This window comes from Magallana gigas, chromosome 4, assembly GCF_963853765.1.
Source record: "Magallana gigas chromosome 4, xbMagGiga1.1, whole genome shotgun sequence".
In the NCBI taxonomy this organism is placed as follows: Eukaryota; Metazoa; Mollusca; class Bivalvia; order Ostreida; family Ostreidae; genus Magallana; species Magallana gigas.
In genome coordinates, this window is record NC_088856.1 from 15,048,557 (window position 1) to 15,154,922 (window position 106,366).

Sequence of the window (106,366 nt, forward strand, 5' to 3'; positions counted from 1 at the left end):
TGTGATAGAAAAATAATGTATTTCGTACATGTATGTGGAGGCGTTTTGTTGAATTAAATTCAAAATTGATGAGAACATGTTTCGAAATCCTTTGTTACTCGTAGTTTTTACTTCCAATTAGCAGAATGATAGCAATTTTAATTTACAGTATACATCGAATAAAATTCTACATATACACTAAGCAATTTTGACCTACAGTTTACATCGAATAAAATTTGACATAAACTGATTCATTTACAAAGAGCTCTATGTTTTGTGAATGTTTTGTGAATGTTAAATAAAGCAATTTTGATTTACACTTTACATCGAATATCATTCTAGATAAACACTAAGTTAATGTATTGATGATTGCTTTCATTATTTATATGAATGTATAACTTAAATAAGTTAAATCATAATAGAAAGGTACTCACCGCTGAGGTATAAAACATCTGGCTTAGAAATAAATATTTCTTTGTGTGCGTTTTAGTAGGGAGGCCTAACTAAACAGTACATATGTTGACCCTAAGTAGATTGTTATCTTTTTGCCTTTTACAAAACAAGAGGTTCCCGGATGTGATCACATGTATCTTTTTTCCCGTCTGTTCTTTCTCTTACCAGATCAGAAGTAAGTAAAATAGATGATCATATGAAAGTAGTGTATACACTTTGTCGCTCAAAACAAATTGTCCGGTAGCTAATACAGTAAAGCATGAAATGATACAATTATTAACAACCTTTAAATTTAATAATAAACAAAAATGTAATTGTTAAATTTGACTTTAGTATTGTTGTTCTTTGGTTATCCACTAGCTATGAATTTCAGCGAAACTTACATTGATTGCTACAAACAATCAAAGTACTGAAGTACTGAAAGCCGGGCTCTTTTGGTGTGTCTTTATGCATATTGTGTAGTAAAGACTGAAAATCTCTCTCTCTCTCTCTCTCTCTCTCTCTCTCTCTCTCTCTCTCTCTCTCTCTCATGCTTTTAAAGTCGGCAAAGCATTAGAGAGCGACCCAATTTTGTAAGCGGCTATAAACAAAAAATATGTCTGGTAGAAGTTAAAAAGTTCAACAGTTGCTGCCTTGAATTTTGCAACAAGCATTATATATTCAATCCCCATTTCTTCATCGTGCAGCAAAGTAGTTCATGAAAATTCATGCGCATTGTATGTGTCCAAAATGATTAGTAATGTTTTAAAAACACGTTATTAATAAGAAAACTAAAAAAGATAAATAATTCATTCGAAATTTTAAGAAAGAAACAAAATGCCAACACTTTTGACAAAACGTGGCTCTTTGTGTAACTATTTGGTATAGCGGAAGCTTTACCTTGACGCTGTTTGGTTTTTTGTTTACTTTTGAAGTTGTGTTATTTATAGTAACATTGGCGATTTGCCTGCCTATAGCCAGGACTCTGCTTTCAGCAGAGCCCGGCTAAAAACACATTGGAAATCAAACAGAATTTCAATTTTCCAGATTGTTACATGTAGAGAACATTTTGGCATTAAAGATGAAATAATACACAAAAAAAATTTTCAACAGATTAAACAACACATCCTGGATGTTCACAGTAATTGTTTTACACGGAAAAATAAAAAACAAACGGATTACAACAAGAAGAACGAATTTTTACCTTTTTATTCGATTCAGCGAAGTCAACACATTTTAAAGTCAAAGAATAATATGAAATTCATTTTTACTACTGCCTTTTTTGTTCTATCATTTTAAGCATCTATAGTTTCCCTTTTTACAACTTCATACAAAGAATATCTATGATTCATGTAAGGAAACAAATGTAGTGCACACATTAAAAACATCAAGACGTTATAAATTTGAACTTACCTCTAGTGCAAATTATGATTTCAATTGTACTTTAATTTTTGTCTTTGGAATAAAGTTTAGCATGTAAATTATTGGCATACATCTGCGCAGGGGCACTATAAAAGTAGCTAAGACAGCCAATTCCTTCTGTTCAAACTTGATTTCATTTTTGCTTAGTTTTAATTTCGCTGATTACAGAAAATACTCAAACGCAAGAATTGTAACACTTGTTTTTAAGCAATGAGGTTAGCTATAAAAATTACAACATGAATAAGATTCTTCCTTCATCTATAGTACTGGAAGTTCGATTAGATTACATTGTATAATTATCGTATATAACGTCATCTTATTTCTCATAAAAGGATACGTCTCTAGGAAGGAAGGAACGTGGACATCAGTCCTTGTAAAGTCATAGCCAAGGGTTCTTACATCCTTCTCAAATTGATTTCTGTAATTTCTTGCACTCATACAATTCCCCTATCAATGAAAATAACATTGATAAACAGTGGAGTTCTGTCAAAGTCGTTATTATTTCCAATGATGATAGCAAGAATGGACACTCGAAAAATATAAATCATATAACGTTGCATGAAGTATGAAGTGAACAACAAATGTAAATCATTATTGATAATATTTCTACGATATAAAATGCAAATCACAGACAAAACATATAAGTTATCCGCATCGGAAGGCTCATAAATTGCAAAGAGGCGGGTGGAAGTGCCCTCCATCAAGACTATTTTTTTGAAAAAAAATTCCAATTAAAAAGTTTTTCTATAAAGTATTAACGCTGATTTGGTTAAATCAACAAGTATTTTTCTTACAGGTCAACGATTTTCTTCGTCATTACTTCCAGTAGTTTCAACACTAGAGATACACATGTAAAACATTTTTACCTCATTAAGATTAAATTTCGTTTTATTTAACAATCAATGATAATAAATGAAAAACTCACCCTTGCTAAGTATTTTCCACCAATTTTTAAAATCTTCATTGAAAATTCCAATATAGTACAGCTTGTTTCAAACGGATATTCGAAACCTAAAACCGATGAATAACGAATTTCATATAAATTATTTAATATCGAGAAGTCTACACAAGTCACTGAACAACTTTAGTATAATTCAAGGGTGGTTTCGTTGAATATACATCAATATACTGATTGTAAAACTTTTTGTGTTTACCAATCAAAACGGTTTTGCAAAATAATGCAATCATTAACAAAGTCGCGCTTAAACACGATTATAATGTTTATGACTCTAATTTTAGTTATTTGATAGTTTCATTAAGTGCTTGAATAGATGCAAAAGTATTTGCAATGAGTTTATCCCACACATAGCACACTTTCCATATTTTTACTAGCCCTTTCACTAAATTAATCATAATAACACAACATCTTACATTTTCCCAATGTCTTTACATACATTTAGTCCAACCATGGAAGCTTATAAATAGTGTTTATTAAAACTATACGTAGAACCATATACATGTATCTTATTGATGTTTCTTCTTCACTCACCGTATTTATCTTTGTCTACTGAAAATTCTGTGAGATCATTAATGACGTAATCATACTTGGTTCCTGACGTCAAAGCTTCTTTGAGCTCAAGAATACAATCACATATCTTGATCTGAAGCAAAATAAAAGCAAAAGAGGCTGTCATTATCTACCCCTCTATATAAGAAATCGCTAGAATAATTCCTAATAAAGATATAATTTGTCTACTGGAAAAGTCTTTCTCAGTTTTTTCTCTCTCTCAAAAAACACGTTTCTATTCATGACTACAGTTTTTAATATTATGAGAAAATGTATACATTCTTTCGTCATCTACATTTATTTGTATAATCATTTAAAATAATTGCACATGCCTTATAGTTTGCACCTTCCCATTTTTCAAGAGTATCCCCGCACACCTTTTTCATATGTTTACTGCAAGCTTTTATAACTTCTTCATCTATCTACAATAAAAGATTAAAATAATTTCAGATGCATTGATCACAACTAATTTAACTGTTTATGTTTTTTTTTTTCATTTTAGTGGATAGCAAATATATTCTTTGTACTGATAATTTATGCTATGGTTTTCCTAACTCAAAAACAGTTTATAAATTAAAGTTCTTACTTTCATTTTAGTTTGACTCTTACTTCCGCCATGAGAACATAAGCTGGTGACATTTTTAGAAGTTCGTGTAGGATTCCCCCGTCTCCACCACCCAATATCAGAATGGTTTTATCTTGAAATTCATTTCTTCCTAATCCCAGCAGAGTTTCTGTGTAAACCAAGTCGCTTTCACCAAGCACTGAAAGAGTTTCAAACAATGCATTAAATATTATTTTGAGACTGGCATTATCTGACTAACATATCATTTTTTTCTGAGTAGATTTTACAAGTGTTAGGTTGATTTTAAAATCGTGTAATTTCTGCGCTATGACAAATAACCAAGATATCTACCATGCAGTCTAACTGATATCATTATCGAGAAGTAGAACATTTCCGAATTCTCTAGATTTTGCAATCTTGATATTCTGCCATTTGCTGTCCGTCTCGAACACGATCTCTTCATAGTCCGTTTCAAACAACCGTTCATCACCTGTCTGACCATATGTCCATGTGATACCAGGTCCTCTTCTGATTGGGACACTTAAACTATAGGTATACAGAAATTAGGTAAATAGGCATTTCTGCGCTGTTAATTGATATTTTTTCTATAATTTTTTTTGCCAATAAAAAAATGAATTATTCAATTATTATGTAGTATTTACTTTGCAAAAAAGAAGAAATATAGATTGTGGTATATTACAGTAGTATTTATGAATAAACGTAAAGCCCTCTTCTGATTACTCTGAAAATAAAAAAGCATAGAAGTTGTTCGCCTGAGTAAAATTGTCTGCTGGATACTAGTATTCAAATCACTCATAATTCACTTACATTGTATAAATCACTTACATTTTTTTTTCAACATTTAAAAAGATATATTTTCTATTTTTTCAAATTATTGTTTCATGTCCTAATGTAGGAATCAAACGGTCTTTATAAAAAGAATGCTAATATACACTAGTATCACCGTACCTTAATTTTTAATGGAGAGAACCAATAAATATTAATTGTGCCGTCTGCTTAATGTATGTTCATTATATATCAAGAACGAACGCCTCAATTTGCAGATGTAAAAGTGATAAACTTTAAAAATCCAGAGCAATATTTATACTAATATAGTATTGCAATACTGTAAAGTACTGTTAAATTGTATGCTATGGCAATGTATGTAATGTATACGCCAATAAACTACTACTACTACGAAAAGTGAAAAACCGTGATGACAAACACAGAAAAGATATTTTTACAGACTACTTGAATGACAGACAAGCAAATTTAAAAATTACATGTATAAATCATACGAAAAAAAAGAAAAACAGAAAAGACAACCAACCACCAGAACAATCAAACAAAGAAACTATTAAAAAACAAAAATAAGCGAAAACAGAAAAAACAACAAAACAAAAATATCATTTTATAATTTCTTTTAACCCAGCTTACATTTTGGCATTTTCAGTGATGAGTTCAATGGTTATTAGGCCCATTTATGAATTAATGATGATCGGATGAATTATATATGTTTAAATTTGTCAGTAGATGGAACGTTTCTCCATTCATTTCCAGTCCTAGGTTTAAATGTTGTTTCCTTTTTTACAATTATCGGAGATTCAAGGAAGCTAATATGGGAATTGGCCTTATTTTTATGTATTCAATTTAGGCTTTGAACATTGAATGTAAATTGATTTTTCCTTTGAAAACGTTTACTAGATTAGCCAGATTCATTAAAATGACTGAGGTTTTAATGATTGAATGAATTTTAATTTATAAGGAATTTAGGATTACATTTAAATCAATTTTAAGATATAAACATATTATCATTAACAGGTGTCACAATGATTTAATGAATGTTGTAAATTTGCTTACCGACGGATAATCATAAAATGCCATAAAAAAAAAATTACCCTGTAATAATTTCATCTTAATGACAAGTATCTTAGGACGTTTAAAGTATCTTTGTAATGAGCACAACATTGTATTCCACACATTTTTATTGCGTGCTTTTTCAAATGTCAATAATCAAAGACTTGTCTGCTCTTCCAAAAAAAAAAAGGTTCCATATTGAGAGTAAAATTATCTTCAGGGATTATCATGGTTGAACAAAAGCTCTAAAGATCAAATTCCATGCATATTTTCTCAGAAATAAAGATGAAATAGAAAATGGAATGTGATGTTGAATGAAATGGATCTTTGAATTTTCAAACTGGTTTTTGGGGCGTTTCCTTTACAGGAAACAATGTGCTCTAATAGAGATCTTCAAAGAAAAGTCATTTTTGTGTATCCAAAAAACGTTATAGATAAATAGGAGTGAATGTCATATAGACAGATTCAGATTTAGGTTGATAAATTCTTTTCAAATGGTACAAAATTTAGAATAAATAATTTATAGATTTATATGATATCGATATATCGACTTTTGTTGCTGCTTATATTCGACGTTTTAATCCTCAAAAGTAATTTGCTCATGTGATTAGTTGAATGAAATGTCATTTTCTTTATAATATCATAAGTTGTCATGTTATTTTTGTATTAATGTTTATGATGAGTTGCATTAAATATTGAATCATTTTTTTTCATCAGATTTTGGGGTATCTTAGGGGGGCTGTTTGCGGTTGGAATCATTCTTATTGCTGTGACCTACATCGTTTGTCGATTCAGGTCTCCTAATAGTTGCAGTAAGTAAAACAAGTTGTGATATTTTTTTTCTTAAATATAAAATTTGGTTACATATTAATATCGCAAATATTGATTTTTCATCAATATTTCCTGAACATCATTATTCACGGATTTAGTGAATGAGTCGATGCACAAAATCAAATGATCATCAAAGCAGACAAAGTGTCAAATATTTCAATGAATAGGATACTTTTCTGTGACATAAGTATTCTCAAAACTTTGTATTTTACAAATTAAATGAAATCTGGTCACCAAAAATATCAATCAAACAACCTAACATAACTCATATTACATATGAACTATTTCTTTTTTTAAACTCTATCTTTATACAATTTTCAGTGAAAGATTATTCAGATGAAGAAATATTTGATGCAAATTCAGTGACATCACAACGACAACGGTCCTCGTTATTTGTGACAAAGTACTTTATGCGAAGAGAAAGTATTTGGAGATTAAAGACTAGAAGAAAATCGCAACTAACTGTGAAAGTGCATGGGACAAATTTAGGTCATGCAAGTACAAGCAAGTTAGCCGTTCGGGTAGAAAATTTATCGAAAACAACCTTAGTGAACAATTGAGTGTTGAAATCTACAAATGGAGGGGGGGGGAGGCTATAAAAATTCTCCTTCATCTCTACCGGAAGTGGTTGATTGAATTATTTTAGTGATACTGATTGATGGTTCTGCACCTTCGTAGTATCTACTCATACATGATTCTCAAATGATTATACATAAACCATGTTGTCTTATTTAGAAATACTAAGTACGTATGAAATTGTTAGAGAGAGAGAGAGAGAGAGAGAGAGAGAGAGAGAGAGAGAGAGAGAGAGAGTCTTTTGAAAGTGACAATACTAAAGGAACGAAAAAAAAATGGTGTACTGCAACAACGGAGCTACTCATTTTTATATATCTGTGTAACTTTTCTTTGCTTATAAGGTAACAGTAACGATCTAAATTGGAAGATAAGTTTACTAAAAAGTGGCAGCGTATCTGTTATCTAGTCATCATAATGTAGAATTCTTTATTCTTTTCATATACATGGGTATCATATCATACCTGTTAATATATTTACAAGCATTGTAAAGGAAGTTGTAACATTTAACTCTCTTGGGATTCATGGTCTCAAAAACGCGGATTATACTGAATGATATGGACACGAGATACATTGTAACTTGTTTATTAATGTGAAATATGTACAATGAAACATTTCAGTGTCAAAATTGTTGTTTACTTACGATTTTTATCTCGGGAGCATCGTTTGATTTAAGAAAGAATTAGCTAAACCGAACAGAATATATACTTTATTTTGATAGATTTCAGAATAATAAAGACATTATAAAATTTTAATTTTAGAATTATAGATATATTTATATATTTTTACTGCAATGTTATTTATTCACATCAAATTATGGACTCCTCCTTCAGATAATCTTTTTTGGAACTTCATAAACACAGTATCTCAAGTTTATGTAAGGAACTTAATTTAGTCTATAGCTATATTTGTCAAACTCAAGACGTTACTCAATTCAGACGCATCAATCTTTTGTCAACATCTTAAAACTTGCTGTATAAGTTATTTTCACCAAACTTTATTTCCTCACACAATCTATACTCTGTCCCGAGCTTTTGCTTCCACCCTTTTTTTGCCTGATATTTCGATAATCATAGACACCATTGTGCTCAAACTACGTGAATCCACTAATATGAAAAATGTCCAGATTATCTGTTTCGAAACGCCCCCTCTAGTGCGTCAGGTTTCAATACACATCCCAAAAAAGAAAGTCTACGGGGATTTAGCATTGCATCAGCCATTATAAAGCCCAGATGATATCGCTGAAAAATTACGCGAGGTATCCCGAATACATCCGAATGGAGAAAAGATGAAAACATTTCCCATTATAAATCTCCGTAAGAATTTTTTTTTTTTATATGTTTTTTATTTTGACATTTTCAATTCACAATTGCATATAAACTTGTCATTGGTATAATAGCAAGTGAAATTACAATTTCAAAAAAAAAAAATTTCTCATTAGCGTCTTATATGTATATAGAAATATGTATGCATATAAATATACAATTAGTGAAAGTTATAGGGGAGAAAGTTCAGAAGAAATTTGTTTTCGTTCCTGTGAACTTTAATGAGTGAAAAATGATAATTGTTCAATGACGATATCTTGGATATATTCCCTTACATCGATTTCAACTGTATTTCTCTCACAGGTATGTGTATTTTTATAAAACATCATAAAAAAGCGATGGAAGCAATAAATTGGAACGGACTATAGAGTTGTTGATTGATTTTCATCATTTTTTTCAAAGACATTTCAAACAAAAAAGATCAAATGCATTTTAGGTAACCTGAGTTTAGTATTGCTATCCGTTTTCGTCCGTCGTCGTGCGTTGTGCTTCGTCTGTCGTGTGTTAACAATTTTACATTTTTAACTTCTTCTTAAAAACTACAAGTCCAATTGTTACCATTTTTGATTATGGTAAGAGGAATCTAATTGTGACATTCATGGCTCTACCACCCCCGGGGCACCACAGATTGGGCCAAATATGCAAAAAAGCCAAATTAAAAAAAAATCTTCTTCTCTTCTCCCACACATATGAGAAAAAAACTGGTTGCATGGTTATAATGTCTATGAAGCCCTCTACTTAAATTTTGAAATTCATGACCCCTTGGGTCAGGGATTCTGGCTTTAGGTTGGAGCCAATATGGCCATATAGTAAAAATGTATTGAATCTTAGAAAATTTTCATCTCTACTCCAATATATATTTGTTAAAAACTAAAAGCATGGTCATGATGTACATGAAGCCCATTATTAAAACAGAGTGAGGGGTTGAAGCTCTAGGATGGGGCCAATATGCCGTATATTTAAATGTATTAAATCTTTAAAAATCGTCTTCTTAACTCCCATATATATTTGTTAAAAACTAAATGCATGATTATAATCTCCATGAAGCCCTCAACCAAATTTTTGAAATCCGTGGCCCCTTGATCAGGGGTTCAGGCTTTAAGGTGGGGCCAATAAGGCCATAAAGTAAAAATGTATTAAATCTTAGAAAATCTTCTTCTTTACTCCCATTTATATTTGTTAAAAACTAAATGTATGATTATAATGTTCATAAAGCCCTCTACCAAAATTGTGAAATTCATGACCCCTGTGTCAGGGGTTCGGGTTCTAGGGTGGGGCCAATATGGCCATATAGTAAAAATGGATTAAATCTTAAAAAATCTTCTTTACTCCAACACATGTGGACAAAAAACTGAATACATGGTTATGATGTCCGCTAACTCATCAACCAAATTTGTGAAATTCATGGCCCCTGGGTCAGGGGTTCAGGACGGGGAGCGGGGGGGGGGGGGGGGGTGGCGGCGCCGGCGCCGGCACTATAGTATTAATGCATATAATGTTAAAAATCTTCTCTATTCTCACACATCTGTATGAAAAACTGATTTCATAATGATGTTTACCAGGAAGTCCTGTACTAAACTTTAAAATTCCATGTCCCCTGGAGTATGGCTTTTGACTCTAGGGCAGGGCCAAAATAGATGTATAGGTGCTAATGCATATAATGTTTAAAAATTATTTCTTTCTCCCATACATCTGAAAGGAAAACTGAATTCATGATTTTGTAGACCAGATCTTTAAGTTTTTCACCAAACTTATAGGTTTCATAGTTCTTTTTAAACGCTTTTAGGCAGGGAGGTGGTCGTCATTACAGATTTATAATTTTTCTACTCCAGAATGAAAACTAATTAAATGCATATATAAGACTCCTCGACAAGTTTGTGTATGGGTTATATGCTACTCAAGTGACCGTTAAGGCCAATTGCCCTCTTGTTCTTGAATACGTGCTGATCTTATACTGTCATCTTGTCATATGGTCTTTTTTTTAAATATTTGATTTATATAAAAAAAACATTAAGAACTTTTCACTTCAGTAGTTTAAATTGCAAAAACGTACCATGAAATTAACTGTACAACTCCTGGTTTACATCATATAAAAAATCTTTACATTGTTTTAGTTATGCTATTATCTTAAACTATAGAAGGATACGTCTCTAGGAAAGAAGGAACGTGAACATCAGTCCTTGTAAAGTCATAGCCAAGGGTTTTAACATCCTCCTCAAATCGGTTGATGTCGTACCTTGCACTAAGACAGTCTCCCTGTATTGATGTATTGATATAGGATTAACATATAACCAGAACAGAATGCAATATGTTGTAATATCAACATTTTTCAGTGTCTTTGTCTTTGATAACACTAAGAATCGGTTTAAAAATATATAGTTCTATAAATTCAAATGACGTATTCTTGGGGCGCAAGCGGGATTTGAAAAATTCAATATCACATAAATGTGTCAATATTCTAATATCTAATCGTACAATTGCTGAAAATCATATAAATATAAGTAATAAGGAATCATTCTATGAATATATGAGGTGATAAAAAAATGATTAAATCTATCATAAAGCCCTTTGGTCTTTATTTGATTTGACCATGCCCCGACCAAAATTATCCCTCATTATATTTCTGGCATGAGTTTTACTAAGCTTCTCAAGTTTAAGATTTCATCGTAACCGTAAGTTACGATGAATATCTGTTTTACCATACTTCTTAACTTTAAGTTACGTCAAAAATATCATCGTAACTTACGACAGCCTATGGGCTACTCTAAGTTAAGAAATTTTCGTATTTTTTTAAATAAATGAATAAAAATGGCCGCCTGCTTATTGTTTATTGAAGTTTTAAGAGAAAATGAAGACAAGACTTTGCGTCGTGAACGCGTTTTCAGAGACAGGAGTCAAGTTCTAGATATGTTGACCTACAGCGAGCTCATTGGGCGATATAGATTTCCAAGGCGAGTTATTCTGCAGCTGACAGACGATGTCAAAGACTTCATACAGCCACAAACTTTGAGGTCGCATGCCATTCCAGCCCACATCCAGGTATTTTTATGGATATGACTTAACAGAGGAAATTCTAAATGAAAATAAACAGAAGCTGGACTTATAAAGCTTCCTATCAATCAAATTCTTACAAAATATTAATATCATAATACATCACACTCATGATATTGATAAAAAAAAATACACTTACTATGTTGGTTATGTTCAAAGAATGATTCCGAATGATATCCTTGCAAACATTTCTATTTGTCCACTATTTTGAAAGAAGGATGAAGAGTAACCAAAAGGGCCACAAATGTATTATTACTTCATCGAGTTGTTCCCCTTTAACCAGATTGTGTGTGATGAACCATACAAATAAAATAAAATTTAAATATTGCCTAAAAGATATATAAAGCATTTTTTGATTTATTGTGTAAAATTTATATCATTTCTTGTTGACAGTCAAGTATGGTTAGAATATATTTCCATACCTATACTAAGCAATATTATAGTTCAAGTATTAATCATAATATAGTAAAATGGTGATCAAGGAAATAAATTAATACATAGTTAAAGAATTAAAGAAATCAAAGGAGAGAGGCTTTTTTGTCATGGACTTTTTTTAGCTAAGTGAATAGACCTATGAAATTGTGTTAAGCCTAATGGGGTAGCCGCGGATATAAATGTATATGACATTTTTATCCGCTACTTGTGTTAATGTCTGGTTAAAAAATTCTGAACCTGCCCCCCCCCCCCCCCAAGCATCAAATAATGTTTTTTATCTTTGAAAAGTCTTTATTTCATTTAATTATTAGTACATGCATTGTAACCGGGTCTTGATGCAGATGACATAATAACACCAAGTTGATTTTATAGGGTTCGATTCCTTTTTCAATAAATTGTAGGAATATATGGTAAATGCAGGAAATCACACTAGAACAACACATACATAAAACATATATAAGCACACAACAAAGACAATACAAACACAAACATCGCACAGACATTGACATAAAACATATATTTACTTAGATCACCTATTAATATTATCAGCAAAGACCGACAATTTGATAATTTATATTTAAACAATAATTCCAAATGATCAGAAATATTTACGGTAATAAATATCAATAAAACTATATACATCAATGACAGAAACATATAGTTACCAATTTATGGAACTGAGTGCAGGTCCTATTTACTGGATCTCATATCATGAATTGATAACCATATTCAGTATACAATGAATATCGTAAATTTACTTTACTCCATTTAATTATATTCCTTTTTTCACTATAACTTCTATTAACTTTGTAACTCATGTGCTGTATTTATTATTTGTGTTAAAATGTTATTCTTCATGCAATCTCTTATGGGAGGAAATAAAGATAGAATAAATGAATGAACAGTCTGAGCAATTTAATGAATAAAACATTTACTTGTAGCTTTTCATGATAATTCATTACAAAGTTACACATACTTTATTATAAACATTCACTCTCACACTCATACTGGTCAAACTTTTTTATTTATCATTTGTTTATATCGTAAACCTATACTTTAGCAATTAATCATTAAAGTTTAAAAGAGAATCACTCTTAATACAGGTCTAAGATTGGAAATTGTTGTAAGTCATACAGTTGACAAGTCACACCCGCCTTCACTCTTCACCAAGTCTTGCAGAATTAATTAAAAAAACCAGATCACAAAAGAAATACTCCCGCCACTGTCAGAGACTCAGAGGTGACCAATACTGATTAATCAAAACGTAGAATAACAAAAACACCTTTATACTTTACTCTATATTTTTTGACCGAACCACTATTTTAAATAGGAGTGTTAAGGTTTAATCACACACAACACACAGTCAGTATTGCAGTGCAGCGCAAAGAGTGAGAGATTGAATGAATGAGTGAATGAATGATATGTGAATCAAAATACCTTAATACTATACAAAACTAAAATTAAAACTAAGTCACACTACTACATTTTATCATTATCTTTTATTCATTTTATTTTATTTACTTTTTTTTTTTTTGCTTGTCGAAGATTTTGAACTAATTTCCATGCTGCCCTCACCCTCTTTTATAAACATACTCAGGTGTGTAATGTCAACAGTACCTTTAAATCATTCCAGGTTCTAACATGCTTGCGTTTCCTGGCTAAAGGAGACTACCTCTCAGAAACAACAGACATTCATGGGATCTCTAAATCATCTGGTTGTCAGGCTGTTCATCGAGTGGTCGATGCTGCCTGCAAAGCTTTGCAGAACATCGAGTTCCCTACAAGGAGGGAACACATTTCCCGTATCAAAGCGTCGTTCTACAAGATTGCTGGGTTCCCAAATGTGATTGGTGCCATCGATGGGACTCAGATACCCATACAAGGCATGGGAACAGATGATGAACATCTGTATGTCTGCAGAAAGGGTTTTCATTCCATAAACGTGCAAGCGGTTGTAGACGCAGATTTAAGGTTTGGATATTAAAACTCTCAATTTATATAAAGATGAATTGCTAATTAAAAGTTTAAACGTTTATATATACACCAAAGAAATACTTATGTTTTTATTGTTCAAATATTAATTGATTTCCAGGTTCACAAATGCCGTCTGCAAATTCCCAGGAGCAACCCATGATGCATTCATTTTGCAAAACAGCTCCTTGCCAAATTTGATTGAAAGCCTTCAGGATGGAGGTTGGCTGATAGGCGATTCGGGTTATCCCCTTAAAGAGTGGCTGATGACTCCTATCAGCAACCCGAGGAGTGGACAAGAAGAGCGGTACAATTCGGCTCACTGTCGTACTAGAAATGCTATTGAAAGGGCATTTGGTGTGCTTAAAGCACGTTTCAGGTACGTCACCTTTTAATCAAAATATCAAATTTAATTCAGATCAGGAAATGGTGTATTGAAAAAAAGGATTTTCTTCTAAAAGAGTGAAAAGCCCAAACCAGACAAATGCACGAAAATAATTGAATGTGCTATGAGGCTACACAACTTGGCCATAAATGAGAGGGTGCCTCTCATGGTAGAAACTGAGGAAGAAGATGATGTCCAGCAACCATTTGCTCCAGTTATCCCCAACAATTGTACTGCAGCAATGCTGAGAGATAGACTTGTACAAAGATTTTGAAGAGGTATTTTGGTTTTAAGTTGCTGCAATTTTCATGTTAAAATTGTTTGGGTAAATTGGAAGTCTTGCTATTCTATTGACCAACAATAAAATGATTTCCAGACTTCGATTAGTCATATATTTGTTGAGACCCTTTTTTGAGGTTCTGATTGAAGCAAAACTACATTATTGTCGCCAAGTACACAAATCGATTTGTTATATATTGCATTGTACAGGAATCTTTATTATGATAAAATTAAAGTTTTGTTTTCACCCATTATATCACAAAGGTTTAAGTACACACAGAATTATTATATTAGCATCTTTAGGTAGCAAAAAAAATTTCTCAGAAATACAGCTCACATTGCTTTAAATGTTACTTTATTATGATGACAGAAGTTAAATAAGTGTACATGGACAATATATATCAATATAAAAAAACTAATACATGTACTAGCATTTTGATATAATAGTAACCAGTTCACAAAACAATCAACATATAACAAGCAGTTTCTAATCTGAAAAACCATTATATTGGATTCTGTAATCAACAATTTTCTCTCCATTTTTAACAATTTATCATCAGAGACTTTCATCAGGACTCCACAACAAGAGGCCAATGGGCCACATCGCTCACCTGAGGAACAATAGGTATGATAAAATCAGCTCAATGGAGTCATAATACAAACTATCTGGACAATATACAATAATTCATGTAAATCCTGTATAAATAAAATCCATTTTCCCCTGGATATTCTTATGTTTATAATCATTAGTCCCTTTTCTAACAGGATGATTTTATAGTCATATCATGTGTTGAGTATTGCAGTTCTCAAAAAGATCCCTAACAATAGTTTATATATGGGATATAAACGTAGAGTAAACTCTCAATCTTCTCGTGAGGCCAAAGAATTGTCCTGGGGCCAAAGTCTTAACAATTATAAAGAATCATCTGGATGATTAGTTTCTGAGAAGATTTTTAAAGATTTACCCTATAAATTCCTTTGTTAAACTTTGACCCCCCCCCCCCATTGTGGCCCCACCCTACCCCTGGGGATCATTATTTTCACAACTTTGAATCTACACTACCTGAGGATGCTTTCACACAAGTTCCAGCTTTCCTGGCTGATTAGTTTCTGAGAAGAAGATTTTTAAAGATTAACTGTGTATATTCCTATGTAAAACGTCGATCTCCCATTGTGGCCCAAACCTACCCCCGGGGGTCATGATTTTCACAAATTTGAATCTTCACTACATAAGGATGCATCCACACAAGTGTCAGCTTTCCTGGCCGATTAGTTTCTGAGAAGAAGATTTTTAAAGATTTACTTTTTATATTCATATGTTAAACTTCGACCCTCCATTGTGGCCCCACCCTATCCCCAGGGGTCATGATTTTCACATCTTTGAATCTACACTACCTGAGGATGCTTCCACACAAGTTCCAGCTTTCCTGGCCGATTAGTTTCTGAGAAGAGGATTTCTAAAGATTTACTCTATATATTCATCTGTTAAACTTCGACGCCCCATTGTGGCCCCATTCTCAGGTGAGCTAAAAAGGTTAAGTTTACAATTCAATAAGTTGGTTTCTGGAAGAACAGATTTTGAAAATTTTCGTAATAAATATTGACAATTTTTTTACTTTTTAAAGCGCTAAGCATAGCTCAGCCCTTTATTGTCGTTAGACTTCAACTTCCGGTGCATCGAATAACTGCTCCCTCTAAGCAAAAGTATACATCATTTAAACTGGTTAGGGAACCAGTTTCAGGGGTTTATGCACATAACTGCACGGGCTATTGTGAATCTAATTTACGGGTTATTGTGAAATTAATGTACGGGGCTTACATACATCATTGCAGGGACTGTCATGCAGTGATGAGGAAATATAGTGCGTATACAGAAGCTGAAATGCTATATACAAATATCTGTTATATACATACAGAAGCTGGGTTAGCGCTTTTCAGTACTATCAGTACTTTGATTTAATCTTTAGCTTTTAAGATCTGTGTACAAACATAGAATTGTTAGCAAATCTCTGTATCTTGCTTATAATTCGAAGCAAGCACTCAAAAATGGTTAGTAAATAGAAATTGTTAACAATTAAACACAAGAAACATGCACTACATGTATAACAAATAAAGAACACAATTTATTTTTTCGAAATGAATCATATATATACATGTATATACCTACATATTTCCGTAAGCGATATCAAACTCTATTTAAACTGAATAAACTAGAGAAAATGCCGAGCATCTCAACAAAAACCTATTGCATTAATCCACCATTACGCAAAAAATAATGCCGAATTACCGATAGAATGAATTGTATATCAGTACTCCTACATCAGATTTTGCTTAATTTGCGCAGGTAAACAGTTAACGTAACTGTTTGATTTACCGAAGTCTCTGTTTGATTTGATACGTAAAAATCACGAAATACAGACGACAGTTTCCAGGTTACAAAGCATAAATAATGAACACGAAACGAAAATCAGAACAAGCTAACATCAACATCATGTGTGAAAACTGTCAACGCATTGAAATATTTAGCCTCAATTTACTTCACAAAATCGGCACGAATATATTTTGCATGTTTCAAAAATTTCCCTTCATACGCGAACTGTTGCACAACAAGCAAATTCATCATAGTCAGATCGACCCTTTTTCGTATAATGTCATGGCTGCTTTAAACAAAGAACCTCGTTTTAGAAGTATGGAATACGAGTCTTGGTAAAATGGGTAAGCAAAACCAGGCCGTGGCAAAATAAAAGCCGGGGCAGATCGGCAATCGTCAATTCCAAATACGCATTATTTTGCAGCAATATTTACAGCAAATAAAAATATACTGGTCCATCAAATATCCTGAAATTTCAATGAGATTGGCAGATTAATAACTGCTTATCTTTTGTTTTGCCCAGGCCAAGTCTTGTCTACCCATTTTACCGTATGCCGAATCCGAGGCTATTAAACTGATTAAAACACGCCTTTCCTTTATTATTATTTTCGTAATAACTCAGATTTGAAACAGAATTAGACCTTAATTTTTGCAATTTATATTTTCCTTCCCATAAGGATAATTCATGCTAAACTACGTTGAATTGGAATCAGTAGTTCTTGAGACGAAGATTTTTAAAAATGCACCCCCCTTTTCTACAGTTTTAAGGTTTTCTCCGCTTTGAATACAGATCGGACTTTTATTTCTGCAATTTATATTCGCCCTCCCATAAGGATGCTTTGTGCCAAATTTGGTTGAAATTGGATAAGCGGTTTTAGAGAAGTTCAAAATGTAAAAAGTTTACAGACGGAGACAGACGGACGGACAGACGGACGGACGGACGGACGGACAGACGGACGACGGACAAAAAGTGATCAGAATAGCTCACTTGAGCTTTCAGCTCAGGTGAGCTAAAAATACAAAGTCTTACAAATTAATAAATGTACCAGCAATTCTTTTTTATTAGCATTAAGATATGTAACTACAGTTTTCCCTATAAATAATATCATGAAATTTCAACAAGAGACCCATAGTTCACATACAGCAGTAATATGAAACATTTTTTGAATATTGTAATGATTTTAAATTACCATAAATTAGAATGTAGCTTAGTAGTTCTTGAGAAGAAGATTTTTATAAAGATTTTACCCAATGATTTTTATGAAGAACTATTTTGAGGGTCATTGTCTTAACAATTTAAAATCTTTACTAAATATAGAAGCTTTGATATAAATATTCTTTAGGAGAAGATATTAACCTACCTTAAGTTTTTTAGTGCATATATTAAGAGAATTCAATTACAGGAGATAACGACAATGACAATGGTTGAGAATTTCCAGACAGGTGCATGGAGTTGCTTATGGATTCAACTGCAATGGTGCTTCTGCGTTGTAGTTCAAGCATTTCTTCAAGAATCTTGATTTTTCTGGATCTGTATGTCTCCAGTTTAGAAATCTTCCCCTCTTCCATAGATAACAGCTGTGATATGTGTACCGGAACTTCATTTTCTTTTAAAGAAAAGTTTTAGAAAGCATGAGAATAGGTTTTCTTTTTTTTAAATGTCAATTCATTCTAACAAAGTCAATAAGGTTTTTTTTCTTTAAGGTTTTATCTACACTAAATAGACTGCTGACATTTAACAAACATTTTTTTTAACTAACCTCCTAGTGTAAGACTTGCATGAGAAAAAATGGCTGTCATGTATATTATTTGTTGAAATCAAACTTAATAAGATATCATTATGACAAAGTAGTTTGATGGACAACTTTTTAGTTGTCTTTAACAATATCACTGACCATATGCCTCCTTAAAGAATTAAAATTCACTTTACAAGGCTCGAATTCATTGTTACCTTTCCTTTGCACCCTTGTCTGTTTTCTTGGCCTTTCTTGACTTTGACTAGACTCGCCTGAAATTAAATTTGTAATACTGTAAAACGAGAAAATATGGCGCACTACAAATTTTAGCGCCTTTGGCGCAACTGCCTCTGAGCGCTAAAATTAATAGTGCGCCAACGATTTTCCAAATGTATTAAATTTCTTCAAGTTGCAAAACAATAACGTCAGTCCATTTTAAGGCAATATAGAAGTGTTCATCTAAATATCAGATGCTGTCGGTTCTGTTTGTTTAAACAATTACTCAGGTAAACGGTATGGGTTATCGGGTATAAGCGCCTAAACATACATTAATTAATTCAGTTTTAATTTTTTTTTTAAATCTCTCATTAGCACCTTGAAAATTGGGCTTCTCCCCATGCCACTTCTATTTAGCGCCTCGAGGTGAAAATGTGATTAAGCGTGGCGATCGTTAACGCTGACAATACATGATTGATCATAATTTCTTTGATCTCTGATTAGTGGATATAAAGATAACAAGACGATACCTATTTTCATGGTAGCATTCAATTTCACTTTTAGTTTCGGGACTCTTCTAGTGTTATCCAAGTCGTCAATTCAAAGTCCGATAACTCAAATTTGTTTACCAACAAAAATTACACATCATCGCCAATAATGGAAGTTTTCATATCTATCTACTGACGATTTACGCCTAAATTTTGGGCGTGATCGTTTATCAAACAAAAACATTATTTGTATCCTTTTTATAAAGAAAAGATGCATGCGCTAAATTATAATTACGCTAATGTACTGGCACTTGCGTTTGCGCTAAAATACGTATGCGCCAAATTTTCTCGTTTTACAGTAATTCAATATCCATTTGTAATGCAATATTACACTTGTATAAACTTGTATAAACTTTTTTTATGCCTTCACAATCATTAGTGATTAAAAACCTATCAATTTGTATAAAGTTATATTATGTTGATATTTTTTGTCTCATGCTATCAAACTTTTGATACAATATTGTTAAATTGTTATTCATTACATTAATTGTGTTGTTTTAAACTTACTCTCAAAATCCATGTCTTTGTATGTGCTGTTGTTGATACTTGTCATTCGTTTGATAGAAAGAATATGATTAATGAAACAAAATTATCAATCGAAAAAATTATGTTCAAAGAAATTATTATATAGTTAATAATATGCATTTCATGAAAATAGATATTCAATTCAATAAGTATATATCAGTTATCTTGTGTGAAGGGATCATCAGATCTAGTACATGTACATACTTGCACATGGGGTTGAAGCAGACTCGCTCAGTTCTGAATTTTCTGATGCTGGAACTTCATGGATAATAATCCCTGCAGGTACCACTGGGGATGGTATACTTTCTACAAAATGATTAATAAGGTTACTTTTTGCTATTAGAAACTGAGACACTTCTTATGATAAACATAATGGTGGATGGTTTGAATAAAAAAACTTGTTTAAAATATTCAACATCAAGAACTATATTATTTTATTTTATGAAAAATTGCATCAACATGAAAAGTTTGTATTACATGTGATTACAGTCTGGGTGTAGTGAGTTACCTTAGGTTAATATCAATGTGAAAATTCATAAATATATATAAAAAGCCAATTTACCACATTCTGCGGTATCAACTCCACCACTGATGCCTTCAAGTGCAAAATCTGATAAAGACTGTAGAACCTTTAAAAAATAGCATACCTTTACTAAAGGAAATGATTTGTTCAAGACAGACAGACAAATATTTTGTAACTTATATTCATAAGAATTTTTTGTTAGTATTTACCAAATTTTCCCAATTTTTGAACATGAAATTTGGGGCTGGTCCTCCTCCTGTCTGTTTCATTGATCTCCTCCTCTCTACTTCCTTTTTTTGTCAGACTTTGCATGTCTGCCCATTTTATCTTCATTTCCTCGGTTGTTCTGTTGACCATTGCAACAGCGTTGACTCTATTAGCATATAAATATTTGCCTTAGGTACTTAAATATATGTTTTTAATATATCAAATTTGTGCAGTTGTAGAGTGTATCTGTGTACACATATACATGTATTTGCACATTGTTTGTGCTTATAGCCTTATAGATAATGAATTTGTGAAAAAAAATGACAAAATGTATCTAAAAAGTTTCAACTCATTTTTTTAATATTTCAAAATCCTGAAACCATCTTAAAAAGTTATATTGCCAGTAATATTGACCTAACCCACAACAGCTGATTGAGTAACTCAGTCAATTTATGGGGCCAATATGTATAATATATATATGAGAAATATTGTTTATTATATCCGTATATGAAAGATATATCAGTATTATATTTAACATTCACATGAGAGAAAAAAAAATCTTAAAATTAAGCTACTGCATTGTTTCTGTATGATGTATATTACTGATAAATGAGAGAGTTATTTTTAACATTGTTAAAGATTTATTATCAAGGACCAAGCAAAATTTATCACTATGATGGGACAGGTACACACAGGCATGGGACAATGACTTTTTTCATAGAAGAAAAGTATGGAACAAAACTTTTTTTTAGCATTTGATAACACCCATGGGACAAACACTTTTTTAAAATGAGTTGCAGTTATCAACTTAAGAATTTTTTTTTTTATTTTAACTTTCTTTATTTTAAAGAAAAAAAATCTATTAAAAAAAAAACTTATTCAAGAGGGAGTTACTCCCCTTGTTATCCAAAACTGTCACTTGTCACCTATAACTTACCTTTAACTCACACTAACATCCTCTGAAACGATATCTTGTCTTAAAATTAGAAAACTTATGCAATTCTGAGAAAAAGTATGCCTCGCATTGCCAATTCCATTGAGGTTTAAGAAAAATATGGCCATTTAAGTGAACCCACCATTTCCACTTTTCCATTATTAACATAGAGTCATAGGGCTCCCTTTAGTTAAACATATTTATTATAATCTTTTTAATATCAATTGTTGTTCAGCCTCCTTTAATAAGAAACCTTATTCAGTACTACACACATTTACATGATAATATCATGATAAAAGCCTCATATCACTTAGAAATACCCTTACATGTATCATCCTCCCCCTATCTTTAGATTTTCATAAAAAGCATCAGTTTGAAATAGTGATAAATAGACCCCTTCACGATAACTGTGGTACTGCTCTCTTGCAGGGCAAAATGATATACTTTGCCAAAATTTCAGTACGTAGAAAATTAAATGACGTAAATAAAACAATTGACGTTATATGTCATATCTAACCAAACTTTGTAATTTTGCCCTGCGAATGAGCAGTACCACAGTTACCGTGAAGGGGTTAATTTTCCCTGGTCCCTAAATAAAACAGAACATAGCCATGAAGATATTTGACATTTTTGAAAAATTATTTCAAAACTGAATCGCAGTAATTAAATCATTTTGTTGAAAAATCTATGAATACAGAAATATTTCCAGAAACTAATTTTATTGTGAATTTCCTCTATTATTTACCTCAGTGATGTTCAGCTTACATCTGATTACTATATCTAACAATTTGCTGTCCTTTAAAAAAGGACTACAATACGTGGACCATTTGCATGTGTTTCCACGAAAACGTGAAAGCCTTACGATTATCAGAGATTCCACCGACTCTAGCCCTCTGCTTTTAACCACTAAATTTGTACGTTGTATTACGAATACATGTATGTATAGCCCTGACTTTTTATCTCAGAATTTAAAGGATTCATATTTCTAAAATAATTATGATCTATCTATGAATGAAGCTTGCATGTATAATATCAGGCATTTGGTGAGTTCTACTATTTGCACACACATTACGATTCGCACTACTTTGTTAACTACGCAGTGACAGCTTTGCGTAAATAAAAAAATTCATATTTTGAAGCATTTTTCTTGAGATTTAAACTTTTATACAGTGACATAATTATTCAATCAGAGTTAAATGCTTAAACAAATTTAATCGGGAAGTTCTCTAGCCTCGCCTACTATAAAAGTAAAGTAAGTTACATGTGTATTCGTAAAACAACAAAACATAGCTAATTATGCTTTTTGATGCATATTGTAGTTTTGGCATAACATCAATTTATTTCATAATACCGCTAGTTCATATCACATGCCAATCATTTCTTTATAAGGAATACTTTGTTTCTGTACTGTTTACCGACAACTTTACAATTACAGCGCCTTTGAACTTATGTGTGCATATGCCACGGAGTCCCGATCCCGATTCAGATAAACGTGTGCTAGCCTGGTTCCCTGAGCTACCCATTACGCACAGGAACCAGGCTAGCTCATGCCCAGGCTGAATTTTCCCCATAGCATCCGGTTTAACCTCGCTTATATATTTTCTGCGTGGACCTCAGGGTCCACGCAAAAATATCCCGACGTCATATGTCAATTTCAGCGTGTGCTAGCCTACTTTATGTAAAGCATACAGTGTTTTCCCCAGAAAATTTTTGATGCATGGGGGGGGGAGTTTGGCAGCGTTGGTGCGCGGTGCAACGGAACAGCGCCCCAGCCAGCGCAAAATCACTGCACGTAATAGTACATGTACTACAAGTTGCGAACTATAATTGATGCATTCTCATGAAATCTACATCAACAAGTATTATTTCATTTTATTTGTAATTCATATATTTATCCTTAATTTTTCTGGTTTTTTCTAGCAAAACTAATAGCATTTTTTTTAAAATAAATTTTTTCAAGAGGCATTTACAAGAAATATAGATTCAAAAAGCAGTTCTAACACCTTCTGTTTTATTCATTTTCCTTTTATATATAGAGGAGTTTACTTTGTGTGTGTGTGTGGGGGGGGGGGGGGAGGGGGGGATGGTTACAAGAAAAAGGCAGAACCATGAAATTACAGCAATCTTGTTTCAACTTATTCTGGACAGTCGACATTTTTTGTTTAAATTTGGGGTTTATATGAAAGTTTCTGGGATAATTTGATAATTTAAATTAAATTAAATTTAGTTACTGTACTATAACTTGGCAGTCAGTCCCTATACATGTGATTCCACACAATCATTTTCAGAGGCATACTTTACTGTACTATACGATGTATCGAGTCATGTGATATCGCTTCCATGTATTACTTGCAGTTAACTGTATTTTTTTTTCTTTATTGGGTACATTTGCTCAAGTTTCCAATATTTTTACGGCAAATAAACAGTTCAAGCATGTCGCAACCAAGCTAACACCATCGAGTGAACATTGTGCTATTTTTAGATCTTGGAAAATCCACAACATTCGATAATGGCGGATTTGTCAAAGAAGGCACATTTCAGTAAAACTAGAAGTAATCACATCTCTAATTATGCATTCATTACCGATTAATAAACTCACTTTCAATATATCTGAATCATAAGCCAAGTCTTTTAACCGTTAACCACGTGTGCCCCCTTGCCGAGATCGATGTCGAAGTAAGCGACGCTCTCTGCGGGTGCAAGCGTTTTTATGAAGATTGAACGGAATAATGACAATTTTACATCTACTTATCACTGTTAAGATGTGAAATAATTAGAAAAAGATATTTTGCTTTATTATATTATATTTATAAAATTCTTTCAAACACTGTCCTCAAATGAATATATTTAATACATTTAGAACAACTGAATAAAAAATGTAATTAGTCTTCAATATCTGTACTCCAGTGTAACAATCATTATATAGTCTTTCATGCATTGGAATTATATGGCAAGATTATGTGAACTTAATTTATATTCTGGGTAGGTCCTATGTAGAGAGAATTGTTTTGTTAAACTTTTAAAACAACCGATATATGGTGCTATAACATTGTCATTGTATGTGCTATCATATCATTTCTAAGGATTTGAGGTCCAATTTTGATACTTTCTCCAAATTACTTACTGGTTAGCGATATCCTGCCACAGTTGATTTTTCCTCTCAGAAGTTATAAAAGCGGAAAACTTCCCCTTTAAAACTCGGAAGTGCGGAGCTACGGCCTCTGCTAAAGCCATTAGCTCCGACTCACCCCAGTTGGGTTTTCTCCGTTTCAACTCTTTCTCCATAGTTGAAAACAGTTTCACAGACGATAAAATGTAAATAGCCGCGAAAACGAAAGTGCCCTCTGCGCTTGCGCAGCGTTCGTAACTACGAATATTCACACCTCCGTTATAAGAGAGTTCCATTACAAAAACTTGCGAACGTTTCGTAAGTTAAGGTTACGAATAAAACTTACGAACACGTTAGTAAAACAGAACATTCTTATCTTAGGTTAAATCTTACGAAGTTCTTAAGTAATAATATTTTTGCGTAAGATAAGAAGCTTAGTAAAACTCATGCCTGAAAAGGATTCCTTATTCCTTAATTCAAGGCATATTTCCAATGATCTTTAAAAATCATTGCAAGAGACTAACCATGATATGTTGCTGCTAAGCCTTTTTATAGTAACTTTTAAGGGTATACATTTTATCTAATATAATTGAAAATATCAATCTCTTATAAATAACATTTAAAGAAAAAAAATGATATTTCAAACAAGGTGACGTCATAATAGACAGTCAGCCAAGGCAAGAACATGTTGATTTTCTTACGGGCGGCGGAATATCACCAAAGACCGTGTGAAGCTGAGGATATTTTGGAAATGAACTTCGCACAAAATTGAATTCGTGAATTCTTTGTTGCTGAGAAAATTACGGCGATCAGTTTTCAATTATATTCCTAAATTTTGGTGTGTTTTATCATATAACAAATAACTGTTCGCGACTTATAAACAAGGTGACGACATAATAGACAGTCAGTCAAGACCAGTAAACAACGGACGCGCAATGCGATGCGTTGCTATCATAAGGGATATAGGGATTTGCGAATTACTGTGAAGTAAAATCAGGTAGAACATCTGACACAGGGCGAAAAACCACCTTTAAGCAAGTCCTTAAAGGTGGCTTAAAGGTGACTTAAAGGAGCTTAAAGGCTATACAACCTTTAAGCCGCCTTTAAGTCACCTTTAAGCAAGTGCTTATAGGTCCTTAATGTCCAAACTTCTTTAAGCTACCTTTAAGCCACCTTTAAGCCACCTTTAAGCATCTTTAAGTGGCATTTACGCTCTCTTTACACTGCCTTTACACTGTCTTTAAGTGGCCTTTAAGTCAATATTGATCAAGCTGAACAATAAAAACATATATTAAATGCAAAAGCTCTTTTATAGAGATGGGAGGGGGTCATCCGAGTGATAATATAATTTCCAAGGAAGGGGGTTCCAGGCGGTTTTAATCGTCGCTCCATTAAACACAGATCGCTATCATCAGCACCGCTCCGATGGACACAGATTGCCGTTATAAAATTCTTTATAATTTTTTGGGGGTTTCAAAATTATTGTAGGGATGAGCGCAGTCTCTGTATCTTAATATGTGCATAAAACTAATTAAAGTATGTTTGTTTCCTATTATAAATTAATCGGTGAAAAAAATTTCTCTCTCTCTCTCTCTCTCTCTCTCTCTCTCTCTCTATCTCTCTCTCTCAGTTCATCTGGTTATTAAACAAAATAAAGATAATGAACCAAAAATGCATGATTTAATTTGTTAATCGGTTTAAGGTTTGTATTTTTTTTTTCAATTTTCATTATTTCTAACTCTAGATCTGCTAGATACATGTTAAAGATGAAAAGACTCTCAGCTGCCTTTGTTATATCGGGCAGGATATTACTGCTTTGTTTGTCTAGACATAGTTTTGTTCGTTTGTGTATATCTAATTAGAGTCTATTGTTTGTCCAACTTAAGAAAACCCCTGGAACTAACACAGAATATACAAGATATACACAACAGTTGTGTCGTGTGCCCAGGTGCATGTTTGTGTATATCTAATTAAAGTCTATTGTTTGTCCAACTTAAGAAAACCCCTGGAACTAACACAGAATATACAAGATATACACAACAGGTGTGTCGTGTGCCCAGGTGCACGTCAGGGTTTCTAAAAGGCGTTGAATCTTAGTATGTACGAGTATACGAAAAGTCTAGTGAATAAAAGTTAATTTACATTTGTAATTCATTTTCAAAGTATTATTTCCTAGCTCTGGGTTTCAAATATGTTACGTCTACAAATTAACGATACATGTATGTAAGAGTAAAATCTTGAGGCTAATTAATTAATGTACCGGTGATCATAAATAGGGGTTGATTATTTAAATATATGTATAAGGGTAAATATGTCAAATATACCTGGCCTGGCACATTATACAATTGTATGTACAAGTCATTTGCAATTGCCACATGCAGTAAATACGTCACCGGTAATTGGTAATTTTGTTTGTTATAGAATTGATAGTTTAAAAATCATGTACATACAATTACATGTAAATATTTAAACATATTGGAACGGCGCCGCGATCATGAAAACCGGGAAATTGCGGGAAATTGAACAAATACCCTAATAGTATCAATGCATTTAATAAAAGAAATGATTTCATTTTCTTTCTTACATTTTTATAGCTATAAATTAGATGAATTACGTATATCTACTCGGTTTAAATTTATTAACTAAGAAAGCCTACTGTAGTGAACCTAACGGTTTCCATTTAGGTATAATATATTTTTGTTCACTGAAGACCAAGTTCCGTATTTCATTCTAAATACATGCATGCATGTAATTTATAAATTAGATATAATTGATTGTTACAAACTGAATGGTTTGTCAAAATCTTTTCAAGTAAACACATTCAATACAGTGATTCAATATCCACTGATATATAGGATATAAAAACGCTTATAAATATGCAAGTTGCCGTGGCGCAGAGGATGTGTGGTGATGCTAGTAAACTAAGGGTCCCGGGTTCAATTCTCACTGCGGCCGTTTTTTTTTTTGAGGTGTTTTTTTTTTCATTTTTCTTTCTAGAACAAAAACCGTTTTAATACCTTTTCTTTCATAAAGTTAATACATTTTGTTGGAAATTAAGCACAATATTGAATTAATTTTTTTTTAATGGCTTAAAGGTGGCTTAAAGGTAGCTTAAAGGTGGCTTAAAGGTGGCTTAAAGAAGTTTGGACATTAAGGACCTATAAGTTGTCCTTAAAGGTGGCTTAAAGGTGGCTTAAAGATAGTCTTTAAGCTGCCTTTAAGCCATCTTTACGCTTTCTTTAAGCCACCTTTAAGCAATACATATAGCTTAAAGGTAGCTTAAAGGTGGCTTAAAGATCGTCTTTAAGCTACCTTTAAACACCTTTAAGCTATCTTTAAGGAGGACTTAAAGATGGTCATTCATCCTGTGTGAATGTTAATATTTTTACGCTTCGCCTTGGGCAATGTTTCGTCCCTCGGGAGCTAATAAAATCAATGTTGCCCTCAACCCCAGTCAATATTTGTAGAATATAAATAATCAGAACTGCATATTTTGCACTGATAACAAATGATGCTGATGGCAATATCTTACATTCCCATTATTATTGTCAATCATGTTAAAGAATTATAGTCACGATTTTAAAAATGTTAGATTTTATTCTTTTAATTATAATATTTTCTTTGCTTACAATGTAAATTCAAGGTTATCCTAATTTGAATTTCAGATCTTCAGTACCAAGTAGGATCCTTGATTATTTATTATAAGATACATGTAAATAAACAAGTATGTTGTGTTATTTTGATGAAACGTGATATTATGATATATATATATATATATATATATATATATATATATATATATATATATATATATATATATATATATATATATATATATATTTATATATATATATATATATATATATATATATAATAAAAGAAAAAAAGCAACACTAACTGCAAAACATAAGCGCTTTCATTGTTAAAAATCTTCAGACGTTTTACAGTCGTTAAAACTATGACGTAATTACGTTACCTAGTGATAACGTCAACAATAATACTATGACGTCATAATGCTTATTGAAGGAAACAATCATAGAATAAAGTTATATAGCCTAATATACAGTAAAACAATGAGAACAATGATAAAAAAAACCATTCAAAAAGTGAAACGATAACTTAAAGACCACCAGACTTCCTCCGATATAACAACCAAAGAAGCGGATTTTTTAACGGATTTTGATTTCCGGGAAAGTGTCTTTTATGGACTTCCTAAGATACATAAGTCTAAAACAATTACCAATGCCATCAAAATGCAAAATAATGCATATATTACTTGTATCAAACCGGACGATCTCAAATTTAGACCTATAGTGGGAGGACCTAACGCTCCAACACAACGACTGAGTCATCTTATGGATATATTACTAAAACCCTTATGCTCAGAAGTAAAAAGTTATGTTCGAGATGATCTTGATTTCCTGAGATATTTACCAGATAAAGTTAACCAAGATGCAAAGTTGGTCACTATGGATGTAACAAATTTGTATACAAACATAACCACAGAACTCGGTATCAATGCCCTCAAATACTGGATCAATAAATATCCACAAAATATCAACAGCCGTTTCAGCAGAGAGTTTATCCTAGAGGCAAGCAGTTTAGACCTTAAAAACAACACATTCTCTTTCAACGGCAAATATTATTTGCAGCTTAAAGGAACGGCTATGGGGACTAAAATGGCCCCTACTTATGCCACCCTCACATTAGGATACCTAGAAGAGAAAATGTATGAAAAAGCTAGACGGCAATTTAACCATCAAACCGCACAAAATATAAAAAATGGATGGAAAAGATATCTTGATGACTGTTTCATCATCTGGAACGAGAGCGACGCCAATTTAACAGTCTTTTTAGATATTGTAAATAATCTGGATCCAAACATTAACTTTACGCTAGATGAAAGTGCGATCTGTGTTCCATTTTTGGATGTGCTCATTTCTAAATGCGGAGAAAATATAACCACCGACATGTATTACAAACCAACAGATACCCATCAGTACCTTCATTTCAGTTCTTGCCATCCGGGCCATACTAAACGCGCAATTCCTTACAACTTAGCAAGGCGAGTATGTACCATAGTTAGCGACAACGAAAAAAGAAATGAACGTTTACATGAATTGAAAGCAAGCCTGATAAAACAATGTTATCCAGTAGGAATCATAGACGATGGTATCAAACAGGCATTAGCACTGAACAGGGAAAATCTTATTAATCCTCCTGAAAATATCACCTCTGATTTAAAGATATTACCACTCGTAACTACGCATAATCCGAATGATATTAATATTATTCCAGTCGTACGTCAACTTAACAACATTTTACAAACTGATGAAAAAATGTCCGAAGTGCTGAAAAAATATAACTTCATCAACAGTAAAAGACAACCCAGGAATCTCCGAAGGATACTTTGCAATTCTTCTTTTCAACGTCAATCTTATTCTGTCAGCAAGTGTAACGATCCCCGCTGTGGAACTTGCCAATACATTAAAGTCGGGAAATCGTTCAAGTTCGGGGACAAGGACTTTATTGTAAATGCGAACATGTCTTGTGCCTCTAAAAATGTTATATACAACATTACGTGTAGCGGATGCAACGAATTCTATATAGGAGAAACTGGAACAACCCTACGCACCCGTATTCGTATACACAAACAACACGTCAATCAACCCGAGTACAGAAAAATTAAACTTAGTGAACATCTTGATATTTGTGGCCACGGACAATTTTCAGTTTTTCCGTTTTATAAACTGTATACTGACAATGCAATTGAACGAAGGGAAAAAGAAAAACATTTTATAAAGTCACTAAAACCTTCGTTAAATAGTTTGATATAGACTGTTTCATCGTCTCTGATTTTGTTTTACTGTATATTAGGCTATATAACTTTATTCTATGATTGTTTCCTTCAATAAGCATTATGACGTCATAGTATTATTGTTGACGTTATCACTAGGTAACGTAATTACGTCATAGTTTTAACGACTGTAAAACGTCTGAAGATTTTTAACAATGAAAGCGCTTATGTTTTGCAGTTAGTGTTGCTTTTTTTCTTTTATTATATTTTTACCGGACACTGAGAAAATACTTTTGTGATTTGGATATATACTTACCAGTGACCGAGATGGCGACACGAAAAGAAAAAGAAAACGTAAACAAGAAGGAAACAAATGACTTTTTGTGTGAAATTTTGAAAAGGATTAATTTCATTGAGGAAAAGATGGAGGAATCAAATGTACTGATGAAGGAATTAATCAAGGTATGTGACAAAAGCTCTAGCCCTTTTGCAAGTGATGAAACGCATGTAAAATCCGTTATGACATCTAGCCTTGACGAGGAACAAATATTGTATCAATCTCCAACTGAAATCATTCAACGAGAAGTAAACGAGCTATCCTTGCAAAAAGAAGCTACCAAAATTAAACAGAAAATGAGGGCAGAATGGTGTAAAAAGTTGAATTCAAGAAAACAATTATATTGGAAACAAATTAACAATTCTAATGATGCTGAACAGTATGAAAAATGGCTAAATCAGGAAAATGCAACTCTTCCGCGGAAATATAGAATTACAAGCATTCGCGGAGAACCTGAAGAACAAACACAAATTAGAGTCAATGTTGCTGTAGAGAGAGTCAAAGGGGAAATAGAATTACTGCGTATGAGGTCAGGTATTTCTAAACAAAAGGTCGCAAACATTGACGAGCAAATGATAGTAGATTTAAAGACAAAAGCAACAGGCAGAGTCTTAGAAATTCTTCTGAGTATGTGGAAATTAGACTGTGAAAAAGAAGAAAAGAAGTCACTGGACCGTTGGCGGTACAAAGAAATTTGGTTATTAGATTACGTAAGGAAATATGGCAATAGTTGCATAAAAGAAAACGCGCCGAAACAAGTCAACAGAAATGAAAACACAAATAAACCAAAACCAACATATCAATCAAAACCCAGCAAACTAAGCTATGCTGAAATCACGTCTAAATCTCAAGATGCTCCTGAAGTGTTGGAAAATAATGCGCAAACTAGCTTGTTTCCACCGCAAATTGCCGATCCTAATAACCGGAGGAATACAAAAAATAACCAACACCATGGGCGAAAATCTCCGTTTGAAAGAAATTCGAATGCCAACAGAAACACATTTTATCAACCACTGATAAGAAAACCAGTAGGAAAAAGACAATTTCCGCAAAACAGATATAATGGCCAAAACAATGGGAATTCTTATCATTCATCCGGGAATTTATTAAGGAGGAATGGAACGACCTACATCGGCGGAAAGGCTAATCATTATTTTTTAGGAGGAGGCAAACCAAGCCAAGGCCAAAGGTATCCGAACAACCGATATCTACAAGGACAGAGGACAGGGCGGAAATAGTAGACCCCAAAGTTATTAACCTGTCAAATAGACCAATGAACGAAGCTGAAATAAACTTACCTTCAAAAGGATTAAAATTTACACCAACGCCAAATGAAAGTAATCCTCAGGATTTAACTACAGACATTAAGGAATATACTAGAAAATTAAGACTAGCCGAATATTTCCATAGTGACGACGACGAAGAAAATATAACTGAAACAAGTCTTGTCAAAAACAAATCTAACTTTAATCCTAAAAAGGGAAGAAATGCTCTCCTAGATACAGTTTGTGATACTCTTGAAAGTCTATCAACTGAAGATAACACCCCTAAAAATAAAAGACAACATAATTTATTAAAATCAGAAGAAAATGCTATCAAATCGTTGCTCAATGATGATTCTATCGTAATCAAAGAGGCGGACAAAGGAGGAGCAGTAGTAGTTATGGACGCAGAGTACTACAAAAATAAAATACTGGAGATGCTTAACAACAACGAGTTTTATTGCGAAATAGCTGAGAACAATGATAAAAAAACCATTCAAAAAGTGAAACGATTACTTAAAGACCACCAGACTTCCTCCGATATAACAACCAAAGAAGCGGATTTTTTAACGGATTTTGATTTCCGGGAAAGTGTCTTTTATGGACTTCCTAAGATACATAAGTCTAAAACAATTACTAATGCCATCAAAATGCAAAATAATGCATATATTACTTGTATCAAACCGGACGATCTCAAATTTAGACCTATAGTGGGAGGACCTAACGCTCCAACACAACGACTGAGTCATCTTATGGATATATTACTAAAACCCTTATGCTCAGAAGTAAAAAGTTATGTTCGAGATGATCTTGATTTCCTGAGATATTTACCAGATAAAGTTAACCAAGATGCAAAGTTGGTCACTATGGATGTAACAAATTTGTATACAAACATAACCACAGAACTCGGTATCAATGCCCTCAAATACTGGATCAATAAATATCCACAAAATATCAACAGCCGTTTCAGCAGAGAGTTTATCCTAGAGGCAAGCAGTTTAGTCCTTAAAAACAACACATTCTCTTTCAACGGCAAATATTATTTGCAGCTTAAAGGAACGGCTATGGGGACTAAAATGGCCCCTACTTATGCCACCCTCACATTAGGATACCTAGAAGAGAAAATGTATGAAAAAGCTAGACGGCAATTTAACCATCAAACCGCACAAAATATAAAAAATGGATGGAAAAGATATCTTGATGACTGTTTCATCATCTGGAACGAGAGCGACGCCAATTTAACAGTCTTTTTAGACATTGTAAATAATCTGGATCCAAACATTAACTTTACGCTAGATGAAAGTGCGATCTGTGTTCCATTTTTGGATGTGCTCATTTCTAAATGCGGAGAAAATATAACCACCGACATGTATTACAAACCAACAGATACCCATCAGTACCTTCATTTCAGTTCTTGCCATCCGGGCCATACTAAACGCGCAATTCCTTACAACTTAGCAAGGCGAGTATGTACCATAGTTAGCAACAACGAAAAAAGAAATGAACGTTTACATGAATTGAAAGCAAGCCTGATAAAACAATGTTATCCAGTAGGAATCATAGACGATGGTATCAAACAGGCATTAGCACTGAACAGGGAAAATCTTATTAATCCTCCTGAAAATAACACCTCTGATTTAAAGATATTACCACTCGTAACTACGCATAATCCGAATGATATTAATATTATTCCAGTCGTACGTCAACTTAACAACATTCTACAAACTGATGAAAAAATGTCCGAAGTGTTGAAAAAATATAACTTCATCAACAGTAAAAGACAACCTAGGAATCTCCGAAGGATACTTTACAATTCTTCTTTTCAACGTCAATCTTATTCTGTCAGCAAGTGTAACGATCCCCGCTGTGGAACTTGCCAATACATTAAAGTCGGGAAATCGTTCAAGTTCGGGGACAAGGACTTTATTGTTAATGCGAACATGTCTTGTGCCTCTAAAAATGTTATATACAACATTACGTGTAGCGGATGCAACGAATTCTATATAGGAGAAACTGGAACAACCCTACGCACCCGTATTCGTATACACAAACAACACGTCAATCAACCCGAGTACAGAAAAATTAAACTTAGTGAACATCTTGATATTTGTGGCCACGGACAATTTTCAGTTTTTCCGTTTTATAAACTGTATACTGACAATGCAAATGAACGAAGGGAAAAAGAAAAACATTTTATAAAGTCACTAAAACCTTCGTTAAATAGTTTGATATAGACTGTTTCATCGTCTCTGATTTTGTTTTACTGTATATTAGGCTATATAACTTTATTCTATGATTGTTTCCTTCAATAAGCATTATGACGTCATAGTATTATTGTTGACGTTATCACTAGGTAACGTAATTACGTCATAGTTTTAACGACTGTTAAACGTCTGAAGATTTTTAACAATGAAAGCGCTTATGTTTTGCAGTTAGTGTTGCTTTTTTTCTTTTATTATATTTTTATCGGACACTGAGAAAATACTTTTGTGATTTGGATATATATATATATAGAAGAAGAGCCCGGTAGGGCGAAAGCGCTATAGATAAAAGTTGTTTGAGCATTGGACTTATTTTTTGTGTTTATTCATCCCCGGTACCAAGAAAAAGGATTTATTGAAAATATATATAAATATATATATATATATATATATATATATATATATATATATATATATATATATATATATACACATATATATTTTAGAATTTGTTTACAAAAAGTGATACTAATATTATTTCTAAATTCATTATGAAAACATATATATAGTGTTTGTAATTGTATTTATTTTAGTATGGTATTATGTATTCATCGAATTTTAATTTTAAAAAAAAACCTACACACACATACATTACACATTATAAATAAGTGGAAATTGTATTTTGTGTGTAAAATCTGATTTCAATTTTTTTTAACTTAAATAATAGATGTCAGAGTAATTCAACTTTTTAAACTTTAAACATAGGAATATTAAAGCTTAAGTTAAAAATAATCTGCTCATACGATGACTATGAACAATCATAATGCGATAAAACATAATTGAATTTGAATAATGATTTACTTTGGACCAATCTTTATGTTTTTAAAGTTTACTTATTTGTCACGTTCATAATTAAAAGATCTTACCCTTGCTAAATATTTTCCACCGCATTTCAAAATCTTCATGGAAAGCTCCAACACCTTAGAACTTGTTTTAAACTGATGATCAAAGCCTGAAAATATTGAAGAATAGTTTGCATGTTCAGTTCTAAAAATAACAGACAAATTGTTTCCACATGGTTTCCATTTGTTTCTAATATTTTGCAAAATACAACCGGCTATTTTCAAATTTAATTATTATATCTCAAAAAAGATTGATCACGCCACCTGTCGTTACAGTTATTTAGTGTTCTCGTATAATGAATTATATACCCCATACTTAATAATTTTTAATTAGGGTTTCATTGGGTAGAAGATAATTATATTTTCTCATTACAAGAAAAATGAATAAACGCAGGTGCCTTTGGTAAAGACAGAAAGATCATCACTATTATAATAACTTTACGTCTTCAGATGTGATTGTAAAAGATGACAATTAAACATGAACTATTAAGTATATTGAGATTCGCACAGTTATTTCTAAATTGAAACTGGTACAATGTCTATGTATATTATCAATAATCTTAATAAATTACAGGTTTTACTCGCTGTGTTTTTCGCTGTCCACAATATCTTCCGTGAGGTCGTTAATGACATAATCATATGCTGTTCCTGTATTAAGGGCCTCCTTGAGCTCAAGAACACAATCACATATTTTTATCTGTTATAAGTAAAAATTCCATAAAAATAAACCCGTGAGTTTGTATGAACTCATCTTTCACCAAACTTGTCGCTTCTAGTTAAAACACACACACACACATGCGCACGCCAAAGTACCCACTTACAGCAGATGCAGCAGCATCAATAAACAATTAAAAAATTAATTATAGGAAAGACCAGTACAATCTTCACTCGGAAAAAAATAATTTGCAACAAGGTAGATTGGCTTTATAAAATACATGCATTCATTTTGTTTCCAGTATGTTTGTTTTTTCTCATCATTTTTCACTGTATGTATTTGAGACACATCGCTTTCATTATGACTATCACTTTAAATAATCAAAGTACTGAAGTACTGACGGGAGTTGATTTTATCGATTATCATTTATTTAAAAATCAACGTATCTTGCGTGGCAAGTAGTTTCTAGTCTGTATTTAAATTACGCACTTTTTTATAATATGAATTTTAATTAGACTTTTCAGACAAGAATTTAAAGAAAGCCCATGTGAATCATGTTGTGTAATATTTAAAGATAGATTTCAACTACTAGTATGTATTAGTTATGGAAACAATTCTAAAAATTGTTGTATGGATCCAAGCACTATTGATATCGAACTCTAATCTCGTTTAACTAAACGCTCGGCTGTCTCCGTTAATATCCGACAAGCAAGAGAGCCTCCTCTCTGCTTGTCGCAGATTTACGGAGACAGCCGAGCGTCTGGTTGAACGAGACTATATTAACTCTGGCGTAGGAATACATGAGACTACAAAAATATCTAAATTGTTCGTAGTATATTAAATTTGACTATTTTCAAAGTGTTTATAGATAAGTTTCCTTGAAAAACAATGCTTCAGCATACATTACATCGAATTGTTTCTATTATATTCAAGAACTAAGACTTGTCAGCGGTGTTGATTTGTGATTAGGTCCAAACACTGTTTCACTTTCGGTTTGCCAGAGTGACTGCATAGGAGAGTTGATTAAAACCAACTCCCAAAAAAATGACGGACATGAGGTTTGTATCCGTAATATTGTGCATAGACTTCTTCTTGCGTTTCAAGAAGTTTCATATACCTTAAAGTTTGCGCCATCCAGTTTTTCGAGAGTTTTCCCACAAACACGTTTCATATGTTTATTGCAAGCTTTGATAACTTTTTCGTCTATCTACAATTAATTTACAAAATTGGCTAAATGCCGTTCACATTTTCATTGCATTCAAAATTTTGGATTTTATCTCATAACGTTTATCATGTAAATTATGCGTTACCTTTCTTTATCACATTGTAAAATTATTATAAAAAACCTTACTTCCGCCATGAGAACATAAGCGGGTGACATTTTGAGAAGCTCGTGAAGGACCCCGCCGTCTCCACCACCCAATATCAGTACGGTTTTATCCTTGAATTCATTTCTTCCCATTCCCAGTAGAGTTTCTGTGTAAACCAAGTCACTTTCACCAAGCACTGAAAGAGAGGCACGACACTTAGTTATTTTGCTAGGAAAGTTACTGTTAAAGTATAGCAATTCTTAAAACAAGAGGCCAACGGGCCACATCGCTCACCTGAGGACCAAAAGGTATGATAAAATCAGCTTAATGGAGTCATAATACAAACTATCTGGACAATGTACAATGATACATGTAGATCCTGTATTAATAAAATCCATTTTTCCCTGGATATTCTTATGTTTATAATCATTAGTCCCTTTTCTAACAGGATGATTTTATAGTCATATTATATGTTGAGTATTGCAGTTCTCAAAAAGATCCTTAACAATAGTTTATATATAGGATATCAACGTACATCAAACTCTGAACCTTCTCGTGAGGCCAAAGAATTGTCCTGGGGCCGAAGTCTTAACAATTATGAAGAATCATCTGGCTGATTAGTTTCTGAGAAGATTTTTAAAGATTTACCCTATATATTCCTTTCATAAACTTTGACACCCCATTGTGGCCCCACCCTACCCCTGGGGATAATGATTTTCACAACTTTGAATCTACACTACCTGGGGATGCTTTCACACAAGTTTCAGCATTCCTGGCTAATTAGTTTTTGAGAAGAAGATTTTTAAAGATTTACTCTGTTTATTCCTGTGTAAAACATCGACCTCCCATTGTGGTCCAAACCTACCCCCAGGGGTCATGATTTTCACAACTTTGAATCTACACTACCTGAGGATGGTTCCACACAAGTGTCGGCTTTCCTGGCTAATTAGTTTCAGAGAAGATTTTTAAAGATTTACTCTATATTATCATATGTTAAACTTCGACCCCCCATTGTGGCCCCCAACAACCTACAGGGGTTATTATTTTCACAACTTTGAATCTACACTACCTGAGAATGCTTCCACACAAGTTTCAGCTTTGCCGGCTGATTAGTTTCTGAGAAGAACATTTTTAAAGATTTACTCTATATATTCCTATGTTAAACTTCGATCCCCTATTGTTGCCCCATCCTACACCCGTGGGTCATGATTTTCACAACTTTAAATTTACACTACATGAGGATGCATCCACACAAGTGTCAGCTTTCCTGGCTGATTAGTTTCTGAGAAGAAGATTTTTAAAGATTTAACTTATATATTTCTATGTAAAACTTCGACCCACCATTGTGACCCCACCCTACCCCCGGGGGTCATGATTTTCACATCTTTAAATTTACACTACCTGAGGATGATTTCACACAAGTTTCAGCTTTCCTGGCTGATTAGTTTCTGAGAAGAAGATTTTTAAAGATTTACTGTATATATTCCTATGTAAAACATCGAAAAACCATTGTGGCCCCATCCTACAACCGGGGGTCATGATTTTCACAACTTTGAATCTACACTACCTGAGGATGGTTCCACACAAGTGTCAGCTTTCCTGGTCGATTGATTTCTGAGAAGAACATTTTTAAAGATTTACTTTATGTATTCATATGTTAAGTTTCGATCCCCCATTGTGGCCCCATCCTATCCCCGGGGGTCATGATTTTCACAACTTTGAATCTACACTACCTGAGGATGGTTCCACACAAGTTTCAGTTTTCCTGGCTAGTTAATTTCTGAGAAGAAGATTTTTAAAGATTTAGTCTATATATTCATTTGTTAAACTTTTACCCCCCATTGTGGCCCAACCCTCAGGTGAGCTAAAAAGGTTAAGTTTACAATACAATAAGTTGTTAAAGTTGGTTTCTGGAAGAACAGACTTTTAAAATTTTCTTAATAAATATTGACAATTTTTTTACTTTTTTAATCTTTAGTTTTTTACGATCTGTGTACAAACATAGAATTGTGAGCAAATCTCTGTATCTTGCTTATAATTCGAAGCTTAACACTCAAATATCGTTAGTAGATAAAAATTGTAAACAATAAACACAAGAAACATGCACTACATGACTGTATAACAAATAAAGAACACTATTTAATTTATCGAAATGAATCATATATATACATGTATATGCCTACATATTTCCGTCAGCGATATCAAACTCTATTTAAACTGAATAAACTCGAGAAAATGCCGAGCATCTCAACAAAACCTATTGCAGTAATCTACCATTACGCAAAAGATAATGCCGAATTACCGATAGAATGAATTGTATTTCAGTACCCCTACATCAGATTTTGCTTAATTTGCGCAGGTAAACAGTTAACTGTGTGATTTACCGAAGTCTCTGTTTGATTTGATACGTAAAAATCACGAAATACAGACATCGCGAAATCACGAAACGAAGATTAGAAAAAGCTAATACCAACGTCATGTGTGAAAACTGTCAACTGTAAACAGATAGTCATGGTATGACCTTGAATTGCTAGTATTACATAATGATCACTATGATATTAATGTGTACCTAAAACTGCGCACTGAATGGTGTTAATGATAATTAACGGAATGAACTCTGTGAATCTTGTAGCTCTGCGTATATTCCTAAATGATGTTATCAAACCAGGTGAATAATACGGGCATAATGATATCCAAATTGAGAGTTTAAAAACAAGTGTCAAATTTGGCGATTCTGTGTCTGCAACGATAGCTCTGGTACTCTATATTGAGTCATGTATTGTGTATTTTATATATTAACCTTTGTTACCTTTTATGCCATGTATGAATGAACGTATTATGAGTAAGTGATGCCTCATACAAGGTGGGGGACTCCGAGACCCAGGACTCGGAGACTCACATCCTGCATCCAAACTCTTTGAATGGCAGTTTTGACGGTTTTGTTACTTTATTTAGGAATAAACTATTAATTTTAATTTTGAACACTAAATGTTCACTCATGATCGTCGTAAATGGGCCGAACAAGTCAGAACTGTCCATCATAAGTAAAATGTTACATATACCCATGTAAAATGATGTTGAACAGATACCGCTTAGATAGATTCTTAGACTCTTGATTTGGGCTGCTTCTAATTGTTGTAACTATACGATCACGCTTTAATAAAACCGCTTGAGAAATAATTACTGTACCTGTCATCACTAAGTTTGAGCTGACCCTCAATTGGATCCGTAATACAGAAGGCTTACACAACGCATTGAAATATTTAGCCTCAATTTACTTTTTTCGATTTACCAAAATCGGCACCAATATATTTTGCATGTTTCAAATTTTCCCTTCATACGCGAACTGTTGCACAACAAGCAAATTCATCATAGTCAGATCGACCCTTTTCGTATAATGTCATGGCTGCTTTAAACAAAGAACCTCGTTTCAGAAGTATGGAATACGAGTCTTGGTAAAATGGGTATGCAAACCCGGGCCGTGGCAAAATTAAAGCCGGGGCAAATCGGCAATCGTCAATTCCAAATACGCATTATTTTGCAGCAATATTCACAGCGAATACAAATATACAAGTCCATCAAATATCCTGAAATTTTAATGAAATTTGCAGATTAATAACTGCCAATCTTTTGTTTTGCCCAGGCCAAGTCTTGCCTACCCATTTTACCGGATGCCGATACCGAGGCTATTAAACTGATTGAAACACGCCTTTCCTATATAATTATTTTTGTAATAACTCAGATTTGAACCAGAATTACCCCTTAATTTTTGCAATTTATATTTTCCTTCCCATAAGGATAATTTATGCTAAACTATGTTGAATTTGCTTCGGTGGTTCTTGAGAAGAAGATTTTTAAAAATGCACCCCCTTTCTCTACAGTTTCAAGGTTTTCTCCGCTTTGAAAACAGATCGGACTTTTATTTCTGCAATTTATATTCGCCCTCCCATAAGGATGCTTTGTGCCAAATTTGGTTGAAATTGGATAAGCGGTTTTATAGGAGAAGTTAAAAATGTAAAACATTTACAGACGGACAGACGGACGGACGAACAGACGGACGGACGGACAGACGGACAGACGGACGACGGACAAAATGTGAACAGAATAGCTCACTTGAGCTTTCAGCTCAGGTGAGCTAATGACGTAAAAACATTTGCATGCGTATTTAATTAACGTTAAACCGTATTGATCTTTTGGGTATCTTAATTTATTATTTATTCTTTTGTAATTACGTTTCATGGAAATGTTGATCAATTTATAAAATACAAATTATGAATTCGATACATATTTATTGACATATCTACAAAAATATCGAATGTGTTTAATATTTTTATCGCTTATAAAACAGTGAAAGCAAATTTTCAACACAAAACAATACCAAACAATTTACAACTGTAATGAACTGAAATATTTTAAATAAGTTTTTGAAAGTATAATGCGCTTTTGGTAAAGTATGTTTCCTGCTTTCTTTGTATAAACTTGCATTGCCTTCTTACTAACTACATCATCGAGAAGCAGAACGTTTCCGAATTCTCTTGATTTTGCGATCTTGATATTCTGCCATTTACTGTCCGTTTCGAACACGATCTCTTCATAGTCCCTTTCTTGTAAACGGTTATCACCAGAATATGCGTATCTCCATGTGACATGAGGCCCTCTTCTTATTGGACATAATAAACTGTAGAATAATTTGAAAGGATAAAAAACCATTTCTAATTATATCTAAATAGAGACCTTTCCCTTCAACCCCTTCACTAACTATATTTCAATACTAAAGTGATAGTACTTGCATACCTGTTACTAGCTTTAATAAACTTCCCAAGATGGTTTACAACTTTCTTTTCTACTTCTGAAATATACTAAAACCAAAATAATGTGCATACAATTATTAACAGTTTACAAAGGTGTTTCGTACGGAAGCCCGTTGGTGCCACGTAGGAAAAATATTTTATCTGGCGGCCGCCAGATAATTATTTTGCGGCCGCCACTTATTATCTGGCGGCCGCCACATAATTTTCTGGCGGCTGCCACATAATTATTTGGCGGCCGCCAGATAAAACCTGGCTTCCTGATGCGCGCGCATGTTTTAATGGGAGCTTTTAGGGAGTTGTGGATACACTCTAATTTATTAGTTTTATTAATTATTTCTGAAACTTGACATTAAATATCAATTGCAGAGCTTAGGGTTTTGAAAAACTGGTTGAGTTGAATGTATAGAAGACTTTGTTAGATAATTATGTGGCGGCTGCCAGAAAATTACGTGGCGGCCGCCAGATAAAACATTTTTCCTATGTGGCACCAACGGGCTTCCGTAGTTTCGCAATATCTGTCGAAAAAATCATTGTTGTGTATTGTAAGTCTGTTATTTTATTTAAAAACATTAAACTTAAATTCACTTTGATTAACAAACCAAGAAATACAAATTTATCTTTTTTATTACCTGTCGGTTATATGATATGAAAACGAAAAGTTGACGTGCATTTCCACAGAGCTATAATGAATGTCAAGTTCTACCAAACATTTTGTATGCCCTAGAACGTTTTACTCAAAGTGGTGTATTTTAGTCATTAAAAAAGGATTTTTTTGCATCACACATTGAGTATGTTCATCTTATTAGCTGTAACTAAAACCATGCATATATTTAGTTTAAAAAAAATCTGCTATCAAAATACATATAACAATAATATTTGTTGTATTTTGATATTTAATTATTACCATTTAATTTTAATTTTTTTCACTCAAAATTTTGCATTGGTATCCATAATTTTTTTAAACACGTTTTTTTTTATAAATGAGATATAAAGGATGTTCTAAAATATCTGATACTGTTTTGAATGTCTATTACAATTTTAAGGATGAAATTTAGATTAAGTGAAACGTACCGTATAATTATACAAGGGGTACAGTTTTATATTATATAGGTTAAGTGCAGTTTGTGTGCTTAACATAGAAGAGCTGGGAATTTAAATATTATCATCAAAATAGCAGAATTACCTCCTTTGGTTTACCTGACTTTTTTCCTTTTGCAGGAACACAATATATAGTTTTTTTGACAAATTGCCATCGCACCCTGTTTTACACTTCTGTTTGGTTCCTCTTCACATTTAATTCATTTAGCAGCTCTAATAATTAAGATTTTATGGATTTATGTAATCACTTGATCATTTCATAACATTAAATGAAAGACTTCCAACCAGTGGTTTACGCCATGGTAATGAGTAGCACAGCAGTAAATCATCATCTGGGCTCAGCTTTAAAGGAAATGAAACTTTCTTCAATTTTGTTTCAAACCACACAACCATTCTTGATGTGTTAAGAATACATTTTTCATACTTTGATCTACTATCATTCACAATTATGTTATTTTGTATATCATTGAACACACTTTTTGCTAACATATTCAGCAGATTCAGATGATCAGTTCAAAAACCTGGACAAAACAGAGATCTTGATTTTCCTTGAATGTTGTCCATAGTTGTCCTTAGTTCTTTTTTTCACTATATATGCCTGAATGATGAGATCTTTAATTCTTTGCTACCCTTCTACTCCAAAAAATTATGTGTCTGCAAAATCCAGTTCATCATAGAACAGATCACAATTCCAAGTGAACTAGTAGCTCGATTTTGTAGCCATTTGGTAAAGATAGGGCACCATGAGAAACTCAATACCAATTTTATGACGTCTTTTCTTTCTTTTTTTTAAGTAGATTTTTTCCCGTACATTACAAATGTTATAAAATTTTAGTTACTGAAGATTAGAAGGAAATCATATTTAAGAGTTGAACTTATCGGAGAAGAGTCTTATGAAGTTTTTAAATAGTATCAGAATTTATGGATCACCCTGTACACGTCCACTAAAACGTTATGGGCTGATGTAAACAAATTTGTCCATATTTCTATAAATCAAATTGTTTGGAACTTTTTTTTTTTTGACGCTTGCGTCAATTATTTCCTTGTTGAGCATTTGGATGGATAATGAAGAGGAAAACAGTCGCTGGGATACATAGAAATACCTCGTAAGAGAAGGGTTCAGACAGCGGTTTCAATTGATCAACATTGTCCACGACAAAAGTGATGTCCACAGTCAGATAGGCAAAGTGATACAGATGAATAACCACGTGACTAAAAGTATAAAAATAATTGTATGTTTGAACGCAGAATATGAAACTGGTCGCTTGTTGTATGTTACACATACACTATTCAGAATAAGACTTACAACGGGCTGTAAGATATTCAGCTTTGCTTCATAGCAAATTTATCATAATGACTAAAAAAATAAATAAATGAAACGAAACAATTGCATTACTACTGATGAAAAATCCAAAAAATCGTCGGCCGTCTTGAGTATAAATGTTCTAACCTAACTATCATCGACAAACCTTCCATTATCAGAAGTGGCTGTTATCAATTTGTCTCCCCTCTCGCCACAGTCGAACACTTCCTGAAGTTTGGAATTGCCTTCGAAACAAACGTTTGGTAGCGATTGGTACAGTTCATGGGCCTCTACAAGGAATAGACGGTATTGTTTGTTAGGTTTCATAGCATTCTGACAATAACATGCATATTTTTTCTTTTTTGAATGAATGGTTTCTATAGGATCACAATATTTCTTTAAAAAGTAATTATTGAATCGAACAAAGTATCCTATACTGCAGATTATTAATTGTTAATTAATAACTTGAATTTATTGTTACTTAACGAACATTTATCACATTTAAACACATATGAATGCAATTAAAAGTTAGAGAATAACTTTTAAGATGCATGAGTATTTATTTTTCCTTTGCAAAATAGGGAAATAAAGTATTTGTAAAACAAATGCTTGTACATAAATAGTAAAAATTCCTGGTAAAAATTGTTTTTTAAACAATGAAATTGAATTTAGAACAGTCTAAACATTTATGCCATTTTATGAAAATAGAATTTCACAAACGATAAACTTAAACCATTTTGGTTTCTCTCCATCTTCACAAAATGGATAACAAAGATAAATGAAATTACATTCGTACTATGGAATGTCTATCATAGAGATAAACTATAGTGGTCCCTCTCTCTCTTTCTCTCACCTTTGGAATTGAATGTCTTCTGATCGAGTGTAAAACTCATCATAACTGTTGCTGTACCCATAATGAATGCTGTCTCTCTGTCAACTAAGTTAAACAGATGCAAGTTATTGTAAATTACAATAAATAAACGAAAACAACAACAATATTTTCAAATTTTATACAATATCTATGTTAACCACAACGATGGGAATGTAAAGGAACGAGTAATACAAATGGAAATTATTTGACATGATTTAAACAACCCTTCATTTATACAGCCCTATATTCATATCAAAAACTAAATAGTTTTTCCTCCACATAAGCAAACACTATTATATATTACTATCAAAATCTCATACGACAACAAAACTAAATGAAAGAAATGAAAGCAAAACATAACTGACAATTATACATTACTTAACTGAATGGATTGGAAACGATTGAAATTACATGTTTCTTTTTTTTATTCGGCAACTTTTTTAGGTTTGTGAATCATGATTTAAGCCTGTGAGTATAGAATTTCAAATCGAACACGTTATAACGTCGTTCGGCACTTTAATTTTATTACAAATTATTACAATTTGACAAGTGTATTTATACGACTATAAATTAATGCTCTATAACTAAAAATATAACTAAATATTACATTGTGTTGAATATTTTTTCTTTCTTTTACATTGAATACTGTATAGTGTTTTATCAAATTTCGTTGAACATTGATTCTCGTGGATTTTGTTATTGAGTTGCTTTAAGTTTAAATATATAATGACATTTTGTATCAATAAGATCGTATATATGATGCTGTATTGTTCTTTAATTCACGAAAATAACTGCCAATGGATAGCAAGGTAACTACAGCAAATCTTAAGGTTGATGTGACTCAAATTTTTGTGCACGCAAATTTAAGCGATATGTTAAATTTAACAATAAAACTATTCAAAATCCCATTAGGTTTTTACTTGCAATCTTTTAAATGAACTATTATACATTAACATTTCATGATAATTCAAATATAAATCGTTTTATGTGTGTTTTATTGAAAACGAATTTGTATCATTTACAATACTTGCTAAATTATACATTATTAATATACACTTAAAGTAGATATTGATAATAGATGCGAGATGTCATTTGTTTAACTTTAATCAGTAAGTGCTTCTCACCAATCAATACAAAACAAAAGGGACAAAAAATTATTCCATACAAATATCGGGACAAAAACTTAAATTATCTAAATTGTCTCTAGATAAATGATTTTCACAAACAAAAGGTTCCTGGATGTGGTCAAGTGCAACTGTCATTTCCTTATTATCCCTCCTCCTACGAAACCATAAGCTATTAAATGAGATCACGAACATGTAGTGTCCGTACATTGTCGCATACTCCGGTACCTTATAATATAAGGCATGAATACGTAAATGCAATATTTACGAACCCTTACGTTTAATACAAGCAAATTTGTAAATTCGGTGTTTTGTTATGCATTTTTTTTCTTCGTCTAGTACAAAAGGTATAAATTTCGGTCGATCAATCTTGCCAGCAGACTTTAATCTCTGCGAATACCTTACGTAATAAAGATTCTTCTATTTGATTATGAAAGGCCCCCATAAAGAGCGGAGTGCCCCAGGAAAATTTCTTAAGGGCAAACCCAAACCTGGTACACCTTACCGTGAGGGTTCATTTTATACGAGTGATCAGGGCAACACTGGATAAAGATCAATTAAAGCAGGGTACATACTGGTTTGACTAGGGCAAGACCTCTCCTGTCAATTCCCAACTTCAAGATAGTTGCACCAGCACCTACACCCCTGGCAGAGTTACCAGAAGATGCTTTGGCTCCGAAGAGCATCACTTTCGAAGACCTTCTAGATGAGGATTTCAGTTTTTGATGAACTCTTAAGGGAACTAAGGGAGACAAATCAGCATCTTGCCATGATATATACGTGCCTGCCAGAGAGGTATTCCAGTATACGAGAATAGGGTGTAATGTTAGGGAGGATAATGGAGTAATGTAACAGGAGAGACGAAGTAAAAAGTAGAGAGGAAGTAGGTAGGAAGAAGGAAAGGAGACTATGTCAGAGAAGAGAAAAGCAGAGGATTACAGAAAGAGAAAAAAGAGAGAGAGAGAAGATTATGCTAGAGGGTATCATCAATGGCAGCCAAGGCGGAGTCCAAGAAAAAGCAAGTTGTTCGAAGTAGATAGAGGAAAGACATTGATCGTATTAGTATGCATTTGAATTTGCATTGTCAATTTTTGTCATGTTATATATTTTATTTATTGTTAATATTTAATCAGGTTTGTAGGTGTAAATCAATTATTTTTAAGTGATGTAGATAATCGTGGGGACATGAATCTTTTTAAGGGGGTGTAATGTAATGTTTCAGATTTTTATCTGCTTTTTATATGACACCCTTGTAATGGGATTTTTAACACATCTATGTGTATTAACTTGTGTACACTTTTAAAGCATCATTATTGTCTAGACCATCTAATTATTGTTCGCATACTTAAGGTACCATATATATTCTTTTTCTCAGGTTCATGTTACTGTAAAATACATGTTGTGATATTGTGCAACTTTCACTTTCACATACCTGTATGTATCTTTGTTGACTGTTAACTAAAGAATTCCTATATCGTATCTAATTGGCAAGTGTTATGGCATATTTCGACCGTCATGTATTGCATTTTCTCGCTTCTTTATTGTCATCTTCCTTTTCGATCGTTTATTAATATGGCATTGTGGAATATATGTGCACTTCCGGGTTGTTTTTTTTTCTTTCTTGATCCGCCGTTCAGATCTTTTCACCCTCCGATATTGTAAAGGCGAAGAAAATGACTCATTTTAAGGTAATTAATAAAATGATAATTGTTGTGTGAATGAAAGCTATGTAATATTATGGTTTTATATATATATATATATATATATATATATATATATATATATATATATATATATATATATATATATATATATATATATATATATATAAAGTTAAGATTTCTTACGGGTGTATATAAGAGGTCTTCTTATATTTTGGGTTAAAGGTCATATGAAACAATATCTTAAACATATTAAGTTATATACAGGAATGAGTTCATAAGTGCCTATTTAATAAGACTGGTATTGTGTTTTTGGATATTTATACAAAATATCCGCGCCTCACTCGATCAAAATCACTCAGTCGGAAAAAAACAACATCGACTTTCGAGGCTTAACTCCCTTGCTTATGACATCAGTATATAACTCTGTAGTGAATACAAATATCCATGTCTGTTTTCTGTAGATTAAAAGGAAAAAAATGTCATTTTACATTAAATCTTATATAAAATTATACAATAATCTACCACGGCAGTATATCATAACTCAAGAAATTAAGTCGTATGCGTTTAATTGTTTTTTTTTTATTTGATAGCGTGTAAATATTCAGTCTAAAGACTCGAGAATGAGTGATTTTCGTCATAGATCTACATAAAATTATGAAATAATCAACCACGGAAATCTATTTTTCTCTAAAGAAATTTAATTGTTTGCTTTTATGTTTTGTTTTGATTTGATAGCATGTACATATTCAGCTTGGAGATTTGAGAATGAGTGATTTTAGTTATATATAAACATGCAATTATATGCATGTATATATGCTTTGTTTAAATTAGATTTGATAAAATTTTCAAATTCAAACTGATCGTTTTTCCCATTTGCACAATCATACATTTCATAATGATTTTTTCTAAACATCTAATATGCAACACGCTGCCTCATTAGCTTCACGGGTAAATTTTTCGTTTCGTTTTCAAAATGACAAATATGTCACCATATAATTTAATTATGTGTAATCAAAGAGAACTTTCTTCAAGTGTGTTGATTTTGAAACGTATGTGCGGTGTTTTGATCTTACAATGTGACTGTGCGATGTTTTTTCTCTTTCATTCTTTTAATTTTATTTGTGTTCGTTTTTAATAAAATATGATGATTATCCAAACATTCATTCACATTCATTTTTACCAAGCAACCGGGTTTTTTTTACCGCTAATTTTCTTATTTTATAAAATGTTAAATGTTTTCTAAAGATATAGCTGCAAATCCATAAGTCTGAAATTTATCGGCAAGATTATCAATAATTAAAATTTATCAAAAGATCTAATCATCAAATAAAATTTAAGAATATTTTTAGGGCATTTCACAGCTGCGTATAAATAAAAACTATATACAATGCCTCAAATATTTTCATTGGTCTGCTTTATACTTTTTATATGACAAAACAAAACTAAATGGATTAAATATTTTAACTCTAAATGTAGTTCTTCATATAATGAAGAAAACGATGTTTCTGTTTTAAGAGTCTTAGGATAACTTATAAATGGCGGAGCATTTGATTTGTTAAATTTTCACTCCAGTACGGAATATTCATCATGGAATTACTTGGTGAAAAACTGAGTTTATTCATTGACGACCGATTAAAACTAAATCATTTGTAATATAAAATCAGATGATTTCGTCTAAAAAGAAAGTCACGTTCATATATGCAAGAACAGCTAAAATTAAATTAATAAACTACTGTAAAATACTATAAAATTACACTAGTCGTAATGCATTTTTTTTTTACATCGGTGGGCCTGTGTGACGTCATAAATCCAAAAAGTCAAGAACGGTAAGCGGGGAACAATTTTTTTCGGGTGCTGAGTTTTCACGGTTATTTCTCAGTAATGCAAAAAAAAATAATCTTACCACATATATTTTAACGTTCATTTATACCAAATTTTAAAACTATGAAAGAAAAAGTGTTTATTGTTTCATATGACCTGAAATGTTTCTTTTGGGGGTTTTCCTAAATTTTGGTAAATATTTATTATCATAATTGAAGGACAATTATTAGTGATAATATGTCTTTGTAATGTATGAAACTTAAATATTTTGTTTGTTCGTCAATTGCTGAAATTGGTATCTGAATGAGGTGGCCATTGCTTGCTATATCGCTACATATGCATGCATTCAATTTACGTTAGATTCGCTAGTAATCTTTGCTAGTGAATATCAATAGTTGCTAACAACTTGTTTTATCTGTACATGAATAAAAATCACCCTTTGATATTTACGTAATTATAAGTGCAGCCGATTTAATACAAATTAAGATATACACTATTAGTTGCAGTTTTTTTTTTACAAAGAGTAGACAACTATATCATTTTACAAATAAAACTTCTTGGCTACAGTTCTACACGCTATCGTTAGCGTCAATTATATGAATGTTGGCGTAAACAAAAAAATTTAAATATCAATATCTATGACATCGTCAGTTGATTTAAGACGAATTAACAAAAATGTTGGGAGGATTAACACCTTTATAATATTGATTTATTTTTCTATTAGATATACGAGGGTTGTCCCAAAATAGCGTAGAAGAGTGGCGTTATTCAGTTAATCGAAGACAAAGGAAGATGAAATTTGTGCCACAAAGGGTTCAAGATATTTGCATTCAAATAATGTTTTAAAATCAAATATTGTTCTAGATTAAATTAGTGAAATGAAAGCATGTTAGATCAGAAATTCGACATGCGGCGCAATGTCAAAAACAAAGAGTTAAAATCAACATAATGAAATGAAAATTGCGAGAAAATGTACTTTTTTTATGAAAAAATTCAAATAAAACGTACATTGATATTTGATAATAATTCTATTAGATACTCAGAAAATGTTTTGGCTATAACAAAACTTTTAAATATTATATAGCGCGTTTTGTGACAAGTTGAAAAGTTAACTCGTAATAAAATGACGATGTCAGCCTTTAAGGCGGCGCAGCAGTAACTGATTCAATTTTGTAAAAACCATGCAATAAATCATAAGCGGCTTTGGAAGTAAATGAAATTAACAAAATCGATTAGAAATGCGTTTTGTGAATAAGTAGTTAAACAACATTGAAAATATTTGAACAAGTATGATGACAATAAGTGAAAAAAAGAAACCCCGAACGATATCAATGGACGTCAAAATGCAGAACGACACATTTCGGTAAGACGGACGTTAGACAACAAGTAATACAGGACAAGTTTGGAGCCGACAGATCGTTTGTACTTAGAAAATATCAAAAAAACAAAAACAAAAACTAGAAATATATGTTGAATGTGCACTCAGGGTACATGTTCAAAGATGTTATTTTTTCTAAGACATTTTCGGAAATAAAACGTAAATGTTATCGTAAAACGATGTGGAGGGTTTAGCAACAACGTAAAACTGGAAATTTTCGACGTCGCACATTGCGCCGCCTGACAAAACTTGTTGTAAATAATTATTTATTTTCTCGAGAAATAAATAAAGTACAGATTTGAATTTTTCAGTATTGTTTGCCAAAGGGTCATTGAAGAAAACTCAGAAGTCTAATGAAATTGCAGTGAACAAATTATAAATTATGTGTCCTGTCTACATTATTTTGGGACAACCCTCGTATGTTTCAATACTTTGTTATAAGAAGAAAAGGTAAAATGTATTCTATAAAGAATAAATTGATCAGTACATGTACTAACAAATCAAAACAAAAGTATGGGCAATGATTTAGGCGTATTTTTTTTTTTTTACTCTTTAGCTGTTTATAATTAATAAGAGTAAACCGACAGGATTGAGGATATCATTAATGACGAACATATAGTTCTAAAAATATTTAATCATATTTCAAGCCAGTAACCATTAGGCATATACACAATTATGACACATTTTTAATCAAACACTACCAACTATCCGATTTTTTGTGTACATGCACAGTGAAGTTATACACGTCTTTTAATAATATTTATGAAATGGCATCAAATTCCTAATTGCAAAAACGCTATTTTTTTTTGGTTATTACGATTATTTCTTTTCTAATACTGTAATGGAAAGTACTTTTATAAGACTCACAATTTTCTTTAATTCATGCAATTTTATTTTAAAGCAAACCAATTCGTGTTTTATCGCTTGTTTAGCTTATCATAATATAAGTGATAAAAAGCAAATATTGAGTGTAAATTCAGCAGGTGTGAACAGCAATTAAGCATGCTTATTCTTAGCTTAACATTTCCACTATCATCATCATTATCATAAAATATATTGATCATCACCATCATCGTTTAATATTTCTTTAAATACAACATTATGATTTATTTTATGAGTTTAATACTATTTCGGAAACACATGACGAATCATACAACATATCAGATTAAAAACAAGAAATCATATCGTCAAATAGGTCGCAAAAATATAATTGTTTTGCCTCGGACTAGAATGTCGCGACGTCATTGGATGAAACGCGTCACGTGGCTGCCTTACAAATTTCTTTAAAAGGCAAGCGTCAAAATTTATAGCGCAACATGGCGGACGTAACGTTATTTGAACTGATTTTCTACACAAAAGTTTGTTTACATATCAAACTTTAGGTCCTCGACAAAACAAAACACTTATTAGGTTTGTTACTGACTGTTTAAAGAAATTTGTGGGGTCGATAAAGTCCATAGAAGGCTCGGCTCCGCCTCGCCTTCTATGGACTTTACCGACCCCACAAATTTCTTTAAACAGTCAGTAACAAACCTAATAAGTAATATTGTTGTATGAATCATCATTGGTTGTTAACATCAAAAATACTCCACAATGAAGAAAATAACGAGTTGGTTGTACTAATTTTTATGGTAAATTTTCATATATTCTCAGCAACACGTTTTGAAGTTTAACATTTTACTACTGTTATTAAGAATCGAGCTCGTTACTGTAAGCATTTCTAACGGTAATTGTATGATCATTGCCATAGTATGAAGTTATATCATTTATATAAAATTCATGTCATTCATGTCTTTAGTATTTCATGTCTTTAGTATGTCCCATATACTGATCCCGATACATTGTTTTGAAAAGGAATGAAAAACTCCGAAATTTCCCGAATAGATTATAGTCTCGATTAAAACGCCCCTAACACGACAGTCTATGACCTAACATATATTTACGAACACAACAAAAAATATGAAATATTTTTTAAAAGCATAAAACAGATTTCTACATACAAATTTACTTTTAATTCATAAAGATAAGCATAGCATCAATTCTGTAAACAAAAAGCTATCCCGCAGAAACGCAGTTACAATATTTAAATGTATATCAAATAACGGACCGCCTTCTGGCGGCCCGTAAACAAGAAGCCCATGGACCACATCGCTCACCTGGGCAAGATAAAAAACAAATATAATAAAATCAACCTTATGGAGCTATTTCAAAATATCTGGACAATGTAGTATAATACGAGGGTTGTTAGAAAAGTTCGCGGACAAGTTCGATTGCGAGCGGACTATTCGCATCATACCAGTGAAACTTTTCATATTTAATCTTGACGTATTTTCTAATAAAAATATAAAGATTTGTTTATTTCAAATACACCTAAAAAAGTATACAGATTAATTATTTTGACAAGATATGCTTCACGGAGCATGTCTTTTTTATGTTTTATATTTTGTACGTATTTTTCCTTATTAAGAAAATAAATGTACAGTTTAAGCGCATAAAAATTAACGATATTTCATATGAGATCAAAATAAGTTATGAAGGTCATTTTGTGAAAGTTGAAATCAATTTAAAAAATTTCTGACCATTTTATCGCCAAATATGGACGACCAACGCTAGAAAAATGAGTCAAAAACGTTTACGTAAATGGCCACCTTGGAGCACCGGGCAGTCATAAAATTCTGTGTGCCCGCAGAAAAATATCCAGTGGAGACCAAGAAGTTTTTAGATGCTGCTATTTTTATAGGACAAAGGTTTACAATTGAAACCACAACTGGAATTGAAGGTTTGAAAATGGAAATACTAATATCTCAAACTCTTACAGCACCCCGACCCCCCATACAGCCCGATCTTGAAAATACATATATGGATTTCGCTTTATTTTCTTATCTGAAGTCGAAACTGCGTGGACAAGAGATTTTCGGACCTAAATGATCTACGATATGACAAAAAAGACATTATACAATAATTTGACAAATAATGGCGTGAACATGCGTTTTATAAATGGGTTAATGGCATGAAAAGTGTGTGAACTAAAACGTGTTTACTTTGAAAAGGAGTGACAGGTTTAAATTGCCTTTCAGTAGTTCGACGTCATCTGACGTCGTGGGAAATATGAAATGGTGCTCCGTAAATCCTATTAATGCGAAATGAAAATCGCTGTATCTTTTGAAAACAACCTCAAAATCATATGATTTTTTGCATACTTATTTTTAATTGGTAGTCATTGAATAAAACATACGTCATCCTACAAAATACACAGTAATTTTGCCATTAATCACTTTGTCCGCGAACTTTTCTAACAACCCTATTATATATTTTATATGAAAAAAAAATCAGTTTTGCCTGGATATTCTTATGTTAACCATTTAGCCCCTTTTGTAACGGGATGATTGTATAGTCATACTGCATATTAGCACAGCTATTCTTAAAAATATCTTAAACAACTATTTATATATGGAGTATAAACCTACATCAAACTTTAAACCCCTTGAAAGGCCCATTAATTGTCTAGGGGCCAAAGTCTAAACAATTTTAAATAATCAACATTATGTCAAAATCCTTGCATATAAGTGAAACCATATACTTCTGTAGTATTACAACATCTATGTTTTTGTGGATATTTCAAAATGTTTTACTTTGTTAAATTGTATCCCCCGATGTGGCCCCTCCCTACTCCTGTAGATAACAATTTTGACGAAGTTGAAGATTGATTTCACTAAGGTAACAGGTTTTTTAGGCAAATGATTTTTTAGAAGAAGATTCTCAAAAATTTTTCTCTATATATTGCTGTGTAATAATTCAACTCCCCCCCCCCCAAATTAAACTCTACCCCTTAGGATCATGATTTTAACAAACTACATTCTACCCTACCACACAGGTTTCAGCTTTCCTGGCCAATCGGGTTTTTGAAAAGAAGATTTTTAAAGTTGTTTTTTTTTTTACATTTGTACGTAAAAATTCGACCCCATTGTGGCCCCACCCTACCCCTTGGGATCATGATAAAATTTACATTTAATTTACCTGAGGATGATGCTTAAAACAAGTTTTAGCTTTTCTGGCCAATTGGTTTCTGAGAAGATTTAAAAAAATATTTTTTCTATCTATTCCTATTTCATAATTGGACCCCAGTTGTGGCCCAAACCCTCCCCTATGGATAATGATTTAAATTAACTTTAATCTCTCCTACCTGAAGATGCTTCCCTATAAGTTTTCACTTTTCTGGTCGAATAGTTTTGGAGAAGATTTTAAAGAACTTTTTCTAATTTATATTCTTATCTAAAGGTTGGATCCCCCATTTATTCCCAACCCTTATCCGGAGATAATGATTTGAACAAAATTAAATCTACACCGTTTATGATTTCTTTCACACAAGTTTCAGCTTTTCTGTTCAAATGGTTTATTAGAAAAAGATTTTTAAAGTTTTACTATACTTATTCCTATGTATAAATTATACCTCCACCCCAATTGTGGCCAAACATAACCCCGGGGATCATGAATTAAACAAATTTAAATCTATCCTACCTGAGGATGCTATCTCATAAGTTTCATCTTTTCTAGCAAATCGGTTTCTGAGAAGATTGTTTGAAGATTTACTCTATACAATCCTATGTAAAAACTGGATTCCCCCATCTTGGCCCGAACCTACCTATGGGGACCATAATTTGAACAAAATAAAATCTGCCTTCCCTGAAGATGTATCCAGCCTTTCTGGTCAAATGGTTTTTGACAAGAATATTTAAGAAAAATTCCAACACATTTTCAAAAAAGTCTGTCATTTTAACAAACTTGAATTCCCTCCTCTCAAAGATGCTTTCTGCCAAGTTTGGTTAAAATTGGCCCAGTGAATATGGAGAGGAGGTCGAAAATATGAAAAGTTTACAGACAGACAGACGGACGTCGGACAAAAAGTGATCAGAAAAGCTCATTTGAGCTATCAGCTTAGGAGAGATATAAAGTATAGAACATATTTTGTCTTTGATCTGATATTACAGACAATGATAGAGAAATATATGGTCATTTGAGACAAACTGAAAAAAAGAAATGAACGACCAAAAAAAAAAAAGAAATTAAAAAGAACACAAACTCATTACTTTTTAAATTTAAATAACTGAACAATGCAATAAAAGTAAAAGAAGGATATAATGTGAATTTCCAAATACTGTCTTAAACTATTCTTTCATTTCTGTTTTAGCATCCATGGCTTCCTGCTTTACAACTTCATACAAACAATATCTGTTGTCCATGTAAAGAAATTAATAGAGTATACACATTCAAATATCAAGACGTAATTTGCATGTATCTATGTATGCAAGAAACGATCTGATATATAATATGTACATTGTTGTGGATTTTTCTGATAGAGATTTATCATTTAACATTTTCTCCATCGCTAAAAAGTGAAATGTGAATTTGTTTCAATTATTTCTGAATAGCAGTGGTACAAATCAAAACAAACAATTTCAACGCAATTACAATTTCGTCTGCGGAGACCATGATCAGTGTGGCACAGGGAACCTAACTTCAAAGCGGTGAAAGTAGGTAGCCGAGCATGCAAAGACTACCCGAACATAATAAAAATCAGGTGTGATAGCCAATATCTTTGATATTTTTGAAACACACAATTTAATATAGTACCGAGATGATAACGTCATAGACTATCCAGCCAAGGTTTGCAAGCGAATTTAATAGTTAGTATAAATATTTCACTCTTAGTTTCATTTTTGTTTGTTTGTTTTCTTTTTTCTATTTGGTTGGTCCCAGAAAAAAACCAATGATAGACTTTTTCAGTTTCCTTAAACCGGAAGTTCGTTTAAAGGTTATGTTGTTCCAAACCCAACCGTCCGAAACTCAATGATATCTAATTGCATATGCCAATAGCAAAACATGCAGTGTTCGCCTCTTCCATTAGCATTAGGCTATCATGGTTCAATATATAGCCGAGCCAAAATAGCAACATTGCATGCAAGATCGACCTTAATCAGTAAGTATACGATTTAGATTTAATACTATTGAAACAATATAGACACATCTGCAATGTGATACTGTGAAAATATGCGATCATCTTTTCTGTAGAAGGATACGTCTCTAGGAAGGAAGGAACGTGGACATCAGTCCTTGTAAAGTCATAGCCAAGGGTTTTAACATCCTCCTCAAATTGAGCTCTATAATCAGTAGCACTTAGACTATTTCCCTGTTTATAAAAACAACAATAACAAAAGGTTAAGATGAATTGCATTGTTAAAGTGGCTTTAACTCTATTGACAACAATAACCACTCGGTACATGATTATACATAGATGAATATAGTAAGATGTAAATATACGCAACACAAAACCCAATGTATTGTATTAGTTTTGGGGTATTTTTGGTTGAACGGTCTGTTTGTTTTATACGTTTATTGATACTGTTTATAATGGTGACTTGTAAAAAATTTATAACGTTAGCTGTGTTATTTATTGCTATATATCTACATTTCACATATCTTTTGCTTGTAAAGTGTGTTGAAAGCTACGACAGTTATAACACTGTAATGCACACAGGGTACTCAAAAGTTAAAATGAAGAGTTTTATTATGATGTCACAAACGTTGAACGCTGTTAACTGCAACGTCACAAGCGAAAATCAAAGTTCACGCTTGCAGCTGTTACTGTGGCTCACCCATTAACATGAACTTACCCTTAGGATAAGATAGGAATTTTAAGGTAAAAATCACATTTTCAGACAAGGCATGAAGTTAAAATTATGTAAATATAAGCATTAAATCATGATGTTTTGAAGTATACAGTCTCATAACTGCAGCGATGCTTGCATACAAATTTTCATAACGCGCTAACGCGCGTTACTCAATTTGTATGCACACACCGCTGCAGTTATGAGACTGTATGCTTCAAAAAATCATGATTCAATTCTATAATCTTAGTGGTACCGTATTGCAAGGCCAAGAAATTGCAAATGCTTGCATAGGTGTGCCACACTTTTTTTAAAATATCAAAGTTAACAGAATCCTTTTTTGTAAGAGGTAATGCTAATGAAAAGTCATATTTCTCGCCATCAGTAGCATGTACCCAAAACCTTTACGAGTACTTGCAAAATCATTTTCTAAGGGCCATCATTAAAAATATGGGTTTCCATTTATTTACTTATAAATAATAATGTATGGAAAACTTACCCTTGCTAAGTATTTCCCACCAGTTCTCAAAATTTTCATAGAAAATTCCAAAATTGTATAACTAGTTTCGAACTGATATTCAAAGCCTAAAATAAAAAAAAAAACCGAATTGAGATTACTTGATGTCAACACAAGTTTCTACAGAAATAAATTACTAGATATTCATGGTTGACACAAACCAATATCAAACGTTACTATCATTTAAATGCAATAATGTAGAAAGTAGACCCCAATGCTTAACATATAATTTGTATTTGGTGATAATTGTTTATCTACAAGCTATACGTAGGAGGTAAACTTGATATTTTTGTGAAGAAAATATCGCAACTACATATGCCTTGTAAGATACCGTAATTCAATCACATTTGATTTCTTTGATATTTTATTCACGAAAGAAAACAATACCCACTCACCGTATTTATCCTTGTCCACTGATAATTCTGTAAGATCATTTATGACGTAATCATACTTGGTTCCTGACGCCAGTGCTTCTTTAAGCTCAAGTACACAATCACATATCTTGATCTTAAAAAAATTTGCAAATTATTTATTGATTTTCAAACAGTAGTAATCTATATTAGCAATCATTCAAAGTGGAAAACTGGTTTTTCAGAGTCTTAGAATGTTTAATTGAACCTATTTGGGTTTTTTTTTAAATACTGATATGCATTAACACGATGGTGGATTTTTTGTCTTGCCTTATAGTTTGCGCCTTCCCATTTCTGAAGGGTATCTCCGCAAACTTTTTTCATATGTTTACTGCAAGCTTTGATAACTTCTTCATCTATCTACAATCACAGAATGATTTCAATTAAATGGATCATAACCTTCTGTGCAATTTTTGTTGTTTTTTATGTTTGTTAATAATTATTATAATCTATGGCTGGTAATCGATGCATAAAAATGTATTCTTTATATTGATTTATGAATTTTTCTTAACACAAGAAATTACTGAAATAAAGCTCTCATTTTCATTATATTTTCAAGGGATAAAAACCTCTTACTTCCGCCATAAGAACATAAGCTGGTGACATTTTGAGAAGCTCGTGAAGGATTCCCCCGTCTCCACCACCCAATATCAGAATGGTTTTATCTTTAAATGCATTTCTTTCTAACCCGAGAAGAGTTTCGGTGTAAACCAAATCGCTTTCTCCGAGCACTAGAAGAAAATTAAACTGTGCATTCACTGTAATTTTGGGAGTGACCATTATCTTACTATAACCGCGACATCAAAACTTTTCCTGCAGGTCAACTAATAATATGTCAGAAAGGAAAAAAAGTATTTGGTTTCGTTATTCTTTAGAAAAAGAATGTGTTTTTGTGCAATAAAAAATTATTAATATTAAAAAACCTGTTCATCAGATACACGTATGCAAAGTTTTTCAACGTGTTTTCCAACAAGGTCATGTTCTTAATTGCCTTAATGTTAAAAATTAACAATAATTTATCATCAATAAAAACCGCCTAAAATATTTTGCAAATGTAAGTTTGGTTTAAAATTGTGTGATTCCCACGCTATAATAAATGACCAAAATATCTACTATGCAATCTTACTGATATCATCATCGAGAAGTAGAACATTTCCGAATTCTCTAGATTTTGCAATCTTTATATTCTGCCATTTACTGTCCGTTTCAAACACAATATCTTCATAGTCGGCCTCAAACAACCGTTCGTCACCAGTGTGACCATATGCCCACAATACACTAGGTCCTCTTCTAATTGGGCATTTTAAACTGTAACAAAAGTTTTCATTGATAATAATTGATAATAACATATTTTTTTTTATCATTTTCTGAAATATATCTATTAAAAAAACCATCCACAATATTTTTTTTAAGACTTAAGAAAGTGAAATAATACCTGCATACCTGTTACTAACTTTAACTAATTTCTCAAGATGGTTTGCAGCTTTCTGTTCTAATGCTGAAATATACTAAAATTGAAATAATATGCATAGAATTAGTATAAATTTACAAAGATATATTGTGAAATATGCAGAAAAACCTTTAGTTTGGATTGCGAAGTCTTTATTTCGTTAAAACAAATTGTACGTAACTTTAGTTAACAAATCAAAATTCAAAATACAGATATCAATATTTATTCCTAATTGTTATTGTATAAAAGCAATATTTCTTATGTATGGAAGCATAGTTGTGCCCCCACTATTAAGATAATGATGTTGATTTGTGTATATATATATATATATATATATATATATATATATATATATATATATATATATATATATATATATATATATATATATATCTATCTATCTATCTATCTATCTCTCTCTCTCTCTCTCTCCATATATATATATATATATATATATATATATATATTGGGTAATAAGCTTAAAATAGTCACTTGTATATTATTACGCATTGAGTATGTAATCAAGTTCAGCTTAGAAGTTGCAATCACCTTACTTAAAACAAAGTATATGATAATTAATCAAAACTATTATATTTGTTGTATTTTGATATTTGATTTATTCTCATTTTCATTTGAAATTTTTTAAAAATATTTGCATTGGGATCTATAAGTTGTTTTTTTTATACACGTTCTATAAATGAGATATATATGCCCATCAAAACACTATAGACTGATATACAAAACTTTGTCCATTTGTATGTGAATGGATTTTTTATGTACTGCAAAAACTTTTTCTGTTTATTTCAAATACTTTTTTCTGTGAATCAAATGGTTTGCAGCCATTTTTTGACGCTTGCATCAATTATTTTCCTGTTGGGCATAATGAAGTGGAAAATAGTCACTTGCATACTTGTAATTATTTATTGTTTTTAGATGACAATGAAATACCTCGAAAGAGAAGGGTTCAGACAGCGGTTTCAATTGATCAACATTGTCTACGACAAAAGTGATGTCCATAGTCAGATAGGCAAAGTGATACAGATGAATAACCACGTGACTAAAAGTATAAAATAGTTTTATGCTTGAACACAAAACACGAAACTGGTCGCTTGTTGTTCGTTACACGTTTACTATTCAGAAATTTCTATAACATGCTATGAGATATTAAGCATTAGTTTAAATCACTCAAATGACTTTGAAAATGTAAAATAATAAAAATGAAATATTGCATTACTAGTTATGACAAAATCACAATAATAGTCGATACTAGCATCTACAAACCTCCCATCATCAGAAGTGGCCGTTATCAATTTGTCTCCCCTCTCGCCACAGTCGGATATTGTTTGATGTTTGGAACTGCCTTCGAAACAAACGTTTGGTAGCGATTGGTACAGTTCATGGGCCTCTACAAGGATACACTCTTTGTGTAGTAGGTGATACAATATTCAGACCATGACATTTATGAATGAATATTCTTTTTTGAATGAAAGTTTTATATAGAATCAAAACATTTTATTTAAAAAAGTAATTAATGAATTATTTTACACGTACGAACGTGTTTTTTGATAATTTTTGATTCGTGCACGGAGTACTAGAAATACCATTAATCGACACAACATGTATGAATGTTACATCAGAATTTTTTTTCATTTAAGTTTAAAATGAGAATCCTACACTACAGATTATTAATTGTTAATTTATAAGTTGCATTCATTGTTACTTAAAAACATTTTTCGCATTTCAACATATATGTATGTGATTAAAAGTTAGAGAATAACTTTTAAGATGCATGAGTAAATCTTTATTTTCTTTGGAATAGTAGGGAAATAAAGTAATTGTAAAACAAGATAATAAGGACAATGCTAGATTATATTTAGTAATACTTCATAATATATTCAACAATAATCATGAAAATTCTATGCAAAAATTATGCTTTAGAATTATTTGTCAAGTCGTTTTTTTAACCAACAAACTTTAAATGCCTGTAGAAAAATTCCTGGTAAAAATTGTTATTTTTTTAACAATGAAATTTATTGCATTATAAACGTTATGAACAATGAGATATTTTTTGAAAATTTTTTTACAAACTATAAACGTTAACTACTTAGGTTTCTCTGTCTGTCTGTCTGTCTGTCTGTCTGTCTGTCTGTCTGTCCGTCCGTCTCTCTCTCCCTCCCACTCTCTCTCTCTGTCTGTCTGTCTGTCTCCTCTCTCTCTCTCTCTCTCTCTCTCTCTCTCTCTCTCTCTCTCTCTCTCTCTCTCTCTCTCTCTCTCTCTCTCTCTTACCTTTGGAGTTGAATGTCTCCTGATCGAGTGCAAAACTCATCACAACTGTTGCAGTACCCATTATGATCTCTGTCTCTCTTTGGCGTCATACGATTATAAATCTTGTTCTATAACTAAAAATAATATATCAATTGAATATGGAGTTAACCCAATTTTTACATTTTGGACAACATTATCTCTTTCTTTTATATTGAATACTGTTTAGTGTTTCAATCAAATTTCGCTGAACATTGATTTTCGTGGATTTTGTTATTGAGTTGATCTACGAGTTTTAATGTTCCTTAAAGTTAATATATTATGACATTTTGTATAAAAAAGACCATATGGTACTGTATTGTTTTTTAATCCACAAAAATTAATGCCAATATATAACATAACTTTTTGTGTATGTTTACTCAATCGATTTGATAAATTCAAGAATAATGGTAAAACTATTCGAAATCCCAGTATTTTTTTACTTGCAATTTTTTTGTAATGAACTATAATTCAAGTCAATTTATATATCAAGCGTTTTATGTGTGTATTGAAAACGATTTTGTATCATTTATAATACACGTTTATTTAATTCTACGTTATTAATATAAACTTCATGTTTATATTGAAAATAGTTTTCATTTTATGACTAATCATTTGTAATCACTAAATGGAAAATAAATGCTACTGACCGAGAGATATAGAAAACAAAATGCACAAAATTAATTACATGTACATATAAGTACGGGGGTGATAACCAATGTTAACTAAAGAGAGAATATTGTTAATATCGCGCCTTTCACAAAAGCTTTAAGGTTCCCGGCAGTGGTAAAGTGTCATTATGCTCATTACAATGTAATCCTACTCTTATAAACCAGAAGTTATTGATTAAAATCACGGATATGTAGTGTCTGTACAGTGTCGCCTTGAACATACTCCGGTGCGAATGGCATGAATATATATATGCAATAATTAAAAACCTTTGCGTTAAATTACAGGCAAAATTGTAAATTGATATGTTTTGTTAAGTCTGTTTTTGTTGGTGAATTTGAAATTCATGCATAATACTACACGTTAACATATTTAATTGCCTTAAATATACATGTTTACGACTTAAAATAATTAAAGTTACTCATCAACGAGGCTCAGACCTAACAGCACAATACAGTTGAACTTAAATATCTCAAACACCGATATCTCGAATACAATGGATATGTGATTTGTAAGTCCCAAGTTTAAGTAATTTATCCTTGATATCGCGAATACTTGGATATTTCAAAGTTTATAACAAATCCCATCTAATTCGAGATAACGAGGTTTCGCTGCAATTATTATTATTATTGGAGTGCGTTTAACATCTCTTCTACAAGTCTGAAGCTACAGTTACCGAACTAAACAATCACTTAGTAGATTTTAATTGTAACACCTTTAACAAGAGGTTCCCGGATTATATCATACGCAACAACTGTTTCTCCATTTTTCTTTAAAAATATCATTAAATAAGATCATGGACATGTATTTCGTCGTCCTTAATACGTTATCCGGTAAGTAAGACAATGAGACACGGATAATTGACAAACTTAATCAAATTACAGACCAAAACGTAATTTTAATCTTTTACTTCGTGTTGTTATCCTTTTGATATACAGGTGCATGGAAATTCTGTGAGATTCGTTAATAATATTTGCTAATAGATATTAATCGTTGCAAACATCTTGTTACATCTATATGTTAAGAAAATGTAGCCCCCTTTGAGTTTACGTAATGTTGAGAGAAACTGAATAAATAACAAATTAACTCGTACACTGTTGACTGTTGAGAGTTTATTTAGCAAAGGATTGTCAACTCTAATGGTACAAATAAATCTTCTTGGTGTGCTCTTACAGCTATACACGCTAATATTTTCCTCAATTATGAATGAGAGTGAAAACACGTTTTTGTTTACTTACTAAAGTACCCATATGCTCTAAATAACAGTTATTAATCCAATCCGTTAAAAAGAAAAAAAATTATAATTTATTTTCCGGCTACGAAAGTAATGCCTTCTTTACAATATTAATATATCATGTAAGATCGATAGCTAACTTTTGACTAATAAAACAAAAATGGTTTGAGGGTTAACACCTTCATTATTGCTATGAGAGAGATGGGTATATCTTAGTTAATTCCATAAAGATTAAATTAATCCTATAAACGAGTAAGAACAAGCAAAACCGAAGTTTGTGAGCAATGACGTAGGCATATACGTTTTCCTTTAAAGCTATTTATATTTTATACGAAAGTTACATTTAGAAACAACAGGAGTGATGATATCATGAATGAAAAACATGTAACACAATATTTGATCATATTTCAAACCCACAAATACACACTTTTCTTTTTTATTTGAACTGGTAATAAGCAAAACTTGAGTGTTAAATCAGCAGATGTTAACAACTATGTGTTATAAATGAGCAACGCCACTACCATTATCCTCATCATCAACAACATATTCAATGTGCCGTTCTTTTTTATTATCACTTGATTTACAATAAAAGTTTACTATAATTCCGACAAACACATGACAAATCATAAACAATTTCAGATTAAAAAAAAAATCTAAAGAACATTTTTGGTTGTTATAATACTAAAGACAGTTTGACAGGAAACTCAGGGTTTTCAAAAAAAAAAACAGAACAAAGTGGCAGCTTTCGGGCGCCCGCAAAACCTTAAGGACATGCTATTAAGAACCAAATAAAGGAATCCTCTACCTTATAGTGGCTTCAAGACTTGTTTTCACACCAGGGGCCCGTTTCACAAAGCTATCTTATGACAAATATCTGTGTTAAGACCAAAATTTGTCATAAGTTTTTATCATAGCTGTTTCACAAAAGTGTCTTAACTTATGATAATCTTAAGATTGTTCAAAATCTTAAGACACCCAGATACTTCTCTTAAGTCAATTTCAAACATGGCGGTGGCCCATGTTTTGATAAGAAATAGGCAACTTAAAAGGCGTGAGCGTGTATTCAGGGACAGAATCAACCCATTAGATTATATGGACGATTGTGACATCTTAGAGAAGTTCCGTTTGCCACGACATGTTATCTTTGACTTATGTAATGAACTTAATGATCGTTTAGAGCACCCAACCAAAAGATCACATGCCCTTCCAACATCATTGCAAGTCATGGTTGCGCTTCGCTTTAATGCAAGTGGAAGTTTTCAAGCTGTATGTGAAGATCTTTATGGTATAAGTTAAGCAAGTGTGTCCAGAATTGTTTACGCTGTTATATATACTTTAGTTGCCTTAAGTCCTTTCTACATTAAATTTCCTTGTACTGACAAAGATATAAACAATACTATACTGGACTTCGCTCATATATGTAATTTCCCAAATGTGATAATAGACGGGACACATATTCCTATTCAGGCACCTTCAACTCATGAGTATTTGTTTGTTAACAGAAAAAACTTTCATTCAATAAATGTGATGGCAGTTTGCAATTCCAATTTGAAATTTTTGAATTTGGTAGCAAAGTGGCCTGGATCATCTTATGACGCATTTGTGTTCTCAAATTCTGTTTTGTGTCAAATGTTTGAGAATGGCAACATTAACAGAGGTTGTCTAGTTGGTGACAGTGCGTACCCGTTAAAGAATCACTTACTAACACCCGTCTTGAACCCAAGCACCCCCCATGAGAAGGCATACAATGATGCCAACACTAAAACCAGGGCCCCCCATCGAGCGAGCGTTTGGTGTCCTTAAAATGAGGTTCCGATGCATCGATCGCTCCGGAGGAACCCTACTTTTCCGGCCCGAGAAAGCTTGTGGAATTGTGACTGCTTGTGTGGTGCTACATAACATTTACATAAAAAACAACGTCCATGTGCCCCGAAACATAAATAATTATCGTGTTTTTCAACAACCAGACAATGTTATATACCAAGGAGTAAACAATGACGGTGCTGAAGTTAGAAGAAGATTAATTCAAACTCGATTCTGAGAACTAAGTATTTGCCATCTTTCCTTTGAATAGTGTCTTCATTCAAATTATATTAAAATTTCAAAATTGTTTCTTTTGCTTTATATACGGGTAATGATAAAGTAATAGTAATTTAAAGATAGTTCATCATTTTAATGCGAGACGTGCATTTGTATACTGGTATTTAGGAAGCTAAATGGTCAGTAAAATACAATTTTGAATTACTATAGAAAAAAATTAAGATTCTATGGTTTCAAAATTATCATTTTATATTTTTATAGATTTATCTTTCAAACATTCGGCCTCCTTAATAATCATCAATCAATAAAAGAACACCATTTTCTTCACTGGTTTGTTTTTATTGTTCTTATCAAAAGAAAGTACAAAAATATACGGTACATTATAAAGTACTAGTATCCAGTAATCATTATGTTATTAAATATATATTTATACTGCAGATTTCGTAAATAAATTCTTTACTTTACAATTTACTGTTTGAATTTAATGCAATCGCTCCTATAATAATAAGATTATCTTAAGGTATACGTTAACTCAGAATCAAAAAAAATTTCCACTGATGATAATGAAAAACCATCTATTGTGTGTTAAAGACCTATCATGGTAGTGCTATTTTTCACTTTCAAAAAAGTAGGTCAATGACCTACTTTTTGAGATAATGGCCATTGAATATTTTTTGAAAATTTAAGAAAAGTCCCTAAAAATTTTACACTTTGATTGAAATTTTCTTACTTGTGAAAATAATACTATTGCTTAACTCTTTTTAAAATGAAATACAGTTCATGAATGGCAGTGACACTAAACAGACACAAAGCATTGAGTTTTCATTCACAAATTTTATGAATATTCCAGTCCGAATTTCCTCTATCTTTTTTCAAATTCATACCCTTTTTTGATTCAATTTTACAAAAAAATGAATGATGATAACACTAAAACATTTATAGTATTAAACTAGGTATATTGACCTTACTCTGCAGGCATAAAAATTATATTATATGAGGTCAATGATCAAAATTTTGAGATATGTTGTCTTTTGTCGTTTTTAAGCATTTTTCAATATTTTTGTAGTGGGTGCCAATCGAATATTTAAACGAAAAAGTGAGATAAAAACAACGTAAAATATGCAAAATTATGTTGACTAACAAATAAAATCTTAACTTTGAATATTACAGTACTACCAAATATATTTCAGGAAAAAACAAAATCTGAAAATTTTGGTCCGAACTGCCTCTGTTTTGCTTAAAGTCCAACTTTGTTTGAGCCTAATTCCATAATGTAGTAAAAATATCGAATATTTTGTCAATAATAATTCATTTCATAAATAAACTTTATAACAATCTGAAAATGAGAACTCAAACCCTGAGTAAACAGCGTCCTTAAGATAAGTTAAAGTTATGACAGCTTTGTGAAACAGCTATACCATATCTTATGATAATCATAAGTCAAATCTTATGACAATCTTAAGACATGTCTTATGATAAATCTTATGACAGCTTTGTGAAACGGGCCCCTGGTGTCTATTGTTCAGATACAGCTATGCAGATATATCGCTTTTCTAGACCCATTACTGGTCGGACTTACATACAATTTGGAAATACTGTGGAATCATTAAAATTCGTGGGGGCCAATTTTCGTGGATTACTTAAATTTTACAGGTTCGTGGGGACGTAATTTCGTGTATTTTATTTTACCTACAAAAGGAGATATGCCATTAGAACCAAAATTGATTATCTGTGGATGATGTAAATTCGTGGATGAGAGGTACCCACGAATTCCACGAAAATTGAGCCACCACGAAATCTAATGATTCCACAGTACTTCTTGTCGTACTGACTTCTGTCTCATCATTTGCAAATCTTTTTTTTTTATCTTTAATACAACGTTGTAGTTGCGACGTTTAAATACGTTTGAATCCAGTGTATTTATTTTCATCTAGATTTTAATTAAGTGCTAGGTTTGTAGACGTTTATCTCCATAAAGATGTGGTGTTTAGTTTTTTTTTCCTGAAGGAGGGACAATATTTTACTTTATTGTTAGTGTCGTGGTATATATATATATATATATATATATATATATATATATATATATATATATATATATATATATATATATATATATATATATATATATATATATATATTATGTCAATGCTAGATAGAATTGGCGCAATCTGATTTAAGTTATTTGATCTGATACGCTCACGAGTACGATAAGAAATCAAAACAGCTGATTTCAATCACATTGGATTGGGAAATAAACAATCCCTGCACCAATATTTAAGTAGGATACCAACATTCTTAAACATTACTATTTGGTTATGTTTTACTGTTGTTTTCATACATTTTAAAGTAAAAGAAATCACTGAAGCAGAAATACAAAAAAAAAAAATGGAAAGAGAAATTTATGTAAATTTACGGCATTTCCAACAAAGTGTTCAATAGTCAACATTATGACATTTGGAACAATCCCGTTGGAAATCAGGATGGTAACTGCAATTTTTTTAAATCTCAAAACAACTGTTATAGCTTTAAATCTATATGCAACAACATTTATAAAGTAGAATTATTTAGCCAAGGTCTCGTTAAATGGAAAATAATCTTGAAAAATATAGTGACTTGTATATATACATATTTATTATTTTGGACGATAATGATATACCTCGTAGGTGATTGGTTTAACAGCAGTTTCAATAGATTGATATCCTCTACGACAAAAGTGCTGTCCACAGTCAGAAAGGCAAAGTGATACAGATGAGTTACCACATGACTAAAAGTATAAAAATAAGTAAGATTTTTTTATGTTTGTTGTACATTTAACATGACTATATTTAGAATAAGACTTGCAACAAACTCCAAGATATTTAGAATTCTTTTGGAGCAAAATGTATTACAATGAATTAAAAAAATACAAGGAATTAAAAAAACAAACAAACAAAAAACAAACAACACCCTAAAAAATAGACCGATCCACAAACAGTGTATTAAGTTGTTTCTCTTTGCGGGGTCATTTCAAAGATCAAAAGGACAAAAACAACTCTCCCCTTCGTTAAGCGTCCTGTAATGAAGTCCCTTTGAATTTAATTTTCCCCTTCCATGTACGGGATGCCCCGCCATGGGGCAATCAATATACATTACAAAAATAGATTTCAATGTCAAATGGCAAAGTAAGTTAACTTCAAACTACAAAGACTAAAAAAAAATCAATAGTTATTCCTCAAAAAGGCAGGCTAAGGGACATACCTTTTCTAAAGTTTGGATTGGTCTATTACATGACTGCTATTAATTCTATGGTCCACTTGTTATAAGAGCATGGTTTGGAGTTACAATTTTCAATTTTAACGCTTATAGTGTTTCAATATCAAAGTATTCTAAATATTCGATCAAAAGTGGTGACTTCTAGTTCTGCATCTTTACTAGTAATTGACTAGTTACCGGCTAAAAGTTTTGATTTATTTTTATCGTATTATATTTATATCTGAATATTCTCCTTAATTTTGACAGTGTAAATGAATAATTCCCAATCCTCTCTCTGTTAAGCTATTAGTATACAAAACATAGTAGGACTATTTCACCTGCTTCTTAGTACACCCCGTTTTCACTGATTAATGACAAATCATTGGCCCAGCTATCGGCTACATAATTATAACGATAAATGAATCAAATATTCAATTAATTTATTAATGCATTCAAGGATAACTAAATGCCTATTGTATAATATAAAAAAAATCTGCAAGCTATATGATACTCGATAGGTCTACTATTATTACTGCATTGAAAAAATAGTCTAAGAACGAAGGTATTTAAATTTCAGCATACGTGTACAATGGCGGAAACTTCGTGTTTTAACTGCATTACAAATCCTATTCTGAAGAAGATGGTTAATTTCATTCATTCTTGGCATCGTTATATACCAAATTGAATGAAACATAGAAACTTTTTAACAGGTTACAAGCTAAGAAAGTCTACTTGCTGCTACCTGCTGGAAGTTAAAGTAGGTAAATTAACAAGTTGCTCTTACATTGTACATATTTATTACAAGTCCTTACATGCAATGCAGTGGATATATGACGAACTAGATACCGTATATCGGATGAACGTGTTCTATATACCTGAACTCGTGATGTAGCCGATTACTGGTCCAGAACAGGTATTATTACTCGACGACTTACATTCCATTTTTGAATTATTATGAGGAATACCTTTATAAAGCATTGCGTGCACCGAAAACTAAAACTTAAAAAAATATTCAGCAAAGTGGCCATGTCCATTAAAATAGCGGTCAATCCCGACAACTGTTTGTAAAACTTCAATCATCAGAAGTGGCAGTTATCATTTTGTGTTCGCTTCCGCCACTGTTACAAACTGTCTGTAGGTCGGCACTGCCCTTGAAACAAACGTTTGTTAGTGATTTGTACGATTGATGGGCCTCTATTCAAGTATGCGGTGTTATGGTTTTAACATTCACAGTGTTTATCTTCTCTTTCTGAATGATCCCTATTAATCAACACTTCAAGCATCTAAACAAATTCTCTCTCTCTCTCTCTCTCTCTCTCTCTCTCTCTCTCTCTCTCTCTCTCTCTCTCTCTCTCTCTTACCTTTGGAATTGAATGTTTCCTCATCGAGTGTAAAACTCATCAGGACAGCAGCAGTTCCCATTTTAAACGTCATGTTCATTGTAAATGACAGTAAATGACACGTATTTTATGTATTACCTTTGCTTTTTAAAACGATATATTTGCATATCCATTGTCATTTCCCACTATAAATCCACACCGAGGAGCTCGAGAACATTCATTTCCGCTATTGCCCTACATACTCTCAGGGAGCAAATTCTTAGCAATTATAATACGATTTTTACTCGTATACCGGTACATAGTAGATATTTCAAATAACAAAATTATTTGGTATTTACATAAATTGTACGATACATGTGTTTATCTTCCAACTCCCTAAAATTGGTGCATTTAAAAACTGTCTTATTTAACATTTTAAAGGAAATACTGGTATTACGGAAGCGTATTAGTACCACTTTGTATTTTTTTTTCTTTAAAATTCCAACTTTAAAGTTGGAATTTCCAACTTTAATCTTGGAATTTCCAACTTTAAAGTTGGAATTTCCAACTTCAAAGTTGATTTTTCCAACTTTAAAGTTGGAATTTCCAACTTTAATCTTGGAATTTCCAACTTTAAAGTTGGAATTTCCAACTTTAATCCTGGAATTTCCAACTTTAAAGTTGATTTTTCCAACTTTAAAGTTGGAATTTCCAACTTTAATCTTGGAATTTCCAACTTTAAAGTTGGAATTTCCAACTTTTAAGTTGATTTTTCCAACTTTAATCTTGGAATTTCCAACTTTAAAGTTGATTTTTCCAACTTAAAAGTTGGAATTTCCAACTTTAATCTTGGAATTTCCAACTTTAATGTTGGAAAAATCAACTTTAAAGTTGATTTTTTGATATTTATATATATAGATTGATAGATATATACTATGATTTTTTGTTCAGTGTGAATTAGGCTTTACACATAAAAAGAATGGGGGAGCTCATTTGCTTTCAAGAAGAACTGAATATGATAATACAACAACTCGAACTCAATGGAATTAATTGAACAAGTCATAATCATAATTTCATTTTTTTTATTTTTTGAATTCAATGAAAACAATAACTACCGGTATGTCATAATCAATATATATATGTGTATAAAAGGTTGCTTGATTGTATCATATACATATAAAATAAATTCTTAAAATCCTCAATAAATAAAAGAAATAAAAGGATTAAGCATAATGAAGCTACGGAAGCGTATTACTGAAAAACATTAAAGGAAAGTAATTATATGTAAACAATAATCTATTCTGCAATTTTCAACAAAGAATTTTCAGTAAACACATACATATACGGTAGTATGTGCATGATAATCTTGAACAATTAATAAATATGTTGAATTGAATCCCAAGATTAAAGTTGGAAATTCCAAGATTAAAGTTGGAAATTCCAACTTTAAAGTTGGAAAAATCAACTTTAAAGTTGGAAATTCCAACTTTAAAGTTGGAAATTCCAACTTTGAAGTTGGAAATTCGAATATTAAAGTTGGAAATTCCAAGATTAAAGTTGGAATTTCCAACTTTAAAGTTGGAAAAATCAACTTTAAAGTTGGAAATTCCAAGATTAAAGTTGGAAATTCCAACTTTAAAGTTTGAAAAATCAACTTTAAAGTTGGAAAAATCAACTTTAAAGTTGGAAATTCCAAGATTAAAGTCGGAAATTCCAACTTTAAAGTTGGAAATTCCAAGATTAAAGTTTTCCAACTTTAAAGTTGGAAAAATCAACTTTAAAGTTGGAAAAATCAACTTTAAAGTTGGAAATTCCAACTTTAAAGTTGGAATTTTAAAAATAAAAATATATATAGAGTGGCACTAATACGCTTCCGTAAGGTATAATATCTCATTTATTCTGTTAACAAATCTATGTGGGTTAATAATTTTTTTTAAAGTACAAGAATTACAGTCTGATCGTTTATTTTTGATGCAATATATTGACGTCAAGGTCAAATACAGAGGATCTGCAAGGGGTAAAATGCAAATGTAAGTAAAAAACAAGTTACAACGATTTTTCAGTGAACATGGCGTTATGTATAGCAACTGCTCACGCCATGTTCAATACATAACGTTGTTTATTTCTTGTAAGAATCTTACTATTCGGCGCACGAATTGGGATTCAAAAGAACAAATTAAACGAATTAAATAACCCGTATGCATTCATATTCGAAGATATAACAAAAATATTTTTATTTATAAGTACTTGTAATTGACAATTTATAATTATGAATTAATAACATAACATGTTTCCAATCTTTTGTACGGCGTCTTCTCGTGGTTTGTACCTCGAATATTTCAGTTCAAATTGAACATACTTATGGCATTGACTTTGTTTATTTTTTAAGAACTCAATTTTGTGTGTAAAACCCTTTAGAAAAAAGATGAATTTACACAAAAAAAGAAGAAGTTTTAGTTCAAATTTTTGATTATTACATATATGTACTAGTATCTTTATTTGCGTTTTGAGTCGAGCAAAATCTGATTCTCATTTTATCAATCATTCTCGCATCATTTTAACGATCTTTCATCTTTAAAGGAACTAATTCTTGAAGGAAAACAAATAACTTAATGTCATCTAAAATGTCTAAAGAAAATTAGTCAATGAAAATCAAATCTTCCTAATTTATTTTGGAATATAAGATGTTTATGAAAGTGTGACACAAAAATAATGTATTTCGTACTTGTATGTGGAGGCGTTTTGTTGAATTAAATTCAAAATTGATGAGAAAATGTTTCGAAATCCTTAGTTACTCATAGTTTTTACTTCCAATTAGCAGAATGATAAAAATTTTAATTTTCAGTAAACATCGAATAAAATTCTACATATACACTAAGCAATTTCGATTTACACTTTACATCGAATAAAATTCTACATATACACTAAGCAATTTTGATTTACAGTTTACATCAAATAAAATTTAACATAAACTAATTCATTTATAAAGAGCTCTATGTTTTGTGAATGTTAAATAAAGCAATTTTGATTTACACTTTACATCGAATAACATTCTACATAAACACTAAGTTAATGTATTGATGATTGTTTTCATTATTTATGTTAATGCATAACTTAAATAAGTTAAATCATAATAGAAAGGTACTCACCGCTGAGGTATAAATCATCTGGCTTAGAAATAAATATTTCTTTGTGTGCGTTTTAGTAGGGAGGCCTAACTATACAGTATATATGTTGACCCTAAGTAGATTGTTATCTTTTTGCCTTTTACAAAACAAGAGGTCCCCGGATGTGATCATATGTATCTATTTTCCTGTCTTTTCTTTCTCTTACCAGATCAGAAGTCAGTAAAATAGATGATCATATGAAAGTAGTGTATACACTTTGTCGCTCAAAACATTAATTGTCCGGTAGGTAATACAGTAAAACATGAAATGATACAATTATTAACAACCTTTACATTTAATAATAAACAAAAATGTAATTGTTAAATTTGACTTTAGTATTGTTGTTCTTTGGTTATCCACTAGCAATGAATTTCAGCGAAACTTACATTGATTGCTACAAACAATCAAAGTACTGAAGTACTGAAAGCCGGGCTCTTTTGGTGTGTCTTTATGCATATCGTGTAGTAAAGACTGAAAATCTCTCTCTCTCTCTCTCTCTCTCTCTCTCTCTCTCTCTCTCTCTCTCTCTCTCTCTCTCTCATGCTTTTAATGTCGGCAAAGCATTAGAGAGCGACCCAATTTTGTAAGCGGCTATAAACAAAAATATGTCTAGTAGAAGTTAAAAAGTTCAACAGTTGCTGCCTTGAATTTTGCAACAAGCATTATATATTCAATCCCCATTTCTTCATCGCGCAGTAAAGTAGTTCATGGAAATTCATACGCATTGTATGTGTCCAAAATGATTAGTAATGTTTTAAAAACACCGCGGGAATGATAAGGCAACTCACAGCGATCAAATTCCTCTGATCAATATGACGTCACAATAAGCAGCATGATGTCATATTTTACTCAGAAACATGTCGATTTTAACTTTATCTCTGGTTTGAATTATAAAAACTACATAAAATATTACTAGAAACTCTTCTAACTGAATATATCTTCGATTTCTCTCTTTTACGTATAATTATCCTTGATGACGTCACAAGCATGTTTAAAAGAGAAGATCATGTCGGGAGACAAATTATCGGAATGCAGTGTAAACAATGCCGAAATAAGACTTATTTAATACAAATACCTAAGATTTAGATGAGTGCCAGTTAGAATATAATCAGGATAATACAGGCATGGGTGTTTTGATTTATCACCGAGTGTTATAAGGTAAGCGGATCGACATTTATATGGCTTGACCAGCCTTTCCTCTGTCAGTGTGTACAAAAAATGGCAAATGTGTAACACTACCCCGGATATTAGGAAAGATGATTTTGGTAAATATCAACGGTATATGACCTAAACTACCTGAAAAGTGCTGCTAGAATCCTGTGCTTTGTTGTTTTAAATGAAAAATACGTAGTATTTTCAATGAAATTTTAGAAGTTGGGAGGGTTTTTGATAAATATTTACAATATTTATTTTATGTGATGTACAATAGGATTCTAGCAGTAATACTAATAAACATGAACTAATTGCCGATCGAATTATTGTAGCAAACATACAAATGAACTTCGGGGTAGTGTTACACTTTTTGATTTTTTGTTAAGGTAAAAAAGTGATCTATTTTTAACTGTCACGTGATACCATGGCAGGGCAGCTTCAAAGATCGAGTCGATTCCGAAGTAGAAAAATAATATCTTGTTGAACACATTCACTTGGTATTAATATTCCGCGCTGTTTTCATAAAAATAAACATTTTTTAAATTGATCATAATTTTGACGGTCATTAAACTCGGAGTTGCCTTAACCTACCCGCGACGTTATTAATAAGAAAACTAAAAAAGATAGATAATTCATTCGAAATTTAAAAAAAAGAAACAAAATGCCAACACTTTTGACAAAACGTGGCTCTTTGTATAACTATTTGGTATAGCGGAAGCTTTACCTTGACGCTGTTTGGTTTTTTGTTTACTTTTGAAGTTGTGTTATTTATAGTAACATTGGCGATTTGCCTGCCTATAGCCAGGACTCTGCTTTCAGCAGAGCCCGGCTAAAAACACATTGGAAATCAAACAGAATTTCAATTTTCCAGAGTGTTACATGTAAAGAACATTTTGGCATTAAAGATGAAATAATACACACAAAAAATTTTCAGCAGATTAAACAACACATCGTGGATGTTCACAGCAATTGTTTTGCACGGAAAATAAAAAACAGATTACAACAAGAAGAACGAATTTATACCTTTTTATTCGATTCAGCGAATTCAACACATTTTAAAGTCAAAGATTAATATGAAATTCATTCTTAATACTGCCTTTTTTGTTCTATCATTTTAAGCATCTATAGTTTCCTTTTTTACAACTTCATACAAAGAATATCTATGATTCATGTAAGGAAACAAATGTAGTGCACACATTAAAAAAATCAAGACGTTATAAATTTGAACCTACCTCTAGTGCAAATTATGATTTCAATTGTACTTTAATTTTTGTCTTCGGACTAAAGTTTAGCATGTAAATTATTGGCATACATCTGCGCAGGGGCACTATAAAAGTAGCTAAGAGAGCCAATTCCTTCTGTTCAAACTTGATTTCATTTTTGCTTAGTTTTTATTTCGCTGATTACAGAAAATACTCAAACGCAAGAATTGTAACACTTGTCTTTAAGCAAAGAGTTTAGCTATAAAAATAAAGAATAAGATTCTTCATTCATCTATAGTACTGGAAGTTCGATTAGATTACATTATATAATTATCGTATATAAAGTTATCTTATTTCTCATAAAAGGATACGTCTCTAGGAAGGAAGGAACGTGGACATCAGTCCTTGTAAAGTCATAGCCAAGGGTTCTTACATCCTTCTCAAATTGATTTCTGTAATTTCTTGCACTCAGACAATTCCCCTATCAATGAAAATAACATTGATAAACAGTGGAGTTCTGTCAAAGTCGTTATTATTTCAAATGATGATAGCAAGAATGGACCCTCGAAAAATATAAATCATATAACGTTGCATGAAGTATGAAGTGAACAACAAATGTAAATCATTATTGATAATATTTCTACGATATAAAATGCAAATCACAGACAAAACATATAAGTTATCCGCATCGGAAGGCTCATAAATTGCAAAGAGGCGGGTGGAAGTGCCCTCCATCAAGACTATTTTTTTGAAAAAAAATTCCAATTAAAAAGTTTTTCTATAAAGTATTAACGCTGATTTGGTTAAATCAACAAGTATTTTTCTTGCAGGTCAACGATTTTCTTCGTCATTACTTCCAGTAGTTTCAACACTAGAGATACACATGTAAAACATTTCTACCTCATTAAGATTAAATTTCGTTTTATTTAACAATCAATGATAATAAATGAAAAACTCACCCTTGCTAAGTATTTTCCACCAATTTTCAAAATCTTCATTGAAAATTCCAATATAGTACAGCTTGTTTCAAACGGATATTCAAAACCTAAAACCGATGAATAACGAATTTCATATAAATTATTTAATATCGAGAAGTCTACACAAGTCACTGAACAACTTTAGTATAATTCAAGGGTGGTTTCGTTGAATATACATCAATATACTGATTGTAAAACTTTTTGTGTTTACCAATCAAAACGGTTTTGCAAAATAATGCAATCATTAACAAAGTCGCACTTAAACACGATTATAATGTTTATGACTCTAATTTTAGTTATTTGATAGTTTCATTAAGTGCTTGAATAGATGCAAAAGTATTTGCAATGAGTTTATCCCACACATAGCACACTTTCCATATTTTTACTAGCCCTTTCACTAAATTAATCATAATAACACAACATCTTACATTTTCCCAATGTCTTTACATACATTTAGTCCAACCATGGAAGCTTATAAATAGTGTTTATTAAAACTATACGTAGAACCATATACATGTATCTTATTGATGTTTCTTCTTCACTCACCGTATTTATCTTTGTCTACTGAAAATTCTGTGAGATCATTAATGACGTAATCATACTTGGTTCCTGACGTCAAAGCTTCTTTGAGCTCAAGAATACAATCACATATCTTGATCTGAAGCAAAATAAAAGCAAAAGAGGCTGTCATTATCTACCCCTCTATATAAGAAATCGCTAGAATAATTCCTAATAAAGATATAATTTGTCTACTGGAAAAGTCTTTCTCAGTTTTTTCTCTCTCTCAAAAAACACGTTTCTATTCATGACTACAGTTTTTAATATTATGAGAAAATGTATAAATTCTTTCGTCATCTACATTTATTTGTATAATCATTTAAAATAATTGCACATGCCTTATAGTTTGCACCTTCCCATTTTTCAAGAGTATCCCCGCACACCTTTTTCATATGTTTACTGCAAGCTTTTATAACTTCTTCATCTATCTACAATAAAAGATTAAAAAAATTTCAGATGCATTGATCACAACTAATTTAACTATTTATGTTTTTTTTTTCATTTTAGTGGATAGCAAATATATTCTTTGTACTGATAATTTATGCTATGGTTTTCCTAACTCAAAAATAGTTTATAAATTAAAGTTCTTACTTTCATTTTAGTTTAAAATTGGTAAGAAAAACTCTTACTTCCGCCATGAGAACATAAGCTGGTGACATTTTGAGAAGTTCGTGTAGGATTCCCCCGTCTCCACCACCCAATATCAGAATGGTTTTATCTTTAAATTCATTTCTTCCTAATCCCAGTAGAGTTTCTGTGTAGACCAAGTCGCTTTCACCAAGCACTGAAAGAGGTTCAAACAATGCATTAAATATGATTTTGAGACTGGCATTATCTGACTAACATATCATTTTTCATTTTTTTCTGAGTAGATTTTGCAAGTGTTAGGTTGATTTTAAAATCGTGTAATTTCTGCGCTATGACAAATAACCAAGATATCTACCATGCAGTCTTACTGATATCATTATCGAGAAGTAGAACATTTCCGAATTCTCTAGATTTTGCGATCTTGATATTCTGCCATTTACTGTCCGATTCGAACACGATCTCTTCATAGTCCGTTTCAAATAACCGTTCATCACCTGTCTGTCCATATGTCCATGTGATACCAGGTCCTCTTCTTATTGGAACACTTAAACTATAGGTTTACAGAAATAAGGTTATTAGGTATTTCTGCGCTGTTAAATGATATTTTTTCTATAATTTTTTTTTTGCCAATAAAAAAATGAATTATTCAATTATTATGTAGTATTTACTTTGCAAAAAAGAAGAAATATAGATTGTGGTATATTAAAGTAGTATTTATGAATAAACGTAAAGCCCTCTTCTGATTACTCTGAAAAAAAAGGCATAGAAGTCGTTCGCCTGAGTAAAATTGTCTGCTGGATATTCAAATCACTTATAATTCACTTACATTGTATAAATCACTTAATTTTTTTTTCACATTAAAAAAAAATTTATTATCTATTTTTTTCAAATTATTGTTTCATGTCCTAATGCAGGAATCAAACGGCCTTTATAAAAAGAATGCTATACACTAGTATCACCATACCTTGATTTCTAATGGAGAGAATTAATAAATATTAAATGTGCCGTCTGCTTAATGTATGTTCATTATATATCAAGAACGAACGCCTCATAAAAATAAATTCTGATAAAGAAAACTATGAACATAGGGAGGAAGGGGATCTCAGTTTGAAAAATACTGAAACTTTTACTACATGTACATATGTTTATCAGGATCCTAGCATGGTAAATTCAAAAATTTTAGGACCTTGGGTTTTGAGACTTTCCTTTTACTGAGCTTTGCAGTCAACCAGGAGTCCAATGAAGTTTGAATCTACTCTACATCAGGGTGTTTGAATAGTAATAGCACAAATTGTTATACTGAGAATTACAGAACAAGGTTTCTGCAGATTGTTTCTTTTTTCTATACATACAAGTATGCCTATGTTTAACGTTACTACATTTCCTGTCGATTTACATTATATCGGGTATTGGGATGATGCATCAAAATGTAACTTTTTGTACCTCTGTACACCTTGTATAAAAGAATTTTACGAAAGATTCCATTCTACTGTATTTTAATGTTTAGATCCCTTCTTGGTTTACAAGTTGTATATTTTGTTCAACAATTTCATTTTATTTCTACACTGTTTAAGGATTTGATATTTTGGCATGGCAACATCACAAACTGAAGTAATCTTGAGAAAAATATTCTAAAAGAGTTTATTTTTCTAAATTTTCTGCATCACTGATATTTCCCTAGAGGTTGATACAGGGGTTGAACAAGATTGATTCTGTACGTTATCAGAATAATTGCATTTATATTTAATGATGAGTATTTAATGCTACAGAAAGAATACCTATGTTACGCCCATTTGGTTCCCTATTTGGGCCAAACTATTGGTCCAAGAGCACAATCAAAAACACTTTACACCTCTTTAGATGATAAAACATTAATAGATGATAATTAATTTTGTAAATATTGGCACTTCTGATGCGGTGGTTCAGGAGAAAATCTGTTTACGAAACCCACCCTATTGTCGAAGTTTCCCTTTTGGACATGTTTAATTTCGAGGATAATAATAATTAGATTTATATCCTAATTATATTTTAAACTAGAAATAAGATGAAACCTTTCACTCTTTTTCACTAATTGTCCAAGATGGTTTTCTAAATTCTTTCTTTTCTCTGATAAATTCTACAAAAAAGGAAAATTGTGATAAACACGTTAGTATATAAAATGGCCATTGCCATTGCATGTGTTGTATATCTATAACTATATTTCATAAAAGGAATTTGATTAATTTTTTCATAAATACAGTGTAATCTTTATACTTCAAAACAACGTTTGGAAAAGTTTTTTTTTTCACTAGTCCTGAGAAATTTGAGTTTAGCTGTGTGTATCACCGGAAGAGATAGAAAATACAATATACCTGCAAGGTGAATGGTTCAGACAACGGTTTTATCTGATCGATATCTTCTACGACAAAGGTGATGTCCACAGTCAGATAGGCAAAGTGATACAGATGAATAATTACGTGACTGAAAGCATAAAAATAAATACACATGGTTGCTTGAACGCAGAATATAAAAACTGGAAAAGCGTTGTTTACATATGACATTGTTCAGAATTATACTTACAACAGGCTCATGTAAGATATCTAGAATTGTTTCAGAGCAAATGCACAATGATGATATAAGAACACAAAACAATCGCATTACTGCTAATAGAAAATCTCAAGACCGGGGGTCTTCCTGTGTAATAATGCTCGATCCCGATAACTATTTATAAATCTTATCATTACACAAAATGAATACTTGATTCTAAAAATTCTGAACATCAAACCTGAAAGTACACAAAGCTACGAAAATATTTAGAATTGCTTCAGAGAACAATGAACAAGAAGACTTCAAAATTGCCAGCTGTGTACTCTTATGTGAAAAATGACATCACTGCTAGTAGTCAAACTATCTTGCATGTCAACATAATTTTGATAAAAAATATCTTGCACACAATGCAAGGGGTAGAGATATGCCACCATACAAACTATTTGTTTTCCCTTGGACTGAAATGTCACATTTCATTGGTTTATCCATAGCACGTGATTGTCTCATATATCTCTTTGTTATATTCAGTAGTATATTCTCACTATAATTTAATTCTGGTTGTAACGCGGCATTTGATTGGATAGAAAAATTTAGTTAAATTTGTATAACCTGGTTTGCACGTCACAAGACACGTCACAATGCACCAACGTACTAATTCACTTGACGTTACGTATGAATTTTGAACAGATTTATATCATTTTTAAAAGTAAAACGGACTCAATTTGTACAGCAAATTCCAGAAAATTAAATTATAAGGAATGAACTCAATATCTACCCAAGTTATACTCGTATAACCTGGGTTGGAGCAATTTACGCTTTTTTATAATCCGCTTCGCGGATTATAAAGCGTAAATTGCCCCAACCCAGGTTATACGAGTATAACTTGGGTAGACATTGAGTTCATTTCTTAAATATAACTCTATATAGACGAATAGTCAATAACTGTAATATTAGCTCGTCCGAAAAATATTGACCGGTCAATATTTTTTTGATATTGACCGGCTAGGAATAATATCTAGAGAACATTCCCTCGATTTCAAATAATCGCCTCTGATTTGTTGATTCGTAAACGATGACGTAAATAACTTTTCGCGACTCCAAAACAAGGTGACGTCATAATAGACAGTCAGTCAAGGCAAGTAAACTAAAGACGCGCAATGCGACGATTTGCTATCATAACGGATATAAGGATTTGCGAATTACTGTGAAATGAAATCAGGTAGAACCTCTGTATGTTAATACTTACGGTCGGCGGAATATCACCAGTGACCGTTTGATGCTGATGATATTTTGAAAATGAACTTTGCACAACATTGAATTCGTGAATTCTTTGTTGAGCTGAGAAAATTACGGCAATCTGTTTTCAATTACTTTCTTAAATTTTGGTTTGTTTCTTCATATAACAAAACAAATGTTGACTGTGTTTTCGGGCATTACATAAACTGCATGCCGTAAGTTCTTAAAGTATTTGGAGTAGTTCCCCTTTGTAATTCTTTGAAATTAGAGTAGTTGCCCTTAGAATATTGACGTCACATTGTTTTGTCTAGAGCAGAACAATAAAGAAATAAGGTATCATTTTTGGATGTCTATCGGGATATAGATACGGGTTGGTCACGTGATCAAATCCCATAAAGCCCGAAATCCCATAAAGCCCGAAGGGCTTTATGGAAGATTTGATCACGTACCAACCCGTATCTATATCCCGATAGACATCCAAAAATGATACCTTATTTCTTATATTTACATTTGTTGCAAATTATAACACTAACAATGCTCCATACTTCCTCTTTTGTGATGACCTAGAAAGCCGCTTCGATTTAAATGACGTAACAAAAAATAGTGCAACAATATTGCAAGCATTTGATTATTGTGATGAATGAATATGACACTACTTTTGAGGAGACAACACTTTTTTATCATTAAAAAGGGAAACAGAAAAGAAAATTCACTTGTACAATTGAAAAAACTGATTGAAGCTTGGCGGAATAGTACCACCTGTGTTGAAGTCGTAGAGCGGTTAGAAATTTAAAAACAAGCGATTGAAAGTTGAGTAAGAGTATACTTAGGCATTTTCAGGGGGAAATCTATCGCAGAATCAGATTCAATAGCATAATGATTTCCTCCAACATTATAGAGGAAAGCGATTTTAACTTTGATGATCTTTTTATGGAACAAATCGGACAGAAAACACAAGGATTTTAAAATTTGACCGTGATCCGTGAATGTACTATACACGAAAGGTCTGTAATATTGCATTTGCAATTTTGACCGAGGCTTGTAATAAAATCAGAAATGAATTTTAACTGAATTAACTCCTCTGACAAATTACGATTGTAATTTTCAAGAACACCTCGTTACGATGTCGAACCATAAACATTATGTTTACTGGCGTGCGACCAGTTCTCGCCGAGTACCATTTCTCGCCAGTACATTGTGACGTCATTTTTCGTATATAATTTTATGTGTTGATAAAATGACGTCACAATGTACTGGCGAGAAATGGTACTCGGCGAGAACTGGTCGCATGCCAGTACATGCCTAACGTGTTATCTAACATGAATCATTTATCCCCGCGATTAATGGTTTGTTTTATGAGAATGAATGAATAAAACTTCGTATAACAAAATACAAATACATGTACGTTTATTTTTTATGCCAAAATTATGTTTTCTTTACGATATGTAATAGGTGTGTTTCAGCACAAGCCGATTAGTTTGTGTACATAGAAAAAGTAGTGACCTATATTATTCATGCGCTACTTTGACCTCTTGACCCATAATGATGTTATGCAGAAATAACAGCGGATTGCTCAAACAGTGTTATATAAGGGAAAACATTTGCAAGTGTAAATATAGTGGCAGCGTCGAAATTTGCTCAAATCACTGCAGAGGAAAGGGAGAAAACATTTAAAATTGAATAGCAACAAAACATTGTAAGTAAACATGGGTGAAGCAAAGATTTCGAAAGAGTATTTGAAAGGTGAGATTGAAAATTTTGAAGAGTTTAAATGAGTTAAATTGGAAGAGATGTTAGGCAGCTTGTACATGGGTTTGCGTAGATAATCGCTATTTGTGAATAAATATGTCGCTTGATAGTCCTCGAGAAAACAAAACACTTATTAGGTTAGTTACTGACTCACTACGTAAATATATTGGGTTGATCAATCTCAGAGAAGGCTCGGCTTCGCCTCGCCATCTATGAGATTCATAAATCCAATATATTTCCGTATTTACCGACGATCTACAAACCTTCCATCATCAGAAGTCGCCGTTATCATTTTGTCTCCCCTCTCGCCACAGTCGCACACAGTCTGTAGCTCAGCACTGCCATCGAAACAAACGTTTGGTAGCGATTGGTACAGTTCATGGGCCTCTACAAGAATACAATGTATTGAGAACTCATTTTATTTGCAATGCAAGTTAGTCTTCTTTCTAAATAGTCCATATGAAATTAATGTATTTGCTTAGAAAACTGTACAATTATATATTAATTCCCTTTTTGATTTTTCTTAACCTTAATGAGAAAATATTTACAAAATAAAACATGACTTAACGTAAAGCTCTTGTACTCAATGTCTAATTCTGAACACAAAACCCACGATTCTTGCAAAAACTTACTTGATATAAAATCCAGATTAATATTGCAGAGTTTTTACTTCAACAAAATTGCTAAGAGAGATTTTTGTCCTGATTGATTTCAAGCAGTATCCTTTTTGTAATTACTTCTAAGGAATGGGATTGAAACACATGTACTCTCTCTCTCTCTCTCTCTCTCTCTCTCTCTCTCTCTCTCTCTCTCTCTCTCACCTTCGGAATCAAAAGTCTTTTTATCGAGTGTGAAACACATCATCCATGTTGCAGTACCCATTTTGAAATTCTTCCTTTCTCTTGTTGGTGTCAAAGATCAAGTGAAACAGCTGCAAACTACTGTAAATAACAGTACAAATGTGGAAAAAAGTATATATTCTATTTTTTTTTTAATCAAAAGAAACTTGCAGTTTGATGTGAACAAAATGTATTTTTTTAAATTGGCCAATGTGTATAATTACATCATCAGAAATATTCATTTTATAGATCTGAAAGCCACTAGCAGTAACATCACCACTACTTATATAAATTTGCAACAAGCATTTAAACAAATCGGAGCTCAGTTTTCAAGCAGCTGCTTCTTTATATTACTATTTGATCATTTAAACGTCTTAGTATCTTTAGTTCAAACGCACTATTATTTAACCCTTTTAGGTATCCTAGTATTTAAAATCAGTTTGTTGTATTGTGGCGCACAATACTAATGTGAGATATCCATGTCTACATGTCTTATTTAATTATTTCGAAAGAAATGAGTTATAGAAAATGCGTTGGCAGCTTCTGTCATGGCTTTATTATTTATTTGTTATCTAAATTACCCTTCCTATTGTAGGTCAACTTGCATGCCAGGTAAACAGTTTATCTGTTTTATTTCCTATGGTTTAATATTATGTTATTTTTAACTACCACATTTATATCACAAATGCATGTATTGACATGATTTAGCATTGGATGAGAGAGAGAGAGAGAGAGAGAGAGAGAGAGAGAGATCTGTAAAATCGTCTTTGATAAATTAATAAATATGTTTATTCTTTTGTTCTTTTGCCATAGCAAACAAAAGCTGACAATGAATAGTATATTGCGCATTTTGTATACTCACTTAACTGTGTGTCAGTCGCCTGAACTTGCAAATCAAATTTTGATAAGCTATCGAAAATGAACTGCACCTGCAAATGTTGACATTGTTTAGCTCGCACACCCGCTTCCTATACATTCCGATTACACTCTACCTGTTAAGGTGGCCTAACTTTCTAGGTGTACAGTACATGTATCATTATCTCGTGATATATTTTGATTTGCCTATTCTAGGTTGTATGCTTCATTCTTCAATTTACATACAATTAATTGTTATCTTTCATGTGCATATACCTTTACTTGTTCTGTGTAAGATATTGCATAATTATACTTTATCTGGCGTTGAAATAATAAGCCCAGTTTTATTTTTAAAACATTATAAGTTTTTTTTTTTTTCATTTTTCCGGGACTAAACAGGCTTGGTTCTAAGAACACAGACACTTTGTTTTGACGTCCACATGACAAACGAAATGAAAGCCATTACAAGAATATCAATTTCAAAGAGCATAAGAACTTAAAAGTCATCAATCATTATTCAAATGGGTCAACATGTGGTGAAAAAATATATATCATTATTAACCTATCTCCTTATGGAGACGAGCTCTATATAAAAATATTGCAACAAATTCACAATTCATTACTTAAATGTGTGGATTTTTCTGTAATGAATGATAGTTTATAGCTTAGCAAACACTATCTAAAAAAATTAAGGAAGATATGATAGCTAATTTGTTAACCACCCGACCTTCTCAACGGGTTTTTAACCTTTTTTACATCACAAGTCCAGAAGGTCACGTTCAAAAGAGAGAAGTTCAAACATGGCATTATTTTTTTTTTAATTTCCAGAGAGCTTTAAAAGAATTCGCCCAATTTTCTTAATGTTAATTTAGGATGGAAAGAGGAGGTCAAATTTTGAGCTGGAATTAAAATGAAAAAAAAATCTTAATGCGTAATAAGAGGGATGTAAAAAATGACATTCTTACCGTGTTTCCAAAATGAGGGATATGGGTTGTTAAAGGTCCTCTAGACACGAATAGTTGTTTTAATTTGTTTGTTGTTTGTGTAGTACATTGTATTGTTCTACAAATTGCTCAATTTGAGGTCATTCACGGCGGCAGGGTTTTGTTTTACATGAATCATTAATTGTTCTATAGAGAAATAATTAATTCTCTTAGGCGAAACGCACTGTGATCTGTGTCTCGGTTTTCTTTTATATAATGGACTCAGATAGTTTTAAAGATATATTTGGTCTTCGAACACAGTACCTGTCATGTTATTTTTGGTATTCTCCATTGCAATCTATCGGGCGTGTATCGTTTCTCGATCGATTGGGGTTTTTCTAGTTTTTTTTCTTTTGCGCTTTCTAAAAGTGTGTGGGTTAGATCTGTATCAACCCATTCTGTCATTAATATATGCCTTTACAATTTTTAACACTTGAAATACATGTAGGTTCATTTAAACAATAAAATGCTTTCGTTGGTGATTCATTTGGGATATGAAGGTAGCGACATTGCAGAAAAAATACATAACCGACGTAAGCGGGTTAGGTAATTTTTTTCTGCAATGATCGCTACTTTCATAACCCGAATGAATCATCGAAGAAAGCATTTTATTGTTTATATTAACATTTTTCTTTAAACTAATTAATAAATTGATTATGAAAAGTTAGAAAAATTCACAAAATTACTGATAATGTACATCAGTACAATTAGCAAAAAGAAAAAGCCAAGCGTCTCCTGTGAGAATTGGAGACTGACATCATCATGATTTTTTCGTACACTCCGTGATATTTCTTAGGTCGCTGTAGGCTTCGACCAATCTATAAACAGGGTGTGTCAATATCAGTCCTTTCAGTTTCTTGTCAGTTTCAGCCGCTGTAGATTTCGACCAATCGATAAATGGGGCGTGTAGATTTTAGTCTGGTTGCTTCTATAGAGCTCTAAGTTTCCGCAAGAAAGAGAGGAAATAATACTTGGTAGATGTAAATATATAAAATTAAACCTTTGCTTTTAAAACATTACTGTGTCGTGCTGTACATGCAATATGCCTGAGTAGAAGTCGATCAGGGTTTGGTTTCTTTAGTGCAATAGCCGGATGCATATATTATATAGATAAATCAAAGAAAATCGGTTAATGGTTGCTCTGCCACAAAATTCTAGATCAGTGGGACGCCGTTTCGAAAAAATTATTTAAATTACTGGATAGACTAGTTTCAACAGATTTTTTGGTATGTATTGATGATTGTTGATTGTACATTTACTATGTAGAGACAATGATAGTTCGATAGGTGTTCAGCATTCTATGCGGTAGTAGAGAAAAAAAAGGTACACCTACAAATCAATCTGTCAGATGTCAGTCAGCATTAAAATCAGATATCTCTATGATCGGTTATGTGGTTCGCTTGTCTTGTATAGGTATCCCCGTCATCCACGGATTAAATGATCTGATTAGGAATGTAGATTGATTGGTTTGTAAACCTAATTCATTTCGTACAAAGAAGATGGGTGAATAAGATGGCGCAAATCGCGCCCATTGATTAAATCGTAAAATAAAGTTTCAATATAGTTTTCTTATAAATATCTACTTTTTAATAATATACAATTAATTAATACAATTATGAAAAAGCCCAAATCGGTGTTATGTGATATATACATGTACATAGTTTGGAACGAATTTTTGAAAGAATTATCAGGTATATGTATATATTTCATTTATTATTATTTTTCAGTATCTTATCCGTCCTAATATAGGCATTAATTGCACACGCATTGTTATTTCCCCATCTTACATTTCATTAAAATATATGACATATGTATGAAAGTGAGGTCGAAAAACCGTGTAACATCACCCTTGGCTAGCGAAGATTAATTGTTAAGAGTACGAAGACGTAAATTTCAAAATTTTACAAGTGTCTACTTTTAACTCAAGAGAGATGACAGTTAATTATATCTTTACACACAAATCACATTTCAAACTAATTTTTCGGGGGTGGGGGGGGGGGGGGGGGTTAAGGGATTACTGTGTTTGCCGGGGGGGGGGGGGGGTGTAAGTTACCAATGGAATGAAGAAAAATTAATTTTATAGCCCCCCCCCCCGTCCCCTTTAGATCCGCGCATGCTGCGGAATTACAGTTTTGAATATTTCTAACCTTGGATATATAATTAGATAAACACAGTTATTTTATATAGGCAAGTTGCATATGTTGAGCGATCAATTAATTTGATTTTAACATGTCTAAGACATGACTTTAAATAATTCAATAATATTTCAAATTAAATATAGTATCACATAGCTTTATAACTATTCTATATACAGGATGGAAATACATGTTTGGAAAGAGACGATAAAAAACAACAACAAACAAACAAACAGCCACTTACAGATGCAGCATTATAAAAGTAAAAAAATTGTTAACATTAGATCAATAAAAATTTGTAGGCATATATAAATAATTGAACCTCTTGCTTTTATACAATATATTCATATAAAATACAAAACACAGTATTTATGGTCTGGTTTTAACATAATTTATCATGTTTGTTTCAGAATCATATCAGTTTAAACAAAAGTTCTCACAACTTTCTGGGTTCTTACCAAAATAATTTACAACTGTGTGTGTACTGATTCCAAAACTAAATTAAAGTACATAGAGAAGCATGCGATATAAGTGATGAATACTTCTGACATAATATATCCCACCTCGATTCATGGTACAGACAATATAATCGAGGAGAGTTCTCACACCCCCTTCCCCCATGCACCCATTCTTCAAAACGGATATTTACATATAAAATGTTTTAGTTTAAACTTTATTTCATTTTGAATTGTACATCAATATAAACAATAAATAATGCAAACAGGATTCGGAAACAAGTTGTTACAACTTATATTAATCCGTTTCCTTAAATTGACTTTCAACTATTAAAAACGATAGTTGCCCTTGCTGAATGGCAAGTATATTAGGAACAACAAATGAAAAAAAGATGGAATTGATGGAAAAATGTAACAAAAAAAATGAAAAGGGAAAAATATGATAGAAAATATACAGAGAGAGATATCATAACTTGAATTAACATTAAAAGTGACCGAGTAATAAACAGTCGTACGATGCAAAAATAACAAAATCGACAATACGGTAGCAAGTGGAATTAAGTTACAAATCGTTTAGTAGCAGAAATAAAATGATGTACATGTTTGAAAATGTTTGTATTATAGGAATAATTTCTATCTGGGTCTCCAAATAACAGAATGTTTAAAGTGACCGGTCTTAATGGGTCAATGAATTTTTTCCTTGCATCAGTGTATAGAGGACATTCTAATAAAAAGTGAAGTGTTGTTTCAATTTGTCCACAGGCACAATTAGGATTATCGGAAAAATGTAATCCTAAGTGTTTATGATGTGACACTTCACTTATCTTTTGTCCATTCAAGTACAAGTCTGGATGTAGAGTTCGGTTTCGTTTGGTACTAATTGTTATGCTTTCAGTTTTCTGAGGATTAAAGGTAACTAACCATTGATTAGACCATTTGTGGATTTTGTCAAGGTCGCTGTTTAATGTCTTGCTTGCGATGACCGGGTTATCGACAATAATGTATAAGGTGGTGTCATCCGCAAATAATTTGATAGTGGATCTTATGTCAAACACTATATCGTTTATATATACAAGAAATAACAATGGACCCAATATTGAGCCCTGGGGTACACCAGCCTTTACGTCGCGCCAACCCGAAGCTGATGAGTTTATTACAACTCTTTGTTTACGACTCTGGAGATAATTTTCGAACCACAGATAAAGTTTACCTTCTATCCCGGCTTGTTGAAGTTTATAAAGCAAACAAGTTTCTTCAGTAAAATGGGTTGGTTCTTCAATTAGTTGGAAAATGTTTTGAACGAATGTCCCCCTTAATTAACACACTTACACACTTTTTTGGAACTGTTTAAGAATTTATGATACTACCCCCCCCCCCCCCCCCCCCCAAAAAAAAAAAAAAACAACACACATTTTCTCAATCATATAGCTACGTGCCTGCATTGTCTGCACAAGTATAATTTTTACTAAAGGGAGTTGGGCCATGGATGCTTAGAACTATTCACTTTAGAAAATTTTACATCCATGAAGGCAATGATAAAAGTCCACCTAAATACTATATTCCGGAAAGGACACCGTGTTGTTTTACATTTTAGAAATCGGAAAGGAGGAAAATATCGTGGCGCTTTTCTATTGGCTGAAAATGATGATTTGGCAAGTAAACACGAACTCGCACATGGAGTAAAACGGAAAAGAAGCGATTAACCGGTATATGACAATTTTAACTCAATGCCGATGAAAATGAATTCATGACGAAAGAGAAATTAGAGGAACAAGCTTTGTATGGAAGGTTTGATGTATGGTGGAGGCACTGATCAAGTTTGTGAATCAGCTGGGACACATCTGAACTTGATGAAGACATGGAGTATCTGAAATGTGTGCAAAGTATACTGTTGTGTTGCCTTCTGTTTATCTCAGGAATTCATGCGAAAACAAAATGTGAAATTTGTAAAGACGTTGAAAAGAATTTTGAAGAGGTAATCTCTTACAAATGTGTTTAAAATTAGATTGAGAACATACAGATGAGTGCAGGATGCACTAATCATGGACTTCTTCCCATAGACCATGTAGACTGCACGGCCTCCTCTATAGTATTGTGGCAGTCTGCTTATAAAAAGATCCTCCATGTACCGGTCGTTAGTCATCTACTATTCCCTTTAGAGAAGTAGATAAACATAGCATTCACCTACAGTGGCTGAAGGCTATGACTGCCCACTTCTCTAAAGAGAAGAAGTCTTTTATATACTTATTCAATATTCATTCCTCTAAATCTCAACTTTGTTAGGAAAGAGATATCATATTAAGAGTTGATCGATATGTTAATTAAGTTTCTGATGAATTGATGTTCCTAAAATGCTGATACGATATTGTACCATATTCGTTTGACACAATCGGTATTTTACCATACCAAACAATTTTGAAATTGTATGTATATATATACATGTATGACATGATATAATATTGTGTCATATATCATGATACAATATTGTACCAAACTAGACAATATGATACTGTTGATACTGTTATGTAGATCATGTGATAGACTTATTCTAATCTTAATATAGATACAAGTGATAAAAAATGAACATTGTCAATAATTTGTGATAATTATTTCTTTTCAGGGATTGAAGAAAACTGCAAAGTCAAATTTTGGGGGAGGCAATACAAAATGGGAGGAAAAAAGTTTAGGAAAATACAGATACAGGTAAGCTTGGTTCCTTTTTTGTGTGAAAGATATGGTATTGGTTCATGTATATATAGAACTCTACCTTGACTTTAATAATTCCCAATGACAAAAATAAGATAAGTGTATTAAAAAACTTGGCTACCATACACCTAGCACAATTGATTTTATTTAAGTAGTTTGTTCACTGTTCAATGATGCATGTTAATAGATAGTACATGTATGTGACAGCTACAGTTACTGTAATTATAAATGATCTGGATTCATCATTTCTTGCAGTGAAACAAGATTAGTGGAAGTGATAGAAAATTTATGTGAAAACAGTGAAAAAGAAGTGAGTACTGAGAGTAAATGATCTGTAACAGTTGATTTTGCATTTTATTTGAAATATTTCAAATGGGATCAACTTCACAATAATATTGATACATTTAACTGTTAAGAATTCTGTACAAAGTAATCTGATTTAGATCAATACATCGCTCTTTAGAAATCATTTGACAACGTCGTAGTATGCAATATGAATATTTTTGGAGCTATACAATAAACACAACTTATAGTTTAAAAAATTATGCAGAAATGAATGTTTTTAACCAATACAAAATGCTTAGAAGTATTAACTAGGAAACAGTGAAAAGCTATGGATTAATATGACAATGTATATACATGTTTATGTTATTGTACTTAATAGAATTGTCAAGAATTTTTTGTTTGCCAGGAATTTGTAGAAAAAAAATTTAATTCCTGACTTTTATTTCCTTATAGTGTCATACATTTGTGGAAGAACATGAAGAATTGGTGGAAAAATACTGGCATTCTGACTTTGCTAAAAACAAGGGAACAGATTTCTTTATGTGGCTATGCATTGACAATGTGAAAGGTTTATGAATATGATTATTGTTCTTGAGAAATGTGACATGCCAATTTGATAAATAAAAAAAAACCCAATAATTATGTGTAGCCCTGCATTATTACATATATATTATGAATCAAATTAGATGCAAATCCTTTGTATAAGTGCATGTAGATACATCCACTGCTTTTTAAATTTTTTTTTTTATTTACATTAATTACAATCACTGTGTTAGGTAGAGCACTGAACTCATTGTAGTATCATATTTCTAATGTACTGGTCTCTGTTACAGTATGCTGTCCAGAGAACACATACGGTCCTAACTGCAAGTCTTGCCCTGGAGGAACGAAGTCACCATGCAATGGGAATGGGAAGTGTGATGTAAGGGCTGTAGTCTACGTATTTATGAATTTAAATCAAATGTATTCCAGTTTGTTTGAAATTATATAGCTCTTCAATGAGGTAATCTAAAAACAGTATGCAATGTAAAGCATGTGCAGTAGAGCCTTGATTTTTCAGCCATCTTTTTTTTTAAACCATACTTTTTCTGATTAAATAAGTGTCCCAATCAATGAATCTCAAGTGTTAGCAAGTGATATATATATATTATTATAACAGTAACTTGATCCAAAGGGTCAGATCACGTCAAGTTGCCAGACGCAGATCATAAGATCAACTGAGATGTGAAGCGTCGAGTTTGATCTGATGATCCGCATCTGGCAACGAGACGTGATCCGGCTCTTTGGATCAAGTTACTGTTATAATGATAAATTCATTATATACCCTTGTTCATTTAAAAGTTTTAATTAAAGAACTGTCTTTTTAATATCAACTGTGTGACATTTACTTATATATTAACAAAGCTATTTTGAAACGAACTCTTTTAAAACGTGTTAAAATACAGACGTTATTTTAATGCGTACTACGTCATCAGTTTAAAGAGTGGTGATATGGAATCAGAAAACCACAGCGTGGTGATCCGGAAAATCAGATAACACTTTGTAAAATTGACAGTAATAAGAAGGGAAAATTGATGGGTATATAATAAAATAAAATAAAAGTGATATAATATAATAAAGATTTGTGAAGAAGTTGAAGTGTTGTGATAATTGGTCCTCTGAAACTCTGTTGTACTGATTTTATTCCGTTGCTTTATTTTCAGGGGGCGGGTACCAGAAGTGGCAAGGGCACCTGTTCCTGTGATCATGGGTATAGTGGTGAAATGTGTGACAGCTGTATGGATGGTCATTACGAGGAAGTCAAGAACGATACTCACACAATCTGCAATAGTACGCTCACAAATTCACTTTATTGACTATCAAAATGAAATTTTTCAATACCGAATAATTTAATATAATATTTATTTTATAGTTTTGCTTTTTAAGGATATGTTTAAAAGCAATGATTGTGAAGACATTGCATTATTGTTTGTTTGAGAAATTTTCAGTATGATTTAATTTTTTTTTTTTGTTTGATAGAATGTGATGATTCCTGTAAATCAACATGCTGGGAGGCAGGCCCTAAAGGCTGTGACGAGTGTAACACAGGTTGGACACACTCAGAAGAGGAAGGCTGTGTGGGTAAGAGTAAATAATAACAATGGGCTGAGTGTCCATTCTACTTTTAGAAGAGATTTTAAATGGCTTTCAAGTATGACATGCCAATACACCAGACATGTGCGGTTCATTAGAATCTTTTAAGAAATGAATTCTTGAAAAAACAGAAATGTAAAACTAATCTTTGATCAGTTTTCTGATGTTTAAAACTTTTTGTACAGTAATGTGGACTTTTTGATTTTAGATGTAGATGAATGTAGCAGTGATTCATCCCAATGCACTGATGATGAATACTGTTCTAATACTGTGGGATCATTTTACTGTGGAAGTAAGTAAAACCATCTTCACCAGCCAAGGGTTTATGATCTGCTTATCTTCTCTTTAACCAAATCTGCCAAGAGTTGAAGAAGAGAAGAGAAGCAGATCATAAGCCGTTGGCAAGCAAAGATGGAGTAAAACGTGTAATATGGAAGAGAGATTTATTAATGATATACAGTAAAACATGGTAAACTTTTAATGATGAGTTTACAGGGACAAGGTGATTTGAATTGCAATAAAAATTAATTTTTATACCTGATAAGTTTATAATGTAGTTTTGAGATTGGGGAAATGAAACTGACTTTTATAAAAGGGTGAATTTAGTATACTCATGGTTTTACGGTAGAGATGAGCATTTTTGTAAAAGCGAAATGTTTTAAGGAATAAGGAATCATTCTTTGAGAATTATGAGGTGATAATTTTGGTCGGGGCGTGATCAAATCCAATATAGCCCAAAAGGGCTTAATGATAGATTTGATCACACCCGACCGAAATTATTTCCTCATAATATTCAAAGAATGATTCCTTATTACTTATAATCGATGCATAGTGTTATCACAGGCAAAGACACTGAAAAATGTAAATATTTGCGAGTAAAGATTTTTGAATGTGCAATTCTTATTACAATTTATAGGTAATTATAATAACGAAAACTTTAGATTATATTTTTTCCTTCTCAAATTATCCATCATAAGGTAGTTCATTATCATCTGTGGTTGTAGAATGTCACTCAGCCTGTAAAGGCTGCACACAGTATGGAGCTGATAAGTGCACAGAATGCTCGGAGGGCTACAGGCTGACTGACAACACCTGTACAGGTGAGAACTCTAACAGAACATTTAGTGAAACCATAATTGAACTTGTGGAGCCAAAAATATTTATCCATATATAGTTTCTCAAGTCAAAATTTTACATACATTGCAACAGTTTGTTATCTTCTTCAATTTAAAAAGGGAATAATGAATTTGGTTCATATTTTTCTCCTCAAAATTAAAGCAATATGAGCTGTAGAATTTTATTTTGCTGGAAAAACCTGCTAGTATGCTAAGTCTGCATGTAACTTAACTTTTATGATAAATAAGATTGATATGTATTTTTATAAAAATCATTAATTTTTGTCAGGAGAAAGATTTCTCTTCTGAGGAATATATAGCAATGCAATTTTTGTACAGGATGACAATAATTCAATTTTGCTTCAATTAAGGTTTCTTATAATGGCTTTTCCAACAAAACTAAGGCTAACAGAGATTAAAAAACCATGATTTTTTTGGTCATTTTAGTAGAAAATAACATTTCCGAAAAAAAATTTCGGGATGAAATTGCAGCTCATATTGCTTAAAAAAAAAAATAATTTTTTCCCTTATCATAATAAAACTAAAATTGATCAGTGTGGCAGCCTGCATTTGACACACTGCAAAGGTGCCTGAGAAACTTATTATGGATTCATTTTGTCTTGTGTACAAATATTAAGTTCAAAACATGCAGCAAAACCTTAATCTTACGAGGGATATCTTATTCTCTCTTAAGAAAATTCTAATATTGATATTCTCAGATATTAAATGATTGATAAATATTGACAGATATCGACGAGTGTACAGAGGACACCACTCTGTGTGGAGGGGAGAACAGGCAGTGTGTCAATAACCCAGGGAGTTACACCTGTACGTGTAACGACGAGTTTATAGAGCAGGACGACAAGTGTGTCCCTAAACCTAAAGGTAACTACAAACTGTAATATCCTTAAGTTTGTAATGAGCAGAAATAGTACAAAGAATCTAGTGTATTATTTAATTAGTGTACCCTTTTTGTTTATGTGCCTTTTGTTTGAATGTTTTCACTGCAAAGAATAATTTCAAACTTTTTTTCCCAACTAAATCAAGTTGAACTAGAACAGAAACAAGAAAAAGATATTTTTTAACAAAATTTTCATCTCAAATTCAATTAATGAAAACTTGGTCAATGGTATCTGTGCTGTATTTATAATTTTACAGCATAATTAAGCAAGGGTTAATTAAATTTGACAGTCTTACCAAGACTTGAAGTAGATGGGAAAGTCAATTAACTGCACAAAGTGCACAAAGCCAGAAATTAAAACAATCTGACATTTTAATCACAAATAAGTGTTGTAATACCTGTACTTTTCTTTAAAAATTATTTCATACATGTACTTATAAAACAGAGATTGAAACAAACTTACATTATCTTTACCTATAATTCCTCAGATACATGTAGTGTGTTTGATTTGAATTTATGCTTGATTTTACCATCAAATGAATTGAAGGGTTTCAAAATTCAAGTTTTGCATAGTCATTTCCTGCATAAGTTTTTTTTTTTCATTACAGACAGTTCAAAGTTTGCACAAGAAATAACATTGTTCTTTTATTTTGGATATTTTTGTTTGTTTGAGCCATTCTTTAGATTGAGGGGTTTCTGCATGTATTTGTTTCAAGCTATAGTTGTTCAGTTTAAAAATCTTACATTGGAGCTCAAAACAAAGTTTTTGGTGTCTTTGCAGATGTTCCAAAGCCATCAAAAAAGAAGAAAACTAAATCTAAAAGCATTTGGTCAAAGATCTATTCTTTTGCTACACAGGCCTCTATGTTGAACTTTCTATTGGTGTTGTGTCTCTTTGTTTTGTTTGGTCGCCTATTCAAAGGGGAGGTGCTTGTTATTCTGATTATGTCTGTACTGTATCTTCAGTATTTGTTATGGTTTTCGTCAAAAACTGAGAAATCCAAATGATTTTGTTCATCTTTCTAATTGTCCTTTAATGTTAACTTTACTCATTTATCATAATTGTGCAATACAGTATGTTGAATTTTGTAATTCATGTTTGATTTATTGGGAATTTTTGAAATGCAAAAAATGAGTACAAGTCAAGGTTTAGTGTTCACATTGTTGTAAATGGGTTTTTAAGTGTTGTCTACATGTGATTGTGAGCAAAAACGTGGATTTAAGACGGTCACCCTCTTTACTAATGTTAATGCTTCTTATAAGAATTACTATTAATAGCAAATAAATCGTTATTTCTAAGGCAAACTTTGAACTGATGAATTTGATATATTCCTTGTAACACGAATGAATGAAATCAATTCCGGTACCGGTTGTAAGACACTATTTAATTGGCTAAAATAATGTGTTTATATTATTTATAACATTTTTTGTCATGGTTTAGACATATGTCTCGTATTTTCTGAACTTATAAATGGTAGAAAAATTATCATTGATAGTTATGCATCTACTGCATTAAAAATATGTTTAGTTATTATCATTATTGGAAAATCACAGAACTATTATATTAGCATTATGTTGATATTAATGTACAAGTAGCAGAGCAATATGTATTTTTTTTTTGGTTTTTTAGAAGGTTTGATCCTAAATTATTATATGCTTCAGAACATTGTACCAGGTCTTGTACATGTATTATACTATATTTACATTCTACTGTGTTTTTCCATTAAATTCCGTGATGTTTAAATGCCTCTAAATGCAACAAGTAGTCAAAGGTCAAATTGACGAGTTTTAATATGACGTCACAAACGTTGAACGCTGTAAACTGCAACGTCACAAGCGAAAATCAAAGTTCACGTTTATGGCTGTTACTGTGGCTCTTCCATTTCTATTAACTTACCCTTAGGATAAGATAGGAATTTTAAGGTATGAATCACATTTGCAGACAAGGCAAGAAGTTAAAAAAAATGTAAATATAAGCATTAAATCATGATTTTTTGAAGTATACACTCTCATAACTGCAGCGGTGTGTGCATACAAATTTTCATAACGCGCGTTACTCAATTTGTCTGCACACACCGCTGCAGTTATGAGAGTGTAAACTTCAAAAAATCATGATTCAATGCTATAATATGCATGTACTGTTCACACAGTTTTTACAAGTGAATTAATTATATCACCAAGCTATCTCATTTAAACAAAAGCTTCTACTTTTTTCAGAATATACTATAGATTTAAAACTTCTTGTTCTTGATCAATTTATTAAAATCTGGAAAAAAATTTAGACTTAAATTCGTCTGCATGAAAACTTTTTATTCATGAAAAAGGGAGAAAACATTGTAGAGATTCTGGTACTGGTTAGAAAATTAACCAGTTCTGTCATGATTTTGGGGGGCTTTTTTCATTTACACAAGATTCCATAATAATAATAATAATTTTAAGAGAACATTAGTTTAAAATGATTAGTAGGGACTTTTCTTAATTTTATAGAGTATACATGTGACTTTTAAGAATTTTTTTTTCAACCTTTGTCATAGAAATATAAAATAGTGGGAGACAATTTACACAATTTAAATTGACTCATATTTCCTGAATATTTTCAAATTGGTAGAAAATAAATGTATTATATGTAAATTATAAGCAATGATTTTCTTACTTTTGTCACACCAATATACCATCACATTTTGTTTAACCCCTTATGGTCTATAAAATGTTGAATCCGTCAAGTTGAGTTTATTTGTCTTTGTTAGGGTAAACTTATTTAAAGTTAGATAGAAAAACAAAAAATTATTAATGTTTAAATGATGTACTAATAATCTACATTTGAATTAATACATTCTTTTGTTCAAAGAACAATTTTGTTCTCTGCTTAGTTATTAATCGGTAATTTTTAAATGTAACATAAATAGAATAAATATTATACACATGTATATTGATAGTGGATTTAACAATTGAGAATTTAAGAATTGTTAAATTCCAGATTCCAGTAAACATAATGTAAAAAAAAACATATTAACTTGATTGTTATGTTAATGATGTGATTCATTTATTGACTCCAAGACTTTTATAAAACACTCACTCATACTAAATGGGTCAAATGAGGTAATGCTATCACATTGATAGCATTCATTGTTAGTGATCTTTCAGTTGTTAATTTTAAGCAGATGTAAACTAGATAGATACAACATGTTCAATATTCTTACACACAATTTATTTTGAATTTTATGAAAATAAGGCTGCTATACCTATAGATAGAACAATGGGCTGCATGACTAGGAACGATGTTTTTTTTTACTGGGAGCAGAAAAAACAACATTTTTCAGGCATCTGTTCATCTGATCAAAAATGCATGGTGGATATGCATAACAAATTTCAGGAAAACTTGTTTATCCATGTTGGAGATAATCATTCTTTAATAATTTTTTTTCGTTCATTTTTTTTTTTGCATACAAATTTTTTAATGTCTAAACACTATAATTGAAAGTTGATAATAACTAAATACATATTCTACATAAATTATTTTAATTATAAAATGTATTCATTAAAATGTCAAAAAGATATTTGAAGCTTTGTCTTAACTTACTTAAAACTACAATTTAGCTCAGTCAGGATCAATGAGAACGGACCCCTAGGTTAGCCGCTAGGTTTCAGATTTGATGAAAATATTCGACTAGAGACTCATTACATCGACATAATTTGTTTATTTCAAGCGGAAACATATTTGTGAAACTCATTATAACTTGAGGGTGAACAAAATATCCCTAAATAAATAGAATTCATATTTGTTGCATAGTGGTAACTTGGGTGGCCATCTTGAATTTGATGCCTAGCATAAAATATTGAGGCTACGAATATGTACGTAGCGGCTAGGCTAGCTTACCGTTCAACTACGAATCGCGACATAGCAGCTACGATCTTGAACGCAGCCCTGGTCTTACAGCAATTTTTATTTGTGAATTACACGCGAGCAACCTAGACACCAGAGGGCGTCCTGTTTGTTTTTTCTGTCATTTCTCGGTAAAGTTATTTTTCAGGTCACTTTAATGACGTCTTCACTTTAATAGGCATATAGCAAACTTAATAAGTAAATATAATTATTGATGTAGTATTGATTGACAGGTGATCTATACTGGAATCAGAATTTCAGGACCCTTAGTTTATGGGCTCTTGTGCACGTATGGGGCATTAAGCTTTCTAAAAGCTTCTCAACTCATAGACATCAATTAGTTAAGCTATGTATGTAATGATTCTTACATCTGTAAAAATATAAATTTGATGAAATCGGTCAGTGAATGTAGTATGTGCTGAAGGGGGGGGGGGGGGGGGGGGTCACTGTGTGTTTTGGCCGTAGAGCGAAACTGTTTTTATTCTGTAAACTATTTTTGCTCTTCTCCTAGGCATAGCGATCAAGTTTAGATAATGCCGGTAACAAATAACTTGAATTAAAAATAACTTTCGCATCGTGGAATATGACGTTATTGCTTGGGGTAGAGAAATGTCCTGAAATGAATTAAATTATACTTAGGAAAATGGCTGTTATACTCTTTACGAATCTTTGTTCCTGCTCCGTTCAAAATGCAGTGGATGAGTATTTCTGGGTTTATTTCTACCCATTTCATTTATTATTAATCGATTATCATGAAAAGTTGAGAACTATCGTGATAATTTAAGTTTCCATACGAACACCTTTTTAAAAATACTTATTCCGTTTCTCAAGATGAATTAAGTAGTTGGTTCAAAAAAGCACTTTGGATCATCCAACACCTTTATCTTTTATGTTTTTGATCTTCGTCTTACATTAATTAAACGTCTTGTGTATTTCATGCGAAAAAAAAACTAACATTGAATCATAACGCCTCATGTTTGAAAGATAACATTTTTTGTTTTAGACGAATCATCAAAGGATCAGGGAGAGGAAAATACAGAAGACTCTCAAGAACCAAAGGAAGAGTTATGACAACAGATTAATTTAATTGCTATATTTTAATATATTTTGTAGGCTCATATTTTCATGAATAAAACCATTGTTTTGACCTGATATGTTTGGATTAATTTTTAACTAAAAGAAAGGCTCAATACATTAAATTAATTGTTTAAATTTTTTAGAAATTTTCTATTGTATTACAGTATGCTTGGATGGTAGGTTACGTGAGATATCTATGACTGGATGGCTTTCCAAGAAATAAATTCCAAAAAGAAATATTTAAAAAAAATCACTTTACTATTGTTGCGGGCTGACCGACAGGCTTCACAACACTTCCAGAAATAATAAATAAAGACACAAAAGTAACGTTTTCACAATTTATGTAACAAGAAATTTCAGAACAAATTGAAAGGCTGACAGTCGTCAGGACACTGGTAGGTAGAGAAGACACCAAAACTTCACAACTCTATTCCTGCACATTATTCACTATTCGGGACCTGCGTACACAGAACATACACATTAAATACACATAAAGTTTAATACAAGTATTGACCCACATGACCCACCGTACATAACAGTGAGACAACATGGTACACGTGGCAGCACTGCATTACATTTACTTGCATTCACGAGACATAATATTATACCGAATTATTTTACAAGCAACTTAACAAAATACTTTGACGATATTTCCTTGCACAACACTTTTAGAGTCACTAAACACGACATACACATCTACTACTCCAATTACCGCAGCCCTATGAATATACTCTATACTCAATTTGATAGATTATTAAATAATAAACTATATAACGAACATAACAAACGAATTACATATGAAAAGGAACATTCAAACAATACAAATTACAAATAAAACACATTGAAACAACAAAGTTATCCCAGGACAATTTAATTAACAAGTAGAATGAGAATGAATAAGTAAATTGGTTAAATCACCTCAGACGCTGTGTCTGTATTTAAAGTTAAACGATTATTAAACAGCAGTAACTGATTTTACCTGGTCAAACGAGGGCCAAAAACCTAAACTCAAATGGATATATACAGGTATCGAGGGGTACCAAAAATGGTATCAGAGGTCCTGTACAGGATAACTAAAAATAAAAGACAAATAAAAACAGCATCGTAAATATGACAGTTATGCATTTTCGCTTATGTACGATACTTGGAACTGTATTGTTTTCTAATACTCTGTTTTCGGGCGCTCTTGTCTAAATTGCATGTTGACGAAGTATTTTGAGCAAACGTTCTTTAATTTCCCTTTGCAACTGCTCTTTTTTAATATCAAGATCCCTTCCTTTTTCTTCTCGCGTCCTTAACTGTTTTTGATTGAACTTCTCCTATCTTAATTTACTTTCTAAGCGGTATCTTTCCCTTTGTGCTGCTTCTTTTATCTTATTTTATTCAAATATACGTTCTAGTCCTAATTCAACTGTTTTTGCTATCATTTCTGCAATTTTTTCTTATGCTTCATTTATCTTAATCGTTTTTAGCTCACCTGAGCTGAAAGCTCAAGTGAGCTATTCTGATCACATTTTGTCTGTCGTCCGTCTGTCCGTCCGTCTGTCCGTCCGTCTGTCCGTAAACTTTTCACATTTTCAACATCTTCTCAAGAACTACTAGGCCAATTTCAACCAAACTTGGCACAAATCATCCTTAGGCAAAGGGGATTCAAAGTTGTGAAAATTAAGGGCCACACCCGTTTTCAAGGGGAGATAATTAGAAATTAATGAAAAATTTCGAGAAATTTTCAAAAATCTTCTTCTCAAGAACCAGAAAGCCAGGAAAGCTGAAACTTGTGTGGAAGCATCCTCAGGTACTGTAGATTCACAGTTGTGAAATTCATGACCCCCGGGGGTAGAGTGGGGCCACCATGGTGGGTCGAAGTTTTACATAGGAATATATAGAGTAAATCTTTAAAAATCTTCTTCTCAGAAACTAAACAGTCAGGAAAGCTGAAACTTGTGTGGAAGCATCCTCAGGTAGTGTAGATTCAAAGTTGTGAAAATCATGACCCCCGGGGGTAGGGTGGGGCCACAATGGTGGGTCGAAGTTTTACATAGGAATATATAGAGTAAATTTTTAAAATTCTTCTCAGAAACTAATCAGCCAGGAAAGCTGAAACTTGTGGGAAGTATCCTCAGGTAGTGTAGATTCAAAGTTGTGAAAATCATGACCCCTGGGGTTAGGTTGGGGCTACAATGGGGGGTCGAAGTTTTACATAGGAATATATAGAGTAAATCTTTAAAAATCTTCTTCTCAGAAACTAAACAGCCAGGAAAGCTGAAACTTGTGTGGAAGCATTCTCAGGTAGTGTAGATTCAAAGTTGTGAAAATCATGACCCCCGGGGGTAGGGTGGGGCCACAATGGTGGGTCGAAGTTTTACATAGGAATATATAGAGTAAATCTTTAAAAATCTTCTTCTCAGAAACTAAACAGCCAGGAAAGCTGAAACTTGTGTTGAAGTATCCTCAGGTAGTGTAGATTCAAAGTTGTGAAAACATGATCCCTTGGGGTAGGGTGAGGCCACATTGGGGGGGGGGGTGTTAAAGTTTTACAAAGGAATATATAGAGTAAATCTTTTAAAATCTTCTTCTCAGAAACTAATCAGCCAGATGATTCTTTATAATTGTTAAGACTTTGGCTCCAGGACAATTCTTCGGCCTCACAAGAAGGTTCAGAGTTTGATGTAGCTTAATATCCCATATATAAACAATTGTAAAGGATCTTTTTGAGGACTGCAATACTCAACATGTGATATGACTATAAAATCATCCTGTTACATTTAGAAAAGGGACTAATGATTATAAACATAAGAATATCCAGGGGGGAAAATGGATTTTATTTTTACAGGATCTACATGTATTATTGTACATTGTCCAGATTGTTTGTATTATGACTTCATTAAGCTGATTTTATCATACCCATTGTTCCTCAGGTGAGCGATGTGGCCCATGGGCGTCTTGTTCTTAATGGAGTAAACATTGAAGTATAAATTATATTCTTAACTCATGTTATTTGCTTTGTAATTGTCACATTGGTTCTGGTTAAAAAGCTTGTTCTATTTACAAGTTAGTTTATTAGTTTATGTCCCATACTACCTTATAGTGTGCAAATTGGAAATGATATAAATATAAGTAATAATGAATCATTCTTTGAATATTATGAAGTGATAATTTCGGTCGGAGCATGGTCGAATCTATTATAAAGCCTTTCTTTTATTGGATTTGACCACGCCCTTACCGAAATTATCATGTCATGAAGCCTTTGGGGTTTTATTTGACTTGACCACGCCCCGACCGATACAATTACCTCAGAATATTCAAAGAATTATTTCTTATTCCTCAAATGTTTGCATCACAATAGAACTTAATCACACATATTCACGGGTCTGATCACTCCCCTTTGAATCCACCCCCCCCCCCCACAAAGACATTTTATGTTATATTATTTTTCTGCCAAAGAAAAAAAAATGGTCATATTTCTGCTAGATGGCTTTAACAATGAAGAATCATTCTTTGAGTTTTATGATGTGAGGATTTTAATTTGGTCGGAGTGTGATCAAATCCAATAAAGCCAGAAGGGATTTATGATAAATTTGATCACGCCCCGACCGAAATTATCACCGTGATATTCAAGGAGTGATTCCTTGTTACCTATATATGATTTTCAGCAATTGTACGATTAAATATTGGAAATAGATAAGCAAACTCTGCATGTGCCCCAATTATACGTCATTTGAATTTATGGGCCTGTATGGTACAAAATCAATACACAGTGTTATCACAGGCAAAGAGTCTGTAAAATGTAAATATATTTACTTAACACCATCTTGATCTGTCATTTATTCAAAATAATCCGCAAAAAAAATGTTTTTGTTTAGTATCTGAGAAATATTCATTCAATTGACACTGAATCAAATCTTAGAAAAACATTGAAAAGAATTACAAAATTAAGGATGACATTTACTCAGAATGAAAAAAAATTCACTGATGATAATGAGAATACATTTATTGTATATTATAGATCTTTGATTGTAGTGAGTTTTTTTCACTTTCAAAAATGCAGGTCAATGACTTATTTTTGAGTTTTTTGCCATTTAATATTTTTTTTTTTTTAAATCTCATAAAAGTTTACACTACGATTGAGATTTTCTTAACTGTCAAAAAACTACAAGTAACAAAACATTTTAAACAAATGAAAGTTTATGAATAGAATTGGCACTAAATATATTATAAAGCAGTAGGATTTCAGCAACAATTTAAATAATATTTCAGTCCGAATTTCTTCTATCATTTTCCAAATCCCTACCAATTTTTTATCCAATTTTCCACACAAAAAATGAATGATGATAATACAAAAACATTTATAATATTCAACCTTTTCCATTGACCTAATTCTGTTGGCATAAAATTTATATGAGGTCAATAATCAACATTTTGAGATATGGTGTCTTTTATCGTTTTTAAGAATTTTCAATATTTTTACTTCAATACTTCATGTATGAAGAATGAGGGTTCGACTAAACAATCATGCCTTTGAAAGGATTCACACAAATCGCCACTCAATAATTAATTTCCTTGACAACCCATCCTTGTTCGGGCAAACTTGCTATAATTTTGTAAAATGAAAGGATAGCAAAGTAACATGTCAATTTAATATTTATACAACAAACAATTAAAGAACAAACAGATAACACATTTTAACAGGCAA

At 32.1% G+C, this 106,366-nt stretch overlaps 5 protein-coding genes across 10 annotated transcripts; 2 read left to right on the forward strand and 3 right to left on the reverse strand.

Annotated features, from left to right (window-relative positions):
- Nucleotides 1-1,614: 1,614 nt before the first annotated feature.
- Nucleotides 1,615-87,077, reverse strand: LOC105326122 (spermine synthase). 3 transcript variants are annotated; one of them, XM_066081429.1, is made up of 12 exons: nt 86,008-86,135; nt 85,128-85,247; nt 84,570-84,693; nt 81,147-81,255; nt 80,847-80,911; nt 4,270-4,451; nt 3,950-4,104; nt 3,673-3,762; nt 3,323-3,434; nt 2,759-2,844; nt 2,171-2,280; nt 1,615-1,752 (listed from the first exon to the last, which is right to left on the reverse strand). In XM_066081429.1, exons 2-12 carry the CDS (start codon nt 85,186-85,188, stop codon nt 1,707-1,709), a joined length of 1,140 nt encoding a protein of 379 aa, XP_065937501.1. In that variant the 5' UTR covers nt 85,189-85,247; nt 86,008-86,135; the 3' UTR covers nt 1,615-1,706. The 3 variants fall into 3 exon arrangements, with proteins under 3 accessions (XP_065937501.1, XP_065937500.1, XP_034307613.2); XM_066081428.1 differs by lacking the exons at nt 1,615-1,752; nt 2,171-2,280; nt 2,759-2,844; ... (3 more) ...; nt 4,270-4,451; nt 86,008-86,135 and adding exons at nt 76,482-76,630; nt 77,044-77,153; nt 77,632-77,717; ... (3 more) ...; nt 79,164-79,345; nt 86,966-87,077; XM_034451722.2 differs by lacking the exons at nt 1,615-1,752; nt 2,171-2,280; nt 2,759-2,844; ... (2 more) ...; nt 3,950-4,104; nt 4,270-4,451 and adding exons at nt 76,482-76,630; nt 77,044-77,153; nt 77,632-77,717; ... (2 more) ...; nt 78,837-78,991; nt 79,164-79,345.
- On the forward strand, nt 11,262-14,343 carry LOC117685997 (putative nuclease HARBI1). The gene is made up of 3 exons (XM_066082015.1): nt 11,262-11,530; nt 13,611-13,948; nt 14,070-14,343. Exons 1-3 carry the CDS (start codon nt 11,300-11,302, stop codon nt 14,341-14,343), a joined length of 843 nt encoding a protein of 280 aa, XP_065938087.1. The 5' UTR covers nt 11,262-11,299.
- On the reverse strand, nt 37,020-48,110 carry LOC136274490 (spermine synthase-like). Of its 2 annotated transcripts, none has more exons than XM_066081431.1 (8): nt 47,885-48,110; nt 45,311-45,387; nt 44,624-44,747; nt 44,258-44,366; nt 42,040-42,104; nt 41,742-41,923; nt 37,287-37,441; nt 37,020-37,142 (listed from the first exon to the last, which is right to left on the reverse strand). In XM_066081431.1, exons 2-8 carry the CDS (start codon nt 45,369-45,371, stop codon nt 37,035-37,037), a joined length of 804 nt encoding a protein of 267 aa, XP_065937503.1. In that variant the 5' UTR covers nt 45,372-45,387; nt 47,885-48,110; the 3' UTR covers nt 37,020-37,034. The 2 variants fall into 2 exon arrangements, with proteins under 2 accessions (XP_065937503.1, XP_065937502.1); XM_066081430.1 differs by having other exon boundaries at nt 45,311-45,394; nt 47,885-48,109.
- Nucleotides 55,208-71,554, reverse strand: LOC105341881 (spermine synthase). 2 transcript variants are annotated; one of them, XM_034451728.2, is made up of 13 exons: nt 71,194-71,553; nt 69,258-69,365; nt 62,644-62,756; nt 61,639-61,762; nt 61,306-61,414; nt 60,351-60,415; nt 60,034-60,215; nt 59,484-59,638; nt 59,178-59,267; nt 58,893-59,004; nt 58,480-58,565; nt 57,393-57,502; nt 55,208-56,544 (listed from the first exon to the last, which is right to left on the reverse strand). In XM_034451728.2, the coding sequence occupies exons 3-13, from the start codon at nt 62,702-62,704 to the stop codon at nt 56,481-56,483; spliced, it is 1,158 nt and encodes a 385-aa protein (XP_034307619.2). In that variant the 5' UTR covers nt 62,705-62,756; nt 69,258-69,365; nt 71,194-71,553; the 3' UTR covers nt 55,208-56,480. The 2 variants fall into 2 exon arrangements, with proteins under 2 accessions (XP_034307619.2, XP_034307620.2); XM_034451729.2 differs by lacking the exon at nt 69,258-69,365 and having other exon boundaries at nt 71,194-71,554.
- Nucleotides 87,078-91,219: 4,142 nt separating the features above from the next.
- On the forward strand, nt 91,220-101,748 carry LOC105326121 (cysteine-rich with EGF-like domain protein 2). 2 transcript variants are annotated; one of them, XM_011425989.4, is made up of 11 exons: nt 91,220-91,548; nt 92,194-92,276; nt 92,535-92,589; nt 93,018-93,132; nt 93,398-93,486; nt 94,268-94,394; nt 94,584-94,685; nt 94,906-94,989; nt 95,702-95,797; nt 96,560-96,697; nt 101,600-101,748. In XM_011425989.4, exons 1-11 carry the CDS (start codon nt 91,432-91,434, stop codon nt 101,665-101,667), a joined length of 1,074 nt encoding a protein of 357 aa, XP_011424291.3. In that variant the 5' UTR covers nt 91,220-91,431; the 3' UTR covers nt 101,668-101,748. The 2 variants fall into 2 exon arrangements, with proteins under 2 accessions (XP_011424291.3, XP_011424290.3); XM_011425988.4 differs by lacking the exon at nt 101,600-101,748 and adding an exon at nt 97,495-97,845.
- Nucleotides 101,749-106,366: the final 4,618 nt, after the last annotated feature.

Bases quoted from the DNA above. Each gene is read 5' to 3' on its own strand.
- LOC117685997 (XM_066082015.1), top strand. From the start codon at position 11,300: ATGGCCGCCTGCTTATTGTTTATTGAAGTTTTAAGAGAAAATGAAGAC. The intron at 11,531-13,610 runs GTATTTTTATGG...AAATCATTCCAG, and splicing joins CCATTCCAGCCCACATCCAG to GTTCTAACATGCTTGCGTTT. The intron at 13,949-14,069 runs GTTTGGATATTA...ATTGATTTCCAG, and splicing joins GTTGTAGACGCAGATTTAAG to GTTCACAAATGCCGTCTGCA.
- LOC136274490 (XM_066081431.1), bottom strand. From the start codon at position 45,371: ATGGGTACAGCAACAGTTATGATGAGTTTTACACTCGATCAGAAGACA. The intron at 44,367-44,623 runs GTTTGTCGATGA...TTATACTTTTAG, and splicing joins GCCACTTCTGATAATGGAAG to TCACGTGGTTATTCATCTGT. The intron at 37,442-41,741 runs GTAAGAAGGCAA...CCTCTCTTTCAG, and splicing joins GCTTCTCGATGATGTAGTTA to TGCTTGGTGAAAGTGACTTG.
- LOC105341881 (XM_034451729.2), bottom strand. From the start codon at position 62,704: ATGGGTACTGCAACAGTTGTGATGAGTTTTGCACTCGATCAGGAGACA. The intron at 61,415-61,638 runs GTTTGTAGATGC...TTATACTTTTAG, and splicing joins GCCACTTCTGATGATGGGAG to TCACGTGGTTATTCATCTGT. The intron at 58,566-58,892 runs GTGAGTGGGTAT...TTTTTATTTTAG, and splicing joins AGTGGACAAGGATAAATACG to GCTTTGAATATCAGTTCGAA.
- LOC105326122 (XM_066081429.1), bottom strand. From the start codon at position 85,188: ATGGGTACTGCAACATGGATGATGTGTTTCACACTCGATAAAAAGACT. The intron at 4,452-80,846 runs GTTTCATCTTAT...GTATACCTATAG, and splicing joins TTAGTGAAAAAGAGTGAAAG to TTTAAGTGTCCCAATCAGAA. The intron at 3,435-3,672 runs GCATGTGCAATT...ATTTTGCTTCAG, and splicing joins GGGAAGGTGCAAACTATAAG to ATCAAGATATGTGATTGTAT.
- LOC105326121 (XM_011425988.4), top strand. From the start codon at position 91,432: ATGGAGTATCTGAAATGTGTGCAAAGTATACTGTTGTGTTGCCTTCTG. The intron at 93,487-94,267 runs GTAAGGGCTGTA...CTTTATTTTCAG, and splicing joins ATGGGAATGGGAAGTGTGAT to GGGGCGGGTACCAGAAGTGG. The intron at 94,990-95,701 runs GTAAGTAAAACC...CTGTGGTTGTAG, and splicing joins GGGATCATTTTACTGTGGAA to AATGTCACTCAGCCTGTAAA.